The sequence below is a fragment of the Vanacampus margaritifer genome, chromosome 3 (assembly GCF_051991255.1).
Source record: "Vanacampus margaritifer isolate UIUO_Vmar chromosome 3, RoL_Vmar_1.0, whole genome shotgun sequence".
Classification (NCBI taxonomy): domain Eukaryota; kingdom Metazoa; phylum Chordata; class Actinopteri; order Syngnathiformes; family Syngnathidae; genus Vanacampus; species Vanacampus margaritifer.
Genome location: NC_135434.1, coordinates 16,989,669 through 17,105,271, shown reverse-complemented (window position 1 = coordinate 17,105,271; position 115,603 = coordinate 16,989,669). Strand labels below are relative to the sequence as shown.

Sequence of the window (115,603 nt, the reverse complement as noted above, 5' to 3'; positions counted from 1 at the left end):
TTTAATTTAGACAACACTATATTCGCACACATTCATAAGATATCCACCGAATCTAAAAAGATGTTTCATGGGAGGCAAAACAAGATTCAAGACATGTTTCTCCCCCATCACCCTTTGGTCAAACACATCAGGCCATCAATAAAAATCAACTTGTTCCCACTCCACCTGTTTAAAACATCATTAATCTGCAGCCGTCCAATTACAGGCCCTCTCTCCTCTCGCCAACCAACCAATGGCGAGGCCCGGTGGCTATGACCAATCCGGGGTCTCCTTCGAATGTGACCTGTCTTTATCAATGTTTTTGTCCACACGCTGCTTATGTATGACACGTAAGGAGAGCTGCATCAGTTGGACGCCGTCTCTCAAAACACGTGGACCCATGGCCGGGCTTACAATGGCTGCCGAGAGGTGAGCAGTTGATCTCATCTATCAGCATTTGGACCTCACAAGACAGCAAGTTGGTCCTGACTGGATCTTACTGGAGGTTGCTGAGACCAAGCCTTCCCATGGATCCAAACATCCAAAGTTCTTTCCTCTTCAACAACAGCCTCAACCAGTTTACCAACGAGCTCAAGACGCCGGTTTGCCAGTACTCGGTTCCAAACTCTTTCTACAAGCTCAACGCGGGCCTCAGCAGCCAGCTGCCACCGGGGACCCCGCATGCCATCAGTGACATTCTGAGTCGCTCCATGGTGGGAATGGGCGCCGCGGGCACCACCAACACTCTCCTCTCCGGCTACTCCACCGTGGGAGGCTTCGCACCCCCTGTCTCCGGCTCGTCGGTGTATTACAACCGAGACTACGGCTCCGCCTTGAACGGTGTGGTCAAGAGCGGCGGAGAGTGCCCCATGAAGGGTCGCGGCTTGAGTTGCTGGGCCGAGAGCGGCTGCGACTGGAGAGGAGGCAAGCAGCAGTGTTCCAACAGTGAGTCCCTGCGTCGCATTCAGGAGCACGCTGCAAAAACAGACTTTCAAAAACAAAAAAAGTCATAGATTGGAATATATTACTTCATTTAAGCTAAATGATCTGCAAAGGAAAATTTGACCCCCCAAAAAGTCTCAACAAAGTCTTAACTAGTGTCTTTACACTTTTTGCACTTGATTTCAGATATTTAATCTAGGTTAGATTTTAGTTTTTGCTGTGCTTGTTTACTTGTTTAATGTCACAATGGCTTTGCACCTCTTTCAACAGTAGTGTACTATTGTATAATTCTCAGAGATCACTCCATTAACTCATTCACTGCCATTGACGGTTATAGATGTCAAGAATTCATTTGAACTATTTCTATTAGTTAAACTTTTTTTTCCCACTTTTGTTAAAAAGAGTATGAAAACCTAAAAAAATTTTAATTGTACATTTAGAACAGATATAAAATGTGTGATTAATCGATTAATTGTGAGTTAACTCATGAAGTCATGCAATTAATTACGATTTCAATTGCCCGACGCTCCTAATTTTTAATTGTAATTAATCGCATGACTTCAATAGTTAACTCATGATTAATCATACATTTGATATCTGTTCTAAATGTACAAAAAAAAAAAATCTAGGTTTTCATACTCTTGTTAACAAAAGCGGAAAAAAATGTTAAAGTAATAGAAATAGTTCCAATTAATTTTTTACGTCAATTAAGCATTAGCTTTATTGGGCATGGCATAATGAGATCCAATAGACTGTATGAAATGTTTATAAATTTATTAGTTTGGATAAACAATGTTAATATCACATTTTTTGTTGCATAATATAATATAATATAATATAATATAATATAATATAATATAATATAATATAATATAATATAATATAATAAAGACTCTTAATTTTCCATAAGTGTGTGTTTGTTTCTGTGCCCCGTGATTGCCCGGAAGAGTGTTTTGCCCAAAAGCTCGGGTCTAGCTGACCTGTGACCCTTATGAGGAAAAAGAAAAAAAATATGTACTAAAATAACTACACTGTATAAGAGCACATTTTTATAAATGTTATATTTTCTGTATTTGTGTGTTGACGTTTGAACTATAAAAATTTGTGCAATACAGATTTCACCATGCATTGTCACTTATACAGTAGCTATGTTGTTTCAGGGGGAAAAATCTACTTGTGGCAGAACCTAGCCCTTAATTCATAAATATATTACTATATTACATAATATTGTTGTTGTTGTTATTATTATGAAGACCAAGTGAAAAAACCTACAGGAAAAAAACACGGGCAGATTACTAAATTTTGACCAGTGTTTTTTATTGGCAACATGGAGATGCGCTTAGTTTAGTTGTGGAACAGTCTTACCGAAGATCCCTCTAAATGGAACATGAATGGCGCTAGTTTCACTTCGGGTTGTTTTCAGGTGGTCCCCTGGTGGAGATGTCGGGTCGGAAGAAACACACCAGGCCGACCTTCAGCGGACATCAGATCTTCGCTCTGGAGAAGACCTTCGAGCAGACCAAATACTTGGCCGGGCCCGAGCGGGCCAGACTGGCTTATTCTCTGGGCATGACTGAATCTCAAGTCAAGGTGAACTGTTGCTTATTGGTTTGATTTGATGCGTACAGTACGTAAAGGGTTCATGTGTTGCTTATCCATAAATCGTTTTGAGTTGTATAAGGGGTTTGTAAATCTTGTATAGGGTTTTCTTAGCCTGATTCCCGTAAACACTCAAATTCAAATAAGCCAGACGGGCCGGGTGTGTGTGTGACAGAGTAATTATGGGCAATTATTGACAAAGCATAACACAGTCATGAGCGGGCCATTGTTACATAACCGACCCATTTCCCTGTAGGTTTGGTTCCAAAACCGTCGAACCAAGTGGAGGAAGAAGAGTGCGTCTGAGCCGAGCTCCACGCAGGCCCACGCGGGGCAGGCCGGGGAGGCCTCGGACAACGAGGTGGAGGACGAGGAGTACAACAAGCCCCTGGACCCGGACTCTGACGACGACAAGATCCGCTTGCTGCTGCGCAAGCACCGCAGAGCTTTCTCGGTCCTGCGCCTCGGGCCTCACCACATGTGACGCGTGCTCGTGTACGTGCACGCGTACCTGCATGTAAAGCAGCTGCTGTATTTGAAAAGACTGCAAAAGAAAGTGTAGACAGGATATTATTTGCAGGTTTTGACACCAATAAATGTTGTATTTGCTTAATTTCAGCATAACTGGATACACAGAAATATTTCTCAAAAAAGGAACCGTCTATTTTATTAGGGTTATTTTTCAAAATGTTTAAGCATAAAAGCCACATGTATTGAAAAAGTTTATGATATACTGCAATATTATTGTGTTTGTAGCTTCAAGTGTACATTAGACCTCCACGACATCATGCTGAGAGGTTTTAGCTTTATACTCTGTATGATTCAGTACAACCACAATAGTGATCATAAATCATTCAAAATGAAGCATTGTTATCGTGTTTTTGAATAGGCAGACGTTTGATAAAAATCTTGTATCTCACTTGATTGTGCCGTTGTACCAAATATTGTGGTTGGTGATGTAGACTATGGATTATATCAAAAGTCTGGTATTTGTAAATAAAAAAAACACATAATGGCAACTACTTAATGTAAAAAAAAAATACATAAAATGGATGGATGGATAAACGTTAAGCCATATTTTGGGCAAATTGTGTCATTTCTCACATTTTTAATGACTGGACACAAATTATGTGCTGGCAGGTGACAGTTCAAATGAAACGAGCTCGCTTGTTTTGCTCATGTGGGGTGTTTGATCAAATTTAAAGAAATCAATAAAAGCTCACCAGTTCATTGACCAAATAGACTCCATAATAGCCCACAAGATTGTATGGAGTAAATTCTGCTAAACGTACATTTGAAATCCCACAAATGAAATTCATGGGCAGTTTAACAGGAAATCCGCCGGAACATAACACATTGATTTTAACATATTGGATGCAGCATTTTCAGAGAAGGTTGAGCGTACGTCTGACTTGTGAGCTGTACGTTCTTGTGAGGATGTGTGAGAAGTGTTAGGAGGGTTACTTGTATCTCGATGCAGTTAGTTGCCTGTAAAAAATAATAATAAAATGTAGTTACTAATGTAATCCAAGTACCATAATATCAAAGTGAGTTGATTACTTTCAATTACTTTGGGAAGTTAATTGATTAATTTCAATTACTTTTTGATTACTTTCAATTACTTTTTGGAAGTTAATTGATTACTTTCAATTACTTTTGAAAGTTAATTGATTACTTTCAATTACTTTTTGATTACTTTCAATTACTTTTTGGAAGTTATTTGATTACTTTCAAATACTTTTTGATTACTCCAATACCAAATCAAACATGTAACATATATAAATCAATAAAATATATATTCATATACTTGTCTGGTCTTTTCTGTGTATAAATGTTTAATATGCATGTCTCGGAGCAACCGGGATTCAATTCCCAAAACCTCCGAACTGTGAGGCAGATTGCAAGGCATCAACTCTGTAGGTGTTTTAAGTAATTAAGTGATTACAATGCGAAAAACATGAAAAAAAATTCAATACTGTATTAAGATTTTATGAATTTGGGGGATGATGTAGTGCTACAGTGCGGGTTCAGGTCAGGTTGTAATTGTTTTGGAATTTTCAAGGTTAAAATAAGTTATTTTAAAGAAAAATAAAACCTTTTCATAAGTTGATGCAGCTATGTTGGCGCGCCGGCCTCGGTAAACTCTGATGGTTTTGGTAAAGCGTTTTAGACAACATATAGTGTAGATAAAGCGCTTTATTTCATAATCTATGATCAAATTGGATTTTTGATATTTTTTTGACATATTTTTCATCAAACGTACAATTAGTAACCCATTCGAATTGATTCGGTGCAGTACAGTCAATATTTGGCAACAAACAAGGAACGTGCACATTTACTCATTGCCCCCCCCCAAAAAAAAGATGTAATTTTCAGATAGATAAAACATAAAATCAAACACTTATTCACATGTCGCTACCATGACTGTTTTTCTTTATCACATTTAAAGAAATACTGATACGTTAAAACAAATGAAAGTTTTTTAATGACAGAGGAAGAGATGAAAGGAAAAACACAGCTCATGTTTTAGCACGTGTCACCTGTCTGACAAGTTTGAGCAATTCAAAGCACTTTTCAAACTTGAAAATGAGGACTACACTGCAAATAATGCGGCACTTGGCAAGATTTCAAATCCTAAATTTAGAAACGTATTTTGTTTTAACGGTTATTTACTTATTTGAAAAAAATTGGCTTTCTATTATTATGTTGAATAGAGCATAAACTTGTCTAGGTTGTCTCAATTAGTCTGGATATCTTAACATAAAGCAAATTAGCCTTCAGCAAAGGTCTCATCAAAAATAATCGTATTTCAAGATTTAAGACCAAACACAAGTGGCTTGATTTAGGAATCACACACTAGGCATCTTTTGCATTTATTAAATAGATGCATGTAGCGCGATTGACACAGCCATGCAACAACAAAATGTGGATGGCTCTGCAGAATCAGAACTGCACATCGTGAAAATACAGTTTAGCCGACTTCACAAAAAGGTCGTCAATTGTTAGCCGTGTGGTATAGTTTCACTTTCAACTTGTGGTTTTATGCCATTGCATGCTCCTGGTTTGTTTGTGAACTAGATCATACTATAGCTTTTTGACAGTGGAAATATTTTTTAATGTTCATTTTGTTTTCATATCCAATCAATACTGTAGCTTTTGTTCAAACAATCCCGAGTTTATGTTAACTTGTATTTATGTATTTATGTGCGAACCGCGTAACAACCTGCCAGTGAGGACAGCAGTCACCATTTTCTGTAGCGATTCAAGAATAAGTCTTTTTTAATTTCACTTTTGTTTTACATTTAATATTTTATAGCTTCATATATATTTTTGGTCTTGTCTATTTGACACAGAAATTGCTGTTTTTGGTTATCTTGAATTTCCCTTAGTAGTTATTCATTTTAATGCTATAAAATTTAGTTAGGTATATCCATTTTTTCATTACACTAGAGCAGGGGTGGCCAAGTTCGGTCCTCGAGAGCCACTATCTGTTTTCCATGTCTTCCTCCTTCAACGCAGCTGAGTCTAATGATCAGCTCATCAGCAAGCTTTGCAGAAGCCTGATAAGATCCTGATCATGAATCAGGTGTGTTAGTGGAGAGAAACATGGAAAACAGGCTGGATAGTCGCTCTCGAGGACCGAACTTGGCCACCACTGCACTAGAGTTTCACTTCAACTTAATTAAAAAAAATAGGAATATTTAATCAACGCTTCTTAATAAAAAAAAACTGAATAGTTTCATATGAGAGAGATAATTATTTGCATTTTACTGAAAACTAATTCAAAGGTAAAAACTTTGGCTGGCAATTGTATTGAAGCTAATTTACGGAAGCAACAAAAAATATATATATATATTTTTATTTTATTTTATTTTTTAGATTTTGTTGTTGTTTTGTTTTGTAAAGATACCAAATTATCACTGGTACAAAATGTTTGTTGGACATTGTTTTGGGATAATATTCAACTTGCACTGCTGTAAAACATGCAGAGCTTGAATTGTGAAATATCCGCATAATTACAATTTCATCTAGTTGATTTTAATGATCTACTTTTTAAGATCTAGTACTTCATTAACTTATGTTCCTGGATCGCTGTTTCATCGTCGCGCGCGCGCCATGTTTCTAGCTAGACAGACACACGCGGTTTGAGTGAAGAAATTGTGATAAATTATCCTAACTGTTGAAGCTACGTTTCTAATGCTAACGGTATATTAGCATTGACAGCAAGGTCCTGTCTGTGTGCTGTGTTGCTAATATGCTATTAAGCTAACCAACTGACACTGGAACGGGACATGAGGGTTTAAGCACATGAAGAATGGAGCTTATTTCTGTCATTTTTGAACATGCAATTGTTGTGGAATTTCCAGCAGTTCTGGAAAACAATTTGGCACCGACGCTCACTATTTTCCTCAAAAGGCAATCGGAAAGCTCTTCAGGGGGCTGGATATAAAACGTAAACAAAGATTCCTCACCATGTATTCCCACGCGAAGGGTTTATATTTGTATTGGAAAGGTTTATATTTATTTTTGTTTCCTTTGTACAAATTAAAGTTGAGGTGTTGAAATAGGTTAAACAAAAGCTTATTAGGACTGTGACATGTCAGAGCAGGTTATAATTGTATTACCTGCGGCGATTGTGTTCCAATCAAGTTGTACTTAAAGTACAAATAAAGATTGACACTTCATGCTCCGTTTCAGTTTATTTCCTATGAATAAAACAAAAAATCTTTTAAGAATGTTGGCCTTGATTTGATGCTTAGAATAGGTGTTTTTCCAGCTTATTCTAAGCAACAATAAAAGCCATTTAACCATTTAAAATAAGTGTTTAAGGTTTTTAATTTTAAGATTTAATCGACTGTTTTGTTGATTAGAATTTTTTATTTAATTTCCTTGACTTGCTTAGAATAAGTCATTTTCGCTTATTCTAAGCAACAAATAAGGGCATTTAACCTTTTAAGATTTAACTGACTTGTTTTGTTGCTTAGAATTTAGTTTGTAAATCTTATTTTAAGATAAATATAGATCTGCACGTTTGTCTTATTTCAAGAAATCTAAGTTAGTCAAATTATCATGCCGCATGGACAGATCATTTCACTAGTTTCAAGTAATTTCCCCTTGAAATAATTTGTTTGTATCTAATGTTTAGACCCTGCATTTTTGGCATTAAAAAAAACTTGGATTGTTTGAGCAAAAGCTACAGTATTGATTAGACCTGAAAACAAAATGACTGAGCACAGACAACAAGAAACATTTGTTTGTTTGTTTCCAGATGGATAAAACATAAAATCAAACACTTATTCACACGTCGCTACCATTTTCTTTATCACATTTAAAGAAATGCTGATACGTTAAAACAAATGGAAGTTTTGTAATGACAGAGGAAGAAATGAAATGGAAAAACACAGCTCCATGTTCTAACACGTGTCACCGGTCTGACAAGTTTGAGCAATCGAAAGCACTTTTCAAACTTGAATCTGAGGTCGAAGCGGTTAAGAAAATGGATGGATGCAAAGTGCGAAATTTGAAAAATAATACTTTTGTTAACATGCCGTTCTACATAGTGTCCAAAAAACATACAGTGCATATAACATCTGTCTGAAAATATTTTTTTTTACGAAATGAAAGCATAAGAACAAAATATCAGTAAATAGCTAGAAATATAAAAATCCAAAACAAAAGAACATTTACAGTTGAAATAAAAGCATGTTAAACATTCTATGGCTCAAGTTTTGAACACATGACTAATAAAATATGTTGAGAGATTCAGTGGTGAAGTCCAACGGCCAACAATCACATATGCTAAAAAAAAAAAAAAAAGATGTCAAAAGTTCTCATGAAGGTCTTGAACGTGAAAAATCAGGATGGGCGAGCTTTCGCTTGAGCTTAAATCAACTTCTACTTTTGCTTTGTATTTTTTTCCTCGGGGTCGCTGTGCCGGTTTTCTGAGGATGTTGTTGCACCTTTAGAAGACACAACAAGATTGTCGGTGAGAAGTTGAATGACTGTGTATCCACCTGTTGCCATTCCTACAGAACATACATTTGCCAGTAAATTGGACTGAAATCATCATTTTGCAAGTTGCCACGATATCGTCGTCGTCATGCTACGATATTAAAAGCAGCACATCAGTTAAAAAGGCAAAGTTATATTCCATTTGTGCAGATCCAGCTCCCTCTGGTGGTTTCCTATTAGTGCCGTTTAACTTTAATTAGGAATGTTTTGGCCAATGCGGCGGTTGTAATAGCAAATAGTTTTCAACATTTCCATCAAAAACATTATTTTTCACGTTTCAGCCGAGTAGAGCATTGTTAACTGCATAGACTGATATTTTGCGCCACTGAGCCAAAAGGAGCGCATGACAATGACATTGTCAAGCCGATTTCTTTGTCACAGCTGTTATGTTTAAAAACATAATATTGTGCTTTTCCCCCAATATGAGCCTTTTTTTTTTTATCGTAAGTCTCTATATAACATCATAAGCTTTTTGTTTGTTTGTTTTTACATTGCCATCCTCCCCACAATAATGTGATATTTATCGTATTGTGATGTTTGTTACATCCCAAATGTTAAGTATTAGGGGTGTGCCCAAAAAAATGTATTCTCATAAGAATCACGATTCTCATTTAGTACGATTCAGAATCGATTTTAAATGTCCCAAAATCGATTTTATTTAAATTATTTTGTACTGTCTTGCCTTTGTCTGTGTGTGCCTTTATTTGGAACGCTGTTCATGTTGTATCCGGTTTGGCCACTGAGGGGCAGTGTGGTTCCACGCGGTCTAATACACTGCTAAGTTGTAGCCACATTAGAGAGTAGAAAGAAAAAGTCACGATCAAGTTATTCTAATAAAAGGTTGTTTTTTTTTGCTGTGTGGAACCGTTCTTTTGAGTGATAAAAGTGCCGCGAGTAGCGCGCTAATTAGCATTAGCGAGTCAGACTGGAGTAGATCATTACAATTCCTTGCACATCTATAGATTGAAGCAAAAATCATTGTCAATCAAATCATTTTGAATCAAAAATCTTTCTAAATTGAATCGTGAGACATTCAAAGATTCCCACCCTTATTAAGTATGTACCGTGCTTTACTTGGTTGACATTTTAAATGAGTTCAAATTTACATGCAGCAAACTGCTTGTAAGAATAAATTGTCTCTATCATTAAGAAGTGTTTTATCCTAATAGAGTTAATTTAACCAAAACGAAACAAAGTCACGGCCATAAAAATGCCAATATTCAGTTGGGGACAATGAATTTCTCCCTCGTCGGCCATTCAGAAGGAAATGTGGGCTAAGCTAGCAGTACACTATGTCATGAATCCAGATTGACAGCGGAGAGGTTGTAAAAAAAAAAAAAACTCAATGAAAGGTGCAGACGGCACAAGCACACAAAAGGAGAGCTGATGTCCCGCTGGTACTTCATCTTAGTTCATACGGCAACACTGCGCGCCCCGTCTAGCTAATGTCTCTCTGGGGATCGCGACTAGATTGCTGCTCACCTCAGAGAAGATCCCCAGTCAATGTTCATTTGTCTTCAGTGCAAAGAATAAGAAAACAGGCTGTTGAAGAGACACAATGATCGGTTATCGCATGCAAATGCCTGCTGGGTTGGCGGCGACGGGTTCGATCAAACCTTACCTTATGATCCCCCATACAAACATTCGGCCCCACCGTGTCGTAAATAACACTCCTCTCACCGTCGGCGCCCTGAAAAGAGAAGAAAGTGGCATTAATAACAAAGCAGTGATAAGACTCCCTCACACGCACTTTCAACACATTTAAAATAGGGATAGACCGATTATCGGCTGGGTCAATTATCGGTGCCGATATTTGGCATTTTAACAAATATTGGCATCAGCCTTTTTTACAAATCTGAAGGCCCATGAAGATGGTATCTCACTAGCGGTGAATGCTGGCGAACGTCGCAAATTTGGCATTTTCATCAGGATTCTGTAAGATGTTCACAGATGATTTTGACTTGTTGCAAAAGCATTTTGAACATGTTTAGACAATTTTTCACTGTCTGCGAAGATCTTTTGAAACCTTTTACGAACCGTGACGAAAACCCCAAATTAGCTACATTAGCATGCATTTGTCACTGAGTGAGATACAGGTAGCTGATGATGCTGGCACTAGGAACTCCCCACACTTTTTTTTATTCAAAATAAATAATATAAATAAATAAATAAATAAAAATCATGTTGAGATTTTGGAAAACTTTATTTACAGTAGAAAAGTTTAGTTATTTACTTGCTTACTTTAAGCTATCTTAACACATGCTGATTTTTATATCATTTTCAACGTCATTTTAACAAACATGGTTAATGGCATTTCAACAAAGGTAATTTTTTTTAAAATTTTGACGCTAGTATTTTCTCTGCTACTCTAAATGAATATCGTCTTAAAATATCGGTTATCGGCCTCCATGACTAAGAATTGGTATCGGTATCAGCCATGGAAAAAAAAAACATAACGGTCCATCACTCATTTAAAACACTTTTAAAATTTAATTGAACATGAGCATAAAATGCATAGAAAATACTGTCGCGTCTGTGTGTTAAGATAAGTTCCTTTAAGAGGCGGGGCTTGGTGGGGTGGCGTGTGACATTGAGGAGTTTGTGTGAGTGTCTGGGTGTGAGGTGTGGCTGACAGCAGCTCCTGCATGAGTGTTCCAAGGTTATCATGGTTAGCAAAAACTAAAATTGGGGAAACAAAAACGGCAACAAAGTAAAAAGGAGAGTGCTTTAAAAATGATTACTAACTACATTTTATGCTTATGAAATTATTTATCATATTAATGAACTTTTAATAGCTATTATTGCAGTGAAAGTGACTTTGTTTCCATACCTAGGCTGAGCTTTAGGGGTTTATTTTAACTCATTCGCTGCCATTGACGGCTATAGACGTCGAAAAATTAATTTGAACTGTTTCTATTTAACATTTTTTCCACTTTTGTTAACAATAGTATGAAAACCTAGAAAAAATTTTTTTTATTGTACATTTAGAACAGATATAAAATTTGCGATTAATCGCGAGTTAATTATTGAAGTCATGCGATTAATTACAATTTTAAAAAATTAATCGCCTGACACGGTTTAAAAAAAAAGATTATAAAAATTAGGGGCGTCAGGCGATTAATTTTTTTTTTAAATCGTAATTAATCGCATGACTCTATTTAACTCACGATTAATCACAAATTTTATATCTGTTCTAAATGTACAATAAAAAAAATCTAGGTTTTCATACTCTTGTCAACAAAAGTGGGAAAAAAATGTTAAACTAATGGAAATGGTTAAAATGAATTTTTGACATCTATAGCCATCAATGGTAGTGAACGAGCTAAATGTATTTATTTCGGTATTATTGTACAGCTTTATTTATAATATACTGCTGGTGTCGGGCCAAAAATTCATAAGTCACAATTTTGGAAATTTCACATTGCAAAAAAATTAAAAAAAAATTTATACTATTACACAGGTGGATGTTAATTTTACAAATAATTAACCAATCTAAAGTGTTGAAAATGGCTTGCTCTCCTTGTTGTTTTTAGGTTTCGGCCTGATGCTAGTGGTATATTTATTTATATCCATATATATTTACAGAGGAAGAAGAAGGGGGGGAAAAAAAAAACTAAAACTAATACCAAAACTACAAAACAACTAAACTACAACGAAGCATTTTTGAAAAACGAAAAACTAGCAAACCTATTCTAAAAATTACATTAACAAGTCACAAAAATATAAAAAACAAACTATATAATGAAAAATCCCAAACTATTACATCTCTATTGTATTTATGTATTTTTTTTTTTTATAAATAGGTGGCGCTATGCTAAGGATTTCCGCATGGGTTGACTTACACCGTGGATGAATTGTTGCACAGAGTGTGACATGAGAATCCGATCGCACCATGCAGGACAGCGAGTGCTCATGTACTGGGTTGGTTTGGTGTACTCTTCACTGTAAGGGTAGCTGACAGAATCAAAGACAGACATCGAACATCAAAGTCAGTCAAACTACAAGAGAGGTCAAATAAAAAAATCTCACCTGGGTGGAAACTGGATTTCCTCTTCTCTAACGACATCGTGGAAGGCCGTGACTTCTTTGTCATATTTTAGCAGCTGGAATGGAGAGGCCGATTTTTTTTTTCAAACGAACATCTGCATCCCCCCCCCCCCTCGGCTATCATAGAACTTGCCGGATTACTCGTCTGATTTAAAATCTGGATGATAATCTCACCGCTTTGCCGTTGTCTTCTCTGAACACGGCTTGATGCAGGTAAGCGAAGAGCTTGTCCTCAATCAACAGAAGCACCTGGCAATGAGAAAACAACACTGTAAGAAGAATTGACGTAAAAAAAAAAAAAAAATAATAATAATAATAATAAAAATAATTAAAAAAAAAAAAACACCTGTCGGCCAGCTTTCTCCTCGCAGATGATTTTCTGCACTTCATTGCTGCCGTCCTTGATGGTCTGGACTTCCGCCGAGGTAGACAGATGCTGCTCACATGCACGCGCAAGAGCGTTGGTCAAATAGCAAAGATGGCAGCACGGTTTGAGCATACCTGGACTAGATTCTGTGTGTCCAAACGGAAGTTAAAATCTCCAAACAGGAAGTAAGGCATCGGCGTGTGGCAGTTGTCCGAAATCCTACACAAAAAAAAAATGACAGGCTTGTAGATGCAAATCTTTAAGATGGTTGTTGGGAGAAAATGACCATCAAAATGACATCATACTCTTGATGAATATCCAACACTCATATTCAAAGCAAAAAGATGTTAGCCTAAAGTTTGTCTTATTTCTCAAACATGAACTTCTCTTTTGCATTTTTGTACAATTTTTCCCCCCCATTCAAACTAAGACTGCGGCCACTTACGGATCGCACACATTTGACTTTCACCGACGCAAAACATGACAAGCAAGATGAAAGTCAACTGTGAGTAAACGACTATTGGCTGTCGCCCAGGAATGTTTTGACGTCGCAGCTGCAACTCGGACCTGTTGATGACGTGGCGCAGGGCGTTCTTGCGGTTGGCGGAGTAAATAGAAGGACTGGAGTTGCAGGCAACGAGGTTGGAGGCATCGTGAAACAGGTGGATGTTGACGAGGTCCAGACCTCTGAAAACACACACACACACAAAGCGGTCAGAAACATATTACTTGCATGTATCGGGCAAAGGTTCTGGGTTCGAATCTTGGCTCTGACCTTTTCGTGTGATGTTTCATGTGTTTGTTTAGGTTATTCCCAGCTTCCTTCCACATTCCGCAAACATGCATGACAGGTTAATTGAAGACTCTAATTTGCCCACAGGTGTGAATGAACGCTTACCAATAGCTTGTTTGTCCATATGAGCTCTATTTTTTATATGTGAAAATGCTGCCATATCCTAATTTTCGTACAGGTGCAAGCCTCGCTCTACACTTTGCCGGCCAATCTGATATAGCAGAGGTATGACATTGATCTTTGACATCCGCCCTGCGTATTTGACAAATTCCTGGCTGAAAGTCAGTCTAAAACTATGCCTCCTCAGACCGCAATGTACACAGATCGCCGTGGTGCTATCACTATCGAATGCTTTTTAGAATCGATTAATCTGTCGATTTTTCAATCTATTAATCGACTAATCGGATTGATTTGAATTTTGCATTAAAGTGCATTACAAAAGCATTTTTTTCTCTGCTTACTGCTTTATTAACCAGTAATTGGTGTTTATTTCATACTCGGTATTCCTATAGTGATTAAAAAAAAAGGGTGTGGATGTTGTACTATGTTACCGGTTCGGTCATTGTTTTCCAAAGTAAAAACAGATGTTTGCAAATGTCTATTAAACTCAGAAAATATTCAGTTTTCTTTCAAAAACTGGAATCAGTGAACAATTACTATTGATATGCTAAAATATGAGGATTTGGACAATTTTAAATGAAAAAATGGCTCCAAATTATTAATCGATTATTAACTCATTTGCTCCCAAAAACACATAAATACCTTCTATTTTAAACATTTAAGTGTCCCAAAGACGTATTTATACGTAAAAAAAAAAAAAAAAAAAAAAAAAAATTATGGTAGAGCATACAAATGGCTTTAATGCAGCGGATGAAGAAATGGTAGTTGGTAAAAACGGCCAGCAGGTGGCAGCAGAGCAAAAGAGATCAACAAGGGCCATGTTGAAATAAGCTCATTTACCCACCGTTCTAAACAGATTTGTGAATAAAGATGAAACTTAGCTCTCTTCTAAGGCTACTTGCTGCAAAACGGAAACATATTTTAAAAAAATTACTCTAATCTGTCTTTTGGTAGGTTCCATGTTTTTATAACAATAGAACAGAATATTCTGTGGGCCTTGCATAATCAATCAAAATCCAGTAAAACAGCCGGGAGCGAAGGGGGTTGCTTCAGTGAAAAGGGCTGGGAGTGAATGAGTTCAACTAGTTGTTGATTCATTTGACAGCTGTAGACTGCCGGTCTAACGCAATTTTGGTGCATGCGATCAAGGTTCAAGCAGATGATACCCGAGCTCCGTGGACGTGTAATGGATTTCATCGTATTTCATTCTTAAATATGACAACAGCGGGCATCATTATACGCATTATTATATTTTTTTAAATCATCCCACTGGCTGGCATGCATCTCTGGGGGCCGGCACACTACCAATTAGGAGGGATAGATACATGAGGTCTGCGGATGTATTCAAGTCACCAGAAGTTCTTGCCAGTTTGCCATGCCCACAACAGCGCAAACCATACTTTTTTTTCCCTAAACACGCCAGCTGGCGCACACAGATTAGAAATGCGTGCCGCACCGGTCTCGAAAATAGAGCCCTGTAAATTCATAGACATCTGTGGTAAATTGGTAATGTTTCAATTTTCCAGACATCGTCAATCAAAAGTGATCACGATGATCTCCTACTGGATTTCAGATGTACCTAATATTATGACTGGCGAGTGTGTGTGAATTGAGTGTGATGCACGTACCGGTCGTGGATGATCCAGCGGGTCCTCATGAAGCCCTTCCTGGACCACTTGAACTACAACGCAGACAAATTAGCAAGAGTCACTAAACAGCAGCCAAGCGGATCATTATTGATCCTTTCACAGACGGGCCCGCCGTTCCCGGTGGACTCATTTGTCCAAACATCTCCCTTTTACACCCAGCCTAACAAAATACACACAAACACTCACATCAGGCCAGAAATTCTTTGGGAATTTTTCTTTTTCCACGCTGGCGACCCCATCCAGAGAGCCCACATACTTGTCCAGTCCCGGCACTGCTTTAAAATCCTTAACTGTGAGGGGCAAAGACGAAGAGGGGGGGACAGGCGGCTGTCATATAAAAGAGTGAGCAAACATGCAAACAGCAATCAATAAACCGCTGTTAACCTCATCAGTGCGGCATACGTGATGAGGGGGATCTATAAAGGAGCCATTAGACTGCGTTTGCTGAGCGACTATCAGTTTGGGCCAAACAGCAAAGTGGCAGCTCCGTGATGTTTATGGTTTTTCCATAAGCTTTTTGGAGGAGCTTTTTCACGCCTAACGTGACTGGACTATGCAGGTGGAAAATGACGCCTTTAAAAATTCCGCCACTTTGCAAATGTGCGAGGGCCTGGGGGACGGGGGACGGGGAGTTGGGTTGTAGCTATTAAAGGCTCATCACAAGCTGCTAAAGAAATGTGTTTAATCACAATCAAGATGGTTTTTTTTTTACCACTGAAGTCGTACTGGCGGATGTTCTTCAACGACTTGTGGATGAAGTACATGCTGCCCAACGCCTACATGCAAGAGAACAGGACAAGAAGGAGTGACATTATAAGGTCTGAAATAACATTTTTTTTTTAAAAAAAGCAATAACAAATGACATAAATAATTTAATATAATGAGACTTTTAAAAGCAATGCAACACAATTTAGATGAAGAGAAACAGTCTAAACATGTAATCGTGTCCGGTCCTCAAGAGCCCCCTATCCTGCCTGTTTTGGATGTTTCCCTCCTCCAACACACCTGATTCATATGATCAGGATCCTCAGGATTCAGCTGTGCTGGAGGAATAATCCCCTCCATATCACAATGCATCAGTGGTCTTTAGCATTATGAATAGAGAAATCATCAGCTGGGCCTTTGAAAAATAAATAAATCTGGCAGCCGATAAGAGACCAATTTCAAACTGTGTTAACCTCAGGGAACTATTGATGTAAGTTTTCTGTTAACTTTATAAGAGATGCTGCTGAACCAGGCAACTCTCGGTACCTTTTGTTTTTTACTTTATTTAACATTTCAGTCATTTTAAAATTTTGGAAAACAAATACTGTAGAAAACTATAGGGAGGCAGGGAGCTATGATATTTACTTCTTTTAGTTTTCATTGAAGTTTTTAAGACATACTGTTAACTTTGGGATCTCACTGAACTTTTTGTTAGAATTTTAAAACAAAGATGTCCATTGTCTAAGATTTAAAATAAAATAAAATGAAACAACAATTTATAAAAGTTGTTCAATAAACATGCTCTAACAAAATTAACATAAAATTAGTTATTAAAATTAATTATTAAAATTAGTTATTAATTAATTTGTATAATAAAATAAAAATACAACTTTTTTTTTTTTATTCTCCCCCACTTTTTACTGAAAACGATTATTGGCTCTACAAATCTTTATTGTCCTCCTTGACGACTAATAATCAATATCAACTCACCCCCCCAAAAAATAAAATAAGGATCATTCTATTCTATTCCATTTGCAATAACTATTTTATTCATGGAACTGAAATGAAAAGACTGTTGTAAAGAGGACAAATGGGCTTTTATTGTACCTTTCAATTCAAAAAAGTTTATTTCATTCTTTAAAAAAAGAAATGAAAGGGGACAGAAAGAAGTGAAACTTCTATCTATCTTCTATCTGCCTCTGATCAAATAAGAAAGTAAATAATTAATAAAAATGAAAAAAATAACAATAATAGTAATAATAACACAAAATAAATGACATTAAGCAGTCAAAATGCTATTATGGTAACAAACAAAATGATTCAAGAGCATTGCCTTTTGCTGAATATGTATTTTTCCAGTAATTAAGCTTTTATACATACATACATATATATATATATATAATACAAATGACTGAGATGATTTGGTTTTATAATCGAGATTGTTCCACAAACTAACACCATGAGTTGAAATTCATCGTTCTTTTTGTTTTGTTTTGTTTTAAGGTTTGGAAAAAATATCTGTTCCTCTTAATTAGTACTCACTTTCCCTTTTTTGGAATTTGATTTGCATGCTAATTTGTAAAATTTCATGATGACATTATTTGAAGGCGGTTAAACTCCATCAATTCGTTCAATTTTAAAGTTTTTAGTTGCATAAATATTGGATTAGTGTGGTCTCTGTATCCACAACCGCAAACAACACGAATAATATTCATGTATTTGATAATAATTCTGTGAATTAGTAAATGCGTTGTGTGCTACTTTAATTTGCATTAATGATACCGATACAATACAATGTAAGTATAAATAGTTTGCATTATCATAGTTATATAATGCAGTGTTTTGGTTATAGTTATTAAGACTGGCTATTTATTTACTGCAACAATATTCGCTCTTCGACGCTGCGAGTGAATTTCTTTATCACGGGTCTCATTAATTAACTCATTCCCTGCCATTGACAGCTATAGACAACAAATATTCATTTGAACAATTAGATTAACATTTTTTTTCCATTTTTGTTAACAAGAGTATGAAAACCGTTTTTTGTACATTTAAAACAGATATAAAATTTGTGATTAATCGTGAGTTAACTAGTTAAGTCATCTGATTAATTATGATTACAAATTTTAATCACCTGATGCCCATAATTTTTTAGAATCTTTTCTTTAAAAAATAAAAATAATTTTTAATAATCTTTTCTTTTTTTTTAAAGAAAAGATTATTAAAAATTAGGGGCGTCAAGGTGATTAAAATTTTTATCGTAATTAATCGCATGACTTCACTAGTTCACTCACGATTAATCACAAATTGTATATCTGTTCTAATACAATTTAAAAAAATCTAGGTTTTCATACTTGTTACCAAAAGTGAGAAAAATGTTAAACTAATAGAAATTGTTAAAATGATTTTTAGCCGACAATGGCTCAATAAAAGAGTATAAAGATTTTTAAGCTAAAATTGCTCAATTTTGATCTCTCAGACTGTCAGAGGGGTATTAAATGGTAAGTGCAGTGCGCTTTTATCTACACAATACGGTGCTCAAAGCGCTTTACAAAGGTAAACATTCACTCAAATTTATTTTTTATTTTTTTTAAATGGTGGTTCTAGGTTGCAGTGTGAGGATTACACTTGAGAAACGTCTGGTGAGTGAGGCGATCATCCGCATGTGATTGAAAGGTGGCAGGTCGTACACATTCCATGAAGGCAATAATAAACTTGAGCATCGTAGAACATTTACTGTTTCAATGCGGCAATGCTCGGGCCCGCTCTGTGAGATTTTTATAAACTGCGAAAACATTGATTTGGCCAACAAACAAAAAGTCGGCAAAATGTGGTGACAAAAACAGCAGAAATCATCCCAAGCTGACAGGTGAGCTGATGAACTGAGATGTTTGTTTCGCCATTGTGTGAGTCTCGCACAATGACGGATACTGTTAGATTGTTTGTTACTCTGCCAAAGACACCTACAACTTAATACAAGAGACTACAACTAGCCCCCCCCCCCCCACCCTGTAAGTGCACTTCACACCCAATCATCCCTAACATGGTCTGACAATTTTTAATGTACTAACTGCCTGCTCCACTGATCTGATTAATCGTGTCCCGCGAGATCAATAAAGACAGAAGATTAAAACAATTTAAAAGGTATTAAGCAGTGGGCCTGCTGCTGTCTGCCGACATTGCTTGGAGGGACTGGCGGCAAAAGAAAAATCAGCCATTGCTCAGGGGGCTCGGGGCGTGACGGACCACTGTGCAAGTCCCCCCCAGACACACACACACACACACACACACACACACACACACACACACGTCCCACAAGACATCATTACTCTTCTGTGCCAAAGTCATTCTCATTTAACAAAACAGAGGTGTTTCTGTGTTTTGCGTCAGCGAGCAGCAATTAGGGAGCAACTTGCCCAAACTCATGGCTGCAGTGTGGACAGAAAAAGCGTTAATAAAAAAAAAAAACATTTGCATCAAACTTTTCCTATCATCAAATTAATCATGTTGCACAAGCTGGGACAATAAGCTCGAACCCTATAACGCCAAATGTATCATATTAAATACAAGACCGTTTGAGCCCTAATATATGAGTATAATTTGTTTTCCCATTAAAACCCTGGTATATATGATCTGACATATGCATTGCACGGATATTCCATTAGAGGGCAGTATCACCCAGCTGATGGCTTTTCCGGTGACCTTGCAAGATCGGCCAAATTGAGAAAGGCAAGATACTCATACTTATTTACAGAGGTGGCAAATCCAGGTCCAGAAAGTAAAAATCCTGTCACAGTTTGGCTTTAGCCCCTAATGCTAGCTAGCTAGCTCCCTAGCAGGTAAACAAGCACCATAGGACCTAGCTAGGCACCTAGCTAGCTAGCATCAGGGGCTAAAGCCAAACTGTGGCAGGATTTCTACCTTCTGGACCTGGATTTGCCACCTCTGCTTATTGATAGTGGGAAATGTTTGTTCTGACTTTTGGAAATACTAATATGTTTGATATGTCTGTATGTCTGTTTATTATTATATTTTTGACAGTTATAAATGTACAAATATAAAGCATTGTGACCGGATGTATCAAATATGACACAAATCAAAAGTCATATGAGGAAGTTGATTTTCGATTTTTTTGTTTGTTTGTTCAAAAGAACCAATAAATACCCTATTTACAAAGTCAGAATTTTCTCTCATATATTTCATGGTTCAGGCTTTACAGGGATAAATTTGGCTTAGTTGAGTTTTAATAGTGCAAAAAAAATCGCACACATTTTGCTCCATATACTCCGGCCAGCACCTTCTTCATCAATCAGGTGTGTGCACAGTTTAATAAAAAAATATTGACTTACAAGTGATTTTTTTATCAAAATGTCATTTGTACTGAAAATGCATGCAAGTCTGTCCCATTTACTTTTGCAGCCCGTCGGAAAGGAGAAAACACACACACACACACCAAACTCTCTCTCTCAGGCATGTAACTGATGATCTGCAGCCAACGCAAAACAAATTGAAAATCAATACAGGTGGCATGGCCCTAATGAGAATGAGGCTACACAGCGTGGATAGGCTGGGGGTGTGAGATCCCTCTCAGGGCAAAGAGTGGAGGGTGCGAACACTTGAGTGCAGGGGGAAACTTAGTCCCAGCTGCCACCATGGCCTCACACACTTTATTTATTGTGCACAAATAGGCTGGAATCAATAATTTTCATCTGGACTTAAATGTATTGACTTGGCCCTGTCACCCGCACACCTGGCCATTGACTTTGTCCTTTTGACTTCTGGCTCCGCAACCAACAAGCCAACTGGCCCCTGTTGTCAGGTTTCGGGGCAAAGGGATCACCTGGGAGGAGTATGGGTTAATAGTTGAATAAAGACAACCCGGGTAACCCGTGACGCTACACTTACAAGGTGAGCGCCTTATCCGTTACACCATGAATAAGTTCAAAATCCGTTGAGCAGAATTTGTCATTTTGGTTCTGACACGAGTTGACGGTCACGGCAATATTCATACAAGTGGCCGAAAAGTACACGTTCCTACATTTCCTTAAGGCACTGTCACTCGGGGGAGGATCCAAAGCACTTTGTGCTGCGGTCACTCATGATTCCACGCCCCTCTCAGTTGATACCACGCCCCCACGTATACATTCGGGTCAAAAGTCTGAAACTAAAAAAAAAAAAAAAAAAAAGTTGAAACTGAAAAAACTAACAAAGTGAGAGATCTGAAAGTGAAAAACAATTTGAAACTGAAAAAATAAGTTTTGAAACTAAAAAAAAAAAAGAGATCTGAATCTGAAATGAAAAAAAAACATGCCACTGAAAAAAAGAAAACCTCAAATGTCAATATATATATGGAAGCGAAAAGTGAAAATAAATAATTTATTCAAAAGAATGACCAAATGACACGCTTATTTTTATTTTGAATACATTTTTATATTTTGCTAAATTTAAGATCAACACAACAATTTTGAGTTTCAACTTTTATTTTTTCCAAGTACCAAACTTTTGACCCCAACTTAATTGAGTGTTAATAATGAATGTGAATAGTGGTTTGATTGTATGCTCCTTGTGATTGGCTGGTGACAGACAGGTAGGTGTCCTCTGCGAGACCAACAACCACTCACAGTCACATTCACATTCACACTTACTATTATGGACAATTTCTCTCCAATTCCTCTACAATGCGTGTCTATAGAATGTGTGAGGATACCAGAGCATCCGGAGAAAGCACACCACTACCACGGGAAGAACATGCAAACTCCAGACAGGAAAATCAGAGCCTGGATTTGAGCCCGCAACCTAAACTGTGAGGCAGATGTGCTCACCAGTCATCCACACAATTGAAAAACACAAAACAAAACAATAAATCTTTTCAAACCGGGAAGTAAAAACAAAGATGGTGATAATTTGGTTACACAAGTGTGCACACCCTCAAAGGCATTTTGTAGAAGGTTTGTTTTGACTCTCATTTAACTTGAATTTGAAAGTGACTGAATAGTTATAAACAACATAGCCACATCCCTGGTTATAAGAGGGTGTGCGCACTTGTACTAACAGTTTGTTCTAATCACTTGACTTCTACAGGTTAAAAGTCCCAACAATGACGGACGATAAAAAGTATTTAAAAAATCAGAAGTCTTATCATGGTCGTATTTTTTTAAGACCACAATGCACTGGCATTTCAACCAAAGGGTGTTTGCTATTTATATCCATTGGACATATTGTGCATAGCAACATCTGAAGCACACAAGATGTCAAAATGCAGTCATACAAGTGTTGAGAAAGTTTTGGAAGGTACATCACTAATTTCATCCTTTAGGAATTTCGACTATCCAACATGCAATTATGCAACAAGCACAGTTTTTTTTTTTATTGAGGAAAGTTTTGAAAAACATTTAAGGCTATTACTAATCACAGTCAAAGTTGAGATGCTTCACGTGTTGGGTAATAATCTTCAAAAAGGATTTTAAGGGAATAGGATCACTTTCTAAAATTCATATTTTTTGAATGATGTTAAACATAAATACTATTTTTGGTGGTATAAATATTAGTAGAATAACTTAAGCTGTCAGATCATAACAACGGATTTAAAAACAATATATATAATTTTTTTAAACAGGACCAAGTGTCCTAAATTTCACAATACTAGAAATGATTAACGACAGAGAATTCTGATAATAGCGGTTTGACTGCATGTCCCTTTTTCTACCCAGGATGAGGGCGCCATCTAGAGGACGATTCTGAGAACTACTGCACTTCACATCTTTGGCATGTTTCTCACCGTGAAACGCTCTTCTGCTTGAAACTGGTTGTCCACGTAAATGCAGCGCCTGTCAAAATCTTTGAGTTCTTCACTGGACTCAATGCTCCTGAAAATAACAGAGCAGTTATTGGCAAATGTGCTGAACTGCAGCTTGTTTGTCCAGCAGAGAAACTGAAAAAAGAAATCCCACAGATTGGTTTTAAATCCATTTAGTACAAACCTTCATTAACAGGTTTGGAATTATTAGTCGGTAAAATAACTATTTGTAATGAGTTATTTACACTTTTGAGCAAACAAGTGGAAGAAAGTTGGACTGACTGATAATGGGAAAACATTTAAAGTCGCCGCCCATTTTGGATGCAAGACAATGACCCCTTTGCTGTGATCGAAACAAACACAAACAAACGGATTATTCATAGCTCCTATATTTTCCTACCAAAAGAATTCTTCTGCGTGGCCCATGTTGACCATGTACTCTTTCCCTCCCACCTCCTGAAAGTGCAGGGCGATGAACTGCGGCTGGTAGGTGCGGATGGTCTGTTGCACAGAAAGCAAAGCACCACACCATGACATTACATAAGCAGAGAAGTCACATTTGTTTGTTGCAGGATGAGGGTCATTTTCCACTTTTTCCATTTTCCACTTTGTGTCATTCAGGTCATTTTCCACCACTCCGTTTACATACCAGTCACCCATTGGTTCGTTTCTTATCAATAGTCAGTACAGTGTCCGTTTCCATTGTACATAAAGCAGTCATGTACAGTGTGCGTCACGGGGTAGTGATATATATATATATATATATATATATATATATATATATATATATTTGTCTATCTAGCCATGCCAACGGCATATAGTGACAGACAGACCAATTAAATGAACTTCCATTAGATGGCATAAAGTACAACAAAAGAGGTGTATCTATCTTTTGCCATATAAAACAGAAAACGTCATGGCTTCTTGCGAGTGTATCAGTCTTGTATTCAATTAAACAAGTCCGGATTTCACACTGAGTAATTTGCGACTAAACTGAGAAAAGATCATTATTTCGGTATTCTCAACTTTTTGTGACATTTTTGTTAATGCAAACATACCTTGTATAACTCCTGTAGCCATTCATTTTGTATTTCCCCCACCTATAACATGAAACAAAATGCAGTAATTATCCATCCATCCATTATTACTATAGTAACAGTCAAATAGCTCATTGTCATGCGGTGTCAACAATAAATGTGAGTTTTGATCAACACGTCTGAGAGATATTAATAATTAGGGGTGGGAATCTTTAAATGTCTGACAATTTGATTCGATTCAGAGGAGTTTTTTGATTAAGAACGATTTTTGCTTCAAAATGATCACAATGATTTTTGCTTCAATCTATAGATGTGCAAGAAATTGTAATGATCTACACCAGTCTGACTCGCTAATGCTAATTAGCGCGCTACTCGCGGCACTTTTATCACTCAAAAGAACGGCTCCACGCTGAAAAAAAAAAACTTTTATTGGAATAACTTGATCGTGACGGTTTCCTTCTACTCTCTAATGTGGCTACAACTTAACAGTGTATTAGACCGCGTGGAACCACACTGCCCCTTAGTGGCCAAACCGGGTACAACATGAACAGCGCTCCAAAAAAAGGCACACACAGACAAAGGCAAGACAGTGTAAAATAATTTAAATAAAATCTATTTTGGGACATTTAAAATTGATTCTAAATGGTACTAAATGAGAATCGCGATTCTTATGATAATTTTTTGGCACACCCCTATTAATAATGTTTCATTGTTTATGATAATGAGAGCCGTTACTATAACATTAGTGACGCAGTACAGTTTTACACACAACCAAAATAATCAACATACATACAGTAGTTACTATTAGAGTGATAGCTATCTAGACTTTTGTCAATCAAACTTCAACCTTGTTAAAGATTAAAGGCATTATGTTTGATACAGCTCATGTATAGGATGATGCAATATCGTGCAAGGTATTATATTATAACACTGTGGCTGGTTGGTGGAGTTTGTACTAGTGATGTGGCGCTAACTGCATCGTAATGAGAGCTGCTTCATTATATGTTGCCCCTCTTCATAGATAAATTACAGACCCAAAATACTACATATCGTACTTAGTATGATGTAGTGTAGGTAGTACACATCTGCAAACGTTACTTAAATTAAGTCTTCACTTCATGAACTTATTCTTAAATTGTTCTTATCTTGTAACAGTACCGACATTCAGTACTGTACTGACAGTTCAATAGGCATGTTGTTTATGTTATTTGTAAAACTTTTTAAAAGCAACTTTTGTGTTATTACGAATACAATGGTACTGCAATTGTATACAGTGTACAAAACAGGTTTATTGTAACAAGTAACACTCTCAAACAAATCGTTTATGGTTTAAGTGGAGAAAGTAGGTGTGTGCAAGGCAGGTAAGTGGTTAGAAGAGAATAAATATTATTCCCTACATTATGACGACCTTAGCCTGAAGGAAGTTTTCTCAACTGGACTTTTCTAACGCTGAGTTTAGGAATTATGCTCAAGGACATTGCCAGTTTACTTCCCGCTGGTGCAAGATTGCAATCCTAAAATTACTTACAATGTGAGTATGAATTGAAGGAATTTTTTATCAACACTTCAGATTCTTCATGACTTAACTTGGGCCTTTATTGACTAACAGAGGAGGGTTCAAAATTTCAATTGACTATCCAAAGGACTTAAATCAGTGGAGTTTTTTTTTTTTTTAACACCAAGTACCACCTCATAACATACTGTAATTAGTTATCAGTATCCAAGCAACAATGTAATGATCAACATTAAAATATTTTAAAAGAAAAACTAAAGGCCCAGGTTTTAGCCCTAAAAAAGCAAATTTGCTGTACTTAAAGTTAAGTACAACTTAAGTGGACCTGAAAATATGCACTGTATATGAAAAGTAATTTAAAAAAGAAAAAGAAAAAATATACCTATACTGTTCTTAAAATAAGGTAAGCTTATAGGATAGCCATAAGCTTCCTTCTGGTATGTTTGATTCTATTTCATGTTTTAAATGTTATAAATTTTAATTTGATCTAATCCCGTGATTCTTTTGCATACCACTTGAGGTAGGCCTACTCGTACCACAATTTCAGAATCACTGTCATCAATTATTGAGGACTTATTTTCAAATCTTCTTAAAGTTGTGATTTTAATTTTAGCTACCTGTTTTATTGACCTGAAGAATAATTATCATTAAGATGATGATGATAATTAGCTGTGACATTTAACAACAAAACAAAACCATCAAACAGCACCCATATCCTCAAATCTGGATGAATATTTTGGAGTGTTTGTTTATCCTGTACGAATGGAGGTGGGCGGTATGCGACTAAAAAAAGCTCAAATCTCTCAGTAAAGATAATCATCTGTTTACATATCTCCCACAATGGGATCTAACATGTTTCTACTGGACCTCAATCTGGCACCCGGAAACATGGGCCTGAGCCAAATTTCCATGATCTTAGAGAATCACTTGAACTCGCCTAGACCTTTGTCAGTCCAACCAGAACTAAAACCTACTGAAAATGAAGCTGGAACCTACAAAAAAAAAAAAAAAAACAACATCGTATGTTGCATCTACAATAAAATGCTATAACCATCATGCAATAAAATAACCATTACAATAATATGAAAACAGTTCAACATGACCATCACAGATCTACAACAACAAAAGTATTGGGACACTTGGCCATTACACATCCAGGAAGTGAAAAATAAAGAAAATAATGCTCAGGTTTGATTGATAGTAATACTGTCTGAGAGATATTAATCTGACAATATATGCAGTATTGTTGCATCATACTGAGAGCTAGTATTTTTTTACTTACCCAAATATTGGACGCAGTAATGTAGTGTAGTTCTACACAACTTCAAACTACAATCAAAACAACAACAAACATAATGTACTTAGATATTGCTTCTTTTTTTTTAAGACACAGAGGACGGCACGGTGGATGAATGGTAAGAACATCCCGTTTACAGTTGTGAGTTGGGGGGGGGGGGGGGGTCTAAATCCAGGCTCTGTCCTTCCTGTGTTAACTTTACAAGTTATGCCCGTACTTGTGCGGGTTTTCTCCAGGTAGCCTACTTCAACTTCCTTTCAATTCCATTAAAGGCTAAAATGTCCTCAGGTGTGAAAGTGAATGCTTGCTGTATTTATTGTTTATAACAACCAGTCCTGAATGTACCCCACTCCTTAGGACTTGTTTTGGATATTATATTGTGCAATCATCTTATTTTGTTCACTAAGAGTTGAGGTAAAGCTCAACTAAACTCATCCTTAGGGCTAAGACTTTTAGCCGTGTAGTTATACTCATGTTATAGTCAATTTATCAAGTACTTGATAGTTTTTTATATTTGAAGCATAAGTTACAGTAATTCAAATTGTAGAATAAAAAGATGTGTTGGGAAATGTGGTGAAACCCCTTGACGAATTGGACCTGGAAATATCGGGAACTTATGACGTAAACACGTACAGGCCTTGATGTGTCAAACTTGCTCGCGCCAATCACCATCAGGTCACCAATGACTTGATTAATATCGTCCTGCTACAAAAGATTAACACTATTGTGTGGAACCTTATTGGAAAAAAAGAAAAACATTTGAAGCTGTACTGTGACGTTAAGTGTAAAAACACCTTGAGTGTGCGTGAGGCGCTACGCAAGACGTAAAGGTGTGCGCGTGACAATAAAATCGTGACGTGTTGACCAAATGGCGCCCATTCGAAGTACAGTAATACAGTTTTACTTCTACGTAAGATTGCCAACATGAAACAAAATCAATATTGTCGGATCTGTTTTGTGTAGTTGTACATTGACAACAGCCAGGTTACTTACATTGTCGAAGAGTGACCCGACATTTGCGGTGACAAGAAGCACATCGGTGTGTGTCTCCATGGTCCAGTCACATAAAACACACACACACACTTGACAATCTCCTACACGATCAGGCCTATAAGCGACTTCTTCGGGAGCTTAGAAAGGCTTATTGTGAGAACTAGAGTAGTTAGCGCTTAAAATAAACTAGCATAGCAGTATAAAGGTCCTGTGCCGCTTTCTGGTCCAACTTGTTTGCTGACAGCGGGCTGTGGTCTCCGGTTGTCAAACGCAGCAGAGGCGCTCACTGCCATGTCAAGTGCAGCCGGAGCTACCAAAAATATTCAGTATTCTTCTTGCGTGAATCTCCGAGTACCCTACAAGTAAGCTGACTAAAGCCAAAGCTGTGAGACTGAGCAGAGGGGCCAGCCTGCGAGAACCAACTACTAACAGCAAGATCAAGTCGTGTTGCGTTAAAGAACATTGGCGCTCCGCCCATTTCTGCGCTGGGAATCTTGAAGGCGTCTTAGCGTCACTAAAATAAATTTGAATATAACACACCGAACTGCGCTAATTTCTTGACAGTACGCGGCAGCTAATGATGTCACGTTCACTTATTATTAGTAATACAAGGGGACAAAAACGTATGGTACCGAAAACGTCTTGGGTTTAGCGACTTATTTTAAAAACTGAAGAACCTGAACGCATCACTCATGCTACCACAAACACACCGCTGATCTGAAAAATACAGGAAGTAGTAATTTTCTTTTACTGGAGACATTTGAAACGAGTCTTCTCTTTTGTTTCCCCTGTTAAAAACTAATAGTTTATTTTTACTGGAGACATTTGAATCGCGTCTTCTCTTTTGTTTCCCCTGTTAAAAACTAACAGTATATAAGTGGTATATCTCTATTTCCTACGTTGCAACTCAGTGAACCAATATATCACCAAAGTTTTAGTTAGTGCTTTACTAATTAAAACATATTAAGCTAAAAGGCTGCAAAACAATAAATGCCTTAGTATTCCGACCAAACGGTAGTGGATTTAAGCCCTTGGCTTCACGTATTTGCACTGTTTCAGCTTCAACAAGCACATCATGGTTTCCATAGTGCTACTGGAAAGCTGTTCAACCACGACCATTCTCTACTAGTGGGAACAAATGAATTAAGTTGAAAACAGTACGTTGACAAATGTGCTGGGAAGAATCCCAGTTTTTTAGATGGCAATTCTGCAACACAGTTGCATCATTTAAGTCAAATGTCTTATTTGAACAAGTCGTGAATTCTGTATTTCAAATAAACCCACAGCAAGAGACACAAATGACATTCTTGAAGGTTTATTTTGCTAAACATGTTTGGTGCAATCTAAATGCAGAGTTCATGTTGAATCCAGCCTGAATGAGACCAAACTACAGCTACACTTCCTCTTCTTAAAGAGTCTGCCAAATAGGACAAAGATCACCAAAGCAAGGGAAATTAAGACAATAGGCTCTGGAGTTCAGTTAAAATAAATTAAACGTGTTACTGCTGCAACAAATTGGTGTTCCAAGAAGTCTGTTGTCTCATGTCATTAATATTAGCTCCTTTCCATTCCAAGTGTGTTGTTTAAAGACCCGTTTGTTATAATAGTTTAAACTTGCATCATTACCTGTTTACCAATGTCATTGATGATTGACTTGTAAGAATCACAAGTATGTTCTTTTACTTGGTGCAAATTTTCCACTTCACAATGTGAGCATTTACACATTCCGTGGAAAAAAGAACTAGCAACAAGAGTTCAGTAACACAAGTTACTGCTGTTGTAACAACAGGTTGATACACGTCTTCTTGTAAAACATAACGCTTAGAATACAAGATTCTGTCTCTTGAAAAAAAAAAAAAGCTCATAAAAATAGATTTAAATGTAACAAAATCTGGCATCATGTCAAACAAAAGCCAGTCATGCAAATTCTCAAAACAGTGGCTTTTTAAAAACTTATAACTCTGTTATATACCCAGGTAGAAACCAGGGTTAACTTCAATCATGACTGAAATATAAACATAGTAAATTAAACTAAAATAAACAAAACAGAAATGTACTGACAGATATATTACAAGTTTTCCTCAACCACAAGGAAGACGCGGCTCCATCTCAGAGCACTTCTACTTTTCCATTCTAATGTTTGTTGCCTCATGTAACTCCAACGGACCTGAGACCACGCTGCAAACAGCATACGTCTGTGTGCGGCAGAGAAAAGTCTGGGAAACCCAAGTCAAGAGGGTGCACAGCTGACTTCATTTGCAGTCAGGGCTTCCCTGTGAGGGTTTTAAGCCGATCCATCTCCTCACAAGTCTTTCAGGAGCGACTTCGATCCTCTTGGGGTCCCACCAGCATTTTACTGTACAGCTTCTGCTGCTCTTCTTTAAATGTATCTTTTACTTTTCCTCTCTTCAGCCCTCCGTCCCTGCAAAGGATTTATTCATCACTGTTATTTTTGCTGGGGGTAACACACTCCCACTGAATAACCACTGGTTGAAATTCTAGCTGTTAAATCACTAGTGAAAAATTGGGCACTTCATATCGCCACCATTTTTTTTAACTCATTCACTGCCATAGACGTCAAAAATTCATTTGAACTATTTCTATTAGTTTAACTTTTTCCCCCCACTTTTGCTAACAAGAGTATGAAAAACCTAGATTTTTTTATTGTACATTTAGAACAGATATAAAATTTGTGATTAATCGTGAGTGAATCTATGCGATTAAAAAAAAATTATCGACTGACCCCCCCTAATTTTTAGTAATCTTTTTTTTAAAATCACGTCAGGCAATTAAATGTTTTAATAGTAATTAATCGCATGACTTCAATAGTTAACTCACGATTAATCACAAATTTTATATCTGTTATAAATGAACAATAACATTTTTCCTAGGTTTTCATACTCTTGCTAACAAACGTGGAAAAAAATTTAACTAATTGAAATAGTGCAAATGAATTTTTGACATCTATAGCCGTCAATGGCAGTGAATGAGTTAACTATAGTGGGTGGGGCGTATATACTGTTGCGCTCTGTAGACTGAATTAGACAGTACACGCTATGTCAAAGGGTGATATCGGTATACACATTCAACAACACAGTTTGTGTGACCATGATATAAAAAATAAAAAAAAGCATGTTGAGATCATCTTACCATAAAAGGTCCACTAATCCTCCTTGTCTAGCAATGGCTGCTTTTACCCGATTGGCAAACTGGACCGCATCCTCCCCTTCCTATGGAAAATATCGATTCATGTAAGAACAGTCATATTTGAATGACTTAATAGTACAGTTATAAAGTCAAGAGTCATACCTCAATGGACATAGGAGGAAGGTACCACACACTGCAGACAATGGCCCAGCTGCTCATCATACGTAACAGGTAGTTGACCATTCCGAACTTGCTGCTATTCCAGAAGGCGTCTCCAAATCTGGGATCATACTGCACAGGAAATAAAATAATCAAATGACAATGTTAACACATGGTTGAAATTATATCCAAGTATAGTAAGACAAATTCTACTACCTTGATAGCAACCGGGTACACAGTGCCGCCAATTTCAAAACTGCCTTTTTTAAACATCATAACTGATGTGTTGTTAATGCACGTACCTACAAAAAAAAAAAAAGGAAACAAACATTTGATTAATAACACAACAGTTGCTTTAATGAAACTCAAACCAATAAAACATAACTAAGCTCACCTTCTGGGAATATGAGAATGGGAAGTTTAGATTTATCTTGTGCATGGTCACTCAGCCTGTATTGCAGAGATAAGAACACATCTCATTAACATCAATGGATTCTTAAATTTGGCTTGAGTATCAATTACAGTAACTATCACAAACGTGTAGACAAAAAAGTAGCAGTTCTACCTGTTGGCCACTAGATGTCTGTCTTTGACCTCTGAGCGCTCAAACCAAATGTGCGGGCAGGCCTTCACCATGGATCTCTGAATGACTCCCATCAATCCCCCATGAATTTGGCCCACCTGACACACACATAAACAACATTAGACGTCCGAAGGGCTCCACCTGGACGTCTTAGAGAAATTCTAAAAGACTCCTTATTGGTTGTTTAGGGGGGGTTAACACTTACCATTGCATAGCAGCCATCACTGGCCAGAATTATGACATCAATAGGTGACGTGTGGTTGGCGACGCATATTCCACCATTTTTGGGTTTATTCTCACTACAAGCAGAGAAGGAAAAAAATCAGATAAGGTGTGCACTTCTTCTAACATACATCAAAAAACCATCAACTCAACCCAAATGTGGTTGAAAGTCATGATGACACATCAACTGTTTCTTTGAGTACAAAAAAATAAACAGCTGGTTTCATTGCTTCCCTTTAAAAGTACTAGAGGTATCAGAACTTGACATTGTATCGGTGACGACTCAAGAGTTGAGTACTCGTGCTGGCTTTGGTCTGAAATAAAATGGTAGTATACATCCCTAATACACTTTGTGACATTTTTCTAGTGTATTTTTTTGATGTAAAACATGTGCCTTGTCACAATAAAAGGTTGGCAAACACTGCTGTAAAAACACTTAAGTCCACAATTCCTCCATATAGAACAGTGACATTTGCTGAGTAAGCATCTTCCTACATAGCCCAAACCTGATATGCTTTTTTAACAGTTAATAGAAGAGACATTACTATTGAGAGTTGTGTGCGTTGTCTAAACCGCTAACGTCTCAAACGTAGAAGTAAGTTTGAGCCTCTGGCAACCTTCCTTTCGCAACCATTCCATTTCTAACTGAGTGCTTACCCACTCTTGCCTCCTCACTTCAGAGAAAAGCCATCTGGCATTACGTAATCTCATGTAGACCGTGATGGATTAGGTATGAGGAGGAATAGGTCCACACGAAGAAGTATATGTAAAAATACATATTATTGTAAAAATGATGTATGCAATGACATGCATTTTATTGTTATAAGATCTAAAGAATGAAAGTAATGAGAATTATTTCCGAAGTCAGGACAAAGAGATAATTGTAAAACTCACAAAAGAATGCCTACGTCTCAAAGTAAAAAAACAAAACATTTACATAAATTAAGTAATGCCAACAAAAGGATGTAAGTAAAATATTTAACTAATACAAGTACTAGTAACAATACGGCCTCTTTTAAATACATAGAAGACATATTAGATACAAACAAGTGGACAACTTGCAAATAACTGTATTGCTAATGTGTATATTTAAATGGAATGTACTATATACACAATATAAGTTGCTTATATATGTCATGTCTAACCTCACAATCAATACCAAAAAGGTATTAAATGTAGCACAGGTAATTAAATAGCTTGTGGACCTCTTTATGGATACACCTGTTAAGATATTGTCAAGGATGAAGTCACTCTTTCTTTTGTGCGCCATCTTTCCTCTTTATCGTACTTCCCTGCTGATAAGACGGCAATAAGCAGCTGACTGTCTCGTAAACACATCAAGATAATAAAAATAAAAATAAAAATCTGTTGTAAATGGCAACTACACGAGCACTGAAAATAAACAAGTAGCAATATGACTGCAGTGACTTCATCATCTGTACTATATATTACTACCACTACTGGGCCGTAAACATCTATTTTTACAAAACAATCAAATTTTAAACTTCTCGCCACGTCCTCATAGAAACACCAAAAGTCAATAACTTTCCTCAAAACAAGTTTTACTCCCCCCCCCGTTTTATTTCTACTGATGCCAAACAAGCATGTGTCTCGTCAAAAATCCATGTTAACAGGATCTTTAATGATTGGAAACATTAAAATCTTTTCGACAACCTGATGGCTTTACTGGTGCATGCAAGTAAAACCAAATCATGCCTAGCACAATTATTTGGCCCACAACATTTCTCCTTACCTGTCATGGTATGTTATGATAGCAGTCAGGGCTCTGACACATATTCTGTTGCACATAAGGTGGGCCTTTTCACTCAGGACGCTTTTCATCCTGTAATAAGGAGCACACAACAGTAGTGGTCGCTTGAGGCATATTTCCACAAAAGAGTTTGTTTTTGCATGTTGCATCAGCTGAAGAAAAGTTGCAATCCAGTATAACCCATTAAGGAATTTAGCAAAAGATGAAAAGATCTGTTTGATCAGTTCAAAACAGACACACATACCTTCCATTGGGCAGTAAGCCTATAAGAGAAGTGAGGAATACCAGGAGGCCAACACCAGTGAAGGCAAGGGTTACCCTAAAAAAAAAAAAAAGGACAGATGCATCTTACTGACAAGACTGGGACAATTAATATCATTTCTATCAACAACAAAAAAAAACAGAGAGGGACTCATATGGAAGTAAAGGGGAGCTTTTGATAATCAGACATGAACTTTCTTACAGTTACTGACCATGAATACACTGGGCTGTAATTGAGCTAGCCGACAGACAACATTCTCATCTGAAAAGACCCAAATCCAGTTTCAAAGTATGTGCTGATTAAATAGCGTGAAGAAGTGATAAGACACAAGCTTGCAGAGAAAGACGTGTGTCTGTGTTCACGTGGCCCGTTTGGTCTCCCCGCTGGCAACTGGATGTGCGGCAGCCAGCCTCAGCACTGAGTCACTATGTGTGTGACACATTAAGTGACTCTCACGCGGATGCTCAACGACAACACTTTATGCGCAATCATAAAGTGGTCACATTATTCACACATCTGTAAAGACAGTTGTACGCTACTACACTCTCCACTACTACACTTCTTTCTTCTGCCAACAGAGAAAAATGATTAGTCTAAGGCTGAAATGGGAACATGGGATATACAGTCACGGACACTATTAGGTGTGCTTCCATTTAAAAAGGGAGGTCAACCTTAAACATTTCTTGACAATAATGTTATATCCTCACTAGTCTAAACATGACGTTCTGATTAATATTGCATTTGTGGAATTTGAGTTTTGCAGCAAAATGCAGCCCTTTTTATCCATCTCAGGGGCCGGCCATTTTGCTACTTGCTGTCGACTTAAGATGACATCACAGTTGCTCTGGGATCAGGCAACGACCAATCGCAGCTCACCTGTTTTCTGAAGCTGAGCTGTGATTGGTTGCGATCCGAGCAACTGTGATGTCATTTTCACTCGACAGCAAGTAGCAAAATGTCTGCCTTCTGATATTGATCAAAACGGCTGGGTTTTGCTGCTTAAGTCATATTCCACTAGCACAATATTAACCAGAGTAGCATATTTACCATGTCAAGACACTATTTGTACAGTTAATACCTGAGCGGTAAAAGGATGCCGTAGCGGATCAGCAGGCCCAGTCCCCACATCACAGTCAGCCTCAGGCTGATGTAGTGGAAGTTGTAGTTGCTTCGTGTCAGCAGATTCCAAGACTCCAACTCCTCCGCCGAGAAGCGCTTGGTCACCTCATCGTCCATGATGCTCTCCACTCCTCTTCGAGCAAAATAGAAGATGTCCGACATTTCAAACTCGGGCGCCGAGTTCAGGTCTCTGTTGCTGCCACTGCGACGAATCTCCTTAATCTCCTCTTCCAAGGAAGTGGGGTGTTTTGCGATGATTGCTGAAGCCATCCAGAAGAGGGTGGTGTCATCAATACACACATAATAATATGGACACATAATAAAACCCACCAACAGCCAAACTTACCGTTTGAGTAAGGTTTATACAAGGGATGATTATTTTCTTTGGCTCCTCTTTCCATCCTCAGTGTAGCCCACTACAAAAACAACAGTGGGAGAGTGCAGAAGAGTTGAAAGATGAATTCAATGTGGATTTTCCACATCGCTTATTCAGCAGAACCTCAGTGTCATATTATATTGTAGAGCATTTTTTATCCTTTCTTTTTGCACTTGCTAATAGGTTTACAAGTTGTAATCATGTATGCATTGTTGCAGTCTACATCAATGCAGAGGCATTCCTTCAAGCAACCAAAGTACGGAGGTAACTTGTGCTGAGGGGAAAAGTACATCATGTTCTCTTAAGCGTGAGACAAAAAAAGTCCATGAAAGAATTTGACCAGGGGGCATGTCGGCACACCCACACTATTAGCACGTTTGAATGCAACAATTGTGAGCAAATTCACTGAGCGTAACAAAGAAGACGTGTCCAAATACATTGGAATTAATTAGCCTCCATCTCGGTTGAAGAATATTTGGCATTAAAGATGCTTTGACTAATATGGCGCATATCAAAGGTATTTCATTAAGTCAAAGTCAAATCTCACTGGCCAATTACTTTAATATCATATAAATTGTCACATAGACGTTATTAGAGGAATTGTACAGCTTGTGGGCCTTTCAACATTTACCATATTCCTCATGTTTGCTACAAGAATGACAAGATCAGGAAATCTCCATCATTTTGTAGCATAGTATCTGCTCCAAGTTTGGTCAGTTTTCCTCGAGAATTTACCTCAAGAATCTCAACTAAGTGATCATGATCATAAACTCATGCAAGTGCATTAGTTCCACTATGGAGGAAGTGATGGCAACATTTGATATATTTAAAGCAGCTGGAGCTTTGACACACTATAGCTAGGGACAAGCTACAACCCCCCACCCCACCCCAGGTTACATAACAGCAGGCTGCAATGTTAATCCATATCAACCACTGAAAGCAATGAACCATGGTTGCATGCTACATAATAATACAAGTGAAGCTTTAGTTCAAAGTCAAACTCTCTTCCTTTTCAGTAAAATGTCTCAAAAGTTAATAAATAAATAAATAACCTCCACAAGTGTTTTACTTTTTCTTTGCAATGTTCACTGTGATGCCGCCACATAGGGCTAAACAGCCGTGAAAGAGGGATTTTTTTTAAATAATCATAGAACTAGCGATTAAACATTAATTCCAGCCACTTTCCTGTTTGCTCTCCATTACATGCCTGTCAGGCATCTTCAAAAGGCGAGTAGTTGTACTTCATATTTCACCTCCTCTACTTTGATTAATATGACAGTAACATTAAAACTTAGCCTTTAAATTTTGGTTACACTTTCCAAAAAAAAGCTACTTATTTCATCCATACAACATTTAAGCGACATCGCTTACCTCAAAGATCTTTAACAATGATTTCATGTAGAGCCGTCTAATGCCAAAGGACACGCCAAAGATGGCGGGCACGATGATGAAGACGAGCAGCAGCGTGAACCACACAGTGAAGGAGATACCCAGGAGGATGCACACCAAGCTGTCAAAGGGGTTAAAGAACAGCTCCATATTGAAGACGTGAATGGTGAGGTCGTCCCAAGTCAGATGGGTAGGGTAGAAGTCTCGATCTCCACGCTTTGGCCCCAACTGGCCCTTATCTGGCGTCAACACAAGGGCTTCATAAAGACAACTATAGGATGGGGCACCCTCTCACTGCACAAAGAAAGGAAGATCATCTTAACGTTGCCATCATGGCAATATTAAAGAAGAAACAGGTCCATTGGTATTTTTAACTGTATGTAATATCCAGACGTCCTTGTGGTTATAGCAAGTGTCCCGGTGGGAGGATGTAAACAAAAAACAGCTGGACTTGTGAAGCTGCACTCTGCTCCTCAGTGGGAAGTTGGCCTGGAAAGAAAAAAAAAAGTTGATCATCTTCACAATGACTCACTCAATAATCATCTGAATGATTGTTTTACTTAGCATCGTCAAGGTGTGTGTTCTGATCAGTCGAGGTTGAACTAGTAACGGCGTTGAGTACATCAAGTTGTTTTGAGTCATTACGTATTTGGCGTTTGTAGAAGCCTTCATTGTAACCAGACTTATCAAGCTTTGAGGAGTTAATAGCTTGTCGGAGGCCCCCTTCTTCTCTACTAGTAGATGATTCAGCGGGACGGCTAACGACAAGCTCCAGTCTCAGCTAGCTTCTTTCTTCACTAACAGGCACTTCGCTAACAATCTACATCACCATTTCTACCATGTATCCATGTTATTGACCGTTTTAAACGCTAGCATATGTTGTTAGAAAAGCTTAAAGGTGCTCACTAAGCCATCACGACCAAAGGTTAAAGAGAGCTTTAACAAGCCGTATGCTACACGGGGTCCGACTCCAGGCGTGCTCCAGCTCTTTGGGTTAGCTTTTGCTATCGGCCACGAATGAGGATGCACTGCCGAGCCAGGCTTTTGTTGTCAGCGTGTGCGAATATGCTTATCGAGAGCTTCGCTCATAATTATCAGAACGTGTGTAAAGGGGGATATAATGGATGATAAACCCACCTTCGGTAGCGACGCCGGTCCATCTTTTGTTTTTGACCGGCAGACTGAAGCCAAACTCCACCCGGCGGATAACGTGAATAGACAACGAGCCACTAGTAGGAGCAGAGCTAATAACTGCGTGTTTTTACAACCAGCCCGATACATCTCTACAGCGACACCATCTGCTTAAAAGTTGCTATTACATTACATTACATCGCTTTGGTATGCTGGTCATGCCAGAGTGACCAACACAAGCAAATTGGCTGGCTGATGAATAAGAAGCCATATCATTACTGTGGGTCACCTGGTGACACAAATTTCCTTTTCTCTTTCTGGCGCAACGAGACTATTTCTTTAACCGTTTACAAGGCCAGCGCTCTTGCCCTTGATGCCATCACATTTCTGTGATCTGGATGGTTGTTTCAGCAGCAACAAAGACAAAATAAGACACATTTAATAACCAGCATCTCTGGTGAGTATAAACAATTTTATTTACAGTATTTGTTTTATGCCATAAAGCCTAATTTGCAGTTTTGTCAGAGTAATTAATATTTTATAATTTGTGACTAGTTGTTGCCACTCTACCTTCTTATGGCACCTATAATATGCTGTACTTTATCTTTTTGGCCCATGGTAAGATTTTATATATTGTTACAGAAAATGAATAGTAAACAGTGTAACATGGACTATAATATACTTTTCTACGACTAGTACAATGTGAAATCGTGATTTTTGTCATTTGGGTAAAAAAATAAAAATAACAACAATCATTCGATTAAAAAAAGAATTTATTCACACATTTACATTCATGTACAGTCAATTTATTTTTGTTGTAAAGGAATTGAAATATGGCAAATCACTGAATTAAAGTGGCAAAAACTAACTTTTGGTCTTGTTTCAAGTTATACAGTTTAGTGAGTTAGCACACTTTCATATGACACAGCAGCGCATATCACAACCAAATGAAGGGCATCAATTATCATCACCTGCTTTCCAGGAGAGATTCAAAGTCTGGTGAGCAAACCATTTTGTGTTTGACATTCCCTAATACAGTCAAGTCACCTGTTCGTCCCTCAGTGTCAACAGAAACCAGTTCCTGAAATAAATTAAAAAGACAAATAAAGGGGCGGAGTTCGAGCTCAGTAGTGACAAAACAGACAGAAAGACGGCAAGGTTTTTTGCATTCATCTCCTATCATACCTGAAGGAAAGAGCATGATGCCCCAAGGGACACATCCAGCGTGATCTTGCCCAATATGAGCTGCACCCGACCAGACTTTCGAACCAGCATCTTTCCAATAAGACCCTCGTGCAGATCTTTCAAATTACAGCTGTTATCTTCATTTTGCTCCTCCTTTGAAATATCCAAAGTGTACTTATACATAAAATATAATAATTGTGTTACTATAAAGTAATAACATTTAGCTACCTGACACTCTGTTTTCAGGAGGACAGACTGACCATCCTCGGACTTCACCTCGGTCTTTATGGGCTTGTACTCCTCGGTAGGCGGCTGGCCGGGCAGAGTGTCGGGCAGCTGCATGAAGAACAGCTCCTCACCTTTGCTCAGACTCCACTTGTGAAGAAGATCCGGCAGAACGTCCGGCTCGGGGAGTGGAGGAGGCTTGAAAGCTGCTTCAGTCTTTTTAATCTCTTTTTCCTGGTGCTCCTCCTCCACTGAAAATAAAAAGTTTAGTGTGTTAGTCTTTCACATCTTAAAAAAAAAAAACATTCGTATTTTTATGGGAAATTTGCACCCCCTTGTGGAGATAAGGGGTCTTTGAAAGTGTTATTTTTGCCGAGTGGTTAATGAAAAACACAAGCTAACTAGCGACAGACGTCTTAATGCTTGACAGCTGATGATTGCATGTTGCTATGCTAAAGGAATAAAAAGTACAGCGCTGAGGTCTTAAAAACTCAGGTCAGCTAGCGAAATTCAGAGTTCAAACCAAACACGGTGAAGCAGCCTTTATCTGTTGTGCTGCACAAAAAATTGAATAAGCGTCTAACAAGCGAAGTCAGCACTGTGCTTTCTACTTTTTTTCAGTTGTAATAAATTCACATGACATCAAAAGTAAGAATCAGATGTGCTAGTGTGTAGATTTACTGAAAGTCTTACAATAAAAGTACTCAATGTGTTTTTAAAAGGGCGTTCTGAATTACTATTTATGTGTTTGTCAATTTGTGGGAGGCTAATTTGAATGAAACGTAACCCTTATTGGTTTGAAGTTTTGAAGGTCGTTGACACACTGCACGTGTTATTGTTAACTTATGATCAATAACAGAATGTGTAATGCAAAAGCGTACAAGGACTTTCAACTGCAGGTTCCATGGGCTCATCCTCATCCATCTTCTCTATTTTAATAGTAGGAGCACTGAATTCCTCCTTGAAACCCCATCCTGACACAGCAAGAGGGAGTTGAACTGGGCAGCTCCTCTTTTCGCCTCTCAGGACCGGATCATCTATAAACTAAAAAAAAACATGCAGAGAAAACGAAGACTCAAACAGTCAGTATTAAATAGTGCTAATTATTAAGTAGTATTAAACGATACTCACGCCATCTTGATTCAGCTTGCGAAGGATTTCTTTAGTCTCTTCCTCAGTTTCTCTCTTCTCTTTTTTAATATTGATGATGGGGGATGGTCCTGTGCTCGGGGCATCTCGTTCACTTTCATAGCCTACAAACAAGGGAAGCTAATTAATGACATTATATGAGCCAAAAGCAACAACACGGTAGTTAAACAAGCCATATGCTTACCTTTTCTTCTAATGGCTATTTCCCCTGGACCCTGCTCAAAAATAGAGTGGGACTGGATGATCTCTGGACGACCCCGGCCCCTGCCTCTCTCTCTTGGACCTCTGCCTCGGCTTGTATCCATCCGTTCTCTCTTTTGCCTGCCTTCATCCTTGACTCTTTCAAGCATAATTCACAGTCAAGATTCATCCGAAGTGCTTTTACACAGTTCCCTCCCATAATCTTAACGTGAACTTACTCTTCTCGAACTTTGCGACCAATCATGTTGGGTGTAAATGTTTTCTAGAGGGGTAGAAAAACAGGATCTTATCTTATCTTAAGAGGAAAACACAACCATTCATTCAAATATTTTTGGGGACCCGGACCTTTTTCACTCCCCCCAGGGTGAGATCTCTAGAACGCATTGCAGGAAGGCGACCGGCATTGATGTTTGCAGGTGTTCGGCGGCCCATAAGCTGGCTCCTCCCGACCCCTCCAGGTGGTGGCATACGATGGCCACTGGGATCTCCTGCGCCTGAGTCAGCCATCCTTAACAGACATTTAAAAAAAAAAAATTGTGATGGAAAAGCAGTGTTCTAATAGTTGACGTTAGCAGAATAACTGCAGGTAACCACATCTAACAGCCACAAAAACTGCACACAAGCATGATAAAATAATGCAATGCAAGAGACATAAAATATTCTGTCTTTACAACAATAATAATGTTAAATTTCCAATAATAGTCATCAGTTTTTCAAAATGTCAATACTTTTGCATCACATTTACCTCCATAGATAACAGTACTTCAAAGTAAAGTGTTTTGCAATTAATTCGTATTTGTTTGCAAATTTGGAAAACAGGTCAACTAACGCAACCCAGATGTCACTGATATAACTCAAGCGGAGGTCAACAACACAGCAGAAATGCATCCACACACGTGGCCGGCTACACCACAGACGACATTCAAATGTCCGACTGCTGAGCTTGTCTTTTGACACACACATACAGCCACTTACGTTAATTGAGCGTATTTATCCCGAGAAAAAAATAACTCCTCATTTGTGAGAAGAGTGGCGACAAATAACCCAACTCTATGCTGCTTACTCACACACGCCGTCACTTGTGACTTCCGGGTGTCATCAGCCGAAGTTAAGGCGGATCACAGCTGCGCAAAGCGACGCATACAGTATATTTCAAGCTTCTTTTTTTTTTTATTAAAGCAATTACAATTGAGACAGGTTACACAATTAAAAAAAAAGAGTAGCAAATTCATACTAAAATAACTATAACCTCGTCTCAATTTTACAACGTATTCAGTATTCACGTATTACTGTGTGATATCATGAAGCAGTTTAAATAAACACAACGCTATTTATCTGGTGTATAATGTAAAGAGGTTGATACACCGGTTAATTAATTGTGCTTCCACTATAGTAGATTAATTATTTAATCATTGCTTTAAACAGCCCAAATATTACACATGCTATTTATTACCGCGTCAAACATTCTAATATTCTGCCTTTACTGTTTTACTGCACGGTTTCCTAGTCCATTTACATTCACTGTTATTAGCATTGTGGGGGGGGGGGGGGTTCAAGAGCGGTTTTCAAAGACTGCGGTTTGACATACTCCACTCACACTCAGTCAAGGAAATTGCAGCAGTTTTTGTTCACACAAAGTTACTTACACATTAGAGTGCAACAAAAGAAAGTACATTTCGGTATATTTATGAAAAACTAAAAACTAATAACTAAAATTAGATCTAGAGTACAGCATAAATGAAGAACCAACCACTGTAACACTTTCATTAGTCACTATTGTCCCTTTCCCTCTCTTGGCAATCGTCCTCAATCTCTTGGCCATCCATACGCTGCTCTCTGTTTGGCCTAAGGTTTTCATCCACGTGACACGTCGCAGCGGATATTTTTCCTTGCAATGCAGCGAGGGAAAAAAACGTCATGAATGTCTTAACCATTTTCTACGCTGATCCCCTGTGATGTTCTTGCATGCAACATCCATTGCTTGAAGTAGGGTCAACTGGTTTTGAGCCCGGTGTTCATACACTCTCCACCTCCAAGTGGAAAAAAAACTCCTCAATTGGATTGAGAAAATGAGAGTATGGTGGTAGTAGCTCCATGAGCAAACCAGACCCTGACGAGATGGCCACGATGGAAATTCACATTTTGACAATTGAACAGATGATTTTGCATATGATGACTTACGCACGGAAATCCTGCTGACATGTTTTGGAGAGGACAGCCATTAGACTGAAAAACAACTGATCCAGTTCGATCAGCAAGATCTATTCATTTGGAAAATGTGCTAAATGTGGGTACATTGTGCTAACTGTAGGCTAAATGTACACCACCATTTGCACAGATCCACTGAGGCAATTGAGACATGTACTAAGACATTGAGAGCAATGAGGAATGCCATGGAGTTGACACCAATTGTAAGGTGCTTTTGGGATTTGTCCATGGTATTTTGAAAATGTCATTTCATTTTCAAAAAATGTGCCAAACCTATGGAGTAAAACTGTAATATATATATAAATATATATTTTAGGGGTAGGAATCTTTGAATGTCTCACGGTTCGATTTGATTCCGCTTTTTGGGCCTGTGATTCGATTCAGAATTGATTTTGGATTTTGGAACGAATTTTGATTCAAAATGATTTGATTGACAATGATTTTTGCTTCAATCTGTACAGTAGATGTGGAAGGAATTGTAATGATCTACTCCAGTCTGACTCGCTAATGCTAATTAGCGCGCTACTCGCGGCACTTTTATCACTCAAAAGAACGGCTCCACGCTGCAAAAAAACAACTTTATTTGGAATAACTTGATCGTGACTTTTTCCTTTTACTCTCTAATGTGACTACAACTTAACAGTGCATTAGACCGTGTGGAACCACACTGCCCCTCAGTGGCCAAACATGGTACAACATGAACAGCGCTCCAAATAAAAGCACACACAGACAAAGGCAAGATTTTTGACAGAGGAGTGCAAAGAATAATCAGAAGAGTTGCCCAAGAGCCCAGGACCACTTTTGGAGAGCTTCAAAAATACTTGGAATTAGAAGGTATTGTTGTCACAAGGAAAACAGTGAGTAATGCACTCCGTCACTATGGCCTGTATGCACGCTCACCACGCAAGACCCCATTGTTGGTGGGAAAAAATAAAGCATGTCAAAGTTTGTTTAAAGTTTTCTGAAGAACATTTGGACAAGCCAGTAAAATCCTGGGAGAATATCATCTGGTTTGATGAAAGCATATTTGAACTGTTTGGATGCCATAATGCACAGCACGTTTGGAGGAGAAATGGCACAGCATGTCACCATCCCAAAAGTGACGTTTGGAGGTGGGAAAGTGATGGTGTGGGCAAATGGTATTGGGAAACTTCATCTATGAGAATGATGAAAATGAAACGATGGTGGAAAATTTTAGCAGGATAATAGTCCAAAACATATTGCCAAAGAAACTCTCAATTGGTTTCAACGCAAATAAATAAATAAATGCTAGAATGGCCCAGCCAATTACCTGACTTGAATCCAACTGAAAATCTATGGAAAGAGCTGAAACTCAAAATCCATAAGAAAATCCCACTGAATCTTCAAGATTTGAAGACTGCTTGTTTGAAGGAATAGGCCCAAATCACACCAGAGCAATGCATGCGACTAGTTTCTTCATACAGGAGGCGTCTTGAAGCTGTCGTTGCAAAAAAAAAGAAAAAAAAGGGCTTTTATACAATGTATTAAATAAATAGCAAATGGCGTGTTCAATACTTTTTACCAGTGTCATTTCACATTATTACACATAACTTAATTTTTCATCTTATTTGCTCTGTTTTCTTTAAATGCGAAGATTACTCGAACTGTTCCCAATATCTGGTGAAAATTTCATGTCAATAGCATCTTTGGAAATACATATATATATATATATTAGGGGTGTTCGAAAAAATCAATTTGGCAATATATCGCGATATAACAGCGCGCAATTCTCGAATCGATTCAATATGCGGCCGAATCGATTTTTAAACATTAATTTTTTATGGGAATATTCAACAAAACGTCTTACTTAGGGTTAGGGTTTAGACATTAAGCTTGAAAGAATGTTATATTAATGGAACATTAAGCCTTAATATTTGATTTCAGTGCTGTTCAAACATGAAACAGACTGCAACCTGAATTTTCAGATAAATACATTTTCATACAAATCTTACAGTGTACATGTACAAGTTTACTGATTAGTATTTTCTAAATTTGAGTTTTAAAAAATCGCAATAATCAATTTATAGATTCGTATGGGGATTAATCGGTATCGAATCGTGACCTGTGAATCGTGATACGAATCAAATCACCAGGTACTAGGCAGTTTACACCCCTAATATATATATATATATATATATATATATATATATATATATATATATATATATATATATATATATATATATATATATATATATATATATATATATATATGTGTGTGTGTGTGTGTTAAATCTAAACTGTATAAGTGTATTCATAGTGTTATTTTTTTTGTTGTGTTTGTGAAGACAGCATCTACATAACACTGTTTGTCAATACCTATTCTATTGTTTTTGTTGTCGTTAATCCATTGCCATTGTTTAAAAGGAGATTACAGCCATTAATCTGAGTAGAACGTCTCTTGACATCACTTTTTTAATCTCTCGCAAAATCCTAAATGTTGTCCGATGGAACCGATGCAAAACATCCCACTTTACAACTAATGCCAGTGCAAATCTGCTTACTCTGGCCTCACATTGTGGCATCACTGGCCCGAGGATAGGCTAGGAGGGGTGGGGGTGGCGGAGTTATGCCCTGTGGAGTAAATCCATATGGCATTGCAGTTGGCACAACTGCAATTTAGTTACTGGGACATCACATGCACTATCTTTTGAATATTCTCTTACTTATGCTTTAGGAGAGCCTCCGTGTCCATACGTCTCTAAAATGGGACTGGTGGCATTTATGATTGCAGCAGGAGTTCAGTGTAGGACTACTATACTATATCAGAAGACCTCAGGGCAACACTTAAACATGCTGATGAGCTTGCAATGTTTGACAATTCTCTTTTCGGCTCACCTCATTTAGCTCTGAATGCATCATGGGCTGTGCAGCTGCGTAAGAGTCAAATAAACATCACGCTCAAAGCCCACAGCAAAAATGAGAAGGGGGGGGGGGGTGTTTGTGTGGCACACATACACACACAGATGCGAGAAACAGACGGAGCGCGCACGAGAGAGAGAGAGAGAGAGAGAGAAAGAGACAGTGAGAGAGGATCCACTATGTTGGTTTCACCTCCTAATCAGTTTTTCACGGGGAACAACTATCAGTGACTGCAGCACATAAGAAGAGTCGGAAGCGGGGAAAAGGAACAGCGCCTAAAATCTTCAATCGCAGCGTGAACGGCGTACAAGTAAGGATTTAATGACATTTGATTATGTTGAGTGAGATGTTATGCAATTGGTGTCATTATTCTCTACTGTGTGCTGTAATGCATTTTCTCATGAGTGTACATTTAGCCCGATATTGTTCTCATGAATGCTTGCTTTAGTTGTGTACACTTACAATGTTCTCTTTACGGAGTAATGCTGATTACATCCTCCCAAATCAAACTTTGTTGCCACTTTACCAAATATAGAGCGTCAATGCAGGAAAGATGACATTTAAATTTCAATTTCCAAGCATCATACATTCTAAATATGTATATATATATATTCACTGGGGTATTAAACAAACTAGCTGCTTACTGTGCTCCACAAATCAGCATCCGCTGCGTCTATGTGTGTTAGAATTAATCTTGAGCGTGGAGCTCACACAAATAATTAAACTAATGAGGTGTTTTTCTGTCAGATCCATCAGACAGACCCAAATTGCCTGATTTGGAGCAGCTGGCTATTACAGTTAGCGCTGCAGCTGAGAAAATTGGCTCCCGCCCTCCCACAGATTGATGCACAAATAAGGGCAACGGGGATGTGCGAGTGATTTGGAAACCTGCTTTTGAACTGTGATCACAGCCACTGGATCTTTAAGTGGAACGTTCCCAGACAGCAGGCTTTGATGAGTGTCCTTTGAGAATCTATTGTTGGCCCACTTTCTGTTCCTGAAAGAAACTTGGGGATGAGATGTAAGCGCAAAGTCGCGTTCAAACACACGTGCAATTGTCTTTTTCCTCAGGCTTCAGCACACATTTCACACTTCACAAGCTTTAATGAGATGATGCAGCTTGTCCGTCACGGAAGGTCCGGACAACACCTCTGCAGACCTCACCAATGTGCTCATGAAAGCATCTTTGTCCATGTGTAGCAGCAGCATGAGCATGTCAGGGTTTGCTTCTTGGGGTTATTTTAAGCACACGTATATGCATAATGCTCAGAGCAAGAGAGGACGGATTGGTTGGGATAAAGGAAACGTGCAATGTGCCGGGCTGCAGATAAATAAGGCGGACAGCAAATCAAACACACATCAAAAAGTGGCTGACCGTGGCCTGCTATTCAAGGCTTTGTGCAGCGGTGTGGATCAAATGGCTGACGTGTGACCAATAGTGATTCATCACCTTTTCACAGACACTACCTAAATGTCCCCTTGTCCCGTCCTGCCAAACGAATAAAAAGAATAAATAAAAGAAGCACAAATCGTTTGTAGAATTGAGAAGATGGAGATGCTGCTGACATGTGGTTGCTGGGAGACTGATGGAGGTGATTATAAAAAGGCGTGGAGTCATCTGGAAGCGTATCATGTTGCATAATGATGGGAAATGTCAGTTAAGGCCACCAAAGAGAGGGAGAAAGGGAGCAAAAATGATCCATGGATGAAAGTTTCATTTGTCTCCTCTTCAAGAGATAATGACCGCAGGGTTGACTTTATAGTTCCTTTTCAATGCGGCCATGTTTCCATCTTGTTAGCATACAGCTCAGTTTTATATTTCAGTCTTACATTTTTATGAAGTCCTTCAAAGAGCATTTTTGGGTGTCTCAGATCAAACACAAAATGGAAGACATGTCAACTCTAAAAATTATGTTTAAGCTGTTGTTGCTTTCAGCTTCAGTCACTCACATGATTTCCTTCTTGACGCACAATTTTTTAATCCAGGATTGGGACTAACAGGGTATTGGGGCACTGGCCGGGAATCGAACCCACACCATCTACAGGGGGTGTCCAAACGATGGCCCATCATCTGTTTGTTTTTTTTTGGCGTCGTTTACAAAATAAAAATACTAAGGTGGGTAGTAAGAAGGGAGGGTGTCGAAAAAAAATAGGTGCCACTACTAATAATAAATAGATTTATGTACTGTAGAGTTTTTTTTTTTTCAATATGCAAAAACACAAATAAACTATTTATGAGTAAAAACAACAACACAATTTCTCTTTAAATCACTGGTGAATAATGATAATTCCATTTTGGAAGCAAAAATTTGTTTGTGCCATTTTCAGATATCATATTGATGATCTCCAAGTACTGGTAACTGTTTTAAAATTGCTCAACTTTCTAAAGTTTGCTCTTGTTTTGGTTCTGAATATGGGATTATGTTACTGTTCAATACATGGGGTGGATGATGGATCTCGTCTAGTAGCATGCAGGGCCCTCGACCACCCCGAAATCTTGAAAAATACAAAACTATTTGACGTATCCCCTTTAACAGAAAGCCGTTATGTTATGTAAGTTTTTTTCAAAATAAGTAGAAAATATAAGCAATTTATAATTATAAATTATATTATAATATGAATGATTTTAGCATGTTTAATCAATTACATTTTAAAATATTTTAAAGTGGCCCTTTCATTCTTGTATTTTTATGTAGGCTATTTTTGGACAACCCTGACCAACACTACCATTGTAATATACTTCAATTTTACAAAATAATAAAATGATCATCTACAAATAACAAATTGAGGTTTAAACATCTGAAAATAAATAAATAAATAAACTTTCAAAGTATTTCCATGAATGTAGTATAAGAGCAAACTGAATTAAAAATATATACATTGATATGAAAAGTAGATGTGGCAAATACATTTTTCAAATGATTTATAGTGCTGATATTGCCAAGTTACACAACAAGCATGTACTGTGCCAATGAGGTTAAGAAGAAAAGACATGAATACAAAAGTGAGGAGAGTTTGTCCAGTGTCTATTAAAACATTAAGTCAATAATTAATTAGATGATGGATACCTACGATTCCAAATAGTGCTTAAAATTCCCTGATGCATGAACCCCCCCCACACACACACACACTGTATTTATTTGCATCCATCAATATAGAGCAGGCATATTCACACATTTAAATATTCGCAAGGCTGGAGAGATTATGCTTTGCAAGCATGTGACAGTGATTTTAATGGAAGGCTTTTGAAAAATGATAGGCCGTCATTTTGCTTTCAAATGTCCTGTCTTATCCCCTCTGACAGAAATGGACACCCCTCTCGCCACCCCGTGCAACATTCAAATATGCGAAGTGACGTGCGATTCGTTTCGCATCGTGTGGGACATGACTCCAGACGACACGGCCAGAGCCACGCACTTCTTCATCGACCTGAGCCGCAAAGAATGCAGCGATCCCAACCGCTTTAAACACAGGGTGAGACAACCCCAAAAAACGGCCTCTGGCTCTGCCTAATACCTGGATGAAACTGTTCGTCTCCAAATATCTCATTTGACATTCGGAAAAAGGTCTGGTAAGGTTAACGGACATTCTCGACCAATGTGAGCACAAAAAGCAGCGGTTGTGCCCTTTCAGTCTGTTCCAATTGAAGCAAGAGGAAAAATGAGTGCAGTCAACAGCTCTGGGCCTGTGACTCACTTGTACTTGTGTTTTTACCACTCACAAATACGCATGCAACACTGGCCAGTTATTGTGGTAATCACTGCTAATGCACATCATTAACTAATTTTAGACACCAACATTAAGTCAGCAAGTCAGCAAGACGCCGAGGGAGCATATGTTCGTGCCCAGTGCAAGTCTAGCGCAAAGTGCAGCCGAATTGTGCGCATGGGTGGAGTTTTCAGTTTTTGAGTAAAAAACAATTTCTCGTAAAAGGGGGAAATCAACCTAAAAAACAACAAATTGACAATAATATGTTCTATGCAACCCCACTAGTCCAAACACGGTATATGGATTAATATTGCGTTTGTGGAATATGAATTAAGTGTCAGGGTGGAACTTGAGTGGTTGAGGGATGATGGACCCAAACGCAGGGAAACAGGAATCAAGTGCAATGTGTGTAACTTGAATTAACCATAAAGAAAAAGGTGAACAGATAACCATGACTTGATGGGATGTTACTGGACTGGTCGCCATGCCTGGACAGGGCGTGAGTAGACTGATCGCCATGCCTGGACAGGACGTGAGTAGACTGGTCGCCTTGACTGAAACGGAGCGTGACGTGACAGGACCTGATTTGACTTGACTTGCTATAGAGTGACTTGACTTGGCCGGGGCTATGGCTTCTTGACTGTGACAAGGACGACTTGGCTGTGACGAGGACGACATGGCTGTGATGGGGACGACTTGGTTAGCTGTGACGGGGACGACTTGGTTAGCTGGGACGGGAACGACTTGGCTGCGACAAGGACGAGTTAGCTGTGACGAGGACGACTTGGTTGGCTGTGGCTATAACTTGGCTGTGGTGAAGGCTACTTAGCTGCGACGAAGATGACTTGGCTCTAACGAAAACTTGACGCACAAACTTCCACACATAACATAGGAAATGCACCCACACCGACTGGACAAACACAACAGACTAAATACAACAACACTAATGACACACCTGGGGAAGGGAAGACACACACAGGTGGACGTGGTTAGACATAACGAGGGAAGAAATCAGGAACACAAAACAAAAAACACCAACCACAGACAAAAACAACAAGAACACCCAGAACAAACAAAAACCCAACCCCCAAAGAACAGAAACATGACATTAAGCAGTGAAATCCACCTGGTTTATTAATCTCAGGGGGCGGCCATTTTGTCACTTGTCAACTGAAAATGACATCACAACTTTTCAGTGATGTCATTTTCATTCGACAGCAAGTAGCAAAATGGCCGCCCCTGGAATCATAGATATATATAGAGACTAAATGTCTTGTCCGCGGTGCTAGCCAATGGAATCGAACGTTCGCACGGGGCGGCCATCTTGCCATAGTCACCTCGCTTTGCCTCTCTCATTCATTACTAAGTGTTTTTATCGTATATTCTTTTAAATAACTCAAAATAGCAGTTTACCAACAGTGTTAATTTTGACAAAATATTTTTATTTAGTTGTAGTTATAGTATTTTAACTAAAATTAATTAAACTTTAGTCATAATTTAGTCATCTGATTGTATTTTAGTTCTTATCCAATTTTAGTCTACGAAAAATAGAGCAGTTTTAGTCGAGTAAATTGACAAGTTTAGTTGATATTTTCCTTCAGCATACATTTAAACTTTTACACAGAAAATGATAACACACCTATTTCTAACTGTAATTTTACACGCAAAACACATTTAATACAACGGTGTGTTTTTTAATTATTTGACAATAATATAACTTAGCTTTCACCCACCTAAACAAAAAAAGTGCATCATTGGTTCCTTTCTCCCACCCGTGTTTCATTCCTTCTGATTGGATTGCGTGAATTTTCATTTTAGTCATTGACGAAATTGTCAGTCAATTTTAGTTATCATCATCGTCTCTATGAATGGCTTGTATTTTAGTTTTCGTTTAATTTTCGTCAAAATTTTTTTTCCCGTGACGAAAAATACGTTGAGAATTTTTCGTTGACAAAATTATCTCTGTTTACCAAAAATCAACTGATTATCAAGCAGTTTAATTTATAAGTGTAGTTATTATACTACATACTTGTTCATAATTAATAATCCATATAGTTCATGAATATCCATCTATCACTATTACTACTTCATTAAAGTTTGTAAGAAAGCAAACCGTGTGTAAATCCGTCACGTTCGAAGCGAGATAACAGAGTTTATGTTTGTTCAGATCGCTCACAGTCAATACAACAGACCAGACTGCCTGCCTGTGACAAGATGGCCGCCCCGTGCGGACGCTGGATTCTGCGCCATAAGACATCTAGTCTTTATAGATATCTATGCTTGTAATGGCAAGGGGTGGATTTTGCTGATTAACTCAAAAGCAATATAGCAATTTAATGGGTGCACATACTGTACAACATATTATTAAAAAGAAAATTTCGGGGTTGACTTACCCTTTGAAAAAAAAAGGGGTCTTTCTATCAGATTAAAAATAGTTTCTTGAATGGAGATAAAAGAGCAAAACAAAGTTACATCATCCATGTTGCCATGGCTATGTGAGCCTCTCGAGTATTTAGCGGCGCTTTTTAGACACCTTGGCCAAAACAAAGCAGCTGGTTTGATTAGGCGTCGCATAGTTACAGCCGCTTGGGCTTGAAAGGAATATCACGGTATTAATGCAAATCCTATGGAGAGAAAGGCTCGATTTAAAAAGCCATTAAAATTTCCTTTGAAATGGTAATGAATGAAACCGCATCCAGTTATATTTCTGCTTCATCTTTTAGGATGTGCCAACCAAACTGGTGGCGAAGGCCGTCCCCCTGCCCATGGCGGTGAGGGGGCACTGGTTCCTCAGCCCCTGCACCGAGTACTGCGTCGCCGTGCAGACGGCGGTTCGACAGCCCGATGGCGAATACCTGGTGTCAGAGTGGAGCCAAGTGGTGGAGTTCTGCACCGGAGGTGAGGCGCCTGCCAGCTAAAGTGATGCTAATGTATGCCGTAAGACGTTACATAAGCGTAGACAAAAAGAAAAACAGTGTAGGATCATTAGCATTTGAAAGGACGGGCAGACTTTTGGAATGATTATAGCGCTCCTTTTAACTTTGCAGACTACGCCATAGAACACCTTCAGCAGCTTCTAGACAAGGCCAAAGGCTCTGCGGGAAGGCTTTTGAAATTCTCTGTGTTTTATCGTAATCAGCATCCAGATTACTTTGACTGCATCAGGTAAGTCAAGCATTGTAATGGCATGAGAATGACAATGACTATTAAATGATGGTAATAATGTGCTTTCCCCCTCTGGTTGATTGAATTAGAAATGAGTGCGCAGGTCTGATGCGTCCTGCGCTTAAAGACACGAGTGGGAGTCATGGTTCCCCCATAAATGGCAAACTGCAGGGAGTCTTCTTTAGCTGCAACACTGAGTTCGATACAGGACTCCCCCCGAAAGACTCTCCATACGGCCCCCTGCGATTCCAGATCCCGGCTGGACACCTGCTCAACCCGAACATCTCCCTGTACTTTGCTGACTTCTATTGCATGTACACGGCCTACCACTATGTGGTTCTGGTGCTGGCCCCCGTTGGAACAGAGGGAGACCACTTCTGCAGAAGCCGCCTCCCCATGCTGGACTTGGCCAACAACCCCTTCTTGACATACAGCGGCCCCCAGAGGCCAGGGGAGGAGCCGCTGTACTGCCACGCCAGCGACGTCATCCTCGAGGTGCTTTTCACAGAGCCGGTCAGTTTGGATCAGGGCGGCGTCGAACAAATCAGTGGACACCACCAGCTCATGAGTTTGACCACGGCCAATGCCAAGAAGGATCCGAGCTGCAAAGTGTGCAACATCAGCGTGGGCCGCTGAGCCAGATGATGATTTAGGACGGGCCTGGGGGCGGCTGAACGTCCGAGGCTAAGAGACATGGAGCTCGTCGTGTGTCGGCCAAAACCCAGAGGAAAACACCCGCATCACAAGGGGTGTGCATGCTGCTTTTGCTTCTCCTTTCCTCCCAGAATAGAACAGTGTTTCCAAAAGAAATCAATCTCACAGACTTCCATCATGGGCAGCTAGAAACTGAACATGTTTTGGTTTATTTAAGGATCCCTATTCTTCCTGGGGTCCACTCACAATTCATATCAAACTTCAACAGTGTGTATTATTTAGCACCATTGAGTGGTGAACTCATAATTCATTCTTTAAAAAAAACACTATTAATTTCAATAATATGCAAAAAAAAGTTATTTCACATCAATTAATAATTATATTACATGGGTCACGTCGCGCCTTACAGGTGACTGACATGTTTCGCCGCCATCTTTCTGTTCTGGATACCCGAAGGAGAATAACTTCGCGAACGTAGTTAGCTTCTAGTGCTAGAGGCAGCTAGTTTCGGACCCAATGTGTCCACTTTAGCTTCCACAGGTGGGGCTTGCAGGTGGTTGTCGCTGTGTCCCTTGATTTGTGCTCCCACCATTTGTCTTCCTCTGCTTTGCTCTCGCTAGTTTTTGCTAGCTTCTCCCGCTAGCCCTTCCAGCTACTCTTTGCTAGCCGCTGCAGAGAGTTCTGGCTAGCCACTCTTGCTCACCGCTCACGCTAGCTCCTGCTCGCTGGGTTGCTCGCTCACTCTAAATAATATTTGATTGACAATTACGAACAGCCTGGCATTTCTGGTATTTCCGCAATGCAACACAACGCAACGCAAAAGCTTCCTTTACAAAGTGGAAACAAATGGCGTACTGTTATACTTTTGTCTGTGACTAGCATACAAACCTGACAGACTGTTATAGTAGTCAAATGACATTTCATCACATTTTGAAATCAAAATAATCGTCATAAATCAAATCAAATTACAACAATCCAAAGTCCAGTGCTTTTCAATGGACGGAGAGGGTCATTTCACCGAGAAAAAAACGCAAATTCGACTTGTGACGTAAGCTCGGAATTGTCAATTGGTGGTGGTAGGTTTAGGAAGTGTCTGTCTGAGACACGGCAGTGTACGCGCTTCAAGAGTTGCATTCTATTAGTTCACCACTAGATGGCACTAAATATTATACACCGTACCGTGTTCAAAGCATAGACAGTTTAACATTGATCTAAACTCAAATTATTTTTAAGAACTGTCAAGATACAAGCAGAAAATGAAACAAAAATGAAGCGAGTAACAACTAGAGCAACATTAATTTAGCATAATTTAGCTTTTTTCTGTCACAAAACCAAAGCTATATGTGATACCTGGTTTCTTGTTGGTGTTTTAACTCTTTTGGTCGGTGGCGTAGGCCAATTGGGGGCAGTCATTCAGGTGCCACATTCAAAATTTGATAAGAAATTAAGAAAAACAATTAATAGTTTGGCAACAAAATATTTAACATCTGCCTCACAGTTCTGACATGGCCTTTTCTGTGTGGATTTAGCATGTTTCCCAGTGCTAGCATGAGCCCCCCCCCAGGTACTCCAGCTTCCTCTCACATAAAAAAATATTCATGTTAGGTTCATTGAAGACTGTAAACTGTCCATAGGTGTGAATGTAAGTGTGAACGGTTGTTTGTCTAAGTACATCATATGTTTGATGGGATTGGCTCCAGCTCATCTGTGTCGCTAATGAGAACTAGCACTACAGAACTGGATGTCTGGAATAAATAGCCGCAATTGTAATATTGAGTAGCAACAGGCGCCTTGACAATGTTGTTCGCCCCGTTTGACCTTCCCCGATAACGTCACTCTCCTCTACTCATGTTGCGCCGACCCCCTATCCATTTAGTACCCGGTGACAGCCAGCAATGAGCCAGCTATCTTCAAAGTTGGGCTCCATTTGGTGGTCTTGTGAATTGTCATATAGGACTTGTTTTGGTTTACGTTCACATTGCGGATCCTGAGTTTGAAGTAATGTTGCCCTGAAGAAATAATTATGGACGCTGCACAAACAGATCCACCCCAATGCCTGTTTTTTTTTTTGTGTTTTAATAGTTAATTATGTGTAATTTAAACTGTTTGATTGACTTTTGTGAGTCCTTAATTTGTCTTTGCGTTGTCATGTGTCTGAAAATCTGTATTTTAAGCATCAGACTGGACTTCAGTTAAATACATTCGCCAGTCAGAGAGGAGATAAAGACAATGGGTGCACAAAGCCTCCTACTATCAGTCAGATAGTTTATCTTAACAGGCCTGAGCTAAGATTAGCTTGTATCCTGCTGTGGGGCTCGGATTTGTCTCTGATGAGTAATCTGTGACCTATTTGGGAATCCCAGAGATGCCCAAAGTAAAAGGGAACCCTCACCCTCTGTTAGCAGCAGTGATGAATGGACTTAGTAAAAGTACAAGAGTGTGTATATGACCCCCACAAATAAAAGACTGGTGCTCCATGAAGACAAACAATTATAAGACAAAGTGTGTTTATTTTTTTGTAGTACACAATAAACAAATAAAAACAAGTCAGAGAAAAGCTAATGCATAATAATGTAAGTTAAAACAAAACAAAATTTATGTATTAAAGCCTGATATGTTCACTGACCTCTCTCACTGTGACAAAGATGTGAGCTCACACACACCTTAATTGTATAGTTCTGTCCATTGTTGTTGTCCCAAAAAGTAATACCCTGCCCTCCTGGCGAATAACTTAAGCAGAATTCTATCTTCCTCTTTGCATCAAGCACTTTGGGTATGTCTATGTCAAACTCAAAGATGTCTGTTTGCAGCCCTCCAAAGCGCTGCTGCAGGTACGTGCAGGTCACGTCTCTGTAGCTCTGCCATGAGTCAAAGGTGATACGCACACGCACATCTTTTTGGAAGCTGATGTTTTGGACTCGGGCGGTGCCTCTGAGGGCTTGCTCGGTCACCGTGCAGTTCTCCAGGGTGACCATGTTCTCGGCAAGCTTGGCACGAAAAGCCTGGAAATTAGCGGAGGGCTGCGGGAAGCCGAGCGTGAGCCGGGTTCCTGGGCAGCAGGTGCTGACTGTGCAGCTGTAACCAGCCTCAGTCATCCGAACCAAACCCTGGAGGGACGGTAGAGGGTCTAAGTCCAAGCGGTCCTCTTCATCAGAAAAGACTCGCACATCTGCCAATGACTGGCCCTTGGAGTCAGCGAAAATCACATGCTTGTTCTTGACTGGCGGCAAAACCTCGTCGTCATCGGAATCATCAAAGTCCTCAAGGAAACCCGCGAATGTCTGTGTTGGACCGACTTGGCGAAGGATGTCAGCTAATGCGGGCTTTGGAAGTGCGGAGCGGATGCAAGGTCGCAGGGGTTTCAGGATGGGCACCCAAACATGGGGACACAATTGTTTACGTTGGTTCAAACACAGCCTGACGGCGATCTCCACTAGTCCAGCTGATTGCGCCATTGAGCCAAGGCCAAATATGGATAGGAGACTTAAAAGAGACAAAATTGGGATTATGACTACGTTTTTTTATGCACATTTGCATTTGCACTTTGAGAGTGCATGCACATGATCTCCATTAAGTTCTTACGTTGTGCTAGATGTCTCCATGCTGCTGGCGCGGTGCAGACAAGTCTTGACTAAGAGGAAAACATGAGCGTGTTAGTAAACATGAAAAGTTGACAACGTCCCATCTTACTTACAAAATGGTGGACGGCCAGTGCTCCTGCGAGGTCCTTGTTTTCCCTTCACCCACAGCAGAATCTTGCCTGGCGTTCCATTTATACTCAACCGGCTATCTTGTTGTACTCCGCCCCCTCTGCTCTACTGACCAGTTTGTTGGAGGTAGTCTTTTTCTTTTATTCCACTACCATGCAAGTGAGGAATTCCGTATTCAAGTGTGAGAATATCCATGTACTTGTATGCTCTTTGTCTTCACTACAGTTCAACTACAATGCACTGGGTTGCACACAGCTTTTGCAGTTTTGCAGCACTAGTAGTAACGTATAGTTGACCTACTAACAAGGATAAAGCTTGGTCTCATACATAGTCCTTAAGCTGGATATCAAGGAAAATGAAAATGAAAATCATATGAGCATGCAGTTTAGTTCATAACTCAAAACACTCCGATATTGAAACACTCAATAGCTTTCCTTACCACCCCCCCTTCAAAAGAGCTGTTGTGGTCAAGGAGCCAACACGGGTCATCTGTAAAATGCAGCACTCTGCTGGCTGGCTTGTGCCCTGAAGGGATAGGTTGTAGGTTGGCATGTGTGACGCCAAAGATTACAAGCCGCTCTCAGCATGTCTGTCGTCTAACGTGTCAGCCGGCTGCAGTCAGTGGGTGAAAGTGTGCGCTAGAAACAGGACACGCATTGAGGTGTCAGGACAGAAATAAACATTTCCATCACGAGCAATGTGAGCCTTCAAATTACTTGCAAAATGGAATTAACCCCTGGGCGTTATTTGTCCATTTTCTGGCTTTTTTTCTGTTTTTCATCAAAGAAAAAGCATTTGAAAAAAATACACTAGGGACCTGACATTTTACCAGAATTGTTTAAAAATGTAGAAGTTCAAATTGGCGCCATGCTGTAATTAATAATTATTACCAAACAGGAGGGAGAGATTCACACGAAGTTGTTGTAATAATGCCCGATTTTGGCTCATTGACTCCCATTATAAATCACAGTTCTTGATATGCTGTAAACCTGATGTGTTATAATGCATTTTCCGTGATTACTGATGCAATCGCTTCTTTGACGAGTCATAAACATGAAAAAAGAGGAATTTGTGTGTTTAGAGTGTTAACACAAAAATCCACTAGGTGGCGCCAAAGGTTAATAGATGAATACAAAATGCATGCATAAAAGAATTCTATTGTTATGACTTATGGACTTGTTTGAGCCTCTAACTATGTCATATGAAATATATAAATTATTATTTTATTTTATATATATATATATACACCATAGTTAGTCTTGCTATTAGCATAATACTGCTATTGTTGTCCATAGGGGGCATTAAAAAAAAAAAAAAAAAACTATATATGTGTAGATAGGTCTGATGCCACTGAACATTTTCAGTATTTGAAAGTGAAAAAATATTCATAAATGACTAAGTTATCTCACTTCAAAGGAAATGCCGGATTTTGGCAAAATTTCAAGAGTTTTGTGCTATTCGGAAAACTGCCATTGTGTGAAAACTGGGCATGCAGAAAAAATTCTATTGTTATGACTTATGGACTTATTCAAGCCTTTAAATATGTCATATGAAATATTCAAATTAGTCTTTTATTTTATATATATATATATATACAGCATAGTTAGTCTTGCTATTAGCATAATACCACTATTATTGTCCATAGGGGGCATTAAAAAAAATAAATGAATAAAAACTATATATGTATAGATAGGTCTGATGCCACTGAACATTTTGAGCGGTTGAAAGTGAAAAAAATATTCATAAATGACTAAGTTATCACACTTCAAAGGAAATGCCAGATTTTGGCAAAAATTACAAGAATTTAATCAAACTATAATAACGCCCAGGGGTTAAATGAATTTAAAATGTGATTGTGATAGTGAGGAGATTCTGAATGAGATGAAATTGTCACACTCGTTCACGTATGGTTTTAATGGTCACATTTAAAAATCCAGTTTCCAACATTCTATCAAACAAAATTAACCATCATTAATAATATGGTCACGCTGGATTATTAAAATGATTCATCGCAAAGAGAATGCCTTTCAGCTCAATTCAATCAGTACTCCATCCATTATCAGGTTTAATTATTTGGCAATTAGAGTGAGCGCGCACAATGAACACTGATTGCCCCGGCAGAAAATTACATAACGGCACCATTAGAACAATTATGTCCCAGAGAAGACACGGTAACATCCAAATTAGAGGGCAGAAACGAAAAGACACACAATGGAATGGAACGAAACCTCTTCTTGGAGTCTCATCGTGACGTATGGAATAGTACAATTTACACAAAAAGGGAAAACTCAGACGAACCTGTTCACATGACGACAAAGAAAGATTTATTTTTGACACAAAAAGAAATGCACAAATGCATTTTGTTTTTAAATTCACCATTAATTTGATGAAATGGATGTGCCTTAACCCCCTAAAAAAATTGGCAAGGCAATACATAATATATTTTGGGCCGCAGCCATCACCTGTGGCACATATTTTTATGAGTACTTGCCAGGTTTTTAATGTAGCACAGAAACGGTCCCCTCCTCTTCATCATTACGACGCAGTAACAGGAATCAATGTGAAGAAGATCAGCTGTGCCTGCATTTGTAGCTATGGGCTACAATTGGGACACCGCTCATGAGTCACATTGGAGCACAAGGTTTGAGTTGCCTCCAAATCGGTTAAAGTGTCTGCTACTTGTTTTACGACTTGTTGGAGGCCAAAACCTCCAGACCAGAAACAAGGACCTGCAACAAACACAAAGTACATTCTGTATTAGCTGCATTACATTGTTGAGTGAAGTTTACATTCACACTTAGGGACAATTCTGAGTCCTCGATATACATATTATGCATGTTTTTTTTTGTCCTGAGGGAGGGAGTCGGCGTTCCCAAAGAAAACAAACGTGCAAACTTGCCACCAGAAGCAAAAGATTCGAACCCAGAAGCTCAGAACTATGAAGCAGATGTGCTAACCACCGAACACATATCCTTAAACTGTTGTCAAGAAATTACACATAAAAAGAATTAGAGCTAAAAAACAATCTCAATGTGAATACAAAGCTTACGTAAGATGAGCAGACAAATCGTGAGTTTGAAGGGCAGCGTAGACTTGAGGCTTACTTACCTTGACATTTAAATCAACTGTGCGGCTCCACTTGAAATAAGCGGCGCTATGGTTCGATAGCGCATGAGATGCTGAGAGCCCTCTTCAAGATCCACAACGTACTCTCTGGGACAAAAGATGAAATTGTCAGTGATGTTGCTCATGAAAAAAAAAAAAAACACATCACATTCAGAGATCCCCAAAAGACCGGAGTACCTTTGATCGTCAGTTTCGGGCTCAACTAAGATGTTCTCTTGTCTCTCCTTCACTCGCAGGAATACAAAAGAATCCAGGCATGGCATTGGTACTGAAATGCCATCAGAATGTCATGAATAGAATCAGTATTCAAGTGAGTCTGCAAGCTATGTGTCCCTAAAACTAGACCAGGTTAGAACACCGTACCTGCTTTGAGCATGTCAAGTGTCTGGAGGATGGGGGGCATGTGGCTCAGTGCCACTGACTTCAGGTGGCTTTCTGTGTTTGCAGCATACCTGGACAACATACGCATGTAAACCAGCAAAGTCCGGCACAACATGTGCTCGGATTCTGGTCCTATTATAAAAACTATTATTGTCATTAAAACTATGGAAATGGACATAAATCAACAAGATTTGAAGTCACATTTTAACTGCACATCAAGTATAAAAAATAAAATACTTGGCTCTCTAAATAGCACCATCGCGTGTACCAACTTCAAATACAGAGCTTAAGCGACATCAAAAATGAAACGGACAAAAACACGATTCAAATCAAATGGATTGCATGGTGTTATGTTAAAAATGGCCCCAAAGTAAATCTTTGAAGATGCAACATTTCTAAATGAGTAAAATATAACTCAACTGTACAGGTACTGAACAAGTCAGTGATTCTTTCGCCTACCACAAGAAGGAGCCCACGTACCACCAGTGACACTTGTACCACATTTTGGGAATCACACTTCCCAAAGCTTAAAAAATTAGTTTAAGGCAAGCTACACAATATTTCCAATGTCCCATGTTGTCTAAAATTGCTACAGTAGCTCCAACTAAAAAATAATCACTGTTTAATAACAACATAATTACATGCATTAAAGTAAATCAGTTAATAAATGTTTGCGTATCACATTTAGAATATGTGTTCATGTCAAAATATTGGGGTCATTTTAAGTTATGCAAGTAATTCACTGATTAGAAAACGAGTAGGGTGAGCGTGTGCAGTGGATCCAAAAATGTTGAAGACGTCCTCATAACATTAATTGTCAAAAGAATTAACACATAACCCGGTGCTCTTCAAATTTGGCGGGGAACTTTTTTGGGATGAAAACGCCTTTTTTATTAAGCGATTAATCATGATTAATCAAAATTCTAAAATGGGATTATTCTGGTAAAAAATGTAATAGTTTGACAGCTCTACAATAAACCTAACTTCCTGGAGCGATATTAGAAATCGTAGAGTTTCTCCAGGTATTCCCTCTACCTATTACCCATGCAAAACTCCAGAAAGGAACTGTGAGGCAGACGTGCTAACCACTAGGCCAGCGGGCATGCTGACTCTTAAATGAGGAAACTTGAGGACTTTTTGCTTTTTAGGCTCCGACTTACCCGCGATCCGAATCACAACAAGCCGTATAGAAAATGCATGAATATAATTTAGAGGTTCCAATGTAGTGTACAATACTCTGCTCACTCTTTAGCAAAGGCGAATTCCTCAGGTGAAAGAAGCGCCGGTTCTCCTTTACTGCGAGACTTCTCCCTCTCAAGGACATGCGGAAAGAACTTTTCAATCTAAACACAAGCAAAAACAAGGCCATGCTGTCAAAGAGTATTTGATGTGCGCTCAAATTTGATGAACTGTTTGACCTTCTGCAGCCGAGAGCGCAGGTAGCTGCACAGCACAAAACGGATGCGGTCAATCTCCATGCGATGGATGCTGGCCTTGGGGTCGCCTTTCTTTACTCTCTGCAAGTTTGCTTCCTGGTGAGAGTGTGATATACAAACATAAAACATCATGGATATAAAAGAAATTCCTGCAGCTCTTACAATGTTGCAGTTGGCCTCTCTGCAGCCACCATGGCACATTTTGTTCTCGGCTTTCCATGAATTTTTCAACGCGATGACGATGGTCTTCACTGTGTTTCATTGTATAGTTAATGTCTTGGAAATTATTCCGTACGCTATCCTGACCGATACCTTTGAACAATGAGATCTCTCTTATGCTGTGGAAGCTCCAAAATGTAAGAAATCTGAACTAGAAAAGCTGATGTCTGTGGATCTCACTCAGCTTCATCTATCCTTCCTTCCTTTCCTCAGTCTTTCCTTTGGTCTCTTGAGGTCTCCCTAATTTGGTGGAATTTAGATGTTTCTGGGGTTGGTGACTCGGTGGGTAGTAGGTGATGTCTGGTCGGTGCTGGATTTCACTTTCCTTTCTTTGATCCTTCCTCAGGTCTCCTGACAACCTCACGACTCTAGCTGGATTCTGAAGTATTCGGTTTAGGTGAACGGTATGGGATTTTTAATAGGTTTTAGGTGAATTAATGAGTACACACTCACACGCATGCACACATACGCACATAAAATAAAATAAAAAAGAGAGAGCAATGATGATGACATGTCGAATCGGTAAAATTACCGAATGAACAATACTGAGCTCTCTCTCTCCAAAAAAATGAATACAAATTAAAAAAAGAAAAAGAAAATCTGAACTTTAGGCACTTCAATTAGTGCGCTTACTAGGTTTAATTAATTCTGAACACAGCCACCTGCCCAGTTATAAGAGAGTGTGGACACGTTTCATTAGCCCAGTTGTTTATTTTTTACTCATCACTTCCTTTTTTTTCTTCAATTGAGTTGTACAGGTTATAGATCAAATTAATGGTGGGAGAATGTTTTAAATCATTTATCTTAGTCTCATTCTTTATATCACAAAAGGGTGTACTTGTTATATATTTTTAAGCTCCTCCAAAATCTATCTATATATTGCTATTTGCTCATCTGGTGTCGCCTGTTTGTTTATGCCTGGAGTCTGTAACTAAAAGTTGAACATGCCATGGTCCACATAATAATATCATAATATGTGCGTACAAAGGAAACCGAAAGAAACGGTGATGCTGCAGGTAGATTTCGCGTGGGTCAGGTAGTCGGCAGTGGCCACGAGTTACCATGGTTAAAACGCAGAGTCGAGAAACTACTCAGAACATTTATTCAAAATGGCTGCAACTCAATTACACCTCGGAGGATTTAAGTTTCTCTTGAGCATGTATGTTTTTTCAAAGGGGTGTAAATGTACCATGTGTGTGAGCTGCTCCATGACACACTCGACCACCTCGGACTGGTTGGCCAGCAACTCCGGTGAGAATTTTTCATTTAGCCAAGCCTGTGATAGACATAAAAATCACAACGGGGCCAGTATTGTTCATTATATCTACAAACTACAACTCACCTCCTCCAGTTTAGCGATTAGGACAGCCGGGGTCATGTCATCCTCCTGACATTCTTCTTGGCTGATGTCGTTGTCAGACAGCGAATCCGACATGATTTCCCCTTTGCAAAAGTGCCCGGAAAATAAAGTTAGCTCACGCGTAAACTGTGTGTTATTGGGTTGAGTTATAATTTCGAACGGTAGTTTGGCGTAAGTTTGGTTGCTTCTTTTGCTAGCCAAACATACTAGGCAGTAAAAGTCACTTGTTTATTCGCGCCATGCGGCTGTTCTCGCGAGATCGGTGATTGCGTTTTTAAACCCGTTTTTAGACTGCAAGGCATAGTTTGTTCAGGTCTACTGTTGACACGTTGTACTGTACATTACATGAGTACATTTGTTTTTGTTTTTATAACAGCAACTGAAACACTAGCGTTTGTATGCAGTTGTTGTTTGTCCTTGTTGAGAGGTAAACAAATATAAATAAACAGGGCTTTATGTTTTGTAACTATGATAGTGAGTCCCAATAGAATTACAGTACGGGATAGCTGAAGCATGGCATGACATGCCATATTGTTTTTTTTTTTTGACTATTCAAAGGTTTACCATATGATCACACTTAAGTATAAATCTAAGTAGGCTTACTGTATTTTTTGCACAAAGATTAATGTAGCTCCCAGATTGCCATATGCATCAATGCACCATTTTCATACTATAATACGGATGTTAGCATTTTAATTAAATCATTATGATTGTATTTATCATTTCCCATGATTCACAAGCTGGTTGGAATTGGTATTTTTTTGTAATTATTAATTTTCCCCAGAAGAATAAAGCTGAAGAAGAGTTTGAACATGGCCAAGTTGACAAAAACTAAAAATAAGATTGAGCAGAGCTCAAACATTTTTAATGTATAAAACATATGATTATTGTCTCAGCACTGCATGGAAACATAGTCACGGGTTAAACATGACATGAGAGAAGATCTTGTGAGCACTCTGCTAAGACACAGATAGATAGGTGTCAATCAAAGAAACTGAAAATTGAAATTAAACTGTTTTTTTCCCTTCTCCTCTGTCAGTAAAATTCCACGACCATCAGAAGCTATGTGGCATGTGAAAAGAAGGTCAAACAGTTACTTTGTGCCGGAAAAGGACTTTGATATAAATGTGAATTTCCCTTCTGTGGTTCCAATCGATGATGTTATCTTCTTTGAAAAGAGATGGGTGAAACTATGACATAGATTCAGGAAAAGTACAGCTTCTTATCTGAAGGGCAACATAACACCAAATAGTTCAAAATTACAATTCCAATATATATATATATATATATATATATATATATATAGTTGTTTTTATTTCCATTTAGATTTTTTTAATTTAATTTGTTAATTATATATTTTATATTTGTTTTTATTTAAATTTTTAGACATTTAGTTATTAATTTAGTTATTTAGTTATTTTTTATTTTGTCAGTTTTGGTCCTCCATAATATCGCGCCTAATAATGATTAATAAATGAATGAGCACAAAGAAAATAGATGACTGAAATAATTTATTTGGGGTTGAAAATTGTGATACATTTCTAACTTCATTAGTCGCATGGCACTGATGATCTTGTCCCAATTTACTCAAACATATACTTCATAAGAAGTTTAAGGCCCTACAGTAGTTGAGCAAAAAATAATTCAGTTGTATCAATGGCAACAGCTGGATACAATGGTTAATTGTACCTTCTGTCTATTATATGTAGTAGTTGAATAATATTCCCACGGCATGCCTGATGATCACATGACACTCCAATGACATGTGGTTCTAATAAATCATGGTCATTAATCTATTTTCCATAAATAGAAATCGCTGACGCTTGAAAATTAAATGAAAGAATTATAGTTTGTACTGCGAATAAAATGCGGGGATCGTGTATGAAGCGTGGGGACCCCACAGAGGGACGGCGTACGGGTACGGGTAGATGAGAGCAGAGTGAGGCGCGCTGACGGGAACGTGGCGGTACGGGAGCTGAGACGGAGGTATTCTCATTCTGGGGAGGAAGGCCGGCTGCTGCAGCGTGCTCCGGAGGTGAGAGTCTCTCATGTCGTAAAATGGCGAGTGGGGTCGTCTCTGCTGGCTGGGAGCAAACTTTGCTGACATGGCCCTGAACGTTTCCTGCGGCAGTGGCAGCGGAGAGATGTTTTTGAAAGGTTTGCTGTGATTCGTCAAAGCGCCGTGTTGGACCCGGTGGCCTGGCCGGATGGGAGCGGGTCGCGGTAGCGGTGTCGATTTTGTCAACATTGTGATGAAAGCAGAGGAAGATGTTGGATCACAGTCTGACTTCAATTCAGTCGAGGAATATGTGAGGTCTTTGCTGGCAACTTTTGGTTCTCTAATGTGTTCTTTCCTCGCTCCCGCTGGATCTTTTGACATTTCTCGTATGGGTTTGTCATCATTTTGCATGCAACATTCAGGGGCCAAATCTGAGCGTAGAGCAGAGTTATTTTCCTCCTCTGACGAGATGGAGCGCGGCGACGGGCTCCTGGAGGAGAAGGAGGAGGAAGAGAGCGGGCGAGGCGAGCCGTCAGAGGAGTCACACTTGTGACCGCCAAAGGCGGGAGACGCGGAGCGCCGGATGACAGAAGGCCTCTCCCTCTCGCCCTGCGGATTCGCTCGAAGGCTAGCCTGCGCTACGCGTTTCTTTTTCTCCAGAGGAGAGATGACCTCTCCGACAGCTGAGGAGATGTTGGCCGGCCAGGGTGTTGCTGCGGGGCCGTGCGGCAGGTGGGAATATGCGTAAAGGTCAGGGGTTAGGGGCACTTGTGGCTGCTGCCAGAGAGCAGAACCGGGATGCGCCGCTGCTTCACTCTGACCAGCAGCCTCCGAAAGCAGCTTCTGCAAAATAAAACATTTTGAAAATGTGAATAAACTCTCAGCTGCTTTTATCCAGCGTGATGTGATACCTCGCTGTCCGCCTTGCTTTTCCCCTTCCACTCTGCTTTTATTTTCCCTCCCGAATTCCTTTTATAAGGCTTCCTTGGTTTGTTGAGAGGCAGAGGCATATCATCTTCTCCTTTTAAGTGTCTTTCATAGGGCAACACCAGCCTGCACCGTGAGCCAAACTGTATGGTTAACCATGAAATGATACATGAAATCAGCTGAGAAGAGATGAATGGCTTTACCTCTCATAGTGTCTGCGAGTGCAGGTTGCAGCGCTGGTGCTGCCGGGACTCCCGCCCAGTTCGTCGTACACTTTCTTCCACAGGCGTCGTGCAGTCACCTGTTGACGAGAACACTTTGTGACACTTTTTTTTTTATTTGTGCAGGCTTACACTTTGTGTTGTTGAATTTGTGTTCTCAGGTCTCCCTAATTTGTTGGAATTTAGATGTTTCTGGGGTTGGTGAAAGACTCTTGTTGGTAACCAGGTGGGTAGTAGGTAATGTCTGGTCGGTGCTGGTTTTGACGTTCCTTTCTTTTCTTTGATCCTTCCTCGGGTCTCCTGACAACCTCATGACTAGCTGGATTCTGAAGTATTCGATTTAGGTGAACGGTATGGGATTTTTAATAGGTTTTAGGTGAACTAATGAATACACACTCACACACACACACTCACAAACACACACGCACATGCACATACACATACACATACACATACTCACCCACATACAAATTACAAATTAATTAAAATAAATAAAAAACAAAAAGAGAGCAATGATGATGGCATGTTAAATCGGTAAAGTTACCGAATGAACAATACTCAGCTCTCCAGAAAAAGAGGGGGAAAAAAAACCCCACAAACACAACACACTTGCCCTTTTGACCGAATATGCTTGCCCTGGAGCATTGCGATGGAAATAGTCATCTTGGGGGCGGCCATTTTGTCACTTGCTGTTCGATTGAAAATGACATCACAATAGCTTAACGACCAATCATGGCTCAACTTTGGGAACCAGGTGAGCCCTGATTGGTCGCTACCTGAGCCCTGAGCAATTGTGATGTCATTTTCAGTCGACAGCAAGTGACAAAATGGCCCCAGAGATGGCTGAAAATGGGTGGCTTTTGTTGCTTAACTGATATTCCACAAATGCGATATTAATCAGAATACTGTGTTTAGACTAATGTGGGACTTTCCCTTAAGACCATTTTCAAATAGTAGAGAAGACGGAATTCACAAAATGGCCCCTCTTTTAATCATGCCTTAGTACAGGGTTCACCAATTCCAGTCTTTGAGGACCTGAGTCCTGATACTAAAGCTCAGGATCGTTATCAGGCATGCTAATGAGCTGATTATATGAATCAGGTGTGCTAGTGGGCGGACACATCTAAAACCTGCAGGGCTCTGGACCTCGAGGACCGGAATTGGTGAACCGTGTCTTAGTAAATCCAACCACGGAGTGCTAATTTTATGATGGCCACTAGAAGGAGCCAAAATATTCATATTGTTCTGCAAATCACGTGTATGCATTCTGTATTTACCACAAACGCTCATCATTTAAATATCACGTACATAATATTAGTGTATCAATTACATCCTAAGACCAAACCAAATGAAAAAGTACATTTGTTTTCAGTGAACGATGGAGTTTCATGACTATAGCAGTGACGTAACCAGAATTTATACATCAATTGCAACGTGCCATAGTAAAGTTGGCTTACAGTAAAAATTTGTATGAAAAACACTTTATAGGCAGGCTATAATGCTAAAATAATCAAATGAAAATGAGTTTGAATGGTGGCAACTGAGCAGCCGTATGTGCAAGTGGGGCAACAAATGAAACTAGAAAAATTCCCGCGTGAAATGAACAAAAAAAATCTTGCAGATTAATGATTCTCATAATGTAATCCATTAAATGATGTGTGGGAAAAATGTGTGGTTATTAATGTGTCTGCCTCTTTTCTTTTTTTAACTCAACACTGTCCTTTCTCTGACTATGTGGGCCAGCACAGCTTCTACTTGATGAACATCCGTCTGTTTTGTTTGCACCAGCGAATACTTCCATGCAGTAGATTGACTTACTGAATTGTATCCACCCAATTTCTCAACTGCCTTGTAGATCATCCAAAGGTCAACTAGGGAGTAAAAACAAACATGTAAGAAGCACTTGGCATTCCTACAGTGACGAGCAGTCAACAAACTCACTCTGTTTGAAGCCCAAATGTGGGATCCTATCAATGGGCGAGCCTCTTTCCTTCATGAAGGAGTGCAGACTTGATACAAATGACTTCTCCGGCGTGCGCAGCAGGCTGGGTTGCGAACCTTCCTTACATTTGTCGTGGACCTCAGTGGCGGGTGGAGACGTCTAAGATGGAAAAAAACACTACATTAGGGTATCCGTCCGTCCGTCTGTCTGTCCGTCCATCCAACCACCCATCCATCATTCATTCATCCAACCATCCATCATTCATCCATCCATTCATCTGTCTGTCCATCCATCCATCATCATCTGTCCATCCATCATCCATCCATCCATCATCCATTATTCATTTGTCCATCCATTCATCCATCCATTCATCCATCCATTCATCCATCCATTCATCCATCCATTCATCCATTCATTCATCTGTTTGTCCATTCATCCATCCATCATCCATTATTCATTTGTCCATCCATTCATCCATCCATTCATCTGTCTGTCCATTCAGCCATCATCCATCCATCATCATCTGTCCATCCATCATCCATCCATCTATCATCCATCATTCATCCATCCATTCATCCATCCATCATCCATCCATCATCCATTATTTATCTGTCCATCCATCATCCATCCATCATTCATCTGTCCATCCATCCATCATCATCTGTCCATCCATCCATCTATCATCCATCATTCATCTGTCCATTCATTCATCCATCCATCATCCATCCATCCATCCATCATCCATTATTTATCTGTCCATCCATTCATCCATCATTCATCTGTCCATCCATCCATCCATCCATCATCATCTGTCCATCCATCATCCATCCATCTATCATCCATCATACATCTGTCCATCCATTCATCCATCCATGATCCATCCATTCATCTGTCTGTCCATTCATCCATCATTCATCTGTCCATCCATCCATCCATCCATCATCATCTGTCCATCCATCCATCATCCATCATCTATCATCCATCATTCATCTGTCCATCCATTCATCTGTCTGTCCATCCATCATCCATTCATCAATGATCTGTCCATCCATCCATCATCATCTGTCCATCCATCCATCTATCATCCATCATTCATCTGTCCATCCATTCATTCATCCATCCATCATCCATTATTTATCTGTCCATCCATTCATCCATCATTCATCTGTCCATCCATCCGTCCATCATCATCTGTCCATCCATCATCCATCCATCTATCATCCATCATTCATCTGTCCATCCATTCATCCATCCATCATCCATCCATTCATCTGTCTGTCCGTTCATCCATCATCATCTGTCCATCCATCCATCATCCATCATCTATCATCCATCATTCATCTGTCCATCCATTCATCAATGATCTGTCCATCCATCCATCATCATCTGTCCATCCATCCATCATCCATCCATCTATCATCCATCATTCATCTGTCCATCCATTCATCCATCCATTCATCCATCCATTCATCCATCCATCATCCATCCATTCATCTGTCTGTCCATCCATCCATCATCCATCCATCAATGATCTGTCCATCCATACATCATCGTTCATCCGTCCATTCATCATTCATTCATCCATCATCCATCCATCATTTATCTGTCCATCCATCTATCATCATCCATCATTCATCTGTCCATCCATCATTCATTTGTCCATCCATCCATCCATCCATCATTCATCCATCTGTTCATCCATCCATCCATCCATTCATCTGTCTGTCCATCCATCCATCATCCATCCATCAATGATCTGTCCATCCATACATCATCATTCATCTGTCCATTCATCATTCATTCATCCATCCATCCATCCATCCATCCATTCATCTATCTGTCCATTCATCCATCACCCATCCATCATTCATCTGTCCATCCATCATTCATTTGTCCATCCATCCATCCATCCATCCATCATTCATTAATTCATCCATCCATCCATCCATCCATCCATCATTCATCCATCCAGCCACCATTCATCTGTCTGTCCATCCATCCATCATTCCTCTGTTTGTCCGTCCAGCCATCCATCCATTCATCCACTTTATTCATCCCATGTGGAAAATGTAATTGTGACAGCAGCATATTCACACATGTGCCGGTATACTACAAACCAAACGTGTAAGAAGTTATGTTACATGTTGGTATAATGTAAGTAATAAATATTATATAATGTTACTGCAATATTTGTACACATGGTTTGAAACTGGGAAGTAGAATATTATTGACAATGAGATATAATAATATAATGGTTAGGGATGGGTGAGTACCGATACCAGGTATCGGTATTGTATTGTATTGTTGTATTGTATTATATCTGTACTTATTTTGTGGCTATTTTATGATCAGCAACTAGAAATGAGAAGAATAGAAAATTACCATTAAGGTTAAGGAAAAATGCTATATAGGGATGAATATCTAAGTCTTTATTTGAAATTAACTGTCATTATTTTTGGGGGCAAGTTTTAAGCATCAAAAGTTTTATCTACCAAAAGTACAAGTAGTATAGGTACTTAGTATCAGTGGGTACTCAAGAGTTGAGTACTCGTACTGGTATCGGTCTGAAAAAGAGTGGTATCGGACATCCCTAATAATGATAAATAGTAATTCACAGCAGGACTGTTCTAAAAACTAGTGATGGGAGATTGCGATTTTCTAGAAATATTGTAAACTGATCATTTCATAATTTAAAGACTTGCAAAGCATAAAAGTATGGAGGCCCAAAGGTGACATGGAAGAAAAATGATTTGCATTTGCTCGTAATCATCACCAATCTCTTACTGCATCTTTGCCACATTTCAAACTGCCCACAAACTTGGTGAAAGGAATTGACAATGTCACGATTTGTGGTTTGCAAGGAAATGAAACAATGAGAGTCTGCACCAAAGTGTCTTTTTGGAGAAGTTTAGCAGCACTTGAAGACGAGAAGCTGCTATTAAAAGTGTCCCACGTGCACATGACATTGAGTGTGAACTATTGTTACCGGGCAAATATCGGCTGGTGTAAACTGTTGCCACAGTGAAAAGGATGACGGTGAGTCAGGGCGAGTATTCAAACACGAAACTTCACATTGGGGATCGGACCATCACTTTCGATAGTTTGGAAGTATGAAAAACCACAATGGACGCTGTTGATATCTCCATTTGACTCAACACATCAAGATTTCTTGTTTTTTTCAAAAATAATTTGAGGGCAGCCGCTATATAACAAACAGCTCAAGGTAGTTTCATGTTGAATCAAGTTCCTCTCTGTGGTTCCTGGTTCCGAGAAGTCGGCCGGCACAGTGAGTAATAGTGAAGGTGCGAGGCCTCCAGGCGAGCCCCCCGACTGAGTCAGCCTCCATCTGCCCGGCACTGCTCTTTCCAGTTTTGCCATTCCACTCTTTGAACCTCTCGGTGGTCAACTTCATCATACACGGCTCACTGATCCAAAATGAGAGTTCTCTCTACTTCTAAACCTCCGAAGGGCCGCGGCAAAGCTGTTATACATTTGCATCCGGGGACTTCTGCTTTCCGTTATACTGTTTCATAAATGATACTGTTCCCAATAGACAACCAAGCAGATCAGTCCATTTCATAAGGATATAGTATTTTTTGTTTTCATTGTCAAAGTTGTGATTAGTACTAAACGACACACTGTTATATATATATATATATAGGGGTGGGAATCTTTGAATGTCTTATGATTCGATTCAAGTCCGGTTTTTCGGTCTGCGATTCGATTCAGAATAGATTTTCGATTAAGAACGATTTTTGATTCAAAATGATTTGATTGACAATGATTTTTGCTTCAATCTATAGACGTACAAGGGATTGTAATGATCTACTCCAGTCTGACTCACTAATGCTAATTAGCGCGCTACTCGCGGTACTTTTATCACTCAAAAGAACGGCTCCACATTGGAGAAAAAAAACTTTCATTGGAATAACTTGATCGTGACTTTTTCCTTCTACTCTCTAATGTGGCTACAACTTAACAGTGTATCAGACCGCGTGGAACCACACTGCCCCTCAGTGACCAAACCGGGTACAACATGAACAGCGCTCCAAATAAAGGCACACACAGACAAAGGCAAGACACCATAAAATAATTTAAATAAAATAGATTTTGGGACATTTAAAATCGATTCTGAATCGTACCAAATGAGATTCGTGATTTTTATGAGAATCTATTTTTTGGCACAGCCCTAATATATATATACTGTATATACATAAATATAAAAACTGAACAAAAGCAAATTAAAACTAACAAATCATGCTCTAGAAACTAATTAAAATTACAGAATTAAAAAAACGAAGTCAAAATGAAATAAAAATGAACTGTAATGAAAAATCCAAATCTATCATAACGCTGGTTGGGCTTTTTCGTTTTTCGCTGTTCCAAATTTGTTTTGGAAACTACACTGGATGTCGCTGCACCAACTGCAGCTGTTGATTTCAAACTTTTGCCAAACTCGACGTAGGTGACATTGCCACAGCTCGCCTCAACAAGGCCGGTCAAAGGTCAGCGTAGAAAACCACCGGCCTGGGAAAATGCGCAGAACTAATCTGCGTTTCTCACATCGCAGCTCGTTCTCAGTTACCAGAACTTTCAATTCAGTTCCTGTACGAAGAACTGAACTGTGCCTTCAAAGAAGAATCACGCGCTCCTTGTTACTCATTTCACAAGCGGAGCAGAAACGACACGTACCATCAAGCGCGTCAAATTGGCGCCCCTTATGAAATTCGGCAAAAAAGGGAAACGAGAATGCGTCTTTGTGTGTAGTCATGTCTGCAGTCACACATCAACTGTAAGTGACGAAAATAGCTTTCTGACCTCGCCCGCCGTCTCCATATCTTCTTCACTGACCACCGTCACACTCTCCTCCTCATGAGCTGAACGACAAAAACCACATGTTTCGTTTCACTTTGCATCACATAATATGCTTCATTTAAATGGAATATGTGTTGGGCATAATTGTCGTAATATTCCAACGGTCGTGTGAACGTATTGTCACCGGAGTCTGATATGAAACCACAGGTAACAAACCACTTCCTGCTTATGAACAAAAGCTCTTGTGTGCATGATATTGTTAAACACACGCCAAGACTGTACATCAGCCTCAATATTTCATCCAATGAGATCCAATATCTGAATTTCATATAACGAGGTATTCATTTAGCAGGATGTTTCTTATTGAGGTTTCCAGTTGTGTTCGCTGCATGACATCATTCTAAAACAATGTCTTAGACTGTATTTTGGATTAAATTAATGTAAAACAAAAAACAAAACAATTTTTTTTTTTAAGTATTGCCACTGACACGGATGCTTGTGAAACACCGACTACTACTTGCTATACATTATTTGACTCCGATGAAAATATATATTTGTATATGTTTTTCAAATCCACACATTGCAGTAAATGAAACTTACATTTTCAAATGAATGAAAGTCCCTTCGAGCCCGAGGCGTCCGCTCTCATCGCTTCAACCGCCGTATCGTTTGCGTGTAAAACCAATATGCTCCTTTTGAGATGGCTTGCTTCCTGTGCTGCGGCTTCAAATTCGAATTCTGCTTTCAATATAAGCCCCGACTTCTCTATTTCATCGATGGGAGTTGTATTTCAAAAGCATCGCTTCGATGTTGAAAGTTCATTAAGCCAAATCATTTATTTTAAATGCTCATCAAAGATTTTTTTTGTTTTTTTCTTTACAACAATTGATATTAAATATACTTTAGGATACGACTCATTGTCTTTTCACAGGACACATTATGCTACGTTAAAAAAAAGTAAAAAAGTGATTCTCACCCATCTCTAGAGGATGTCTTCCAAAGTGTGATTTCTCTTACACTGCACACACTCAACGGTTGACACGTATCACACACTCACACCAGGATTTTTTTCTCCTCTTACTAAGATCTTAACTCTTACAGTGTGTCATGCCTATAGATAACCGTAGTTCATATTGACATGCATTGTACGTGCATTACTCATGTGGCTTTTTTTCCCCCACGGGTTTGACACACACACACGATGACGATTTCGGGTGTATTTTGTGTCTTGTCTGTTATTTTCTTCATAATTTAATGATTCATAATTTAATTAATAATAATAATAATTTCATCAAATCAAAAAATATTATTAATAATTAATTAATAGGTTTACCATAGTAATTTAATTTACTTAATACTTTATGAAGTGCTTGCCAATAAATCGGAATGCCCATTGCCTTTCTTAATATGACAACAAAATTTAAATATTTAAGAAAATACATGAAACCAGCATATTAAAAAAAACAATGTCTTAAATAAAAATATATTGCTTCTAGAACAAAGACAATTCATTATGATGATTTATATAACAAGTTGATACTGTGCATAAAAGTTTTCCAGAATTAGCATACAGATCTTTTTTTATTTTTTAGCTCAATTCAGTTAGTATTAAGCAAAAAAAAAATCATACCATGAGGAATTTTGAGTAAAATTATTATTATTTTTTTAATTTTGGGGTGAATGGACATCTTTTAGTTGGAAATGACACAAAACGTGGCACTTTACTTATCTCTATGATTAGGTATGGGCGAGTACCGATACCAGGTATCGGTATCAGGCTGATACCGGGCTTATTTCAAGGTTTCGGGTACTCGCGACGTTGGCCGATACCATTATCGGTCGGAAGAAGTTGTACATCAAAATATTTTGATTGGGACTTTTATTTATTTATTTAAACAAAATGGCGTGTGCCCCTGAATTGTCTGGGATAAGTCATAAGTAAGTCATAGTGAAGTGATTTATTGAACTATTTGATCTTATATTTAAATTTGCAGCATCAAACAGCTTAAAATCTATAAGATCCTGTAACATATTCTTCATCTTAACAAAGATGAAGCGACAACTTTAAAATAAATACATTTTTAAGTTAATGGCCTGTTTTAATGGAAAAAAAACCCCACACACACACAAAAACAGAGATTGCGTTGTGATAACTTCCATGATCCAAGAAGCGAATTTGCAGCTGCAAGGCATGCCACTCATCAACGGTCTGAAAGAATCAGGTCAGTCTCATCTCTACTCAGCCTCTTATATCGCTCCACATTTTTCCCATGACCAACAACAAGCAAACGTACTCTCAAATAACACACAAACACACACGTCAAGCTGCAGCTCAGTGTGTCCACATTTCCTCTCCGCGCGTTTGATCTGTGAGAGACATTTCGATGACATTTCAAAATCAGCCTTTTAGTCAATGGCACAATAACAAAATGTCCGATTGTACTTTTTGGAAGTTGAAATGACACGAAGTCATTGAAATCAGTGTTGAAGGTTGTGCTTTTGTTTGCGGCTCACAACAGCAAGACTACAAAGTTGTCAAATATGGTGTGAAATGAGTCACTTTCTTGAGAACAAAGCATTGAAACGCAGCTTCTCCTTTTAAAGGCCCGAAGCCAACAGTAAAATTTTCCACCGTGAAGTTATTGATGTAGAGGAAGAGATAATAATTCATTTTCAGCATAATCATCAAAGTGAAATCACTTGTATTGCTTCATTCTCTTTTTTACACATTTGAGCTGTGTTAGTAATGCAAATGTGATGAAACTTCTCAAGTGTGTGGGTTTTTGTAACGTTTGCCTACATTTGTCATTTCTAATTTCAACTTTTTAAATGTTTCAATAATGAATTGTCTACATCAAATTTTGGCTCTATTGCAGTCCACTTTCGGGCCAATCGAAGCCGTTTTTATTTACTGGATTATCAATTTGGGTGCTGTCATTGTGCACGTCTCGTTCTGGAGTCAGCGCTTGAAAAATTATGATATTTTTTTCCCGTTTTAATTGGACAAGGAAGCAATTTCACATCATATTCTCGCAATGATAAGCGGTTCAGATAATGGATGGATGGATTCTTAGTTACTGAAAGAGGTGTTGGCTCCCTCTATTCGGTTTAGGTGAACGGTATGGGATTTTTAATAGGTTTTAGGTACACACTCACACCCGCACATGCACATACTCACGCACAGACAAAAATAAATAAATAAATAAATAATGGCTCACTATTGGAGCAATTTTAAGAGAGACACCATATAGAAGAAAATAAAAAAAAACATGATAAATCTGCCTGTCTGCACATAGAGAGGAATGGCCACAAACAAGAAATGGTATTAAATCGAACAAGGCGTAAAGCAGGGGTGGGCAATTCTGGTCCTCGCGGGCCGGAGTCCTGCAGGTTTTAGAGGTTTCTCTCCTCCAACACACCTGATTCCAATGAACAGGATCATTACCAGGCTTATGCGGCTGATGAGCTGATCATATGAATCAGGTGTGTTGGAGAAGGGAAACATCCAAAACCTGCAGGACTCCGGCACTTGCGGACCGGGTTTGCCCACTCCTGGCGTAAAGGGTTAAACATGAGAGGAACACAAAATCCAACCCACTAAGTATTTGCATCGTCAAAAGAGTACTGTGACATTTGTTGCAATAATTTGAATGTATTTCATTTTTAATCAGCTTTATCACATCTTGGATTTTTGATTAATCATGATTAATTGCTTAATTAAAAAGGCTTTTTATCAACATTTTTTATTTGTCAAATTTAAATTAAAGAACACCTGTTATGTGTTAATTCTTTTGACATTCAATGTTATGATCACGTCTTCAATATTTTTGGATCCACTGCACACGCCCATCCTACTCTTTTTCTAATCAGTTAATTATTTGCATAATTTAAAATGGGGGGGGAAATGACCCCAACAGTTTGACATGAGCAAATATTCTGAATGTCATACGCAAACATTGATCCAATGCTTTACTTTAATGCATGTTTATTGCTCAAACACAACCAGTGCTACCTTTAATGTAACCTGCTGTCAACTAAAGGATCATCCGCAGTCAAAATTAATAGTGTGATTAATCTGTGTTAATACATGACTAATGCGATCATTTTTGAGTAATTAGTTAATGCTTTAACTTTGACAGCACTAGTTCATTTATACCATTAAGTATTTACATTATTGTGAATATTATAAAACTGATTCATAATATCTATATACATTCCACTTTTAATAAATTGGTTAATAAGTGCAAACAAAAGTTAAATTATGAGACTAAAGTATTTGTTTATTAAAACAAGCAGTTTTACATTTTAACATATATATATATAAATTTATTATCCGACCTACAAATGACCTGGCCCATCTGTTAGTTTCAATTACCCTTTGCAGGCCTCAACAACAAGTTTGTCCACCCCTGTATTAAAAAACACATGTCGGAAAGGTGAAGTGTTTTTTTTCAAATGAAATGAAACTTAAGCATTAAATAGGTGAATTCCCCACAAGACATTTCATTACAGGAAACTGACATCAGATATGTTCCTTTTCATCAGGGTTGACACTGAAAATCCCTCGGGTTATCTTTTATAGCAATTCTCTCATTGCCGAAATGTGTTTAAATACGAGAAGATATAACCACAAAGGGGATTTATTTGTTTTATTACAAAGGCTGGATTACAATAGACTCTGGCATATAACGACACGCGACACGATATTCCAAACTCGATTTGGTCAATTGATCAGGAATGATAACTCGAGAAGGCTGTTTCAAAATCAAACGCAAGTTTGTGTTGCTCTGGAAGGTCACAGAAAGCTTTTTGATACTCATTACATCCACCCTCACATCTCACATCACCAGTTACAAGCTCATGATGGAAAACCGTTTCTTCTGTTTAGTGCACCTCGGAAAAGTTGAAAACATTGAAATGAAGGGACCAAAGGAAAGTGATTTGATATTGACTCTCACATCACAAAGTCGACCATCCAGAGGAGTGCTACACTTAAAAATTAAAAAAAAAAAAATGAAATTCTCAGGCGAGGTTTTAAATTCAATTCGTACCACCATCTTTTGATTGTTTCATCCTCCTGCTGCTGCTACGGCAAGTCAGAAAAGTCACTTTGAAAGGAATGTGGACTCAAGTGCTGCGTCTGCTCAGAAAATTCAAACTAAGGCTCTTCACATTTACAGGTCAAGTGGCGGAGGGTGGATGTGGCGCACCTGCTGACAACAACAACATGTTCGTGGAACTGGTTTGAAATGATCAATTTGAAATGGCCAGGCCTTTAACTTTACTGTCCTTTTGTTGGGTCCGCAATGTGCATCTGGATCAGCGGAGGACTCTTGGTGGGAGGTTGCCTGTGTTACTGGGGAAGGGGCGTGCCTACACCAGCTCCACGTAATTGGCCGGGAACATTCCAAAATGGCCACTGGGGCCGTAGCCTCGCCACCATCCCTCATCGATCATTTCGATCCCCGAGATGATCTCGTCGGGGTCGAAGGAGATCTCCGTATCGTCCGCTGGGGGAACAAAAAGACATTTAGTGCAAAATACAAACATTTTTTCGTGTCCTGCATCGTTTATTCTCATTTGGGCCACGGGTAAGATGGAGCCTAACCCCGAGAAAACCCACGTGAGCACGGGGAGGACATGCAAACGCCACACAGAAGGCAGGAGTCCAAATTCAAATCCAAAACGATAAACTGTGATGCATGCATGCCAACACTTTTCTCTTTTTTTGAAACAAGTGAAACGTAATTACCAGCCTGGTAATCGTACAAGGCCCGAGCACAGATTCCTCGATCCGGTGTCTCCTCAGCAGTCACCTCGTAGTTGTTCTCCTCAACCTGCCAGAGAATTTGGCTCATTTCTGTCCTTAAACTACTTTCTTATGCTGCAAAGGAACAAATCAACCACCTGAGGGGTGTCTTCATATGTGTGCTCCTCCACACAGGGGCTGGCGGCTGGTGCTTCTTCCTCTGTAAAAAAAAAAGAAAAGAAAAAAAAGAGAGCTCTTGTCATGTGTTTATCTACCAGCAGGGGGCAGCAGATTGCAGCAGCTGATGGGCTCAAGTGCTGACGGCAATACATGTTTATATGAAGCCAATGAGCGAGTTAAGACTCCAGCCGGTGCCCCCACCTTTCGATTGCTCCTCGGGGGCTGCTTCCGGCTCGTCATACTCACACCTGGACTGTCCATCATCCACATCTGGCTCTTATCACCCAAAAAACACAAGCACAGGCATGCATGGACACACACACACACACACACACACACACACACACAAGCCCACACAGGATGAAAACCACCACTGCTAGTGAGAGGCGATAAAAATGTCAACAAAGCATGATTGATTGAAAGGATAACTGATTTGAAATGATTTTAAGTGATAGAATGGCAAAAAAAAAAAAAAAAGCGACAAAGAAAAGATGTCATTTACAGCAGCGTTTCCCAAACTAATAACGTTTGGGAAACGCTGGCATAGAGTCACCTGACATGTTGTGTGTTGTGTTGTGTAAGCTCACACCTGCAGCCTGGACAGGGGAGGCGGAGCCTGCCGGCACCGGGGAGGCTTGACGCTGAGGGGGGTCGGCCCGCTCGCTTTCATACTTAGACAGAAAAGGGCTTTGCAGGCGCCCTAAGTGGGGGGCGCACGGAATCCAAAGCATGCACAGATGGGAGAAGGAGTAGGAGGAGAGAAAAGAAAGGAGGAGGAGACTCATGATGGAGACGCACAAACAGGTTTAAGTGTGATCATGGACAGGTAGAGCTCCACGAGAGGACAAATGCCACCACTAGCCAAGAGTGGGAATGCAGGAGCGGCTGACCTGTAAAGCGATGGATGGCGGGTACTACCTGGCTGGGGGCTGGCAGGGGCCGCAATGGGCACGTTTGAATCGCTGGGAGTTATTCCCTTCTCTCGCTGCTTGAACACGTCTCGGGGGTTGGTTGCTCGCTGAGAGATGAGGGAAGCTGCCTCCTACAACAAAGACAGCAGCCGATTAGTGGGAGGAAAAAACTAAGTCAAATGGAATTGCTACGCTGGTTTCTGGTTGTACTACAGCTACACATATATACAGAATTGAATATCAAATTGGTGGCTAATAAAAAGGTGGTTGTATCTTTGAATTCAATTACAGTCATTTCAGGGTAAGCAATTTGTGGTTATTTGAACGTAACGCACTACAGTTAAAAGGAGTGTCAAACGTTGAGATAAAGATTTGTGTTGAGGTAATTTTTTTTGCCAGTAGATGGCATTTGTGTTTCATGTTGGACATTGGTGATATAAACTCTACATTTTTCTTTTCAAATTCAGAGCAGTTGGTATTTAGAACGAGAAGCAACTTGTGGACTGCAGACCATTTTCTTCATTGTAAATTACAATAGTCTCCATTCCTCACAAACATATTTTTTTTAAATCGCATTTACTATTGCTGAATTGTGTTATAGTCGCTCCTTTACACAATGTTGTGTGTAAAATTAAGCATGAATGACAATGTGTTTAGATCAATTGAAAAAAGAAAAAAAAATAGCAAAATCTGCTTAATGACTTTTAAATACTTTTTAAATGACCCGCGTAAACCGTGTGTACCGTATTACCGATAAAAATCAGCACAATAGTGTGTTTCTTCACAACAATAGAACATGTCCACTATGATGACCCTAGAAAAAAAGAAAACATAGCCCACCAAGTTAAGAAAAGATTGATGGCTTAAGTTTGTCTTCTTAAAAAAAAAATCTATACGATAGATAATAAATATAAATAATCTATTATTTCTTATGTGAAAATTGTATTCATTTCCACCGTGTTCAACCTTAGAGGTTCCGTTGTATGTATTTTTGTTGCATAAGAAGAAAGAAGAAACAATTTTGAGGCGGGCTGAGAAGAGTTGCAAATAATTGCGCCGTGCAAAGGAGACCACATTGAAGGAGGCGGACTCACATGGGCCTTCTCCATAGATTCTACTCGTCTGACCGCTTTCTTCTGGGCTGCCTGGTTCTCCCGCTGCTGCTCCTGATGTTGATCACATTAAATGTTGGCTCTCATCAGCTACCCTCCAGAGTTCTCCGCATGCTAATTGTATACAACTTACATAACAGCTGATCAAAATCTCTAATTCACTTTCTGGTTCATCCCCCCCGCCCGCCCCCTTAACCACAAAATAAAAGCAGTCAGACACTGACCAAGCGTTGCTTCTCTTGCTCTTTGCTTTCAGCTTCCTGCTGGTGCTTCCTGTCAAAGCGACAATCAAATCAGACCATTGTCAATACCGCCAGTCAACACGCTTGCCGCCAACCTACTTTTGTTGCTCAATTTGAACGGCCCTCTCCTTGTCCCGTTTGTCCCTCTGTGCCGCCTCCTTGACTTCTCGGTCTTTCCTCTCTTTCTCCAGATGCTGGCGCTCGTCATCTGCTTTGCGCCGCTCCTCCACGCGACGTCTCTCCTCCTCTTTCTGGGGCACAAAAAGAACGATTTTATTGTGCTACGGCAATGACAACGCGTGTCAAAAGAACATACTGTACACACGCAAACTGAATGAGAAAGATGTGTTGTAAAACGGTGTGTCTGTATCAGAGGAAAAAGCCTGAGGAGCATCAGTACCTCCGCCTGTGCCCAGAACGTGTCCTTGTTGGTCTTACGGATTTCAGACATAGCGTTGGTCTTCTGGTACACGGAGCCCTGCAGCAAGGACAATTAACTCTTTGACTGCCAGACGTTTTCAGAAAAGGGATGCCGTGGGTGCCAGCCGATTTTAAGCATTTTGACTGATCTTTCAAGGTCCATAGAAAATTATGTGTTTGGACTATGGAAACACACATACTACCAAATGAAAGATTGGACTCTCATCTTTCATCAGAAAAAAAAGTTTGTTTCTACCTTATTCCGTTTTTCAGTAATCAACAATAGAAAATGGTTAGTTTCACCTCTGTTTTGAAACAAACGTCTTTTAACGTCTTTGGCACTCCTCCATAGGATTTTACTAAACGTTATTTAACGTTTTTGGCAGTCAAAGAGTTAACATGAAGTGATAGGGCAGCAAAACATAATTGGTAATACATCTCACATTATTAAGCTGAACACAAAGGTTTCACAGTGAAGCTGAATTGAGAATGCAGTAAATAAATGTGATTAGCAAAAAAATATTAAAATATAAATATTATATATATATAAATTAAATATAAATGATGAATAAAAAATAATACAAAAAATGTAAAATAAATAAAAAATAAAATCTAATATAATATATATTATAGATAAATATATTTAAAAAATATTCAAAGAGAGATTCTCCCATCCATTTTCTATACTGCTGCCTTGTCACAAGATGGCAGGTTAGCTTGCGCTTATCCCAGCTGACTTTGGGCGGCAAACGCTTTGATCAAGTAAACGATTCACTGTTTAAATGTAAACACCATCTTTAAACAAGAGAATAAAGCCCTTTTCACACTGCACTTGGTTTTCGTGGTGTTGATTGCAGCACTGGACAGCGCATGGACGACAGCGATCCAGCACAAGCATGTCCATATTGATTGCTAAGCTACAAAATAGCCTGGTGCCTTTTCCTGCTGGTTTGGACACAAAGTAATTCAGAATCAGATATTGAACATTTGTCCAATAGAGTACGTTTGCCTTGCCGGCACCACATATACAACGAATGGGCTGGTCGATGCTGAACTGTGCTACATTAAGTGCAGAATGAAAAGGCCATAAAGTGAAACGATAGATCCAAATGGAAACAAATGCTCCTGTTGCAGTCAATACAGGTAGTAAACCAACTGCACCATCTGCTGTATACAGCCAAATTGGGAAATCAATTCAGTCTCAAAGAGGTAGCCACTAGACAGCATAAACTTGTCAATAGGTCCCAAATTGTTAGTCCCCATTTCAATTTCTATAGGCAACACAAACACTGCATTGCTTTGCAGAAGAGATGAGCATCAAATGAGGCGTACCACGGGACCCTGAGGGCCGCTGTCTTGGAAGCGGCTGGAGGTTTCTTTGTGGAAGCTGTAGTTGGCTCCGGAGGCCTTGGCCACCTTCTCCATGATCACCTCAGGTTCGACATCCTCATCTGCTCGGGCATTTATTGTAACGTGGGCCCCCTGAAACACACGAAAATTAAAGTTCCATTTACTGCTCGGGCTGACAAAAGCTGGTGTTAACTTGGTGCCTATCCGGGCGCTTGCTTCTATGATATACGATGTATGACATTGAAAGTACTCCAACAGAGCCTTTTTCCACAGATGCATGCAGCTTTGATGAATGGTCTTTTCTTCAATGTGCAATTCAGCGCGTTTTAAACACAAACAGATGGTGGGAGCAAAAAGTCAAATGTATATTTTAATGAATGCTATGTTACCTTAAGAAAGTTGGCCATGGAGCTCACGTGATTTGCACAAAGTCCTTTCCTGGCATCATTCACTCCTTCCCCCGTCTGAGACACAAACAATTGGTTCTTAATGGCTGCAAAGGACAAATGCACTTTTGTGGAATGCAGCACTGACCCAGTTGATGAGGACATATTTAGGAAGACCCGAGTTTGGGTCCTGGACTCGACAGAAGGCATACATCACTTTTCCGCTGTTGAGCTCCTCCACCAGCTCCTCCAATCCTCCATCTGATAGACAAACATTGTGGGAACAGTCAAATGGCTGCTGTGGTTGCTTGTATAACAGGGAACATTTTTGCCTTTACAAATGACGGGTTGAGACAGCAGAGGCAAGCGCTTGCTTTGTGCTGATCTTCCAGTGCTGCGGTCGCGTGCTGACAGAGACATTCCGACACGCATTTGATATTGTTGTGTCGAGACGACAAAAGCTTGACGAACGGCACAAGCAATTGCTCACCTCCCGTTTCTGCCAGGCGGATGTCATTACTGTTTCCCTCATAGGTGAACAGGGCCCTGAGGAGGAGAGACAGGAAAACATATTACAATGTTGCTCTCTTTTAACCGTTCTATTACTTTGAGGCTTTTTTTCCCTCCCCGCTGCGTGTGGAATGAGCAAAAGCGGTCAACTTGTTTAGAGAAATATTATGCCGTTTTCCATTATTTAAAGAGTTTCTTGGTATCTTAGTAATATCTGTGTCATGCTTTTGTCAAAATAACCCAAGGATGATGAACAATTACAGTACACTATGCATTACCATGAAGATGTACCAGAGCACAAGCCCCGAAAAGAATTTTATTTCCCTCGACAGAACAAAAATAATTCCATAAAGGCAACAACACATAACTTTCCCATTGTACGTCCCCTTTAAATCGTCACGTGATGCCCTAATTGTGAGATATGTTTAACAGCAATCTTATCACTGCACCTCACAGTGAACGATGCAACTAATGAGATTGTAAACAATGGGTGCAAAGATGACAATCAGGTTAGGAAACAAATAAACAACATAGTGGTAAATAGAGTGACAAGAGGCAATTTTACAAAAATGCATTTCTTTTTGTTATCACGAGATTATTTCCCAGCTGCTCAGCACAAATTGCAAACAATTAAGAGAATGTAAACAAGTGGAAACTGAACTGTTTCATCTGTGAGGCAAATAAATCCTTTTGATTTATCTGGACCCTCCCTGCGTCGCCATGGCAAATATATTCCATTAGGTGTCATATTATTCTCTGTAACAAAGTTGAGCTAACATATTAAAAAAATTAAAAATGTCACAGTAGTTACAACAACAAATAATTGTACATTAATCATTTTAAATTCCAATTCAGTGACATTGGATCAGAACTTCTCCTGACACATGAATGAATGCGCCTCGGTACTGTTTTAGAGCTTTAGCTCTAAAATAGACATACCTGGCTTCACGTTTTGGTCTGCATATTAATATGGTGACAGCATTTATCAATTGACAGTCCAGGCAAGGACCAGCAGGTGGAGCAGTGTAACCTGCGTGTTATACATTTAATATCACACCACAAAATAAAAATAAATAACATAAAGTGGGAAAAAAAATCCTGAACTGAAGATGATGCCACCAAAAGACAACAAAACGAAAGTTCATCGCACATTATTTGTTGCATTTGTCACAATTACCACATCCTTGCTCAATCAGGAAGTGGTTGCCTTGCTCGACTCAGACCTTGTAAAAGAAAAAGAAAAAAAGAAAAAGAAACAAACCTACACGCAAAACATTTTAACAACTCTGTCTGAACCCATTTGAATACAGTATTCATTAGACATGCATGTGCTGCGGTTAATACAGTTATATTAAACCATGCATTGTAACCGCTAGGAAATGGACATAAAAGACTGACTGAACAGATTACTGCACAGGAACAATATACACGGTGGTTGACACTGTAACATATGCCGAGGTTTAAAAAATAACGATAATTCGGTGAACACTGGCGACAACTAAACGTTACTTCACGACTGACATGCTAGCCAGCATCAAATCGCAATGCCTCCTCATTCAGCCTCAAAGTTTCCGCGTGTGCTTTGCTACGCCTTACCAGTTGGTATCGGATTTTTCATTTACCACTTCTTTGTACGCCGTTGTTAGCGCGGGGCCATTTTTGCTGAGGTTTACTGCCATGGTTGTGTTGGGTTGGGTTGAGCTAGCCAGCTAGCTTTTCTATCCTATCCGGGATGCGCCCTTCCTTCCTTGCTGGAGGAGTGCCGCTGACGCTATCTTTCAGCTGAGCTAACCAGGAAGCTAAGCTATGCTAATGATACATTGGGAGGCTGCGTCATAAGTACAAGGGCAGCGCGAATGAGCGGTGCTTGTCTGTATCCTGTGGTTATACAAAATGTGGCATCAAATAAACATAGGTTGGCCCTCATAGTTATTCAAAGCATTGATTTCAAATCATTGGATGTTTTCACAATACTGGAAATATATATATATTTTCAATACTAAGCAAATAAAAATATGTTAGGGTGTAGAAACCAAACACACCCTGCTTCTCCTATCGTCATGCCAGACTTGACGCAAATCGGTATTATCACAAACATAACAAATCTAAGTATAATACATCAATTTCCCGAACCACTTATAGATCATATTTAAGTAATAAATGTATTTATTGTGTAGGGAGAACATGACAAAAGTGCTTGGCGAGTCCAAGTTGGCTGTATCAACCAAGACATAATCATTACATCCCAAAAACAGAAAACTAAAAACGACAGTAAATCCATTGGTTTTATTCATGTTTAATGACAATGTCAACAGTTACCTTGTGTGGACAAAGTGAAGAGATGTGGATGCTCAATGTTACAGTTCAAGCACAATTTCAAAATTTAAACTGCATGAAAGCCAGCCCTGAATTAGAAAAAAAAAAAAAATCTAAGGAAATTAACTAGCCATGACATCCAATTTAGGCATTTGACACTTTAGATGTTTTTCCTGTATATACAAAATGAGGGTTAAGGCTAAAGTTTCATCAGATGTGTTAGGCAGATGAATTATAACAAAATCCCTGATATCTGGCAAGTGGCTGAGAGAAGGTTCTCTGGAGTGCAAATCATGCCAAGCTGCCTATATAAACTTCATTGAGCACAGGAGTCAATGGTAATACCAATCATAATGGATTGAGGCTGCATTCAGGCATTCAGTTGGAGGAGCTTAAAAAAAGCCAGATAAACAATGTACACAAAGTCTGAACATAAAACCACCTTTACTTCATTCAGTGTACCTTTTCAAAACCTTATAGTGTTTTAGACAATTTCCCAACAGCAATGAATTTTTCAATTAAAACATGGTCTACGACCTAGCATTTAATAAAGCTACTAAATATTCATGCTTTGCTATGGACCATTTCGAGCGTGTTGGAAGATGTGTTTCTTCCACTTTTATGCTATTAAATAATTTCCCTTTATATTGGCAGCATAAGTACATGAAGAAAAAAAAATCACACACTAACTATGTTATCCAACAGTTACAAAGTATTAAATTCAAACTAACATTATATTATAACACATTCCAATCATGATCACAGCAGATGACATGACAACAGAAGGCTAAAACTATTTTAAAGATACTACACAAATGTGGCAACCAGACAAAGCGGTCAGCTGAGGTTGTTTACCCCAAAATATACCTTTGAAATCATGATTAGGAGTATGGAGAACCGCAGATTTACATCACCTGAAATGTTTGTTTAAAAAAGAAAAAGAAAAAGAAAAGAAGAAGAGATGACCATGTCATATTAACGTACCCTGAAAACAAAAGCATTACTTCAGTTCCACTTTAGAGCGTCAACAAAAGCATCAGTAGCATAAATGTGAAGTTGTTCACATCCAAGTTTTGTTCATAAAACAAATGTAAAGTGTGACAGGAGCATCCTCTCCAACAAAATGAATACTGGTGTAAAAACAAAACAAAACATCAGGGCAGATCATCAGTTTTGTCTTTCAGCACATTTTTGTTTTGCTTTATAAACATAACAGTAAAACCTAAAATATGGACTCAAGGCATTCTTCCCACCAAGTTTCGCTGCCTATTACAAAGGTTGATGATTGCGTGTGATACCTGAGTAACTGCACTGCGGAGGTAACACATAGCTTAGCTACATGCCGAGGAGTAGCCATGATCATACCAGCAACGTCTTGTAACAGTAACATTTGGCAGGCCAAAACAATAATGAATAAAAAAGAACAAAATGTGCGAAAAATCCAGTTGCCATTTTGACCTACGCGTGTGTGTGTGCGTGCGTGAGTGTGTGAGGGGCTGTGGAAGGGCAGATAAAGCTCTAGTGCCATTAACGCTACATGCTGCGATTCCAAAAGCAAAGGAAGATATCTGATCAGTCTTTCTTCTTTTTTAATTTACAATTTCACATTGTTTTGGGGTAGCGTTAGTATGTGCCATACGATCAGCTGCTGGTAATGACACTGCACCATTATTGTGTTGAACTGGGAACATTCTGTCTCAATTGCACGTCGACCAAAACATTACAACACAGAAAGGCCACTAAATCCATGAAAATACACTAAGAGAAGAAGACATCCAGCGGGACATAGGCAGCATCCCTAAAAATGAAGGTGATCGTTTCCAAAATCCAGCCAGTAAAATAACATGAGAATGAGACGTGTGTATGTAAAGCAACGATGATGGCAGCAAGAACAATAGCAAAAGTAACAGTTTGAAAGTCTTGAGTGTGGCGTATGGGCTGTGAGTAGTGTCTGCTTTCCGCTAAAGGAGTGCTTCCAGGAGTAGTTCAGGTCCTGCTGAGATCCACACATGCAGCAAGGGCAGCGCATTGGATCAGCTCAGCATGTCATTATATTGCCACCTTGTCCAAAAGGTTTCCTGTTGTCGTGTGTGTTGTTTTTCCGATGTCTCCAGTTACAAATCAAACATGTTCCGTTTGTTCTGCTTTCAGATTTCCATCACCCTGGCAACCTCACATTGCATACTTCTGGGTCCATTCTCTTGCTAATTTGTTGTACCTGCAAAAAACAAGAAAGATCTTCCGTCAACTTGCAATGGAAAATAAATGTTAAAGGGGAAGCCAAACGCCCTCCCCAATTTTTTTTGCGTGTGTGACAATAATATGTTCTATGAAGCCCCACAAGTCTAAATATAGTATGCTGGTTAATATTGTGTTAGTGGAATATGCAGCAAAATCCAGCCATTTTTATCCATCTCAGGGGCGGGCATTTTTGGCACTTGCTGACTAAAGCTGGCATCAATGTTACTCAGATCTCGGTAAACAACCAATCACAGCTCAGCTTCAGAAAACAGGTGAGCTGTGATTGGTCATTGCTTGAGCCCAGAGCAATTGCTAAAGTGGCAAAATGGCCGAAAAACAGCTGTAATTTTTTCTAACTCATATTCCACAAATGTAATTGTATTCAGAATGTCATGTTTAGACTAGTGAGGTCACATATAACATATCATTGTCAAGAAATGATGAAGGATGACTTCCCCTTTAAATGCCAGCTGGCTAATGCATTTGTGCACTTACTTTTCCCTGTCGGCCTTGTATGTGTGAGCGATCTCTGGCACCAAAGGGTCATCGGGGTTTGGGTCACAAAGAAGGGAGCAGATTGATAATAATACTGTGGAAATATGAATACAAGTAATACATCAACATGTGTTCAGGCACGCAAGTCCGAGTCTGGGCCTTTACAACTGAAATGGGGTTTGCATCGAGTTCACAGCGTTTACAAGTTATAAAATATTCTATTTCAAGACGCCGCAGCTACTATAAATATGGAACAAGTGAGGCATGTTACAGCTGGATCGTCAACATACATTAGTATCAAAAGTAATGCAGGGGAAAAGGGATGATTACTTTCATAACAGCCATAAAGGTCACATGCTATAAAAGTTATCTGTTGACAGTTTTAAGGAAGTGTTGATTTAATCATTTTGTGTGTTGTCGTTGAAATGCACTGTAGCAAACTGGAGGCCAAGTGTGTTATACGCAGATAAGGCTTCTTTGTAAGAATTGTCTGAACTACTACTAACATAAAGGTGACATCCTATCCTGACAATTCTAATCTGTACTCCTCTGTGTTTTTCATCCAAACTTGGTTTTCATGTCATTCCAAATTTGATTGTACATTTTTGCCACTCAAAATATGCGTCACAACTGCCAATGAGTGACACTTGGCGCCAAGTTTTATTTAGCTATTCAATCATTGATGCATCCAAGACAAGAAACATTTCTCAAACCCCACCCCTAGATTAAATATATTAAAAATGAACTTCACTCCCGCCTCACAGATGGCGCATCATGGCGGCTTAAAATCGTGTGAGAGACTAAAGATGACTTCTTTTCGCTCTGATATGCCGACGCTGTGTGCTGAACGCAGAAAATGATGACACTTTTGATTTGCTGTAAGTGGATAATGTCTGGTTTTTGGCTTTGGTTGCACGAATATGAATAAGGAGGACTCAAATAGACATTGACTATTTTATTTGCAAGTAAGCTTCAACTAAGTTGCTTTTTTTCCCAAGTTCAAAATGTTTCAAATCTTCTGTAACAGTTTATTGATTCCATATATGCAAAACACTATACTTTTATTTTATTTTGATATACATACAAATGAAGGAAATGCAGCGTTATCCTCACTTTAGATGTCTAAATGGTTTACATAAGCAGAGACCCTGACTCCCCCAACCACTTTGTATTGAAGATACCCGATGACACAATGTGCTGAAGAGGAAAACCAGTTCCTGACACTTGTACTCAACCAAGTGTTGACAACCTTGGACTGTAAACAATGTTTTGAGTAGATGAATGACAATTAAAGGCATCACCGAGTCTGATTGACTGATGCCAAAATCAGGTGGCTAAATTTGCCCTAAAAGTATAATTAATATAAAAATTAAAAAAAGGGATATTTCTTTGACTGACATTGGGAGCTATCCGTTGTTGTAAGACTGCAGGAACCTAAATGCCTCATAAATATTAGTTTGCGACTAGAGTAGATCAAGTTTATTGGCACTTACCTTTTGATACTGTTAGTGCAGGTGACCACTGTGATCTCAGTATATCCAGACAAATACTCCCATTGCTGTTAATATTAGGGTGGTAAATCTTTGTTGTAAACGCAACCTGTAATTTAACAAGAAAGTTGTCATTTCCAAGCAAGTAACAAAGTACGGTAAACTAAAAATAGTAACAATATAGTCTCTGTATTCCATGACACTGAGGGCAGATGGTTACTCACTTTTGGTGGTTTGAATGGATAATCTGTGGGGAAGTGGATGGTAAGGAAAAACACTCCATTCTGATACGGGCTGTCACTCTAGTGGCATCGAAACAACAAGCAGTTAGTGCTTGTGTAGCATATTTCAAATGCAATCATACAATAGTAATACTTACCGGACCCATTATCGTTGCCTGCCAATGAAACACTGAAAAATATAAAACAATGACAACATTGCATCTGACACGTAAAGGAATTGAATTGTGAATTTGTTTATCAATTGTACTATCATATGTGTTGTAGTACGGGTACATCAGGTAAATAAGGCAAATATATTTTCCCCCATTCATTTCAAAAGGTGAAACCCATAAATTATACTGATATTCATTATACGCAAAATAGAATATTCTAAGCCTATATTGACATGCAAGTTGATAATTAAGGATTACAGATAGTGAAAAACAGAAATTGAGTGTCTCAGAAAGTTTAAATATTTTCAAAGAGCTCAGTATTGGAAAGTCATGGTTTCACACCCTAAGCAACTAATTACACCTCAAAACACCTGCAAAGTTTTCCCAAGCCTTTATATAGTCTCAGTCTCGGTCAGCAGACTACACAATCATGGGGAAGACCGCAAACTTAAGAAAAAGACACAGATTCCCAACAGGATTTGGCATTCATCCACATTGCCAAACATACTAGAAGATTTTTCACTGATCGGATATTACTGTGGTCAGCAACCTCACCTGAGCTAAACCCAATACAGAATCTATAGGATGCTGTCAAGAAAACAACGAGACGTCAAACCCCAACTGTAGAGGACCTGAGTGCTGCTATCGAAGCATCCTTGACTTCCATTCCACTCACTAAGCAGTGCCACTGCCTGATGGCCTCCATGCCAGGGTCACAGTGAAGCCGTATTTAATGCAAAAGGCAGCACAGCCAAGGATCGAGTGCATAGAAAGTATGGCGATTTTCAAAAGCACAGCATTTTTTTTAACTTCTGTAAAATACTCTCATTTTCTGAGGCACCAAGCCATAATAAATTGCAAAAAGGCCTGAACTACTCCAATCAGTGAAATAAATCTAATAAATGTATTTCACTCTCTGAAATGAGGCAACTAAAAATATTCAACAGTTTCATGATATTCTCACTTTTTATTAGATGTCTGATGTACAGTAAATCCCCTCTATCGCAGGTTCCCTGTACCCTCAGTGTGTGTGTGTGTGTGTGTGTGTGAGATTAATTTTGTATTTTGCCCATTTGCCGCATTTGAAAGAGTTTAAATTCCGTTCCGTAAAAAATACCCGTATCTCCTGATTCAACCAGTCAAAAGGGCTGTCACCTTGTTAATGTGCAGTTAGACTGCAATGATCATGCAGGCGGATCATTTTTCATATTCCATTTCAATACAGTACATGACAAGTTCGTCAATATCACAGATTTCACTTCACTTATTGGGTCGTCTGGAACGTAACCACCTGCGATTGAGGGGGATTTACTGGAGTGTATACTGTACTTTGTGTACAATAGAATAGAACAGGATTCTTACAATCATCTCCAACTGGTCCAGCAGAGCACTGAGCAGGGGGGTCCCTCTGCAAGTCGGACAGCTCCTAATGGCAAACAGTTGCAAATTAATTACATCAACGTATTCATGTTGAATTTTTGAGCGTATAATATATACATTAAAACTGGACAAGGGTTGGCAAATTATTTGACAGATATGTTCCTGATAAAAGAACAGTTGCATGAATATTTCATACTATAACGTCATTATGCAATAATGGTATAACTTATCTTTGGGGCTGAAATCTAATTTTGAGCCAGGTATTGCTATTAAAAGCAGTCATAACACGTGGCTGTTGTAAAGACTCACAAATAATTCAACAACTGTATGATTGATAAGACATGATTAATTTTGAAATATCTGTATACTGTATAGTAGGTCAAGAATGTACAGCTGTAAGTAAAATAGAACGCTATTTCAAATAGTGCTAAATACTGTCAGGACATGAATATCATGTGACTTTTTGACAGTCAACACAAACACGAGGCATCCACAATTACGTACACCTGTCAGACAAGTACTAGGGTTGTAGTTACACTGATGTAGAAACACAGGGCATCAAGATTTTAATATTTTTGGTTGACTCATTTAACCGTAAGAAATACGCAATACTGGAAAATAAAGCATCTTTAAATGCAGACGATTTATGTTGCATCACATTAGATTATGTAGTTGATACTAATGATGACTTGATGGTATTATGAGCGGTCTCACTTCAACTGTAATATGACAATAGAAAAGAACATCTGCCACTTTTACAACAAGGATCAGATTTGCATTTCAGAATCTCGTCGTATACATGTTGCCTCTCACACTATTCAAAAAGTATCCAGCAGTATAAAAATATACACACACACCTTGGCCAACCGCGCTGCCCCATTTGCCAGCCCATAAATGGAAACAGCGACACTAGGGTTCAATTTTGGCAACCAGCTAGCAGCTGTCATTCAAACACACCACTTGCCTTACTCCGAAGACCTGCTTTGACAATAACAACTAATAAATAAAATATGTCATATCGTGTACACGTTCGAAACAAATCAAATCAAAACAAATATATACGCAATGATGTTAGCTGTTGCTAGCCGGTGAAACCGTGGGTCGATTTCGCTTAGATAAGACATCGTATCTGCTCATAAACGTAACAGTATCCCAATACAGGTTAGTTCTTCTCAGCCGGCGTTACTGTGGCAACGCACATACGAGGCCAGAATTGGTTAACTTTACATTCGCTGCTCTTTGTTTGTATCTTCAAACTGAATAGCGTCAAAAATGAAAACAATAACATCAGCATACCGCAGCGACAACCGGATCGTCATTTTAAGGAGAAAGGGGTCCTAACATTAAGCACATTGTTGCCAAGTAAGATGCAACTATCTTGTGGAACAAAAAACACACACTCACCTTCTGAATTCTTTTCAACGCCATTGCCCCAATGGCTGCGCTTGGTAGCCTGTCAGCTAACCGTTATGAACATATACAATGTATGTTCGGGGGTGGCGTAATTTCCAAATTACACCTTACAACAGGATGCGGGCAATCACGTTTCGTCTACAACTACGTTGGCGTTTTGCTTCTGGAACAACGTAAGCAGAAAACATTGAAAAATCGTGTTTTCGTTCTGTTGCTAGCCCTAGAATTAACGAGGTGTTTGCTAGTAGTACTCCTGCGACCGAATTCTCGCCCCTTGCAGCTAAGCACAAGCCTGTTGGGGAATCATCGCGAGACTTGCTTTCGTTTCTCGGATGGATTATTTTACTTCAGTTTTGATATCATTTCAAATTAAACATTCGTGGATCGCGGTAAGAGAATATTTGTTTGAACGCAGAATAAATATAAATATGCATATAGCATTAAATATAATGCCAAAACAAGTCTGGCCATCAATCTATTCTAGGATAAGGGTAACTGGGCAAGGGACGTCTATACAGACTGAGGTACTGCTAAATCCGCCAAAATGTCAGAATTGTTCTACTTATTGCCATTGGTGAAATTCACATGGTCGCGTGTGTTTGAGAGTGTGTTCTAACAAAAAGCCACCGGCTGTAAAGTGTGGCGTCAACATAACAAGTGTGGCCAAGTAACCACAAGATGTCACTATTTGAAAACAACAAACAGACTGAGTCAAGCCAGTGTCCTGTTGTCATATTGGATCTTATGTTTAAAAGATTACAGAATTACAACACAATGAACACAACTATGAAGCCACATTTTTTTTTTACTTAGTTTCATTCCTGAAGAAACAAAAATATGGTTGCTAATTCCACATGCAATCATTTTAAAGTGATTTTCTCAGAGTCAGCTGTCTGCACTGCTTTTCTGCACAGCCTTGTTTTTGCAAAGACCCATGAACTTTCCTTTATATGTGTTAAACAAGGGTGAAAAAAGACCTCTCTTTAGTTTAGTGAGTGTGCATGAATGGGCTGCAGTGTTCATTCTTCTTAAATGGCTGATTCAGTGTCAGGTTGAGGATCCTATTGTCAATGTGACACTGAGAGAGACCATTTTCATTTGGAAAACTGAAGATTCCTTCAGATAATATCTTATTGTTTGCTCATCTCTGTGCTCTCAATGACCTGCCTGTCCCGAGGCCTTGCTGTAATCAGATTCAGCAGGCAGCAGAGGTAGCACTTTGGCTCCTAAGCACCAGGGGCCTTGTGTTGGAAGCTTTGGAACGACTGTTTATCAGGTTTTCAGACACGCGCTGTTTGTGCCAAGCCTTAATTCACATTGTCAGCCCGTCTCAATGGTGCCTTCTGAAAACTCTCAATATTGCTTCCATACCCACATGTTTGTAGTTGACACTCATGAGGCACTTGAAGGCATAAGGTGAATGCAACTTTACAACTAACCAGTAACAACCAAGATATTTATTTGTTTCCAAAAGATAAAATATCACTGTCCCGTACTGGGAATTTCCCACCTACAGCCAGAACTTGAGTGTTCAGTTACATGACTGGTGGCCCAAGTTCTAAACTGATGTCTGAGCCAAGGTGTGAATTTGTCAAGACCAGGCTGATACGGGTGGGGGTGATAGTTAACCGACCCGTCTCATGATGGCAATAGCCTGTAGTGTTGTAATTTGAGCCAATGGACTCAGCAGACCTCAGCGACGCATCGTTTCGGTCACATGAATCATAGTAGTTTAATTGTATAACAAAAAGCTTTTCACGTTTTTTTTTTGTGGCAATTACGCTCCAACTCTGAGCCTGTGTGTATTCTTCTCTCAATGGTGCTTTTCCCATACTGGCCATAACAAGGCACATATTCTGTCATTTTCCAAATGAACTTAGATTGGTCTTGTTAATGGTCAAATTATCCAATAAAAGCAGAAGCAATTAATTCTGAGCACAAGCCGGCCTCACAATCCCTAGAGGTGTTCTACCTTGGGTCAGTGTATCAACTTTCTGAGGGTTCTCCCACAGAACAAAGATCCATTGTTGTCACACACTAAGAGATATTTGTTCACTCTTTGTACCAATGGTCTTGATTTGATTATACACTCAGGCTATATGTGCAAGTAGAACTCATGTTTACAGTGAAGTCAGCACTCTGCAAATCAAATAATTATTGAGCTAAGCAAGAGGAAAAAAGGTCATTATGTGTGAAGCAATCTGTGTTTTGTGGCTTGTTTGCTTGGCTTTCCTTGTGATTTGGTTTTGCTTGTCAAGAGTTAGGGTGCCCTTGACCCATAACATCTCAAAATATTTTTTTTATTTTATTTCATTTTGTTTTGGGTTTGAGCTTGCTTGATAATTGTATTAATAAAAAACAAATTAAAATTAAATAAACCTTTTAAACTTTTTTTTGGGGCGGGGGGATTGAGTTTGCTTGAGAATTGTAATAAAAACATTTTTTTTAACTTACTTTTTTTTTTAAACTAACACATATGACTGTTCATATTTTTTGTGGCTACATTAAAGGAGAAGCCAACCTTAAACATTTCTTGACAATAATATGTTATATGTGACCTCACTAGTCTAAACATGACATTCTGATTAATATTACATTTGTGAAATAAGAGTTTTAAAGCAAAATCTAGCCATTTTCATCCATCTCATGGGGCGGCCATTTTGCCACTTGCTGTTGACTGAAGATGACATCAATGTTGCTCAGGTCTCAGGTAACAACCAATCACAGCTCAGCTTCAGAAAACAGGTGGGCTGTGATTGGTCGTTGCCTGAGCCCTGAGCAACATTGACGTCATCTTCAGTCGACAGCAAGTGGCAAAATGGCCGCTCCCTTAGATGGATAAAAACGGCTGGATGCTTAACTCATATTCCACTGACGCAATATTAACCAGAATACAACACTAGACCAGTGGCGTCGCGTAGAACATATTATTGTAAAAAAAATTAAAATAAAATAAAAAATGTGGGTAGACTTTTCCTTTAAAACAATTCTGTTGCTTTGTTACACACCACAAGTACACAATGCATGCATGCATGCGTGAATAGTTAGCAAAGTTAAATGTCAAACATTTAAAGGTAGTACAGTAACCCAGAGTACAATTCTCATCCGTAGTCTATTTTGCACATTAAAGCACATGAGGTAACAATCAGCCAAAAACAATTTGTGGAGAGGGAGTGTGCCTCTCATAATTTAACACCGGAATCGTTGTGGTAATTTTAGCCTTTGGAGGAATGTAAGATGATTTACTTTTGAAATACATTTCACTTAAGGAGAAAATAGTGAATAGAAGGACCTAACTGTAGTAATGTGCATACTTGAATCAAAACTAAACAACTCTACATTGTCTCATGTTAGCAAATGTGATTTGCAGTTTCGGCCTTTTACACTGCAATTATTTTTAGGAATTTAAAGGCTTCATGATCCAGTCTGATTGCCGCTGGTCCTCCCTTATCAGATGCGCATCATGTGGAAACCAGACAAACCAAACATATCATCATAAGGAAGCAGTATTCTTTTGCGGTGAAGCACTTTCGGACCAATCCCAAGTGTCTCACAGCACGCTGACTGATGGCGTTTTGAAATGTTTAACTATACACTTCATGCAATGAGTAATCCCCAAAGTCTCGCCACCGGTGCTCTATATAATGTTGACTAACACATTTAGTGGTTATCATCTACGATCAAATATGTTCCAGCTGTTGGTTTTTCTGATGTCAATTTCAGGTTTTCCTGGTGAGGGAAGTTTCCTTGAGGGACAAAGGAGGGATTTCCTTTGAAACAGACTGGCTTTAGCAGCACCAACAAATAGCATGGCAGTGTTATTTAAACAGAAAGTGAAAATATAAACTTATCATATGCGACGCATGAAGTGCAGACAGTGTGGGACAAAGAAATCTGAAAACTGGCTCTTTTGCCCGGGCCGTGAATTGTGCACGTAAACGTGAAAACATTTATCAGATAAAAACAAGGGACGTTCGATCGCCACTTTTCTTCAGATTGATACCAGTTCGAGTACTTAACTCTTGAGTAGCCAATGATACCGATACCAAGTGCCAATACCACTAGTACTATTGATACATAAAAAAACTTTCACCCAAAAAACAATGACAGATCATTTTAAAGAAAGACGTGTATAACATTTTCCCTTAAAATTTCATGGAATTATTGGCAATTTTCTAATCTATTTCTTATTTCTAGCTCATGATCATACTCGTGAATAGCTTGAAACGAGGCTGGGTATCGGCCCAATATGAAACCTGGTATCAGTACTTGTCCATCCCTAATAACAACTATTTGTGATTTAAAATCACTCTCCAATGAAAAGCAAGCACTGAATTTTCTATAGTCAAGTGGTCTTGAGGTTGTACAAAGGTTTATTACTACTTCAACAGTACACATCTACCAGTTTCAACAGAGGTTATGCTGGTATCAGCAATTCGTGAAAGCTCTCAGGGAAACACAAAGACCTCAGTAGTTGTATCAAAGAAATAACTCTGGAAGTGTCTTGCTTTTTCTTTGGCTTTATTGTGGCTTTTTTTGTGGGTGAATTGTATGTGTCAAGAGAAGATGAATGTAAAAAAGAAAAACAAATTATACATATATATTTGTGACTATTATAAGTAATTAACTTTAACTTATAATACAATTGTATAAAAGCTAAAAAATTGTCTCTTTCACTTTCCAATATGGGGAAAAATTGAAAATTTAACAAATTGTAACACATCCATCATCCTGGAATGGGTTGTGTTCAGCCTCTGGAGTTACACTGTATCGTCACAAAAGTTTCTGGTTTTCTTTATTAAAAAAAATTAAATGTTGATTATTGTTTAAAGTTCCTGAAATTTAGAGTGATTTATACAACTGCGTATAAGGGCCACATATAAATATTTTTTAAAGGAGGGTCAGGGGTTATATTCAGAAAAAATGTCACAAAAGTGCGACTTTATAAAGTGGCAAATTTTCAAGTTTATAAAGTGACAAATTTGCGAGAAAAAAACTCACAAATTTGCGACTTTATAAAGTGGGGGGTTTGCACAAAAAAAAAACCCTCAGAAACTAGCGTACTACTCGGATGTTTGTGCCAATACTTTTCAGTCGGGTTTTCAAATAAGGAGATTGTAATTCCTTTAGCAGAGATTAACCATATCATGTTAAGCATTCGCACTTTGCGAAGGTCCACACCCTGAGGATCAAGCATTTAAGTTAAATTGTTAAAATGTATATTTACTTGTACATTTACGTTTCCAGAATTATTATTTACACGTTCATACATTTTGGTATTTTTTTGTACAAGTATCTAAGTTGATGTGTCGAATCTGCAGTTCTCCGTCATTCACTTGCATTTACCTAAAGTATGCTAGCTTCTGATTGGTTAATGTTAGTCAGCTGACAGGGGGTCAGGATGTGTTGTCGCTCTAGCTGCCGTGTACTGTATGACAAGTGAAGTTTAAATTAAGAAGAAATCCATCTCCATCCTGCCTTTTCATTTTACCGAGTGTTCCATTAACTACCAAAGAATCCTAGCGCACGTTAGCATCCGGTGGATAAAAGCCAGCACCTCGTCCAGACTATAGCTACGCTACGTGTATTTCTCGCAAGTTACAGAGTTCTTTTTCTCGCCAATCTGCCACTTTATTAAGCCACAAATTTGCCACTTTATAGAGTAGCACATTTGCAAGTTTATTTCTTGTAAATTGATGAGTTTTTTCTCTGAATATTATCCCCCTCTAATATGTATATATATATATATATATATATATATACTAAAACTAATGCGCCGTTTTAGATTTACACAAAAGAGTGCAGTCTTTTTTTTCCCCCTGAGGATATGGGAAATTACTGTATGGTTTATATTCATAGTTATAATTAAGAAATTAACAAGATGTTACTCTACAGAAGTGTACGCTAGTGTGTATGAGAGTGTGTGTGTGAATGTGTGAGTAAGTGACGGGGACATGGGGGGTGGTGGGGTCGGCTGCCCATCCTGCTGCACAATAAACAGTTTGTTTCCCATGAGCACCCCTCATGTTCCTGTTGTTGGCTCCATCGCTACTCACTGGGAAACGTCCTGGCCTCTATTGTCCAAAAGGTCAGAGGTCACAGGATGCTCCTAAAGGCCCAAAAGGGGAGGTAAGGGGTTGGATGGAGGAGTGATAAGTCCCCCTTCCCCACACACCCATACGTACCTCTCAATAAACAAAACATTAAAATGACTTCATTCTTTTCCCTCATGTCACAGCAAAATTGCAGCAAGAGTTCACTGAAGTAAAAAACAGAAGAATACTGAGACAAACTTTGCACTATTGAACATCCGCGTTCTTTTTTTCTTTTTCTTTTTTTTTTTACCCGAGGAAGACTTTAGTCTAAATGTAATCCAAATATGGGAAACTCAATCCAACCAGCAAACCGGGGGTAACCATATCATTAAAACAGAACAGCCAAGAAAGGAGTGATTGTATTGTACAATTCTTAGCACACAAAACCACAGACAGAGCTCAAACATAGACTGACGCTAGCAATGACCCTTTTAACAAGAGAGTTTAAAAGAGGCATATACTCTTAAGTACTATTTTGCAGCATGAATAGACATATGACAGCAGAGGTTTATTGATGTTGAACAGAGACATCATGATTCCATAATGAAAACTGTTGAGCCTCTCAAACTGACCACATTAACTTGCGTTGTGTGCCACTTTGTCAAGTTGTGAGATTTAGAGTATATATATAAAAAAATGAGGGTTTGGGCCTGCAGCCTGTGTTTGTCGTCCAGGTGCTGGAAGAGTTGGATAAAAAGAAATGCTTTCCTCCAGAAATTCACAAAGAGACATTTATCTTTTTTACAGAGCCAAACTTGAGCATTGAATGATATCCCAGATGTTTGCTGCATCATGCTTGTATCATTCTATTACCTTCCATTGCAAAAAAACAAAAAACCCAACATAATAATACAGCAATATTTGCTTAAGAAGAAGTTCATGTACTCATTCTGAACTGTGCAAAAGTTTCAGGCCACTATTAGGAATTGTTCAGTTGTACAAAGATGGAAGGGTGACATAAGTATGCTTAAAGCAACACTAAGGAACTCTCACGTTATGTTGATTATGGCGGCGCCTAATGGGCAAAATCCGTAACGTTATGCCCTGAAGGAAGACCATACTTCCCATAAGGACAAGCGCATTGGTCATTTTTGATTCAACATATTTTTTGTGAAGTCTAGTGGTAGTGTTGGCATTATGGGTTGGGGCTGCTTTGCCACTTCAGGGCCTGGACTGATTGCTATCAGTGGAAAAATAAATTCCAAAGTTCATCAAGACATTTTTTCAGGGGAATTTAAGGTGAACTGAAGCTAAATGGACTGCTTGCTATCAGTGGAAAAATAAATTCCAAAGTTCATCAAGACATTTTTTCAGGGGAATTTAAGGTGAACTGAAGCTAAACAGGGTGTGAGTGATGCAAGAGTAGACAGACCCAAATGACAGAAGTACAGTAAATCAACAACTTTAACTGACCAAAATACGCCTTGCGGAGTGGCCCAGTCAATCTCAATTTGAGATGCTGCGGTCAAGAAGCTGATTCACACCAGACATCTTAAAATCGTTCTTAACTGAAACAATTTTGGAAAGAGGAATGGTAAAAAAAAAAAAAAAGTGGAGGTCTGATCTGCAACTACTGGAAATGCTTGGTTGAGGTTATTGCTGCCAAATGAGGGTCAAACAGTTGTCAAATTCAAAGGTACACACATGGAAACGGGATTGTTTGAACGGCTTTAGTTCAAGCAGGATGTGCTCATCTATTGTGACTTAAATGAAAATCATATCACATTTCATAACAAATTTATGCAGGAATCTGGGAACAGTAATTCCAAAGGGTTCACATGCTTTTTATAGCAACTGCATTTAGCACATATAATCATTTATATTTTTCTCAGAAGGAAGACAAATTGTCAGGAAAAAAGTTAGTAAAGTAACAATAGTAAAGTAGTAATGCAAAAGATTAAAGTCATATTAGGACAGAGAAATAATGTTTAAGAAAAAATCACAAGCATTTGCACTATAAAATGTAACAAAACATATTCTCATAAAAAATACATTATTTAGACTTTATCCTTATGGATTACTATTTTTGACTTCCCATGAAATTATAACTCTCATTCATGAGAATGAAATAAAGGCAATGCATATAAAACAACACTAAATGACACAAAAATGTTAAATTATAAAAGCTCCTTAAACCAAAAATGGGATGGAACAACAATTAACGTCATGGTTGACGTCTGAATCCTCCTTCCTGTTTATTTCTCTGACATTGTGGGGGGGGGGGGGATTAAACAGCAGAGCCTTATGTACAGTGGACGTGTAAACGAAGAGTGAAAAAGACTTATTGTCACATACTTTACATGTGACATTGAGCAGAAAATAATAATCTCCAAAAGTCCGATCATAACTGTAATGTTAGCAGTATATTTACCTCTGTAAAAGTAAATAGCAGCAGTTATTATTTATTCAGACAATATTTGATTATGATGATGAGTAAACTTTATTAGCCGGATGTGCCTTAAGCAACAAAAGGGGGGAAAAATGAGATGTTCTATTAGTTTTATGAAAGTCTGTGGAAGTACAATTTGAATATTAGAATTATGACAAAGCTCCAGAAGCTTGCAGAAACAAAACAGGTTAAAAAGGTCAAATTTGACTTCCAGTACTTGTGACACTACACGACTACATTGTTGTGTATCGCCATTATCGTTGTCCCACGTCTGATGTAAAACGAGACGATAGTCAGCGTAACATGAGAGACAATAGGCGCAGTGCACAGCGGTCTTCACTTTTCAACCACAGGCAATTATGATCCTAATGCTTGTAGTTTGAGTTACATGTCATGAATCATCCTCCAGGCCTGACCCTCACCTTGTCTTGCCCTGTCATATCGGGTTAGGAAACACGGGCTGAGGGACGTGACAGCTGGAACTGCTTCCAGTCTCTGTGGAACATTTCAATGTAGGAGAGACACGTGTTGCCATAAAAGCCTTTCTGTGAATGATATCAGTACAGTCGGGCACAAGAGGTTGCTCGCAGGGACTTGGATGTTAGCTGCGCATTTCTAACAGTCATGTGACATGGTTTTGGACTGACTTGTTCGACTTCATCTCCAGGAGTGTTTCGAAGTCAGCAAGAACGACTTCTGGCATAAATTGCATTGCATTCTCGTCTCTCAGTCCTTCTCATGATGGGGCTGGTTTCCGTTCTTTATGAGCGAATAAATCTGACCGGTGCCAAAAGAAAAAACATTTTTGATTAAAATTCCCCATTCGCCGTCTTAAGGAGCCCAGCTGCACTATACTGTTTGTTTTCCACCGTGCAGCTGCGCAGTTGTGTATCACAGATAGGTGGGCCCGACTAAAACACTTGTTCTAATGGCCATCTGCCCTTCAAGTCACTGACTTCCAAATAACATTTTGACATTGGGAAAACATGTCTTTCATTATACTCTGGCTTGATCCTCACATCTTTTTGTTATATCGAGCACTGAACTCGCCGCACGTGCTTGTGTGATGCCAGAGCACAAATACTTGAGTCAAAGAGCAAACACGGCAAGACAAACACAAATAGGGACTGTCGCCCGAAGCCCAAGAATGATCTTGACGTAAGCAAAGGTGTTGAGAGCTCAAGCAGGAAGCATCAACTGCGGTTTGAATATGTTGTATTTATTTGAAAGACATACTGCAGCTATTTTATGAACAGCTCATCATTCACTCCAGACGTTAACGAGAGCCCGCGCATTGTTTGTGCACCTTGAGATAACACAAGGAAATGTGGCTCAGCAGGTAAGACGAGTCTTTGAGCAACATTATCTGGGCCATAGCATCTTTAAGTCGGTTTTCAGGAAATGTTTTATGAACGTATATAATGACTGTCCAGCAGATCTCCAAAACCATCTTATGCCACTGAATGCATTAATTGGCCTCAGACTAAGAATAGTCAAAATGTAACCATGTCAACTCTATTATAATAATAAAATGTTCTTTGTTGTGTTCTCTTCAGTTTTAAAAAAAAATGCATTGGATTTACATAAATTATGCATATGAGGAACAACAGAAATGGTATTTGTTCCAAAGAAAACTTTTAGTTTTAGAGTTTAGCCACAATCACAGTATGGCAAGCGAGGAGGGACCTATTACATTGAACAGAAAAGAAACCATGAGAGCCACAAACCCATTGGACACGAATAATGAAGATTTAATTTTTTCTATTTTTTTCCTGCATGCTCATTTGAAGCGATATGTCAACACATCTGCCATATTGGATGTGGCCATCGTATTAGCCATAAAACCGGCAAATAATATTGGTAAAATTAAGTTAGAATGACATAATACAGTCAAAAGCAATGGTTCAGTATCAGTGGCGAAGTTTTTCCACTTTTATTTTTTTATACCCTAATCCAGAAAACAGTCCTGTTTCCGATACAATGACATGTAAGCAAAATCGGCCATTTTTACTTGCTCACAACAATAAAATGATCACGACTTGAATCACTTGAGCAGTTTGTAATTATTACTGGTAGCACAAGCGGCTTGAATTAATGTGAAACGAGTTTGTTATGAGACAAATGTGCAGTATGAATAATGTTGTAAAACAATATTTAGTGAACAATGAACAATTAAAATAGTGAAAAACAGTCACTATTAGATCTCAATATTGTTTTAAGCCGAAACTTAAAGTACATGTCTCCTTTCTTGTGTTTTAACTTACTTTAAAATCAACTAGCCTAGCTACTAAAACGAAAGTAGATCATGTAGGTAAGTGTATAACTGGCGGCGATGCCATCTGGGTGAGATAAAATTCCGGAGTGCCAATACGGCTCCGGACAGTATTTGTAGGATCATTCACCGTGTTTATGTCCCACACTACTCCGCCTACGATTGGCTCATCGGCCCTCATGTGTAAAGTTAGCCAATCTAATCAGCGAAGGCGTCGCCTAAAAGCCAATTAGAGGCAGAGGAGCTGACGGTGAGGATTTTTTAGAAGTGGATACAGCGTAGACGCAATACTGAAAAATAAGTGGGTATACCCTGGAATACACCACTGTTTTGTATTAATCCAATGAGTTTTGGCTTGATGATATATCTTCAAGGAGCAAGTGATCCATCCATCCAAAATTTTGATGATTTCTGTAGTACTTCATGAAAGAAGACTGATTATCTTCTGTGTTTAATTAAAATAAGATATTTGAGGATTCTGTTTTTACTGTTTTAAAACAATGACCGAGCAGGTAACATGGTACAACATCAATCCCCTCATTTTTAATCACTATACAAATATGAAGTACAGTTGGGCCAAAAATGGACCGATCCTCTACTTGGGTTGATTTGACCCAGCTTTGAGTACAAAAATGGGACTTTGAGTGTAACATAACCCAGAAAGTTGGGTCAAATTGACCCATAAAGTGGATCGGTCCATTTTTGATCCATAATTGGATTAGTTTTGACACAATTGTTTTTAGAGTGTACAAAATAACCCCCAATCACTGGTTAATAAACAGAAATCAGGGGGGAAATATTTTTGTAATACACTTTATTGCAAAATTAAAATGAATCTGATTAGTCAATTAATCGATAAAATAATTGATAGATTAATTGATTCTATAAATATTTGAGAGTGATAGCACTAAATACTAGCCAGCGGTTGTCGCAAAGGGACTGGACTATTGACTGGAAGCGGCAGCACAGTGCGAATAGAGTATGTTAGCATTAAACATTTAAACTATAGTAAGTACTGTCTGCAGGGTATTAAAAATCGGGACTGTCCCGCTGGACACGGGACATCTGGTCACCCTAGTATTAATAATAATTGGGCCCACCCATGCATTTCATGTACCCCCTTCAGTCTGGAGACGGGTCTGAGTGCAGCACAGTTTCTTTCTCAAAAACTCTTTTTCATAGAATGTGGACATTAACACCTGCAGACACACACACACACACACACACTGAAAACTGCAGTATGTGAAAGTGGGGGTTTATGCAGCAGTTCTGTAAGCGAGAGAGTTTTTTTGCACGAGCACATAAAAATGATGGCTTCCAGGCGCTATACATTGTGCTGACAGTTTGTACACTGGACAAGACTGAACTGTCGAAGGGAGCCCAAAACCCTAATAATATGTAATTCGTGTGAAAAACAAAAGTCCCAGTGAACTTGGAATAACTGCATTATCTGTGGCTTCACGGACACAAACAGCAAGCAAGCTAAAAATATGCTAAAGACTTGTGGTACAAAGTTTCCCAAGGCCAGAGAAAGGAAATAGACAGACAGTTTCTCCCTGACCCCGTTGACCCCCCTCCTCCCCCCTCCTGTAACCTCCTCCTAACAACCCCCATGGGGGATCCTGTCTCTATGTGTAAAACAGACAGTCAAAAAGCATCCTGGAAACTTGAGAGGAGGAAAACAAGAGGACGTTAGGAAGTCCAATAAGCTCGAATGTAGTCAACGCAGTGGGTGGATAATCCTCTGGCCACACAGACCGGGTGCCAAAGCCAAAGAGCCTGAAAGTTGCACGGTCATTGTTGACTTTCGAAAATAAGGAGCTTCCTGGAAGCTGGTGGTGTGAAAGCCACCAGCACTTGAGTGTCTGCTCCGGATCCTTCTACTGACATACAGTGCAGGTGCAGGTGCCCTCTGCGAGTCGACTGCATCAACTTTACCCCCCCCCACTTCCTTTTTTTTTTTTTTCTTCAGGAGAGCTCAGTATTGTTCATTCGATTTGACATCATCATTGCTCTCTTTTTTTTAAAAAAAAAACAAATAAATTAAATTTTTTTAGTAATTTTTTTTTTTTTTAAATATATATACATATATATACATATACACACATATATATATATATATATATATTTTTTTTTGTATGTGGGTGAGTATGTGTATGTGCGTGTGTGTGTGTGCGTGCGTGCGTGCGAGCGTGTGTGTATTCATCAGTTCACCTAAAGCCCATTAAAAAAAATCCCATACTAATAATATAATATAATAATAAATTGCCAAATGCAGAAACATCAATGTAAGTTATCACGATGTAGTGGCTCTCGCTAACAGACAGAATTAAGTAACCGGAATTAGGTTAAAAAATTCTATATACGTCGACCATGTTTCTATAAATTTTGATATTTGGTTTTTATTTGAGGCAGATATTTTTTCCATTAAAATGTGATTTTAATCCCTTCCCACCCCAACACAACAGGCGAGGATATATGCACCAAAACATATCTACAATCTCCCTTAATAAGGGCAACAATCAGCCAGGCAGAGTTAACACAGGGCCCACAGAGACGCAAAACAATGTCTGGATTCTTCTCGCCTGAAGATGGCTATGGGAAATGGCAGGGATGCCAGCGCTGATAAGTGACCGAAGTGGGTTCGAGTTACTTCCAGCTGTCTGCAGCCGCGCATTGCCTCTGCGGAACGTATAGTTCACACGTAATGCAAACCATTTCATTTGCGCGACGCTTATAAAACTCTGGCAAAGGATACTCAATGAAGTCAACGGGCTCACACTTCAACTTGGTTTACATCACGGGAAAGAATTTGCAGCCTTCCGAGGATGCGAAGCCATGCATCCTCAGCTGAGAAAACACAGACGCTTACAGACTGTGACCTTGCAAAAGGATAGCTGAATTCAATAAAAACCTGTTGCAAAAAAAAAAAAAAATGAATGCAGCATCTGGAGAGAGTCTGACTCACACGATGTGTACAATTATGGCGCTTTAATAGCCGAGCATGTTAAATAGTATCCACAGAGGTACTGATTTTCCACTTCAACCGTAAAAAATACGTTTACCAAGTAGACAACAGAAAAAAAATCACGCATTGTCTTCTTGTAATTGAAATTAAAGGGGGAAACAAGTTATAAAACCAAGCATATAAAAGGTAAACAGTCTTGTGTACAGACAACTCACATGGGACCACATTAGCCTCACCTCACCAGAGAAGGCCCTTTCCTCTCCATTAGTACATTTTCAAGCCAACCTAGAATGCTCTTGGAGACTCTTTGAAGTCCTCAGAAAATAATACTCCTTAAAGTAATCTTTTACAATACTGCAAAACGTGGACATGCATTTCACCCAAGAGGCTGAATGGGACCCTTTCCCTGAATTTTTTTTATTTTTTTACCATTGCATAAAAAATACTCTCTTCAGCTAAAGACGGATTTCCCTATTCCTTATTGTCTTCTGGATTCTCTAAGAACATGCAAGTTCAACAAAACTGTGGTCATTCGCACATTTTGGCACTACCACTGGGACTGAATCGTAAGGAACTCCACACGATTGAAATCTCTACTTTCCACTGAGTGTTCAACAGAGTGAAAAAGCTCCCTTGTCTTAAAATCAGGACCCATCTGGAAAAGGTATCCTGTGAATGCAACACTACACCAGAAAGAAGGAGAAAAGCAGGAGTAAAACTTTGCAACTAAGTCTTTTATTTCCTCCCCTCTGCACTGTTTAGTGTTTCAGTTACACCCTACAGGCAGTAAAAACTGTCATCTAATCATATCCTCACACAATCTTAAATGGCATTTACGCCCATACCAGCCTGGAAAGGGAACCTATCTATGGATTAGAACGGATATGAGTTTTTTTTTTTTGGTGTGTGTTGTGTGTGTGTGTGCGCAAGATCCATGATTGCATGAGCCCCTCCCAGACAGATGTAGCAGTGGTACGCTGACTGCGGAAGTGAGCGTCTACCAAACTCTCACCAGTCTTTAATGTTTGGAAATAAGTTGCTGTTTTATGTTTACTAGGAAACTGCTGAGTAATTGCATGACTGGCCATTTAGAATCCTGCTCATTGTCTTGAATTGTTTGTCGTGACGAAGCAATCGAGGAAAATGGTGCGCGTTATGTTCACACCACAACACAGGCGCTGATGATTCACCCTCAACATAATGTCAACTATGGGAAGTTGAACACACCCATTTCCTCTAATTTGGCTGTATTTATTGGATCAATACAAGACTGGTATTGAAGGAGTTGAGACCAGAATTAGATATCAGGCTGTACACAGAGAAACTAATTCCAGGGTGTCACATGTTGTGTCATAAGCATACAAAAAGAAAGGAAGTACTATTCCATCTTCATTGGAATCAACTGTATCAATGCTTTGGCATTTGCTCTATAGGTATTGTAAATGTATTGCAATATTCAAAATGTGTTGCTGCTTGCTCAAGAAAACTGATGGATACAAATTTTGCGATATACAATACTGTATATACTCAGTCATCACAAAATATTCTGAACATTTAAGAGCAAACATGAACAATTCATGTAGATTAATAAGGTCAATAAAATATCAGCAACACTGTTTATTATAATGCAGTGCTGTTCTTTACCATTGCAAAACCTCCCTCCAATCCATTGTCTATGCCATTTATCCAGCTGATGGTAATTGGGAGATAGACCCTCTTTCGGGGAAAGGCAGACAATGCAAATGATGTGAGTGAACCACTACACTAGCACTGACACATAAAGTTATCGATAAAAAATATTGATAACCCTTTGAAATACAAGGACATCCAATATTTCAATCTTAGAAAATCTTACAATGACATCATTTTCTGAATTGTTTTAAAAATTAAAACATTATTTTAAAATCATGTTTACTATTTTTGTTGCTTATTTGCTGGGAGAATTCACGTTAGCCTCATTGTAAGGAGTGTGGGTTATTAACATCCACTTATGTCACTGACTAAGCAATAGCATTAAGAACCAGGGGTTGTTCAAAGGGTCAGAAGGTTAGGGATGTTGAGCTCCTGGCGTGGCAAGATAAATTTAACCCTTTTGTACACTTTCATGCAATTTCATTCCCACATTTATGAAGGAAAGAAACATTTTTTGGTCACAGGCATCTTATCAGTTCGTTTTTCAGCAGCACTTTTGTTTTAAAGTTAACACACGCACAGGACAAACAGCTAGCGTCTTCCATTCCAATTCCAACAGAGGATAGTGGAGCTGACGAACCACCTGAAATGGTTCCTAGCTATACCTAACAGCATAATTGCAGTAAATTTTGTTAAAATATAAGATGCTTGAAAAAGACAAAAAGACAGAAAAAAAAACCTCCTAAATTTTATGGGTGCTGGAATTCAATTTAGCGGTGCTTGAGCACCCCCAAAAATGGGCCAAAAACGCCCATGTTATGAGCTCTGTAAGCCAGATATATACAGTATTAATTTTATTCAAATTTGCACCTTATGTTGTGGCCATTAACTCATTCACTGCCATTGACGCCTAATTTTTAATAATCTTTTGTTTTGTTTTTTAATCGTGAGTTAACGAGGGAAGTCACGCGATTAATTACAATTAATTTTAATCACCTGACGCCCCTAATTTTTAATAATCTTTTCTTGCTCTTCTTTTTTTTTTTAAGAAAACTTTTTTTTAAAGATAATAAAAAATTAGGGGCGTCAGGCGATTAAAATTTGTAATCGTAATTAATTGCATGGTTTCACTAGTTAACTCACGATTAATCACAAATTTTATATCTGTTCTAAATGTAAAAATAAAAAAATTCTAGGTTTTCATACTCTTGTTAACAAAAGTGGGAAAAAAAACATTAAACTAATAGAAATAGTTAAAATGTATTTTTTTTTTTACATCTACAGTATAGCCGTCAATGGCAGTAAATGAGTTAATGTGAAAGCAAACATGCATAGACTTGGAATCAGGATATTTTATTCAAAATAGTGGTAAACAAATGGATGGGAAAACTTTTACAAGAAAACAGTTGAAATAACAAATATTAAAACATCATTATAATTACTCCAAATGTAAGGTTAAGCCTATTTATAATTAGTAATGTGCTAAAAATTGGCGCACCATTGCATTGACGTTGATGGTTCGTGTATATAGTTGTGTACTCCACACACAATGTACAAGTATCATTAGAGAGTTGTACCCACTGGCACTGAGCTCCTCTGGTAAGACTGAGGTGAAAATGTGATGAGATGGAAATTACTGCTGAATTAAAGCACCACTTTGATTGGAACGTGACTGGCCAATGTTTGGCAAAACATGAAGGATGACCTTGAATTCTCAGAGGAAGCGCAGATTGGCTCGCATCATCTCGACCCTCTCTCTTTTTTTCTCCTCGCTCTGCTGCTTTCTTTCTCCAACATGACAGCACACACACACAGAATCACAAATACCCAGATCAGTATTTGCGGCCTTTTCACACTTGTTAAAGTGCAAGAGGAGAATGAAGCGGTCATGTATGACACGCCAGAGCAGAGTGAGCAACTTCAAAGGGAGGCAGATGCAGGAACAACATCCTGTGAATACATTTTCTGGCCACCAGCTCATCTGCCCGCGGGCAAAAATTGCGCCTGTTCAAATCTCTCCTGACCCCTCATCATCTCGCCGTTAAAATCAATCCCACTCTAACGAGACAATTTCCGATGGAAGAAGAGGATGTTTGGAGAAATATGAAGTTTGCATTTACTGCATCTAAAACATGAATTGGTTTAAAGAACACAACGCTTTAAATACAATTTTTTCCTATAAAAAGTGTTGCTAATTTCATGACTAGAATTTCAGTTACTAAGACAATGACAAGTGCTGTATCACAAATATTTGCTCTCATTTACTGCACACAAGCTCAAAAGTTAACATATTTTTGGCATCAGTGATTGCTGTTTGGTTAGTTAATAGAGAGATAATCTAAATTTCATAACCAATTTCCAAGAACCTTGAAGAACTCATTCAATTGTGAAAAATGGATCAAAACGGGGAATTTAGAGAACAGACTAAAAAAAAAATTCTTTCACTTTGTTTATTTAGTGTATTTGGTGTACAGTGTTCCCTCACTTTTCGGGGGTGTTACATTACACGCCCACCCGCGATATGTGAATTTACGTGAAGTAGAGGACGTAAAAAAATGAAACCATTTTTTTTTTGGGGGGGGGGTACACTTCTACTGAGCCATAACACAGCTATTATGAGAAAAATAGCAACATGATAAAATATACAGTAAATCTGGGAGGGGTGGGATGCGGCATGGGTGGTCAATAATCTTTGAAAAACCCGCAAATCAACCCCATAATGTATGAATTTTAGACCCAAATACAAATCCGCGATATTTTCGTAGATTTGGTGGGCGTAATTGGATGGAAGAAAGCGTTATCCCCGCCAATCGTAACGGCAGCCCACATTTACATTAAAATCAGGGCAGTCGGAGGCTCGCAGCGCAGTACGCCTAGCTTGACATTGCAGTAAAAAAAAATTGATTCATTGGGGTCTGTGCATGATCTAATGGCAGGAAAACGGCAAGATCTCCCCTTCCAGATGATATTGTCGGCTGCATACAATGTCAATAGAGACTATTCTATTCTATTTTACTCTATTCTACATGTGATGTGGGCAATTGGAGACCACCTTGAATGAAATCCACCGCATACATCCGCCTGCGCCTCAATTGTATCCACAAAAATTGCATTACACCTGCTGCGCTACCAGTTAGACCTGGTTTTACCGAATCTAAAATCTCAACTACCTCAGCAGTTCGGTGTATTGCATCTAAGAAATTCATAAACACACAAGGCTAGACTTGCCCCGGCACGAAAAGTAAGATGTGCCCGTCTTTAGGTCAAGCAGTCTACTTTCTGTAACCAAATTGTCCGATGCGCTGCGCCAGAAGTTGGCGACTCTGTAAAGAAACATGACACATGCTCACTAACTACCAACTGTATTCTTCTGAGTTTATCAAGAAATGAAAACTGTCCTTTGATAACCATTGTTGGCATATTGGTGGCCATTGCTGGAGAAGCCACAACAGCATTGTGGTCCACCATCGTTGTTTTGGTTGTGACGTATTTGCACAGGTTCCGAATTTGTAAACATTTCGCACGTGTCTTCACCATTTTCACAGACTATTTTCAGATTTCAGGCGAGGTGTGTCAAAAAGCATCCACTCTACCTGTTTTTTTTATTTTGTTTTTTTGTTTACAGATTCCAAAATGCTATTGTCATGTAACTGAACACCTTATCAGACCTGTTTTTAACGTTTTGTGTTGCTGTTGTTAAAACAGTGACATGTAAAGAGCCCCAGTTCTCCTTTTCCTTTAATTTTCATTCCAACAACCACATTCTGTTGGAATAAAGCATCTCAGCTCGGATTTGTGTATTCGCCACCGGTGTGTCATGTCTCACTCTGCTGCAACATTGTACTGTGAACAACAGGGGTCCGCCTGCATGTCTACGGTGGCTGAGATATAGCACATAACTGATTGTGATATCGCCTCCCTATTCATCAACTTCTAATGCATGCTTTAATCATTTTTCATGTCAACTTGTTTTGATATTTGATTGACATTGTTAATCATTTATAAGCCAGTTGCACCTGCTGGGGCATGCCTGTCTATTATACCCATGACCTGCAATTTCTGAAAATCTCTCTTTTGCCTTCCTTGACGCGTTTATAATTTTAGTTCATTAATATACAAAGTGGCAGCATGAAAGGAGTGAGGGAGGAAATGTAATATTTTTGGTGGGTATAAGACGGAATGCCTTCTATTGTGTTCATAGCATATTATAGCCCATGAAAAAGATATGTTAGCCCGGGGGCAAGTCGTCACCTATGCACTGGTGCAAACATGTATTTATGCAAACAAGCAAACTGCAACCCTCTATGCAATTCTCAACTATAGGTTGCCTTCTACAGAATACAGTTACATGCAAACAAACCCACAGGGGGAAGAGATCTAATGAGGCCCATGGAGACGTCAAATTGTCAGTCAGCTCTTAGCATGCTGACACAGTCCACAACATCAAGAACATCATTTTTCAATGAGGGGAAAGCCTGTCAAATTGTGTCAGAACTCTGCAAGTCCGCGGATTTATAGTAGAGAAGGTAAAGGTTGCAGGAAGTAAGGATTAAAGAAGCGTCATAACACAGGAAAAAAAAAAAATCTAAAATCTAACCACTTCCCTTGTTCCATGACTGCTTGCAACATTGGCCCTCCAGTGCTGTTCCTCAAATGAACAAATGCGGCTCGTGTATTTCAGTCTCGTGTGAGGGAAAGCAAGAGGCAGACTCTCAAGGGAGGCCCTGGATGGTCGCAAGCTTGCTTCACTCTGCCTTGAGTTGCGCCACCAACATACTGATCCCAGGTACTCATGCTTGTATCGCTGCCAGATTATTGTTTGACAGCACATGCAATTATAGCAACGTGTAATTATGACACACTCACTGCTTGACATGTCACTCACTTAAGGTGAAGTTCAACAGGATTTGTAAAGTCTTGGCTACATTGCTGCTGAAGTCTGACTCAATTTAAACTTGAAGAAAGTTGGATCGTATTGACAATGCAATAATGATTTTAAAAGTGATACGGGAATGAAAATGTGAATATACACTTTCATTAACCCTTTATTTACTCATGCAAATACTGTACATTTCAACACCAATGATTTATTTTGGTGAAATTTGTATTTAGAATAAAATTTGATATAATGTGATATCATATCATATCATATGAAATGTTATGATATGTGATAGATTATATATGACATATGATATGATACAATATAAAATCATACAGTTATATTAGTCAGAAACATATTATTCAACTGTACATTTATTATCTGATATTGCATAATACTGGGCTGTGTTTCAAATATTTAGTGACCCTTCAGCCTTCACAAACACCACCTAATATGAGACAGCTATAACCACAATTATAAAAATATAGTGAAACAACACTCAGAAAAAGAAACAAAGACTTTTCTTAATACTTGCAAATGTAACGCTTTTTTTTTTTTGATCCTACTTAGTTGTAAAACTAACCAAATGCAATTTTGTGGTAAATGTTGAAATCATAGCATTAAAAGGTAGAGTTTGCGATATTAAAAATGATTTTTTTTTTCATACTGTATAATGTTGTAACTGTTTGTATGATTTGGCAGGAGAAGATTATTATCACCATACAATACTGTATTTTGATAATTCTTCACTCTCTGGCCACAGTCTATGCCTCAAATTACATTTTTGATTATCATTTCTAAACTTACTACTGCATAACGCTCACACACACGTTGTCTACCTTCACACCGATAGTTTTCTTGGCTGGATTATTGAAATACATGCAGCAACAAAAGTTACACAGAAGGAACTGGACAGCCCTCAAAACAAATCAAGGATAAACATATGTAACTGTGATTATTATTTATGTATTTATTTATTTGTTTTGCACATGGCTACATTGCAGGGCCTGGAAAACCATCTTCAAAGTAATTGTTCTCACTGTTCTCATTTATCATTCCTCTTCTATTTATAATTTATTGTACATTGCAAATACAACATAAAACAGGTAACATTTCGTGTTTGGCAACTTTTCATTATGAATAAGCCATGCCACCTTGCTTAATGTCGACTTTTATACTGCTTATTGTTCTTGTGTACATTCATGAGGGACGTTGCTTTGGTAAGGGATGCGAAGGGGGAAGGAAAAGTGAAGTGAG

General features: G+C 38.9%; 10 protein-coding genes and 1 long non-coding RNA gene across 18 annotated transcripts; 2 read left to right on the top strand and 9 right to left on the bottom strand.

Annotated features, from left to right (window-relative positions):
- The first annotated feature begins 297 nt into the window (after positions 1-297).
- On the top strand, positions 298-3,763 carry nkx6.3 (NK6 homeobox 3). The gene is made up of 3 exons (XM_077561965.1): positions 298-924; positions 2,345-2,511; positions 2,777-3,763. The coding sequence occupies exons 1-3, from the start codon at positions 507-509 to the stop codon at positions 3,002-3,004; spliced, it is 813 nt and encodes a 270-aa protein (XP_077418091.1). The 5' UTR covers positions 298-506; the 3' UTR covers positions 3,005-3,763.
- Positions 3,764-7,758: 3,995 nt separating this feature from the next.
- On the bottom strand, positions 7,759-28,283 carry inpp5l (inositol polyphosphate-5-phosphatase L). The gene is made up of 16 exons (XM_077562040.1): positions 27,850-28,283; positions 24,068-24,109; positions 23,410-23,510; positions 22,992-23,079; positions 16,221-16,284; positions 15,695-15,798; positions 15,488-15,540; positions 13,514-13,633; positions 13,081-13,165; positions 12,926-13,015; positions 12,754-12,828; positions 12,562-12,635; positions 12,375-12,486; positions 10,154-10,222; positions 10,015-10,074; positions 7,759-8,480 (listed from the first exon to the last, which is right to left on the bottom strand). Exons 1-15 carry the CDS (start codon positions 27,907-27,909, stop codon positions 10,033-10,035), a joined length of 1,179 nt encoding a protein of 392 aa, XP_077418166.1. The 5' UTR covers positions 27,910-28,283; the 3' UTR covers positions 7,759-8,480; positions 10,015-10,032.
- Positions 28,284-29,148: 865 nt separating this feature from the next.
- gpat4 (glycerol-3-phosphate acyltransferase 4) lies at positions 29,149-38,172 on the bottom strand. The gene is made up of 13 exons (XM_077561815.1): positions 38,015-38,172; positions 36,860-37,366; positions 35,459-35,528; positions 35,072-35,372; positions 33,976-34,050; positions 33,714-33,803; positions 31,944-32,037; positions 31,721-31,836; positions 31,550-31,605; positions 31,372-31,457; positions 31,159-31,287; positions 31,000-31,079; positions 29,149-30,271 (listed from the first exon to the last, which is right to left on the bottom strand). Exons 2-13 carry the CDS (start codon positions 37,025-37,027, stop codon positions 30,163-30,165), a joined length of 1,374 nt encoding a protein of 457 aa, XP_077417941.1. The 5' UTR covers positions 37,028-37,366; positions 38,015-38,172; the 3' UTR covers positions 29,149-30,162.
- A 591-nt stretch (positions 38,173-38,763) lies between these two features.
- Positions 38,764-41,883, bottom strand: polr3d (polymerase (RNA) III (DNA directed) polypeptide D). Of its 2 annotated transcripts, none has more exons than XM_077561817.1 (9): positions 41,836-41,883; positions 41,114-41,276; positions 40,987-41,030; positions 40,752-40,906; positions 40,550-40,671; positions 40,300-40,462; positions 39,422-39,669; positions 39,194-39,346; positions 38,764-39,089 (listed from the first exon to the last, which is right to left on the bottom strand). In XM_077561817.1, the coding sequence occupies exons 2-9, from the start codon at positions 41,273-41,275 to the stop codon at positions 38,976-38,978; spliced, it is 1,161 nt and encodes a 386-aa protein (XP_077417943.1). In that variant the 5' UTR covers position 41,276; positions 41,836-41,883; the 3' UTR covers positions 38,764-38,975. The 2 variants fall into 2 exon arrangements, with proteins under 2 accessions (XP_077417943.1, XP_077417942.1); XM_077561816.1 differs by having other exon boundaries at positions 41,744-41,876.
- Positions 41,884-43,989: 2,106 nt separating this feature from the next.
- On the bottom strand, positions 43,990-46,522 carry LOC144049277 (uncharacterized). The gene is made up of 3 exons (XR_013293528.1): positions 46,322-46,522; positions 44,268-44,435; positions 43,990-44,132 (listed from the first exon to the last, which is right to left on the bottom strand). It is a non-coding gene; the product is annotated as an uncharacterized LOC144049277 (long non-coding RNA).
- Positions 45,965-55,628, top strand: phyhip (phytanoyl-CoA 2-hydroxylase interacting protein). Its single transcript, XM_077562041.1, has 5 exons — positions 45,965-46,169; positions 49,164-49,333; positions 52,291-52,465; positions 52,615-52,732; positions 52,822-55,628. Exons 2-5 carry the CDS (start codon positions 49,166-49,168, stop codon positions 53,366-53,368), a joined length of 1,008 nt encoding a protein of 335 aa, XP_077418167.1. The 5' UTR covers positions 45,965-46,169; positions 49,164-49,165; the 3' UTR covers positions 53,369-55,628.
- Positions 55,629-56,004: 376 nt separating this feature from the next.
- Positions 56,005-58,401, bottom strand: ppp1r3c2b (protein phosphatase 1 regulatory subunit 3C2, duplicate b). Its single transcript, XM_077560974.1, has 2 exons — positions 56,969-58,401; positions 56,005-56,869 (listed from the first exon to the last, which is right to left on the bottom strand). The coding sequence occupies exons 1-2, from the start codon at positions 56,986-56,988 to the stop codon at positions 56,005-56,007; spliced, it is 885 nt and encodes a 294-aa protein (XP_077417100.1). The 5' UTR covers positions 56,989-58,401.
- A 996-nt stretch (positions 58,402-59,397) lies between these two features.
- On the bottom strand, positions 59,398-63,871 carry gins4 (GINS complex subunit 4 (Sld5 homolog)). The gene is made up of 8 exons (XM_077562042.1): positions 63,601-63,871; positions 63,448-63,534; positions 62,022-62,135; positions 61,849-61,946; positions 60,586-60,674; positions 60,400-60,490; positions 60,205-60,309; positions 59,398-59,825 (listed from the first exon to the last, which is right to left on the bottom strand). The coding sequence occupies exons 1-7, from the start codon at positions 63,691-63,693 to the stop codon at positions 60,213-60,215; spliced, it is 669 nt and encodes a 222-aa protein (XP_077418168.1). The 5' UTR covers positions 63,694-63,871; the 3' UTR covers positions 59,398-59,825; positions 60,205-60,212.
- A 1,243-nt stretch (positions 63,872-65,114) lies between these two features.
- Positions 65,115-74,535, bottom strand: arid5a (AT-rich interactive domain 5A). Of its 3 annotated transcripts, none has more exons than XM_077561661.1 (7): positions 74,499-74,535; positions 73,526-73,584; positions 68,707-68,866; positions 68,584-68,636; positions 66,748-66,845; positions 66,529-66,670; positions 65,115-66,460 (listed from the first exon to the last, which is right to left on the bottom strand). In XM_077561661.1, the coding sequence occupies exons 1-7, from the start codon at positions 74,500-74,502 to the stop codon at positions 65,462-65,464; spliced, it is 1,515 nt and encodes a 504-aa protein (XP_077417787.1). In that variant the 5' UTR covers positions 74,503-74,535; the 3' UTR covers positions 65,115-65,461. The 3 variants fall into 3 exon arrangements, with proteins under 3 accessions (XP_077417787.1, XP_077417788.1, XP_077417789.1); XM_077561662.1 differs by lacking the exon at positions 74,499-74,535 and adding an exon at positions 74,123-74,243; XM_077561663.1 differs by lacking the exons at positions 73,526-73,584; positions 74,499-74,535 and adding an exon at positions 74,123-74,207.
- A 3,622-nt stretch (positions 74,536-78,157) lies between these two features.
- Positions 78,158-86,179, bottom strand: dbnlb (drebrin-like b). 4 transcript variants are annotated; one of them, XM_077562116.1, is made up of 15 exons: positions 85,979-86,178; positions 84,363-84,418; positions 84,021-84,133; positions 83,876-83,950; positions 83,469-83,618; positions 82,117-82,194; positions 81,816-81,967; positions 81,699-81,747; positions 81,457-81,528; positions 80,370-80,493; positions 80,041-80,151; positions 79,653-79,727; positions 79,430-79,491; positions 79,275-79,359; positions 78,158-79,032 (listed from the first exon to the last, which is right to left on the bottom strand). In XM_077562116.1, the coding sequence occupies exons 1-15, from the start codon at positions 86,059-86,061 to the stop codon at positions 78,896-78,898; spliced, it is 1,422 nt and encodes a 473-aa protein (XP_077418242.1). In that variant the 5' UTR covers positions 86,062-86,178; the 3' UTR covers positions 78,158-78,895. The 4 variants fall into 4 exon arrangements, with proteins under 4 accessions (XP_077418242.1, XP_077418244.1, XP_077418245.1 ...); XM_077562118.1 differs by lacking the exon at positions 79,653-79,727 and having other exon boundaries at positions 85,979-86,179; XM_077562119.1 differs by lacking the exon at positions 80,041-80,151.
- Positions 86,180-86,662: 483 nt separating this feature from the next.
- On the bottom strand, positions 86,663-94,403 carry ube2d4 (ubiquitin conjugating enzyme E2 D4). Of its 2 annotated transcripts, none has more exons than XM_077561973.1 (7): positions 94,103-94,403; positions 92,681-92,744; positions 91,304-91,335; positions 91,149-91,226; positions 90,928-91,033; positions 89,435-89,528; positions 86,663-88,916 (listed from the first exon to the last, which is right to left on the bottom strand). In XM_077561973.1, the coding sequence occupies exons 1-7, from the start codon at positions 94,124-94,126 to the stop codon at positions 88,871-88,873; spliced, it is 444 nt and encodes a 147-aa protein (XP_077418099.1). In that variant the 5' UTR covers positions 94,127-94,403; the 3' UTR covers positions 86,663-88,870. The 2 variants fall into 2 exon arrangements, with proteins under 2 accessions (XP_077418099.1, XP_077418100.1); XM_077561974.1 differs by lacking the exon at positions 94,103-94,403 and adding an exon at positions 93,556-93,660.
- Between the last annotated feature and the right edge of the window lie 21,200 nt (positions 94,404-115,603).

Excerpts from the sequence above, each read along its gene's own strand:
- nkx6.3 (XM_077561965.1), top strand. The coding sequence starts at position 507 with ATGGATCCAAACATCCAAAGTTCTTTCCTCTTCAACAACAGCCTCAAC. Across the intron at positions 925-2,344 it reads CAAGCAGCAGTGTTCCAACA|GTGGTCCCCTGGTGGAGATG; the intron begins GTGAGTCCCTGC and ends GGTTGTTTTCAG. Across the intron at positions 2,512-2,776 it reads TGACTGAATCTCAAGTCAAG|GTTTGGTTCCAAAACCGTCG; the intron begins GTGAACTGTTGC and ends ATTTCCCTGTAG.
- inpp5l (XM_077562040.1), bottom strand. The coding sequence starts at position 27,909 with ATGGAGACACACACCGATGTGCTTCTTGTCACCGCAAATGTCGGGTCA. Across the intron at positions 16,285-22,991 it reads AAGCAGAAGAGCGTTTCACG|GCGTTGGGCAGCATGTACTT; the intron begins GTGAGAAACATG and ends TCTTGCATGTAG. Across the intron at positions 12,487-12,561 it reads GAAATCCAGTTTCCACCCAG|CTACCCTTACAGTGAAGAGT; the intron begins GTGAGATTTTTT and ends TGATTCTGTCAG.
- gpat4 (XM_077561815.1), bottom strand. The coding sequence starts at position 37,027 with ATGGAGCTGTTCTTTAACCCCTTTGACAGCTTGGTGTGCATCCTCCTG. Across the intron at positions 32,038-33,713 it reads ATCATAACATACCATGACAG|TGAGAATAAACCCAAAAATG; the intron begins GTAAGGAGAAAT and ends CTCTGCTTGTAG. Across the intron at positions 31,837-31,943 it reads GTGATGGCTGCTATGCAATG|GTGGGCCAAATTCATGGGGG; the intron begins GTAAGTGTTAAC and ends TGTGTGTGTCAG.
- polr3d (XM_077561817.1), bottom strand. The coding sequence starts at position 41,275 with ATGGCTGACTCAGGCGCAGGAGATCCCAGTGGCCATCGTATGCCACCA. Across the intron at positions 40,907-40,986 it reads GGTCGCAAAGTTCGAGAAGA|AGTCAAGGATGAAGGCAGGC; the intron begins GTAAGTTCACGT and ends TATGCTTGAAAG. Across the intron at positions 40,672-40,751 it reads AATAGCCATTAGAAGAAAAG|GCTATGAAAGTGAACGAGAT; the intron begins GTAAGCATATGG and ends CCTTGTTTGTAG.
- phyhip (XM_077562041.1), top strand. The coding sequence starts at position 49,166 with ATGGACACCCCTCTCGCCACCCCGTGCAACATTCAAATATGCGAAGTG. Across the intron at positions 49,334-52,290 it reads CCAACCGCTTTAAACACAGG|GATGTGCCAACCAAACTGGT; the intron begins GTGAGACAACCC and ends TTCATCTTTTAG. Across the intron at positions 52,466-52,614 it reads GGTGGAGTTCTGCACCGGAG|ACTACGCCATAGAACACCTT; the intron begins GTGAGGCGCCTG and ends TTAACTTTGCAG.
- ppp1r3c2b (XM_077560974.1), bottom strand. The coding sequence starts at position 56,988 with ATGGAGACATCTAGCACAAC. Across the intron at positions 56,870-56,968 it reads ATGGAGACATCTAGCACAAC|TCTCCTATCCATATTTGGCC; the intron begins GTAAGAACTTAA and ends GTCTCTTTTAAG.
- gins4 (XM_077562042.1), bottom strand. The coding sequence starts at position 63,693 with ATGTCGGATTCGCTGTCTGACAACGACATCAGCCAAGAAGAATGTCAG. Across the intron at positions 61,947-62,021 it reads TGCGCTCTCGGCTGCAGAAG|ATTGAAAAGTTCTTTCCGCA; the intron begins GTCAAACAGTTC and ends GCTTGTGTTTAG. Across the intron at positions 60,491-60,585 it reads ACTTGACATGCTCAAAGCAG|TACCAATGCCATGCCTGGAT; the intron begins GTACGGTGTTCT and ends ATGGCATTTCAG.
- arid5a (XM_077561661.1), bottom strand. Across the intron at positions 68,867-73,525 it reads ATATGGAGACGGCGGGCGAG|ACGTCTCCACCCGCCACTGA; the intron begins GTCAGAAAGCTA and ends TTTCCATCTTAG. Across the intron at positions 66,671-66,747 it reads ACTCGCAGACACTATGAGAG|GCTGGTGTTGCCCTATGAAA; the intron begins GTAAAGCCATTC and ends CTCACGGTGCAG.
- dbnlb (XM_077562116.1), bottom strand. The coding sequence starts at position 86,061 with ATGGCAGTAAACCTCAGCAAAAATGGCCCCGCGCTAACAACGGCGTAC. Across the intron at positions 80,152-80,369 it reads CCCTGCCAGCCCCCAGCCAG|GGCGCCTGCAAAGCCCTTTT; the intron begins GTAGTACCCGCC and ends CCCCCCACTTAG. Across the intron at positions 79,492-79,652 it reads CCCCGAGGAGCAATCGAAAG|AGGAAGAAGCACCAGCCGCC; the intron begins GTGGGGGCACCG and ends TTTTTTTTACAG.
- ube2d4 (XM_077561974.1), bottom strand. The coding sequence starts at position 93,645 with ATGACAGCTGCTAGCTGGTTGCCAAAATTGAACCCTAGTGTCGCTGTT. Across the intron at positions 89,529-90,927 it reads TGCACTAACAGTATCAAAAG|TATTATTATCAATCTGCTCC; the intron begins GTAAGTGCCAAT and ends ATATTTCCACAG. Across the intron at positions 88,917-89,434 it reads TACAAGGCCGACAGGGAAAA|GTACAACAAATTAGCAAGAG; the intron begins GTAAGTGCACAA and ends TGTTTTTTGCAG.